Source organism: Pinus tabuliformis, chromosome 3_1, assembly GCF_031772625.1.
Source record: "Pinus tabuliformis cultivar Carrire ecotype Pingquan chromosome 3_1, CPIR1, whole genome shotgun sequence".
NCBI lineage: Eukaryota > Viridiplantae > Streptophyta > Pinopsida > Pinales > Pinaceae > Pinus > Pinus tabuliformis.
The window spans coordinates 640,192,852-640,337,030 of record NC_142301.1 but is presented as its reverse complement, the minus strand read 5'-3'; the positions used below and the strand labels follow the sequence as shown (position 1 = coordinate 640,337,030).

Sequence of the window (144,179 nt, the reverse complement as noted above, 5' to 3'; positions counted from 1 at the left end):
TTCCATGGTGGCATCAAGAGATAGATGACATTGTTTGAATGTTTGAGAAGGAACTACCGACGAGTTTCATGGACTTGCATGTTCATATTCTAATTCACCTAGTAAATGAGTTTGAATTAGTTGGGATGGTTTCTTGTCATTGGATGTTCTTCTTAGAGAGATACATGAAGAAATTGAAATGTTTTGTTTGGCAAAGGGTAAGTATCGTATGATTCTTAATATTATGTAAGTGAGTTCATCAAGTAGATCGACAACACCCCAGGTGTGGTGATTTGGGGCGAAGAAAGGGATGAAGACAAAAGAGAAGGGGAGCTTCTCCAAAACAATGGAAAAAGGTGCATGATAAAGAGTAAGTGACTTATCATTTATCAAATATCTACATAGTAACTATTCACACTAAACTTCATAATGCATATTTTGATATCATATGTACTATATGTGTTGGTTTGAATTCATCAGTGAATTTAGATATTGAAGTTATCAAAAAATTCATTCTTTACAATTTAGAAGCGACATCACAACTGTGGATCGTATTGTATGAACAAAAGAGAAGGAAATGGGACAATGAAAGGAAATAATTTAAATAGTTGAATGGTAGAAGTGTGCCCTATCATGATCATTTAAAATAAAATATGCCAATGATATGCCCCAACAGTTGGATTGTTGATCAAGTCAAAGAGAAATATGGTGCGTTTGGTCATTACTTGAGTGTTGAAGTGGATGTGCTAAACATAGGGATTAGGTGCGAAAACTCAGTAATAATCTCTTTCTATACATTTTTTAACTCACAATGCACCTTTTAATTTTAACATCTATATTTTATATTTTAATTATTATTATACACATGACACTGTGATTTTTTCACTTCTTTATAGGTGCATTTGTTCCCATCTATGTGGGTGTATGGACATCATTTTGACACGAAGGATGTCGATGATGGGCATGACAGAAGAATGTGTAATGGAAGTTGATTTTGACCAACCTAGTCGTGTTAATCATCATGACCAAAACCTAATACAAGGGATGTTAGGTTACATTGGAAAGATACAAGTGATCATTGAAGTGTACTTCTCTTCATTCCAATGTGTTATTTTTTAGGCACAAGTAGTGGGACATCTCTAATTGGAATAATGTAAAGGAATATCACGATAGTGGGTTGATATCTATTAACTCTAGAAAGATGTTGCATGAAGCTAAGGATCCTTATGTTTTCCCCAAACACTACAACTAGGTGTCTTTTAACCCAAATGTGTTGGATAGGTATTGGTGGTTCATATTAATACATGACCCTAGATCAAAACATATTTTTGAGAAAAACAATGTTATCATGCCAAGCGAGGAAGATAATTAGGGTGATGAAAACGAAGAGTGATATGTACTTGTGTTATTTCATCATTTATAATACTATTGTTGTACTTTTTTTCTTTATTTTGCTAGTTATATTATTTTTTATTTGTCTTGTTGGCATTTAATATAATTGGTAAGATTCGTACACATTCTTACACATTTTTTTTCTAGTGGAAACGTTTTTACACTTAAAACTAAGTATTTCCAATTGTGTAATTTATAATTTAAAAAATAAAATTTTAACATATTTTTTTAATTCTAATTTACAGTAGCCTTCTTCTATAGGCTTTGTAAATACATTAGGATGGATCAAAAAATTGTATTTCTAAGCATGAGTTATCAAATTTGTATTGTTTTGTTATATTTTGTGACCTTAACATTTATTTCTAATATATCATTCTTCCCTTGCTAAATGGTGGGTAGGTGTTCAAATAGGTTCTTCCCAAGCTTGGTCATACCAGTTGCTAGGATAGGAATAAACGAGACCCATCCATCAACCAAAACAACCAGGACTAGAAATATATCAACTAGGACTAGGAATAAATAGATAGACTAGATATAGAGAATAGAATAAAAGTATATAGTAGAAATGGAATAGATAAATAGAATACGACCTTGGTTAATCTGGTATCTAGGATAGTAGGTATCTGTGATAGTAATAGATCGCTTCCTAGGAATACATTCTTGGGGTATAAATTGATATCTTAGTCCTGGGCTTCATCATTCAGACTATCCCCTGGCCTAAAATACTTATTGGGATCCTTGGCTCGATAATATTGGTTGTTGTGATAGGTCATAGATAGATTCTTGGAATAGAAATAGATATAAGATAGTAATAGATATGATATTCCCATGCGATAGACTATATATCCCCATCCCAAGTTTGGGAATATTAGTTCCTGGGCTTGATATCATAATAGTTCCTATGATAGGTCATATCGTGTGGGCTAATAGATAGCATAATTTTGGTAATAATGGTTGGGTCTTTCCCCCCATTCTATTTCATTCTCCACTAATCTCTAATAATGGTGGGGTCTTCCCTTCATTCTTTATAAATATAAAAATTTCCAACTCTAGATAATATAAAATTCCATTTTGAATCCTAAAAGTGAGCACGCCATTATGAATGATTACTTATAATTATATTTTTTTAATATATCAATCTAAATATATTCATTATCTCCTTTCTTAAATGACATTGTGAGTATCAATCTAAAATAACCCACAATGTGATAGAAAATGGAGAAGGGAAATCATGTATGTGTTATATATGTGTACTAATAGGCCTACTAGAACCATCGTCAAAGTTTTTCAATATAGTAAAATAACCTCCCTTATTTTCACTATGCAACATATCTTCATAAATATCAATGTTTAAAACATGGTGTACAATATCTATGATAATAATTAGGATTCAAGGTTACAATCCTTCTCAAATAGGAGAATGAGAAGAATATCCTAAAAATGAGAAAAGTAAGAAATTCGGAAACAACATTGAAGATTTATTTTAGAAAGGTTCACAAGAGCACTCCATGATTTTGATAAAATAAGTTGATTATTCCCTACTTGACATAAAATGGTTGAGATGAAGGAATTAGAAAGAAGGAATGTATAATTAGATGTTAGATACTTAATTCTTTAGTAATCATTTCACATGTTTTTTCTTCAAGTTTATATCAAAATCAATGTAAATCATGTAGTGATAAATCTATGAGGGCTTTAACAATGAAAAATTTGTGTATTAATATGTAAGATTAAGTTCTTGACATGAGAGGTAAACTCATGTTTGCTATATTTAAATTTCAGTTCTCGCAACATTATGTAAACTAAAAGGAGGCCTTAGGTGCATGTGTACAATGTTGATTATATATTTTTATGGACCATAAGAGAAACAAATGGGCTTACATGGATGCATGAGAGGTTTTGTTTTTTTCCTCATGGATAATGGAAGAGTTTTGACTTTTCTTTTCAACAATAATTCTAACTAAAATTTGACTTAATAAATATTTTATGGCTAAGAATTAAATGATAAATAGTGTGATGGTGATTAAGAAGTATTTGTTTGACTTTCTAATAGACTTGGTGGTGCATTTTTCTTTCCTATTTAGATTATGTAAAATAAATATTTATTTTTATGTATTTATAAATAAATTATTTAAAGTAGACATGTCTTTATCATTGTAAATATGATGTATTAGCTAGGAGAAATGTGAAAGCATGAATTTTAGTGACTATCTTTGTGATAAGTATGTGGACAAAATATTATTGCTTGAGTTCTTCATTAGGAAATAACCAAATATGTTATTTGTCAAAAAGTTAAATCTAATATAGTATGATTTTTGTATTGTTTAACTCATATTTATTATTAAAAAAAGATAAATTTAAACCACAATAGAAAATAAAGAACCAAAATATTATATCTTTATTATTAGAAAAAAGTTCGCTTGCCTCATTAAGGGAGAACTTCCATTAGAGCAAATCCCCAACTACAAGTAACTTCACAAGCCTTATTTTACATTTCTTCCTCATCTTTAGAGAGGGAAAATTCTAATTTAAATTGATAAGAGTTGCTATATATTGAATTTAAATTGCTTGAAACTCTCATAACTTTAGTGATAAATTAAATTTTATTAAAATAGATTTTTTAAGTTATATTAAATCTAAATTACTTTAAAAAAAAATTGACTTAAGTTTTTTAAATTTAATAATAGATTGAATTTTATAAACTGGTGTAGATCCATCTTAACAACAGATCTACTAAGAGTCAAGAGGGATCAAATCTCATTATATGAAAATCTATTTTTAGAATAAAAAGCTTGAAAAAATGTACATGTCAAAAGATTTAATCTCTTTTAGTGCTTCATAAATCTGTGATTAAGGTGGATCTATAGAGGTTTTCTATTTCTATATATAGACCATGTGTAGTTTTTCATTGTTTGAATTGTATTTTTGAATAATTTATTATTATTAATATTTTATATCAAAAATTGAATGATTTACACATTTTCATCTTATTAAGAACTAACTAAATTATTTTAACTTTAATTATTTTTCTCTTGTGAGTATTAAACTATTTTACTAATTAGGTTAGAATGAATATGTATGAACTATCTAAGCAATAGAAAAATATTTATGGTAATTTTACAATTATAGTTTCAACCATATTAAACTTTGTAATTTATAAAAATACCTTTGCATTTTTTTTCAAAGTCATTTTCCATGTAATTTCATATATAAAATTTTGATATAAGTTCAACAATATATAATATATAATAAATATCATTTCGTAAAAATAAACATCATGGTGATAACAATCTAACAAACATAAACATCATCTAAAATACACATTCGAATTCGCTAACATCATCTAATTATATACACCTCTAACACATATAAATGTCATTAGCTAGCACACAAATATAATAATATAACTAGGAATCATCATTGTGGTGACATCTTACCAAACATAAGCATTGTAATCTAACATCATCACCACACACATCCTTAAATATACATCTCATGTCAAATAACTACTATCACATACACTTCTATCTACAATCACATTAAATGAACATATCTAACATGACCTAACAATATATGCATCAACACCAACATATAAATTAAGTAAATCAACCTGAACAAAAAAAAATGCACCATATATATATATATATATATATATATATATATATATCTACAACAATATAAGTGGCAGCCGCATCTATAGTAGAAGACGATGCAAGATGGTCAAATGAATTAATAGTCAAACTATGAGGTGGAGGAGAAGGTGGCTAGTCTTTTATCTGAGGAGAAACAGGAAGTACTCGCTAGTCATGACATGAAGGACGATGAGGTGGAGTACTACCAGAAGGATCACCAATACTCTGATTGCGATGGGGTAGTATTGGGTGAAAACTCATGTGTATCTGTTTCATGCCCATCCCTCCTTGCTGCCAGTAGCCTGGTAGCTCTAACGATATGATGCATAAGACTCATCATATCATGCAAACAATCCCACAAGAACTCCAGGATCCTAGGATCTTCCCTAATGTCTCGACTCATTATAGGTCAAAGTACCTCCTCAACAAAAACTCTAGAGAGTCGGTTGCAGTACACCATCTTGAATCTGACAGCAACCCTACACAGCCACATGCCTGTGTCCATCTACATCTGAGTATGTGCCTCACCCACCGCAGCCTTGGCCATCTCCGCATCTACATCCGGTGGGGGAGGAGGAATATGCCCAACAAATGTGTCAATATCTAAAAAATATATAGTACAAAATAATAATTAGAAAATTTCATTAAAGAATTTAATAAAACAAGTTAAATAACGTGCTATAATAAATTTTATTCTAATTAATTAAGAGAATAAAATGAAACTAGATTAGTTTATAGAAAACACTAATATTACCTCTATCATCTGCAGGATCATCTTGTGTGAAGAGGATGTTGGAACACTGTTGCTAATCCATTCTTGCATAAGGACACGACACCAAGACAAACATGTGGTCAACCTCGCTTTCCAGTAGCCCAATGCCTTGGCGGAAATCCTAGCTAGATACTCTAGTTGGCCCCTCTTGGGCATCATCTCATCCCACATGTGCATCTGCACCTCAGTGATCAGCTTAGGAGGGAGACGGTCAAAAGTAGGCCTCGTCTCTAAAAATCTCTCAAAAACTAAACAAAAAGTTTTGAAGCAAAAGAGAATTTCATCCTCCCATGTATCACAACATGAAATATATCTAAAGCCATACAAAACTAGTGCAAAAAAATGGTAGACCATCTGATACATCGTTGCCCTTGCACCAAATAATTGAAATAAAAAAAAAGATGGGAAATAATATGTTTTCCATCACTAGTATAGTGTGCAATGGTAATCACTAATAGCAAAAGGCACTTAACCTCCTCTGCACCAAAAGAAGTGATCCTTTAAATTCCACCAAACACCTAAAAATCTACTAGATGCACTACATGATCCCCAACATATCTATGAGAGTATACAAGCTGACTCTCTGCTACAACGCTGTGCGAGACATCATGGAACTATGGGAAATCCTCCCCTCTCCTGGATAGGTCAGTGATAAAATAAATGTCCTCCTCAATGAGCAGATACCACTAATCAAGATCAACACAGAAACGTGTTGGTGGAAATCCCACCAACAAATTAGTTGTGCCAATAACTCAGAGTGACCCTTCAGGGATGTAGCCTCCTCATAGTACTTAAGGAGACCTACATTCCTCAATAGGCCTTGGTTCGTTGTGGTAACAGGGTGAGGGTATAAATATATCTCCCTCTCTCATGCCTCCCACGGTCGGACCATATTGTATTGGTCCACCCTTTACTCTTGTTGTTGTTGCTCCTCCCTTTGTTGACGTCTCTGCATGATTGACATATAAAATACATCGGCCTGATACATAAAACATACTTTGTTTTATTAAATGAAAAATATTTTTATAAATATGGATATATAACTTTTAATCTAAAAAAAAAAATCATCCTCGGTGTGCCAAAAAGACAGGAATGCACTGGACATGGCGCACCACAATAACATTAAAGCACTTAGAATGGTGCATACATTGACTTGACGCACCGTTTTCAGTTCGCATACATACAAACATATTGGTTATTTTTATTTTTCAATGCAGTGTGTCGACATAACATTTCATGTTGGTGTGTATCCATAATCTTTATGCAACGAAATAAAATGTTGAGGTTAAGGAACACACTGAGCTATAATTTTTTAATATCATATATGTAATGCATTTGGTAAAAATAAATGCACTTGGTAGTAACTTTTACTACATGCACCACCATAAAAATTATAACTTTTCTCGGTGCATTTCAATTTACCAAACACACTAACAAAATTGTGGTGTGTTAACGAAACACACCGACTTGTGGTACACCCTGTAAATTTACAGGGTGCACCATAATCGGTGTAAGTTGAACCCGTCGAACATACCATGCATGAAAAAAATTAAAAAATAATGGATTGTTTAACTTAATTTTCAATTCTACTTTGCTAAAAAAATAAATTAGAGAGAAACATAGGCTTACTTGAACATTTGCTTGTCGAGGAGGCATGGTTGCTACATAAATGGCAAAAAAAAAAATTGACCACCATTTGAGAAAATTTGAAAGCCATGCAATGAGAAATGGATGGAAGTATGCCAAGAAAGGGAAGCACAGACAACGTGGTGCTTCATAGAGGAAAGAGTAGCATCAGTGCTTGAGAGATCTAGAACACTACAAATTATAAAAATGAATTTTATGGCCATTAGTTTTTTTTATTATTTAACCTTGTTCTGGTGTGCTCGACTAACAACACCAGTGGGTACTATTTCCTAAGTGCATCACTACTTTTTTAAATCAAAAACCCTATCACAATGCACCTTGTTATTGTTGAAAATAGTAACAAGAAATTTTAAAAATAACATCAAGAAAAATCCTAATTTAATTTTGTCCTTGAAATAAATTGGGAATAAAATTGTAATTTTGTAACACCCTCCTCCCGCATCTACCCAAGAAACCAGCCAACTGGGGTAAAAATGTGATCATAGGCCACTATGATATCATTTGACCTCCTAATTCATGTTAAGGAAATGGAACTAACGAAAACACACCATACGGACATTAATTATCAACTACAGGACCCTCAAGAACTGATATAATACTTTAGACCTAGCTTGCCTTGGGGTCCCACTGAGCTTTTGGACAATTTAAGTCTCAATCACTGCCATGCTATAGGCATGAGTGTGACCAGCAACCCAAATTCACTCTCACAGGCTTTCCTACCAATGACCAGAGACCAAAAATGTCAATGTTATGCCAGCGACTCCGGGATTTGAGCCACTTTTTTAGACCCAGAGCCCAGGTAAATGCCCAAATTGAACCGTCTCTTCAGATCAGTAAAATAACATGGAAATGACAGTACTAAAGAAAATACTTGTTCAATACCTTGACTGGATCCCTACTAGCCATAAAAGGCATTTCGTCAAACATATTGTAAATGTGTAATCTACAAGTGTAATTAACAGTTTTGAGCATGGGGGTCTCATACTTAGTTAAGAATTGCTAAGAACCATTGATGCCTCAAGACATCATCTACCATTCCATCCATTAGTTCATAGAGACATTGACCATTTAATTACAAGTAAAAACATGAGGAAATCCATACATGGTTGATGTCATAAAACACATACATAACTAGCATAATAGGGACAGAAATACTCATGAAAGTACAACCATATAGACCACATACAATCCATCAAAATTCTCATAGAAATATAAGGAGAAATAACCTTTCATTAATCATGAAATATCCAAACCCGGCATGGGACTTCCACATTCCACCCAACTGTAGAATGGTTTAGCCAAATCTCTCTTCAACCATTCACCCCCATGCCATATTCCAAGCATGAAAGTGGGATCTCATAGAACACAGAAATCAAAACTCATCCAGGGCTTCTAGAGACCATCCACCTCAACCCATCAAACATTGATTCCACCTCATGGTCAGAAATCACAAAACCATCATCTAATCGGTCTCTATCCCAGCCATCCAGGGATCTAGAGTATTTGTTCCAACCAAAGCTCCAAGACTAATAACTCAACCCACAGTTGTCACCTAGCTCCAGAGAGTTTTTCTAACTAAAGCTCCAGGACTAGTAACTCAACCCACCAAGGGCTCCAGAGCGTTTGTCCAATCGAGACAACAGGACTCGTAACTCAACCCTCCAAGAGTGCTCCAAGAAAACACTAAGTCTCCAAGAGTATGAGAGAGAGAGGGAATAAAAGAGAGCTCCAACACTGAACTAACAAAAGGCTACCAACTGATCCTCTGAAGCCTTTTTATGAATGAGGCCTTTATTTTCTTCATTTTCCATAATTTTCCTTCATTTTCCCCCTCACATGCAACCTGTGACCTTTCACCTTCCTTTTCTCCTAATTTCCATTATTTTCATAAATAATTGTGCCAAAATGCCATTTTACCTTTCTAAAGCCTTAGCCATTTCCTTTTCCAATTTCCTTAGCCATAAAAAATCACAAGTGATCCCCATCACTAGGATTATACCCAACATTCAAGTTGGAATAAGTGTCCCATCATTTGTGGTTATTATTTTTCCTTTATTTACTTTTATTACATATAATTTTCACTAGGGTCGTTACAGAACCCTCCCCCTTGGGGGAACACTTTCCTCGGTATTAGAAAACACCTATAACCACAAAATTGATGTAAGAAAAATATATTACCAAAGGATCTTTATAACTTAGCTCGATGCAGTATTTACAATGATCAACCTGTTGAGAAGCAACCAACATAACAACATAATAACATGACATCATAAAAACATACCACATAGTGGAGCTTTATAATACAGCTCGTGGCGGTATTTACATCCATATACATATGTACATAAACCAACATCATCAAAACATATACCAAAACATATACCAAAGCATATACCAAAATCACACGAAAATAGCAAGCCAAAGTTGTTTTGCATCAACTGACAAACAAGGAAGGATACATAGCCTGCATCTGATCTACCATCTCCCATGTAGCTTCATCAGGCACAAAGTGCTTCCATTTCACCTTAACTTGCTCAATTGCTCAGTTCTGGAGCATGAGCACCTTTCTCTGCAATATACATTGAGGCTCCAGTTGGAATTCTCCATCTGGTTCAACCTGCAATACAAACTAGTCAATCACATTATCAACATCCTTAACATACTTCTTAAGCAAAGATACATGGAATACATCATTGAATTTCACTGTCAGAGGCAGTGTAATTTGATAGGCTACTGTCCAAATCCTCTCAATAATACTGAAGGGTCCACAAAACTGTAGTGCCAGCTTGGCACGTGATCCAATCCGCAAGGAGCTCTTCTTTGGTTTGATGTGAAAGTACAACTACTCCCCAACCTGGAACTCCTTGAACAACTTGTTCCTATCTACATAACTCTTATGCCTATCTTGTGCTTCCTTTAGATTCCTTTTGATCACCTACATTTCATGTTCCATGTCTGCCCACATATCTGGTCCAATCAACACCCTGCTAACCGAATCACTCCAACTGATGGGAGTGCTACAAATTCGCCCATACAATGGCTCAAAAGGACTCATCCTCAATGATTCTTGATAATCGTTGTTGTATGCGAACTCTACCAAAGGGAGATTCTCTTCCCACTTCCTCTGCTGATGCATCTCATACATCCTCAACATGTCCTATAATATCCTATTGACCCTCTTTGTCTGTCCATCTATCTGTGGATGATAAGTTGTGATGAAGGTCAGCTTTGTGCCCAAACCTACAAATAACTCCTTCCAAAACTTGGAAGTGAACTTCGCATCCCTGTCTGACACAATCTTCTTTGGAACACCTTGCAGTCTAACCACATCTTGGACGAATACCTATGCTACATCACTAGCTGAGAATTAGACTTCACCGGAATGAAATGTGTAGCCTTCGTCAACCTGTCCATAATAACCATAATGGAATCATGTTGTCTCACCGTCTTCAACAACCCTGTGATGAATTCCCATTTCCACTCTCAAATCGCAATCTATTGTAGCAGTCCACCTTGATGTTTACATTATTCTTTCACTCACTGAAAATCAAAACATCTAGCCACAAACTATACAACATCCCTCTTCAAATTCAGCCAATAGTAAAATATCTTCACTACAATTAATGTCTTCTGAAAACATGGGTGACCTGAATAAGGTTTTGCATGAAACTCCCTCAAGCTCACCTTCTTGATCTCACAGGTACATATATCATGTCTCGAAACCTGATCAACCCATCTATTGTAAGACAATAATCCATACCCTGTGCACCTGCACCTGTACCTGTACTTGTACTTCCACCTGTACCTGTACTTGCACCTTCACATGTACTTGTACCAGCAAGTAGCTACAACCTATGCATAATCTCCATATACCTGACATCCTACTGACCTACCTACAAGATCCTATCCTGTAAGTTCGTCCCATAGGAGCTCATAGCTACCAAGTGATTTACCTGTACACATCTGCTGAGAGCATCTGCCACCCTGTTCTCTTTACCGTTGATGTACCTGATCTCGAAATCAAACTCACTGATTTTGGCTAACCATCTAGCCTACCTGGCATTTAGATTTGGTTGGTCAAACAAATACCTCAACCCAATGTGATCACTCATAAGTACAAATCTCTTGCTAAGAAGATAGTGTCTCCACATCTTCAATGCTTGTATGATCGCTGTTAACTCCAAATCATGTGTTAGGTAGTTCTTCTCATCCTCGTTTAGTTTCCAGGACTCATAGCATACCACCTATCCATCCTGCATAAGGACTCCACCAAGAACTCTCTTACAAGCATCTGTGCATACTACAAGTTCTTTGTTCAGATCTACAATCTGTAGTATTGGTGCATCTATCAACAACTACTTGAGTTGCTCAAAGCTAGTCTCACACTCCTCAACCCATTCGAACTTCTTACCTTTCCTTTGCAATGATGTGATAGGATAAACAATATATAAGAAGTTCCTGATGAACCTCCTATAATAGCCTACCAAACCCATGAAATCTCTCACCTCATCCACACCCTTAGGAGCTACCCACTCCATGATGGTCCTTATCTTCTTTGGATCTATTGCAATTCCCTCCTTGGAGACAACATGCCCCAAGTAGTGTACCTCAGTCTATAAGAGACTACATTTGTTGAGCTTAGCATACAACTAATTCTCTCTTAACAACCTCAACATTGTTGCTAAATGCTCAGCATGCTCTTCCTCATTTTTAGAATATACCATTATATCATTATGTACACAATCAAACTTATCCAAATATGGATGCAACACACTATTAATCAAACACACAAATGTAGCTGGAGCATTAGTTAAGCCAAATGGAACAACAACAAACTCATCATGCCCATACCTGATCCAAAATGCAATCTTGTAAATGTCCTCCTCTTTGATGCGTACCTCATGATATCTTGATCTCAAGTTGATCTTGGAGAACATTGATTCTCCCTTCAGCTAATCAAAAAAGTCATCAATCCTTGATAATGGTCACCTACTCTTGATGGTCACTTTGTTCAACTGCATGTAGTCAATGCATAATCTAAGTGTTCCATCTTTCTTCTTTACAAACAATACCGGAGCACCCCATGGTGACACACTTGGCCTAGTGTATCCCTTGTCCAACATTTCCTTCAACTATAACTTTAACTCAACCAACTCAGGTGTGCTCATCCTGTAAGGTGCTTTTGATGTTGGAGCTTCCCCTAGCACTAACTAAATAGAAAATTATACCTCCCTGTGAGGTGGAAACTCTGTGATTTCCTTAGGAAATATATCCTTGAACTAATGCATCTTTCTTCTTAACCTGTATGACTCTTGGTTCCCAATTGTCATCTACACACTCAATGAATTTATCATAACAATCCACCTTGGTTCTATGAAGGTACAACTAGTCCATGCCCAACAACATATTGTATGAACCCAATGGTAATACATTCAAATGTGTTGCGGTAGGCATACCATTAAAGTCAAATGCACAAGCTCTTACCCAATGATGAACTCATTTCTTTGTACATGTAGCCAACTGCACCAACCAAGACTCTGCATGTAATTCCTTACTCAAACCACACTTATCCACCAAATCAGGACTAACATAGCTATAATTAGATCCAGGGTCAATCAAAATAGAAATAACTTGATCACAAATCTTACTGTCCATTTCAATGATAGATGCCTAATGCTCTGCCTGTTTGTTATCCAATGTTGCATAGATACGTGGAATACTCTGACCAACATCTCCAACAGTTTGTGCCTCCTGCGCACTATATATCTTAGGCCTACCACTCTGGTACTATGGATATGCTCTCTTGCAATGATCTCCCCCACATGTCCAACACCGCACGGGCTCCTTATTTTTTTCCTCAGATCAGTGTCCCTGACCTCTATCTGATGCATTGAACCTCTTAGGTGATGCAACATTCTCCTTGTTACCTGTATCTTTCTGACTTGCTATCTTTCTGCCTTGCTCTCTTTCTATCCCATTTGATTTTGTTCTTTGCATTACCTCTCTAGTCTCTCTAAGTGTCAATTCTACACTTCGATTTGTCATAATAATGCCTTAGCTTCTGAATAGCCTCCTCCAATGATCTAGGCTCATCAAACTCAATTATATCTTTAAATGAAACCGGTAACCCACTAATGAACGTCTGAATCTTGGCCTTTTCCTCTATGAGATAAGGAACATACCTCAGTAACTCCAAGAACCTGTTAGTGTACTCATCATTTGTCATAGATCCCATCTTTAGCTCATAAAATTCCTTCCTCCTTTCATCAAAGTATCTCTTTGACAAATACTTCTTCTTGAATAATCACTCAAACTCACTCCAAGTCAAATATTCCTCATGAATACATCTAAAATTCTTCACATATTCCCACCAAATGGCTACTTTACCTTTCAGACTGAATGTAGTCACTCTAGCTTTCATGTTCTCTAAATAGTCATACAACCTGAAGAATTTCCTCACGCCAAGTAACCATGCCTCTGCATCTTGTGGATTCTTCATCTCTCCATCAAAAGTTGGTGGATTTTCTTTCTTAAATTCATTCAGAAAATATCCATATCACTCCTCCTATAAGGATGATATCAATGATTATCTTAGTGATTATCTGAATCATAACTAGAATCATACCTATATCTATGCCCTCTCCTATCCAGAGTATCCAACAATCTGTGATATCAAATTGTGTCATCTCTATGTGATATGTGACCACCATGCAACCAATGAACATATGCCCCATTAGTTCTATCCTCCTTCTCATAGTTTATCCGACATGGTCCCTATCGCTACAAATCTAACTAAATCTGAAGTATTACTGCATTTACCCCTGCTTGTTTCTTCTATACCTTTATGATTATGTCATTATCTGCCTTACAACTCCTTATTTCTTCCTTTAAGCTTCTCAATGTGAATGCCAAATCAGAAGGATTCCCAACATCATACTTCTCTTCAGATTCATAGGGAGATTCTTCATAGTCAACCATCTGGCTAACCATTTGATATTTCTTCCTGCAAGGTATATCATGTCAGGTAAACCAAATCACAATAAACCAACGTACCTTAGCATAGCTCAGGGAGGATGCCTTGTCTGCAAGATCAACAAATCAACACAATACATGTATAACATAATCATGACAACATATAGAAACATAAAACATAAGCATACGACCATGAAATTGTCATTCTAGCAAGGATCTAGTCATCAATGCATGACCTCAACAACAAAACACACTACGACCTCATGCATGACAACCACCACCATTACATCACTATAAAGTTGACCACATGCAAACATGAACATGCATAAGCAATGCATAACCATCCACACATATGCATAAACACATTTGACCAAGAATAAATGAATAATACTTGAAATCAAACCTACAAGGATGATACATGCAACCAAGCATACAACAATGTAACCAAACATGCAAGAATGTAACCATGCATACCACAATGATACATGTAAGTGACATAAATCGACATGTAACCAGTCATACTCACAGCGATGCATTCCACAATATCACCTCAAATTTCAGATGACAACATCACTACAACCATGAACAACACCATGCAAATGCAACAAGCACATGGAATGCAAGGGTGACAGACACACATGCAACTGACATGCATGCATGACCAACACATAGCCCATCTAGTATGAAGGGTGAACCATGCTACGATACCACTCTTTAACACCCTCCTCCCACATCTACGCAAGCAATCGGCCGGTCATGATGAACATGTGACGAGACGCCATTATGATATGATTCAACCTCCTAAGTCACGTTAAGGAAGTGGAACCAACAGAAACATGCCATACATACATTAATTATTAGCTACAAGACCCTTAGGAACTAATCCAATACTTTAGACAACTTTCGTTGGGTTCCCACTAAGCTTTTGCACAATTTAAGGCTTAGTCACTCCCATGATATCGACATGAGTGCGACCAGCAGCCCAAAGTTGCCCTCACAGGCTTGCCTACCAAGGACCAAAGACCAAAATTGTCAGTGTTATGCCAACAACTCCGGTATTTGAGCTACTTTTTTAGGCCCAGAGCCCAGGTCACTGCCCAGAATTGAACCATCTCTTCAGATTCTTAAAATAACATGGAAATGATAGTACTAAAGAAAATACTTGTTCAAGACCTTAAATAGACCCCTACTAGCCATGACAGGAATTTCGTCAAACATATTGCAAATGTGTAATCTACAGGTGTAATTAACAATTCTGAGCATAGGGGTCTCTTACTTAATTGAGAATCGCTAAGAAACATTAATGCCTCAACACATAAACTACCATTCCATCCATTAGGTCATAGATACATTGATCATTCAATTACAAGTAAAAACATGAGGAAAGCCATACATGGCAGATGTCATAAAACACATACATAACCAACATAATAGGGACAAAAATAATCATGAAAGTACAACCATATAGACCGCATATAATCCATCAAAATGCTCATAGAAATACAAGGAGAAATAACCTTTCAGTAGTGATGCAAAATCCAAAATTGGGATGGGACTTCCATGTTCCACCTGACCGTAGAATGGCTGAGAAAAATATCTCTTCAACCATTCACCCCCATGACATATCCCAAGCATGAATGTGGGATCTCATAGAACACATCAATCAAAACTCATTCAGGGCTTCCAGAGGCCATCCACCTCAACCCATCAAATAGTGATTCCACCATGCACTCAGACATCACAAAACCATCATCTCATCGGTCTCTATCCCATCCATCTAGGGCTACAAAGCGTTTGTTCCAACCAAGGCTTCAGGACTAATAACCCAACCCACAGCTGCATTTGGGCTCCAGATCATTTGTCCAACCAAGGCTCCAGGACTAGTAACTCAACCCACCAAGGGCTTTATAGCGTTTGTCCAACCAAGGCTATGAGACTAGTAGCTCAACCCAAGATGTCACAGGGCTCTAGAGCATTTTTCCAACCAAGGCTCCAGGAACTAGTAACTCAACCCAAGCTAAGGAAACATGAGAATCCACCAAAAACAAATAATGAAAGTAAACCCACAATCACCATGGCTATCCAAGAAATGGAAAGGCTAGGAAATTCACTGTCAATCCATGCAATCCTCTATGTCAATGACATATCACAACCAAGAAACCACATTCATGTTCCATGCATGCTAAAATTAGCAAAGGAAACATACATGCAACTCAGTACCTGCAACCAAATATGATGTAGTTACTAATCCCGATGCCTTATTGTGCTTTCCTGCTCTTCCTTTGCCTTCTTTCTCCAAGAATCCAAGTATGCCACACCCTCCAAGAGTGCTCCAATAAAACTATAAGTATCCAAGAGTATGAGAGAGAGAGAGAGACAATAGAAGAGAGCTCCAACACTAAACTGGCAAAAGGTTACCAATTGATCCTTTGAAGCCATTTTATGAATGAGGCCTCTATTTTCTTTATTTTCTATCATTTCCTTCATTTACCTCCTCACATGCAACCTGTTACCTCTCACCTCCCTTTTCTCCTAACTTCCATTATTTTCATAAATAATTGTGCCAAAATGCCATTTTGCCTTTCCAAAGACTTAGTGATTGCCTTTGCGAATTTCCTTATCCATAAACAATCACAAGTGATCCCCATCACTAGGATTTTCCCCAACATTCAAATTTGAACAACTATCCAATAATTCATGGTTATTATTTTGCCTTTATTTACTCTTACTACATGGAATTTTCACGAGGGTTGTTACAAATTCCACATTTCATGACAACTTGTAATAGTTAACTAAACTAGTTTGACCTAGTTGGCTCAATTAATTCGAGTTGAGGGTCTAACTAGAGTCATGTAGAATGTCTCCTACAATTAGGAGCAATAGTTGAGTTTATTTTGATTTGTAATTGTTTAATTCAGTCTAATTGAGTTAAATTTAGTTAAACTAGTTCCAACTGATGGAGGAATTAGTGGGAGGTCTAGTAGTGGGATGTTTCCTACGGTAGTGGTGTGTTTCCTGTTATAGTGGGGTGTTGCCTGCAATAGTGTGGTGTTGCTTGAAGTTTAGTGGGGTGTTGCCTGAAGTTCATTGGGGTGTTGCCTGAAGTACATTGGGGTGCTTCTTGAAGTGCAATGTGGTGCTACCTGTAGTGATCAACCAGTAAACTGAAGATTCACTCATAATTAACTTATGCATGTAGTCATATGAGATAAATACCTAGTTGAGATTGGAGTTTAGGGACAGTGTAATATCAATTGTAAAATCATCTAAATTAAAGAGATGGTGCATGCAATCAGAGGAAGGCCTATGAGGATTGTGCAATTCATAATTGAGTCATTTCCCCATTAAATAGGGGTTAATTCCTTGAGGAACAACACAAAGAAGTAGGAGCTTGGAAGGCTAGGAATTTGGCTAAGTATTGGCCAAAGGTAGTCACTCAGGTAAATGATAGAAAATACTTGTGCAGGTTGAGCTCAAGGTTGAGTAGAGCATATTGTATTCATCCAGATTCTTTGACTAATGAAATATATAGATAACAAGAGTTTTTAGTTTTGGCTTTCCCCGGAAAATCATTGTGTTATGTGTGATTGAATTCTTTCTCTTATATGCTTCGTGATTTCATCAATCGTTTATTTTTATTTTTTTACGAGTAGATTAGATTCAAGTCAATTGTTTTAGCATATTACAATATGTAGTTTGAATCTACAAGGAATTTCTACATGGTATCAGAGTTGGATTTGTAGAAATTTCTACATGGTATCAAATCTAGATTTGTAGAAATCTCTACATGCTACCATAGCTAGATTTGTAGAAATTTCTACATGGTATCGGAGCTGAAATCACAATAGAAGAGAAGAATTTGAAGTTCTCCTTGCAGATTGACGGAGCTCTAATTCAGGTAAAATCGAGAAGACCCTATGTGCGGACTTCTTGATGGAGCAAGAAAATTACTAGTGGAAAGATCAATGAGGCAATGCTTAGTGACACAAAAAGAGTTTTGATCATTGATATTGGTAGATTGAGGAGTAGAGAGATTTCCCATAGGGAGATCGAGACTCGGAGGGAGTCTAGTTTTAGAGGGAGCATCCCTATGGAAGCTAATACTTCAGGATCTCGAGAGATTAGACTTATAATTGCAATAGTTGCAGAAGAAATGCGGAAGAAACAGTAGAAAAATAGCAACAACAATATGAGTAGATCATATTTATCTTATGCATGTGAAGCCTTGAGGAGCAAGGAAGAGAATAGAGATATGGTGGTTGAGATGGAGCATGTTATACCTGTCAAGATGTAGCCTCAAAAGCAGCCTCAACAAGTTATGGAGCAGCCACAATTGGAGAAGCATAGAGGAGGCCGAGTGGAGACACCCACTCAAGCACACACCTCTAGTAGGGGGAAATTTCGATCCAAGTGGGCATAAGGAGCACATGCATCCATACATCCATGAGTGAGGTGGGGCGATATGAAACCTTAGTCCAAGAGTTTCAAAAATTGGGCAGAATCCATTGAGTTGTTTTTTTTTCTCATGGATCATTACATTGTTATGGGGGCCCACAGTATTTAGTAGCTCACAATATTCAGTAGCAGGAAGATCAATGTCAGTCAGATACTGAGGAGTTCATAATAGTGTTGACAACAGAACAAGAAGCTCAATAGCAAAGTCAACAACATCACAATTTTCCTAGTAGATAGTTGCAGACACAGTTGATTCATTTTAATTTTTGTTTTATGCTTTTTTTGTTGCATATGTTGCAGTAGCAACAACAACAATGACAATAGTTGCATGCAAAACATTCCAAAGGTACCAGATCAGGATATGATTTAATTCCTTTCTTATTGAGAGGGAGTGTTGAAAATAGCAACAAGAAATGTTAAAAATAGCATCAAGAAAAATCCTAATTTAATTTTATCGTTTAATTAAATTGGGAATAAAATTGTAATTCCACATCTCATAACAACTTGTAATAGTTAACTAATTTATTTTGACTTAGTTGGCTTAGTTAATTCGAGTTGGGGGTCTAACTAGAGTCATGCAGAGTGTATCCTACAATTAGGAGCACTAGTTGAGTTTATTTTGAGTTGTAATGATTTTGAGTTTATTTTGAGTTGTAGTTTAGTGGGGTGTTATCTGTGGTAGTGGGGTGTTGCCTGTAGTAGTGGGGTGCTGCCTATAGTAGTGTGGTGTTGCTTGAAGTTCAGTGGGGTGTTGCTTGAAGTTCAATGGGGTGTTGCCTGAAGTTCAGTAGGGTGTTTCCTGAAGTGCATTGTGGTGTTGCCTGCAGTGATCAACCAGTAAACTGAAGATTCACTCATAATTAACTCATACATGCCAGATTATAGAAAGACCCAGTTGGGATTGGAGTTGAGGGACAATGTACTATCAGTTGTAAAATCATCTAAATTAAACAGATGGTGCATGCAGTCAAAGGAAGGCCTATGAGGATTGCACAATTCATAATTGAGGAATTTCCCCATTAAATAGGGGCTAATTCCTTGAGGAACAATGCAAGGAAGTAGGAGCTTGGAAGGTTAGGAATTTGGCTGAGTATTGGCTAAAGGCAGTGAGTCAGGCAGAGGATAGAAAATACTTGTGGAAGTTGAGCTCAAGGTTGAGCAAAGCATATTGTATTCATCCAGATTATTTGATCAATGCAATATAGAGATTGTAGGGGGTTTTAGTTGTGGATTTCCCTAGAAAATCATTGTGTTATGTGTGATTGAATTCTTTTTCTTATATGCTTCTTGATTTCATCGATCATTTATTGTTTCCGCTAATGAGTAGAGTAGATTCAAGTCAATTGTTTTAGCATATTACAATTTGTAGTTTGAATCTACAAGGAATTTCTATAATTATTTATGCATCGAGGCATTTCAATACAAGAATAACATCAGTGCTTCTTGGGAGTATAGCATCGAAATGGTGAAAATGAATTTTACGATTGAATTTTTTTAAATTTAACCTTTGTCTAGTGTTATCATGTAGTATACGCATTGGTGTGCCTTATATAGGTAGCACACCATTGTTTTTATTTGTATTAAAAATAACCCTACAATAGTGCACCACTTTCTATTAAGCATGGGGGCCTTTAGTTCAATTAATGACACCGGTGTGTATAATATAATAAGTGCACCACTATTCTTAAGTTTAAAAACCCACAATAGTGTGCCATATTGTTTATGCACCAGGGCATTTGTATACGGGTTTAGCACCGAGGTATCGTGAGAGTATATCATCGGGACTGGGAAAATGAATTTTATGACCCACATTTTTTAAATTTAACCCTTTTCCAATGTTATGGAGTAGTATACACACCGTTGTGTATTATTTACTTGGTGCATCATTATGTTTTTATTTTTATAAAAGATTAACTCTGCCACGATGCACCATATGCTATTAAGCACCAGTGTGTATAATTGTATAACGCATCAGTGTGTTAGTGTATTATAGACGGATCGTTAAAAAACCACCTGCCTGCCCAACTTTGTTAGTGACCTCCACTACAAAGCTATTTTTATAGGGGCTTCCACAAAAACCTCCGTTGTGGGGTCTTTTCCTTGTAGTGGCTATACATGTGAGATGATATGTAACAATTTTGACAATGCTCCCAAAGAATTGTCTCAACGCAAGATAGCTTAAACTAAATATACAATTTTGAGTATTTTGATTAACAAAAAACCAGTAAATCGTCTCCAGTATCATTGATCTAGTTTCCCTTATAGTAAACCATGATAGTGAGTACGCAAAATATTGAACTTTATATGCCATTATTTACGATATAATAGAAAAACTTAATTAACCAAAAACAAATGCAGATTCAATATTGAACTTTATATGCCATTATTTACGATATAATAGAAAAACTTAATTAACCAAAAACAAATGCAGATTCAAGGTTTCCCTTATAGTAAACCATGATAGTGAGTACGCAAAATATTGAACTTTATATGCCATTATTTACGATATAATAGAAAAACTTAATTAACCAAAAGCAAATGCAGATTCAAGTATAATATTCGAATAAATGGAAAAATATATTTACATCAATTATATATTTGTATCCATAAAAGAACATTATGGTTTAAAAAAATTACCATCCACTATACTAAGAAAAACAATTATTTCACTAATTCAACAACACAACACATTTATAGTCACAGTTATGTTAATTATTGATTGTGTGTTATAGTACCAGACATTTTAAAAGGAATGATGTTAAAAGTGTTCAATAAATTTTTATCATTTTTTTGTAAACAATAAAATATCGCTTTTTACAATATAAATATTAAATATTTTATAATTAAATGTTATAAACTGTATATGAACAAAATTTCAATTTTAATAATAAATTTACACATCTCAATCCTATTATCATACTACAAGCCCTTTCATTCGAATTCGTATATGATCCAAATTACTGTTGTTTTTTCAGCACGATCCAAATTACTGTTGTTACCATGGTTTGTTTGCATTCATGTACGTTTATAGCATTTAGATTTATTTGCAGTTACGCAATTTTTCCTTATAATATAGAAATTATATCGTTCCCTAACTGTTTCAAATGACTTGTAATCATTTTTATTATAATTTCAATTTTATCTTTTTGCATATGTTTTATAAAATTTAAAACAGATGTTAAATAACATTGTATTGAGTACGGTTCCGTGGTGAAAAAGATGTTTAGTAACGTGGTAGTTTTTGCGGGAAGCGAAAAAGAATCACACACGCAAAAAAAATTGAAAATTTCGTCGTTAAAAAAATAAATTAAATAAGCCATCTGTAGTCATCTCAATTTTTTGGGATTAATATTTATTAATATTGTTTATTTTAATGAAAAAGTTTATAATATTAAGTATTATTAATTTAATTGGGGTTCATATAATTTTAAGATTGGTTGACTTTTATTTATGTTAAATATTTTCTTGTATTACATCATAAATTTAATTTTTATGATTAAGAAAGAAAATCACTTCATCATGTAACTTTAAATTAATATAATATTAAAAATTTAAACTAATATAATTTTAAAAATTGAAAATAAATTTAATTTAAATAGTATTCATAATGATATTAATATTTATTGTTCTCATCATTAATGTTTTAAATTTCAAACTTATTATCACCATTATTTCTTGTTTTTACAATTTTACTTTAAACTTTGAGAAAGGACAATAATATTTTGAAAGCCCTTTGAAATATGAGAACAAGTACACCAAATAATATTTATTAATATTGTTTACTTTAATGGAAAAGTTTATAATATTAAGTATTATAAAATTAAACTGGGGTTCATATAATTTTAAGACTAGGTGACTTTTATTTATGTTAAATATTTCTACTTATGTTAAATGTTTTTCCATGTTAAATCATAAACTTATAATTTTATGATTAAGAAAGAGAAATTCTTAATCATGTAAATTTAAATTAATATAATATTAAAAATTTAAACCAATATAATCTTAAAAATTAAAGACAATTTTACTTTGAATAATATTCATAGTAATATTAATATTTCTTATTCTTACCATTAATACTTATTATATAATTGTATTGTTATAACATTAATAATAAAAAACAGAAATATTATTATTATTATTATTATTATAAATACTAATTGATTTAAATTTTTAATATTATATTAATTTAAATAACTTTTAATAATATTTTATTTTAATTTTTTATTCAAAGTCAAACCTTATTCTTAATTAAAATATATTTAATAATTAATAAAATAACCAAAAATTAAAACTAAAATTTATCATATCCAATACTTTTAAATTAACTTCAATATGTAAACTATAATTCAACGTTTAATATTAAGTGTAAAACCAATTTATGTTAATAAATAAATTTAGATGTATAATTTTCAAAGCTTTTGTGACAAGGAACTTGCAACTTTTTTACGTATAGGCAATAATTGACAAGCAACATATATCATAAATTTAATATATATGGACTTCGTGACATTACTCCAAAGAGATATCAATCTTTCAGTCTTGCTATGATGGGTTAGGTCTCAGGGGACTTGAACTTAGATGGACAGGATAGAAAACCACCATCCTTACTATTAGAGCTAAGTACCAGTTGATAAAAAATTTGGATGTATATATTTTGGTCTAAACTTTTTATAGTTTGACCGTTTGCTTTATTTACTAGCTTTCTTTTTATTATTTTATCTAAAATTTGATAATAATTTGTTGCAATGAAAGATTTGAGTTATATAATTTAACTCTTCAAAAATCATAAATAATAATTTGTTGCAATGAAAGATTTGAGTTATATAATTTAACTCTTCAAAAATCATAAATTTATTTATGGACTCAAAAATGCTTTTTAATTAGTTTTTTTTAATAATTTTATTCAAAATTTGATAATAATTTGTTGCAATGAAAGATTTGAGTTATACAATTTAACTGTTCTAAAGATTTGAATTTTTTTGGGTAATGAATTTATTTATAGATTCAAAAATGAGTTTCAAATAATAAAATATTATTATTTTGACAAAAAGATTATATTTGTTATTTCCAAAAATAACAAAACATAAAATCATTATATTGCATCCAAATCTATTTTATTTGTAATAAATTAAATACCCCATATTTATTTTTAATTTTAGTTGTGCTACTTTAAATTTATGTCAAATATATAATATTTAAAACAATCCAATAATGTTTTAAAAAATCTAATTTATAAAGGGAGAATAAGGAAATGCATTGGTTAAAATACCTTAATGAAGATTTAAAATTTAAAATAAAAATAAAAATGGCAAACTAATGAGTCAATGCAAAACAAAATTAAAAGAAAGTTGAAAAAATCAAAAGTCTCCTAAGTAAAATTAAGTAAAATTAAGACCTTCTTATGATGTTTAGAACATGAAAAACATCTTAAGAAAAAAGTGCAAATCAAAGAATGAAGAAACTACCCTTAACTTCCAAGCTAATTAAAGAGGAAATTTCCAAGAAGGATAAAGAAAGCAACAGATATGGAAGACATCAAATAAAAAATCTAATTTCAAATTTAAAGATAAAGAAGTTAATGGACATCAAAAACTTTAAAATTCAAAGATAAAGAAGTTGATGGATATCAAAAATTTTAAAAATCAAAGATAAAGAAGTTGATAGACATCAAAAACTTTAAGTAATATGAGGAGAATGAAGAAAATATACAAAAAGAAAGTTCCCATATGTGTCATGTGATTTACAAGTTGTTATTGTGAGTCTTGAGGTGTCAATATAGAAATTGTTGTCTCTTATGTGTATGAATTGTAGTTGTGTCATGTCCGAGTCATAGATTCACTTTCTTAGGATCTAGATTCGTCGAAGTCAGTGATTTATATTCATATATATATAAACTTTGTGACATGAATAAAAATGGTGTGGTTTTTTGTTGTGTGTGCAATCTCTCTCAACTCTATCTATTTTTCTAATATGGTATGAGAGATTGTTCTGGCTTCGCTCCCTTAAGGGAAGGCCTGGAAGATGTCAGAGAGTCTTGATTTTTATTCCTATATAATTAAATTAGTCATAGCTTAGATGTGTGCGTGAAGATTTCGTATGGTTGTTATTGTGTGTAGATATATAGATCTGTTTGTTGTTTGCAACTGTTCTGCAATTGTGGGAGAGTAGATTTGTACGAGCCTTTGGAAAAGGTATCATTCTTCTTGTGGAGTGGAGGACCAATTGTTCTAAATTATTGGTAGACAATAATGGACCTGCTTTTCTAGACAAATCTGTGGAGGATATGATTGTGGTGTTTAGATGTTGATTTGCTTCGATTTTTATATTTTATTTAGTTTTAATATATTTTTGTGGGTTGCAAAATTATTTGGTATGTAAAAAAATAAAATGATGTAGAACCACAAAGAACAAACCAACTATTGAATAGACTAATGTGACCTGTCCTGCTCCATGAGCATTAGTTATAGGTAGTTCTTAATAAGGTCAAACTTTTGTGACCTATCATGCTCCAGGAGCATCATTACAATTTATTTTATATGAGGTCAAGTTGTAGAATTGTCTGCTAAAGACATTTTGTACCCCAAAATGTTATCCTAGATAATTGATGAAGACTACGTAGAGTCGTGGATTGAACAGATGGTGGCAGTTCCATAGGATGGTTCAGTATCGAGATAGACCCGTTGTGTTTCAGGAAGTCGAGAAGCGTCATTTCTACAAAGTATGTCAACGATGGTTGTAAACAGTTATGTCTTACATGAATCAAGTGGGAAGCTCGAAAATGTGGTGAAGAAAAGAGCAAAAATCATGAGATTTCAGAGTGGATATGAGTGTTATTGATGACCATATCACACAAATATGACAAAAGTAGTGTTGCTATAACATGTGTTTTTCAATATTTGTTACATGTAAGCATTAAAGGAGGGTATTGGAAGTAATTCTTCCTGGTGTGTCATTATTAAAAAATAAATTAAAATAAGTCATCTTGTAGTAATATCAATTTTTTGGGATTGGATTTGCTCTTTTAATAATGGTTGTCAATTTAAACTTTGAGAAAAATGGAATCATGATTAGGATACTGATATTTAAAAGCCCTTTGAAATTTTGGGATTGAATTTGCTCTTTTAATTATGGTTGTCAATTTAAACTTTGAGAAAAGTGGAATCATGATTAGGATACTGATATTTAAAAGCCCTTTGAAATATGAGAACGAATACACCAAATAGTATTGATTAATATTGTTTATTTTAATGAAAAAGTTTATAAAATTAAATATTATTAATCGGTTCATATAATTTTAAGACCGGTTAACTTCTACTTGTGTTAAATAATTTTCCATATTAGATCATAATTGTGCACCCAGCGTGCATGATAAGACGGCTGGGGCGGATGGCTTTCGCTCCCCCCAGCCGAGTTCGAACCCTGCGGAGGTCCCCCCTTCGGCAATTTGTGACGGCTCTGCCGTATCTGCCGGCTTCGGCCGTATTGTATTCTGGCTTCGGCCGTATTCTGACTAGCTTCGGCCATATTGTAATCATGAGGGCTGCGGCCATATATGGATTTTCTCTCTGAAAAAAAAAAAAAAAAAAAAAAAAACTTATATTTTTTTAATTAAGAAAGAGAAACCTTTAATCATGTAAATTTAAATTAATATAATATTTAAAAATTAAATGAATATAATCTTAAAAATTAAAGACATTTTTACTTTAAATAGTATTCATAATAATATTAATATTCATGATTCTCACCATTAATACTTCAAGCTTTAAACTTTAAATTTAAACTTGTTCTCACCATTATTTCTTGTTCTCACTTTAAAATTTGAGAAAAGTGGCACCCCGATTAGGATATTGATATCTGAAAGCCCTTTGAAATATGAAAACAGAATACACCAAATAGTATTTATTAATATTGTTTATTTTAATGGAAAAGTTTATAATATTAAGTATTATTGATTTAATTAGGGTTCATATAATTTTAAAACGGGTTGATTTCTATTTATGTTAAATATTTTTACTTATGTTAAATATTTCTTGGTGTTAAATCATAAATTTCTATGTTGCCAGGAAATGTAGGTTCGGGGACGGGGATGGGGACGGGGACGACATTTTTGGAAACAGGGTGCGTGGGTTCGTCGGGTAATATAATAATATTAAATTTTAATAATTAAATTTTATAAATTATAAATTTATAAATTATAATTAATAATATATATGAAATTTGAATTTGTATATTTTTTCAATTTTAAACAAGAAAACTTTAATCATTTAAACATGCACATCATTGAACATTCAACATTGACATTGAAATTTCAAAATTTATCACCAAAAAATTGTTCATTGTTTACATATTAATAAGAATCATGAATCATGATATATGTCCATTGTCATACTACATTCAAAATTTGCCTTAAGGCATCTTCAAACATGAACTAGGAAATTTTAAAATACTAAATAGCGAAAGCCTAAGGAACAATGGCTTCCTCAAAGACCAAAAAACTGGAAAATACAAGTTATTTGACCTCCAATATTATTGCATCCCTTTTTATTAAAAAAGAACTAATAGGTATAAGAACCAAGGCTGCTTGGAAGTGGCAGCCAGAGTGGGGGACACAATTTTTAGAAGCTTCCAGATCGAGAGCGTTTTTTATACTATATATATTTTGAATCATTATATATAAATTCTGTGGTTTTTTTTAGGCTTGTGGCTACATTAAAGTATAAATGATGGCTGCTGGCAGCATATATTTCACTGCTGTCCCGCCAAACACACAAGGCAGCCCAATAAAATAAAGTTTAAAATGTTGAGTCTTTGAGAACTCAGAATACTTTAGGATTTTTGAACGTACTCCTGAGTTTGTAGGAAACTTGGCTAGTGTATCCCAGTCAGCTATGTGTGACAAAATCTGTCCCAAGTTTCACCAAAATCGCTGAGTCTAGCATTTACTTAAGTTAAGTAAATGTTGGACTCGCTGCTTTGGCATTAGACATCTTAGTATCTTACAATGTTACTTGTAAATTTTTATTTTATGTTTGAATTTTTGAAATAACTTATAAAGTTATAAGTAGCATAAACATGTCATTCATGCATGTTGTATCCTAGTATGTATTTTCAAAATATAGTTTTTTGTATGAAGAACCCAAAGAACCTAACCCGAAGAACCCGAAGAACCGAAAGAACCCAAGAACCCAAGAGCCCATTAAAGGAAAAGAACCAAATTTTTTTTTGAAGAACCCGTACCTGAATCCGGTACTTAGGTGCGGAAACACAGTGCAATTTAATCAATGTAATCCATTAATTCAACGTGTAATATTAAAGTGAGGAAACAAAAATGTTGACACTTGCGTGGAAAGATGGTTAATCAAAACACCTTTCCCAAAATCGTAAAATCATAATGGAGGAATCAAAGGGATTTCATTTTGTTAGTACCATGTCAACGTTGAAGTAAGAAAGATTCCAAAGCTTTATTAGCAAACCTTAATAGGTTGGTCTTAACTATTTCTAAGCAAGTTGTACCCTCGAAAAACTTTTTTATATTAAAGTGTAGAACCAATTAAATTTAGATGTATATTTTTCAAAGTTTTTCTATAAGGAACTCGCAACCTCTTTATATATATAGATATGTAATAATTGATAAACAATATATATCAAAAATTCAATGGATATGGACGTTTTGGAGTTGAAATTTTAGATTCCAAAGAGACACTAATCTTTCCATCTTTACTATGACGGGCTATGTCTCCGGGAACTTGAACCTAGGTGGATAGGATAGCAAACCACCATCTCTACTACTAGAGATAAGCACCCGTTAACAAATAAATTTGGATGTATATATTTTGGTCTAAATTTTTTATAGTTTGACCGTTTGGCTTTTTTATTGATTTTTTTTAATAATTTTATCTAAATTTGATAATAATTTGTCACAATGAAAGATTTGAATTATATAATTTAATTTTTCTAAAGATTTTTGATAGTAGTGAATTTATTTATGGATTCAAAAATACATTTTAAACAATAAAATATTATTATTTTAACAAAAAAAAATTATATTTCTATTTTCCTTAAAAAAAAACAAAACATAAAATCATTATATTGGAGTGGAAGTATATTTCATTTGTAATAACTTAAATAACTCAGATTTATTTTTAATTTTACTTGTGTTACTTTACATTTATGTTAAATAGATAATATTTGAAACAATCGAATAAAGTTATAAAAAAATATAATTTATAAAGAGATGATAAGGAAAGGCATTTGTTAAAATACCTTAATGAAGATTTAAAATTAAAAAATAAAAATAAAAATGGCAAACAAATGAGTCAATGGAAAAATTTAAAAGAAAGATGCAAAAATCAAAACTTACATAAGTATAACATGAAAATCATCTTTAAAAAAAGTGCAAATCAAAGAAGAACGAAGAAACTATCATAGAATTAGGATAATACTTTTAAGATAATTAAAGAGAAAATTTCTAAGAAGGATAAAGAAAGCAACAAGTATGGAAGACATTAAAGAAACAATCTAATTTCAAATTCAAAGATAAAGAAGTTGATGGACATTAAAAATTTAAAATTCAAAGATAAAGAAGTTGATGGATATCATAGAATTAGGATAATACCTCCAAGATAATTAAAGAGGAAATTTCTAAGAAGGATAAAGAAAGCAACAAGTATGGAAGACACTAAAGAAAAAATCTAATTTCAAATTCAACGATAAAGAAGTTGATGGACATCAAAAATTTATAATTCAAAGATAAAGAAGTTGATGGACATCAAAAAATTTAAAATTCAAAAATAAAGAAGTTGATGGACATCAAAAACTTTAAGTAACATGAGAATAGAGTTAGGATAATACTTCCAAGATAATTAAATAGGAAATTTTCAAGAAGGATAAAGAAAGCAACAAGTATGGAAGACATCAAAGAAAAAATCCAATTTCAAATTCAAAGATAAAGAAGGATGGACATCAAAAATTTTAAAATTCAAAGATAAAGAAGTTGATAGACATCAAAAAAATAAAATTCAAAGATAAAGAAGTTGATGGACATCAAAAATTTTAAAATTCAAACATAAAGAAGTTGATGGACATCAAAAAATTTAAAATTTAAAGATAAAGAAGTTGATGGACATCAAAAACTTTAAGTAACGTGAGAATAGAGTTAGGATAATACTTCCAAGATAATTAAAGAGGAAATTTTCAAGAAGGATAAAGAAAGAAACAAGTATGGAAGACATCAAAGAAAAAATCTAATTTCAAATTCAAAGATAAAGAAGTTGATGGACATCAAAAACTTTAAGTAACATGAGAAGAATGAAGAAAATATACAAAAAAAAGTTCCTACTGGATATATATATATATATATATATATAGAAGTTGAATATAAATTTATATTGGAAGTAATGCTTTTATGTGTGTTATGTGATTTACAAGTTGTCATTGTGAGTCTTAAGGTGTCAATCTAGAAGTTGTTTTTTCCTATGTGTATGAGTTGTAGTTGTGTCATGTCCGAGTCATAGATCCACTTTCTTAGGATCTAGATTCATCGAAGTTAGTGATTTATATTCTTATATATATAAACTTTGTGAGATGAATAAAAATATTTTGGTTTTGGGTTATGTGTGCAATATCTCTCAACTCCCTCTATTTTTTTAATATGGTCTCAAAGTTTGTTCTGGCTTCACTCCCATAAGGGAGGGCCTGGAAGATGTGAGAGAGTCTTGAGTTTTATTGCTATATAATTATATTAGTGGTAGCTTAGATGTGGACGTGAAGATTTCGAGTGGTTGTTCATGTGTGTAGATATATAGATCTGTTTTTTGTTTGCAGTTGTTCTACAATTGTGGGAGAGTAGATTTGTATGAGCCATTGTAAAAAGTATTGTTCTTCTTGTGGAGTCGAGGAAGAATTTTGCTGAGGTATTGGTAGACAACAATGGGCCTTCTTTTCTATACAGATATGTGGAGGAGATGATTGTGGTGCTTAGATGTTGATTTACTTTGATTTTTATATATTATCCAGCTTTAGATATTTGTGTGTGTTGTAAAATTATTTGGTATGTAAAAAAATCTAATGGTCCAGTACCACAAAGAACATACCAACTATTGAAAAGACTAATGTGACTCGTCATGCTCCGGGAGCATTAGTTAAAGGTGATTCTTAATAAGGTCAAGTTGGTGTGCCCTATCATTCTCTGGGAGCATCAGTACAATTTATTTTATATGAGGTCAAGTTGTAAAATTGTTTATTAAAGATATTTTGTACCATAGAATGTTATCCTAGATAATTGATGAAGACTACATAGGGTCATGGATTCAACAGATGGTGGCAGTTCCATAGGATGGTTTAGTATTGAGACTGACCCATTGTGCTTCGGGAAGTCAAGAAGTGACATTTCTACAAAGTACGTCAACGATGGTTGGAAATGGTTATGTCTTAAACTAATCAAGTGGGAAGCTCGAAAATTTGGTGAAGAAAAGAGAAGAAATGGTGAGATTTCAGAGTGGATATAAGTGCTAGTGATGACCATATCAGACAAATATGACAAAAGATCAGTATTGTTGTTGTAATGTGTGTTTTTCAATATTTGTTACATGTAAGAATTAAGGGGGGACATTGGAATTAATGCTTGCATGTGTGTCATTTGATTTACAAGTTGTCATTGTGAGTCCCAAGGTGTCAATCTAGAAGTTGATGTTTCCTATGTGTATGAGTTGTAGTTGTTTCATGTCCGAGGCATAGATCCACTTTCTTAGTATCTAAGATTTGTTGAAGTCAGTGATTTATATTCCTATATATGTAAAATTTGTGAGATGAATTAAAATAGTGTGATTTGGTGTTGTGTGTGCAATTTATCTCATGATCAAATAGCGTGCAATACTTGCACGATGGACGTGTTGGGTTAGTGCAATCGCAGGCAAAGTGTCCTGGTCCTCCGCGATTGTAGTAGATCAACTATTCTTAACCTTGGCCAGGTCCTCCTCTGCCTCGGCCTCATCCGCGCACCTAAAATCATGTTCACGCCATCCCTGTGCTCTATTCAGGGGGCCGCGTTTCTATCTGAACCCTATAGGTAGGAGTTCTATCCATCATTAATTCATAACTCCTGCAATTACGCTCATCATGTCCTACCGACCTACAAAATTTGTAGAACAGTTGTTGCAGCATCTGTACAAACTTCTGTAGCAAATGTTAGTTATTCATGGCATGTTTTCCTGCTACCTGACATATAGCACACCACAATGCAGGCCCCATGCTAGGTCCTGCTTGAGCTTCTGTCCTCAAAAGCATCAGACCTCCTCCTAAAATATAGTTCACAAAGATCGGGCAATGGTCTTTGTCATGACCCTGACTCTTACATTTTAGGCACCATACCTCTTCGCACACCTCTGGTCGAACCACCCTGTCATGCTTCAGACTTTGCATATCAAGGCACAAATTTTTCAACTGTGCATGGATCCATTGAACCCCCAGATTTGGATCTTGCATCAGAGTTTCATGTAGTCTCACGACAATCTCCAAGGCCTCTGCCTGAGTCGTTATCTTCTGTTGTGATAGCGCAACCCTTAAGTGTGGTAGTAGTGAAGCCACAAACCACTCATGATGTTGTCCGTCTATCAAATTCATGTCGGCTTCATGGATTGTACACTTCAACCTCTGATCTAGTTCCCAAGGCATCTCGCTTGGTTGCATCGCGATCTCCTTGAATCCCATAATCGACTGCAGCTCATATTTAGGCCTATTGAACTCTCTATTCAGTGTTGTATGGATGTCTGCCACTCTAGCATTCGGGTTATCATTAGAGTAATTGATATACCAGGTTATGCGCGACCTTGCAGAGCACTAACCAATGTTGCCTTCTTTATATGATCATTTGTAACACCCTGAGCTTCCCATACAACTTTCAAAATGAACCAAAATTGGTCCGAGTCCTCATTTCCCAAGCCTTTGAACAAAGGCAGCTTCACTAAGTTTTCCATACTGAACTACCATGGAGGTGGAGGTGGTACGGGTGAAGTCACAGGTGATGTTGGTGAAGTTGGAGGTGGTGTGGGCGGAGGTGTTATTCACAGGAATTCTTGTCTTATTAACTAAATATCACTTCACAGAGAAACCTTCGCTATCTCGTCCTTGTCACCTCACGGAGCTGAAATCAATGAAATATACTCCGAACCCTTTTTTCCTTCATTCCTATAAGTTTTTCCACTTTGCGTAGTTCCAAACATCAAGGTAGCTACATAACCCGTTTTTCGCACAATAGAATTTTAATCCAGGTATTCAAATATTTCACATACTTACCTCGCGGTCCTTTGAAAAAGCACTGCTCCGCCTCGCTATAGCTGATTGATGTGTCGATCACGAATTCAGTCATGAAGCCCCCTATGACGCAATCGAGCCAATGATCAGTAGTGCGGGCTATCTTATCCTTAGATGCTTCCAATTTTTTTACTAGGTCCGAGGAACAAATAATAGGACCGTCAAGTTTCCACTTTCTTGGTTGTCTGCTAGCTTCCCAATCCACTCATATAGCTCAACGGAAAGGAGAAAAAAATATTTCGTGGATCTCTATGTATAGGTATCTATCCAACCATTGTTCCTTTGTCAGTCGTAGGATTTTGTTCTCCTGTGCCACGAATTCGTGGACCTTTCTATCCAACTAATCTTCGATCTCCTTCTTAGTTGGATTCCAGTGATACGACATCACACATCTCTTATGCAGATTCTAGTCCCGGCAACAGAACCATTTGTTGGCTTGCCTGACCCAGGTTCAACATTAATTAGCCAAACAAATCCCTACACCACTGGCACTTCAGTCATCAGCCCGTGGAGCGTGGACCGAAGACTCACTCAAAGTAGTATGGGGGGGTGCTGGAACCAAGTTTCCACACCTTGAGCTAGTTGTGATGTCACTTGATTCCATCTATCCATGCCTTCATGCAGGTCGCTTCGCTCTAGGGCTTACAAGAAGAGCTCTCTATTCCGTCCTTCAATACCTTCGTGAAAGGGTACGATCGACCTTCACTCAGGGCGAGCCTACTGCTTAGGTAATTTTGCGTTGCTATGGTAGCGTGCCATGCAGATTCCCCAATTTATCTAAGTGACTTGCTTATCTTATCAAACAATTATTGTTAATCCCATGTAAACAGATAACCGTAATTGTGTTCAGTTATCTAATGTAATGGCATTCATTCGCACATCATATAAGCATAATAAAGGACATTCATACATAACATATCAAGATGAATCAACAGAAAAAGGACACCGAAATTGCAGAATATTTCTCTTTATTGATATCTTCCAAGTGTTTACAAACTTTATCCACCCTGCGCACACAGTTATAGGGGTCCGCGCACTCAGTTGTGGACTTCTACCCCAGGCCTTTGCGCACTTAGTTGCAGAGCATCTACCTATGCTACGACCCAAGACTTAGACTTCTTACTTCAGAGCTATGACTCTCTTACATGATTCATAATTGTGTCTCCCCAAAACTACTTAGAGCTTAGCTCTTTTTATACAATCCCATGGTCCGTGGACCATGGATAAATCTCTTTACAGCCAACTTTACATTACAAAACTAAGGGAGAAAAACCCTTTATGACACATGACACCTTCGCGCTCCGCAACCACAAAATGCGGAGTCTTTACAATTTTATTACAAAAGTTGGCTCAAACATGGGATTTTAGCCCCAAAACTACCCTTGGGGGATGTCGCTCCCAACAACCTTGGAGAAATTATAACAATATCTCCATGGGTCCTCCTTCGCCCAATGAAATGCCTCGTGGATCCACTAAAACTATACTCTCGTGCAGTGATATTTTATAAGACAATGTAGGTCATACAAATTGTAGCTTCGGGTGTCGAATGAATATTTCTTGATCTCCTCTGGTTCGATATCCGCGTGCTTGAAATTTTGTATCTCGTATAACCCGATCTACAATAGAAGAGCAGGCCAAGGAGCGTTCTTCTTCCGGTGTAGCCTAGATGACAGCCCTATCAAGATGTGGTATGATACTTCATGTATGACAAGCTTGTCCAAGGCAAACTTTGGTAGAACATGTGGAGGCTTCTCCGCGTTGTACATCTATATGAAGGTGCCTAACGATGAGGCATACCAATTTGCTATATCGATCAGTGCCTCCATTGTTGCCTTCAAGATGCAAGGTGTGTCCTGTTCAAATATCATCTTGTACACCGGGGTGAAAAAATGATCGAACAGTTATGTGATAACTCCTCTGAAGCTGCATTCGGGCAACATTTTACAACAAGTGTTCACAGAGGTATCCAATAATGTCCATGCCCACTTGAAGCCCGAAACTCCTGACAAGCAAAGATTGCATCCAAGATGTAGGCGGACATGTAGATTTCTACTTGTTGACCATTGGGCGGTTGTTGAGCTCTTGTTACCTGTTCCTTCAACCTGTGAGCCAATATGTCAGACCAGTTCCATGCTTTGCCTTCATTGGCCAGTTGGTACAATGCATTCACCCAACTCTGCGGGAATGTCTCTATTCTCTCTTGGCCATACAAGTGACATGAAAATATTACCAAGTATCGATACACCTTTCAAAGTATCTTCGTCTTGTAGATCTGGTTGGCTTTCATCCTGAATTTGGTCAGCTCCTTCACCTAGTTCTTCAAGATATACCTAGAGTTGGCATTGGTGTTGGGTATGTTGAAATGTGTCTCCATGGTGATCATTGGCTTCGACATATGGTACATCTGTTCATAATCCTGTTCCCTGAAGGTTGCAATCTGCATCCCGCTGAAACTGCTCAATGTCATCGTCTCAGGGTGCGGGATTATCCAATGTATCATGTTTGCACATGGGAACATGGGGTACCTGCATGCAATCCGGTATAAGTCGGACTTGTGGATGTTCACATAGACTTAGTGTCCTCGAGGTCTTCCCCAAATGTGCCTACAAATTCATCATTGACCTTTTGCAATTTCAGCTTGATGTCCTTGTCTACAATCAGCCTAGTGTCTTCATATATCGATAAACTTGTACACACTCGCTCAACTGCTGCTCCAGTTGCACTTCCGCCAGTGTCCTTTGATCCTGCCCCCTTGGAGACCATTGATCCTGAACTGTTGAGAGATGTAAAAACACCTGCTAGATTTGGAGACATAGAGACATGCATGGAAATAAATCTGTCAGCTAAAACCAAGGCAAACTTGAGGAACGCCATGCAACATACCTGGGGATTGACTGGCAAGGATTGCACAAATTTTTTCCGGGAGGCTGGGAGACTGGCTGCCAAAACTGTGCAAAAGGAAAACTGAGCTAGTTGGAGGCTGGCTGGCTGCTGGAATTGTGCAATGCGCAAAACAGACTAGCCTTCTAGCTGCTATGATTATGCAATTCCAACTAGAAAGGGTTGCAAGCCCAGTGACTGCATTGTGCGATTTTCTAAGCCAGAAGTCACTGCCTCTTAGAATTGTGCAATGCAAGATTGGAAGACAATCACTAGGTAGAAATTCCATTTTCTGGGAGGAAGGTAGAGCCTTCCCTCTTAGGATTACGCAATGTTGTCTTGGTTAGGTAGAGTCTAGGCAAACTTTGCCTAGACCCATCAATGGGAAATTGAAAGCAGATGTGAATGTAAATGCATGGCAATACTAAGTGTTTGATCCAGGTGGCTCCAGAGACACACACAGGACAGAGGGCTTATGAAAGCTCAAAAATAAAAATTTTGGATTATGCTTGAACTAGGTTCATGTTAAAGATCTTGTCGTCGTGATCGTGGTGGTGTGAACAGTTCATCAATCTGAGTTCGGAGAGGAAGATAGAGTCAGTCAAAGTTTTGGTTGACTTTTGCTGACTAGGCAAGTTAATGGAGACACAATTTGGACTTTTTACGGCAGATGGAATCCAACAGAACAATTGAAACCAATAGAGCAGAGTTTTTGGGTGGGTCGGCCCTTGGGGCACAAACCCAACCCACCTAAACAAAAAGAACATAAATTAAGGTGGTCTGGCCCTTGGGGCACAGAACTAGCCTCGACCACCATCATTCATTACAACAACCAGACCCATTTTTTTAAAATTAACAAATTTTGTTATGTAAAAAGGAGGAGGCGGGGTTTGACCGCCCAACCTCCTCTGTAATAAACCAATCCTAAACCAACTCAGCACAACTGATTTATTAAAAAATCCACCTAGGATTTAATATAAACACTCATTTGCATAGTGCACCCAGGTAGACAAAGGAACCAGGAGCAGACACAGAAAACGAGGCAGAATGTTTTTTAATTAATTTTTTAATGCAGGCGGAACCATGACTGAGCGAAATTTCCAGGAGGGTGAAATTTTTTGCAGTGTCCAAATTGGAAAACTTCATGTCAATCTTACAACTCTCGACAACACGAACCTAATGGCACAATCAGTTTCCTGATTTGAGTAGCCGATTTGTAGAGGACCCTTAGGAGGGAATCTTTGAGGAATCTAGGGAGAATCTTAAAGATTCCTTAAGCCCCATATTTTCATTTTCTCAGAATTCAGAAATTTGACAGTCAATTTTGCACTATTCGACGCCACAAATCTGATGGTGTGTTCAGATTTGTCATTTTATCATTTCATTTTCCGGCCACATTTCTAAGTGGAGTGCAGGTGTGAGCATTCATGAGCGAGCAGTCATTTCCATGTGATTCGACGCCATGAGATTGATGGCATGAACAACTTCAGCAGTTTGACATCCACTTCTTCAGATGGCCCTAGATATGAGGTATATGCAGTATGTTCATGTACTTCTTTTTGCTATGCATTGTGCTGCATAGATCCCTATTTGATGTTTGATGAGGGATCTTGTTTATTACTTGTTTTCATGATTCCTGCTTGATGTGACGTGGAATCATTTGTGTGATGTACTTGTTGTCATGATTCGTCATGTTGTGTTCTGAGATCCCTTTGTTGGTTGATGGGATACTCATGTTGTCGTCATGTATTTTTTGCATTGAGATCCCGCTTATGCGATGTTGGCAAGGTGCTCATCATGCATGAATATGTGTCATATTGATAGGAGTCCTTTTGACATAGAGTTCCTGTAGCGGAACATCTCTTGGAGCCACTCTTGCATGAGGACATTTTTCCTTGTATGATAACAACATCACCTCTATGTACATCATCACTATTGACAACACTTAATGTAGCGGCCTACACCATCTTAACACCAGGGCCCGGAGACGTAGTCCCTCCTAGACGAACTCTGTTATCAACGGCTTATGTTTTCATGTGCTGATGACTGTCGTGTTCCTCTTCTTTACAGCATGCATATGTATTCACTTATGTTCTTCTAAAAATGCAATTTAACACATCACGAAAGTAAAAGGCCTTAGAAGGGTCCTTCGTCACACCTGGACTTGGATCAAGTGGTATCAGAGCGGTCTTCGTGTGGATGTGAATTACGGCACGAACAATGGAACGTGCAGTGACAGAGGGTGAAAAAATGCAGTACGAGACCATGCTCAAATTTTCCAAAAGGGTGGAAATAATGTATGAAACTCTACAGAAAGAGACAAAGGAAAAGGAGTGATTGCAGCTTCAATTGCAAGCCATGGAAGAGACCCTGGAAGAACTGAAGCATAACAACCAAAGTCTTCAAATAGAGAACATTGAATTGAAGATGTGTTTACATGATGAGAAAGAGGAGAAACATAGTTTGCTACAACAGCTGCAAGAATAGGACAAGGCCTTGGAAAAGCTGCAGCGTGACCCATCTGAGGTAAAAAATAATTCTCTGAATTCATGTATGTGTCCAAATGATGATTTCGCTATTTTTGAAAATCATACCACAGGAATTGGCTCCAAAATATTGAAGAAAATGGGGTATGAAGGAAAAATCTTGGGCATTAATGGCTAAGGCATTGTTAAACCCATCAAAGTAGAAGAATTACCCTGTCGAATAGGACTTAGGTATGTCAGAAAGGAAGTTGGGGAATGCATCGAGATAGCTAGCGAACCACCAACAATAGATGATGAGAAGCCCTCATCAGTTCTTTCCAAATCGACAGAGGAGGTAAAAGATGTTGATTTCCTTTCAGTTTCGTTGTCACATAGTATGATTTCTGTTGGAGATGTGGAGATCCCAATTACATGGACAAACATGAGGCTCCTTACTAGGACGAGGCACGAGGAGGAAAACGAACTTAGTGTCAATAACCAAGGCATAACTCAACCATTGGAGGTTATGCAAAGACCTCAATTTGTAGGCTCGAGATACACCAAAGGAGAATGCTCGAAGGTGTCAAATTATTCCGAGACATCATCGAAATTGTTGAGGAAATAGAATGATGGGAACACATCCCCATCATCCCATGGCAGCACCCATTGCAGGGAAAGAGCTGAGGCAAGCTTGCATCGCCATACTTACACCAGAAACAGCAAGGAAAGGTATAGCCACTCTCGACATTCGAATCTTCATTTCAATTGTAATCATGTTGTTAATGATGAACATAAAACATGGCATCGAAAAACATGTACCTTTTGTGGATTACATAACCATACATTTTTTAAGTGTTGGAAAAGAATGGCAGCACACAAAAGGATGAGGCGTGAAAGACCCTCTCAACAATAGGGAATGAAACATGGTAAGTAGATCTGAAGGAAGAAGATGTATTGCAGTCATTGCGACAAAGGTGGCCATCAAAAAGCCACTTGTTGGAGGCTCCATCCATAGCAGCACCTTAAAGACAAAGTGTCGGTGCATGAACCAGGTGAAACAATTGTTCGACAAGCAAAATCGCCACAAGGAGGCTACCCATTCACCTTGATAAGTGAAAAATGGTTTCTAAATATGTTAGCATTTCATGGTCATGCTTTTGTAAATCATTTTTTGCATTTTAAAATGTAAAAGTGATGATCTGTTTCCATCACTTGTTCAGCAACAATGATGTTTGATATTATTTTCAGTTGCATGATAAACTGTGAAAGTGGTGTCGTGTTTCCATCACTTGTCAAAGCAAATAGTGTTGGCCTTACTTTGTAAATCATGTGTTGCAGTGATGATGAGTTTTCCATCACTTGTTGAAGAAACATTGATATGTTGGCCTTGTTTTCGTAGCTGGGGTATTGCGTCCATCTTGATGTAAACTTGACCACTGAGTATGTGTTATGAACTCATGGAAAGTATGGGATGCTTAGGTCATTAGTTGGTCATGAAAGTCAAGCATGTAATTTGGAAAACAATGTACTATAGGTTGTAGAGGCTGCAGATGTCGGCTCATTGCTTAAGGCTCCAAAGAACAAAGGTGAAGGAGATGGAAGCGAGGCATTTCAGGATGCTTGTGATGCAGACAAGGTACAAAAAAGTCATATTGTTTTTCATGTTTTTGGAGGACCAAAAGCTCCTCAGTGGGGAGGATTGATCTAGGTGGCTCCAGAGACTCACGCAGGACAAAGAGGGCTTATGAAAGCTCAAAAATCAAAGTGTTTGGATTATGCTCAAACTAGGTTCATGTTAAAGATCTCGTCGTCGTGATTGTGGTGGTGCAAATGGTTCATTAATCCGAGTCCGGATGAAGAAGATACATGCAGTCAAATTTTTGGTTGGCTTTTGCTGACTAGGCAAGTTAATGGAGACACAATTTGGACTTTTTCTGGTGGATGGAATCCAACCAACTCCAGCCAGATTCCGGGCAAAATTTTCACCTCGTTAAAATGACTCCTTTCACCAAATTTCGAAATTTTCAAAATTACCTTATTATATGAAAAAATAAAAAATATATATAAAAAGGGGGTAGGTGGTGGGCCACCACCCTCACCACCCACACCTCTCCAACTCTATCCATATAACCATAATGTTGGTGGATGGGTGGGCCATGGGCCCCGGCCCCTCCCATGAAACAGTTGAAACCAACGGAGCGGAGTTTTTGGGTGGACTGGCCCTTGGGGCACGAACCCACCCGACTTAAATAAAAGAAACATATATTAAGGTGGGTTGGCCCTTAGGGCACGGACCCAACCTCAACCACCATCATTCATTACAACAACCCAACCCATTTTTAAAAATTAACAAATTTTGTTATGTAAAAAGGAGGAGGCGGAGTTTGACCATCCGACCTCCTCCGTAATAAACGAATCCTAAACCAACTCAGCACAACTAATTTATTGAGAAATATGCCCAAGATTTAATATAAACACTCATTTGCATAGTGTGCCTAGGCAGATGGAGGAACCAGGAGCGGGCACGAAAAATGAGGTAGAATATTTATTAATTAATTTTTTAATGTAGGCCGAACCATGATTAAGCGAAATTTCCAGGAGGGTGAAATTTTTGCAGTGTCCAAATTGGACAAACTTTATGTCAATCTTACACTTCTCAGCGACATGAACCCGATGGCACAGTCAATTTCCTGATCTGAGCAGCTGATTTGTAGAGGACTCGGAGGAGGGAATCTTTTAGGAATCTAGGGGGAATCTAAAAGATTCCTTAAGCCCCAAATTTTCATTTTCTCAGAATTCATAAATTTGACAGTTGATTTTGAACTATTTGATGCCACAAATATGATGGTGTGTTTAAATTTTCCATTTGCTCATTTCATTTTCCAGTCACTTTTCTAAGTGGAGTGCCGATGTCAGCATTCATGAGCGAGCAGTCATTTCCATGCGATTCGACGCCATGAGATTGATGGCACAAACAACTTTAGCAGTTTGACATCCACTTCTTTAGATGGCCCTAGATGTGAGGTATATGTAGTATGTTCATGTACTTCTTTTTGCTATGCATTGTGTTGCACAGATCCCTGTTTGATGTTTGATGAGGGATCTTGTTTATTACTTGTTTTCATGATTCCTGCTTGATGTGACTCGGAATCATTTGTTTGATGTAATTGTTGTCATGATTCGTCATGTTGTGTTCTGGGATCCCTTTGTTGGTTGATGGGATACTCATGCTGTCATCATGTATGTTTTGCATTGAGATCTGTGTTATGCCATGTTGGTGGGATGCTCATCATGCATGAGTATGTGTCATACTGATAGGAGTCCTTTTGACTGAGAGTTCCTATAGTGGAACATCTCTTGGAGCCATTCCTGCGTGAGGGCATTTTTCCTTGTATGATAATGACATCACCTCTATGTACATCATCACTATTGACAGCAACTAATGCAGCAGCCTACACCATCTTGACACTAGGGCCCGAATATGTAGTCCCTCCTATATGAACTCTGTTATCAACGGCTTATGTTTTCATGTGTTGATTATTGTCTTGTTCCTCTTCTTCACAACATGCAGATGTATTCACTTATGTTCTTTTAAAAATGCAATTTAACACATCACGAAAGTAAAAGTTCTTGGAAGGGTCCTTTATCACACCCAAACCTAGATTAGTGTAGGCAAGATTGAATGATTGTGCATGCAAACATTGAATGCAAGATTTAGAAAATGGAACAACATGCATGTGTGTGAAGTGAGTCACTGAATCGGTGACAATTCATGCAAAACAATGTCATGCATGCGACAATAGTGAGACACTAACGAAAATTGAAACGGTGCTAGTACAAGTTAATATGCATGTAAACGACAGCAAGCGTTCATATAAATCAAGCAGACAACACTCACACAATCCAAAACACAAAAATCAACAGAAATGTTGCAAAAGACAAGTTAAGAGGACTTACCAAGAAATAGTTGAGTTGGATGTGTCGAAGACTCCTGGATGTGATGTGGGATGTTAGGGCTCCAAGAACGATGTGAGGAAGTGAGCTCTGAAGCATCGAATAAATAAGTTCGAGGCTTATGACGTGCATGCCACAAATCTAGGAAAAAACAACACTTGGAGGAAAGATTCTAAAACGATCTTTGAATGTAACCTCCAACTGCTAAAAATAGTTCCCTAAAATCTACGGATGCTTTTTTCATGTTGTCTTTTGCTATTTCGGGAAAACGCAACCCATGCATGCAAGTCAAGTTTTCTCGATCCCAGGTGGAACTGGTCAACCCGATGTCACATGAAACAGCTTACTTGACTAAGGGTAACTTTTGCGCAGTTTCTGGGAGGAAGCTAGGCTGGCTACCCAGAGGGATTGCTCAATTTTTGGGTTGAGCAGCTACACGCTGCCTAGGATTGCGCAATTTATGGGCTGAGCAGTCCTACTGGGTCATATTGTGTAGTTTGTCCAAGGAAGGTTGAGAAGAAAAATTACGCAATTCCTGAGGCCACCGGGCTGCCAGTTAGGATTGCCCAACTTATGGAGGGAAGGTTGGTCCCCTCTAGAATTGCATAATTTCTAGAGGGAAGGTGGGTTCCCCTCCAGAATTGCACAATTTCTTAAGGGAGTTGTTCAGCTTACAGTTGGACCAAGTCCGGGGAGGCAACTTGTGAGGGGAATGCAACAAGCTATCATAGACAAGTTTTCATGCTGCTAGAAAACCACTAAAGTTTGTATACTTGAGAGTGTAAGACATGATGCTGAGGATGGTTTTTATGGAGGCTCCAGAACGAAGCTAAGGAAAAATTTTGGAGGGTGGTTGTAGCCGCTACAACATGTTGTTACTACTAGTCCTTTGAAAAGGGAAGGACTTAGGAGGCTTGTTGTACTTGGAAGTATAACTTGACTTTTTATTTAGTTTTAAAATTTCATTGGTGAGTGTCTTTACAATCTTGGTCAAGCTTTCGATGTCTGATTATTCCTTCTCTTTAGCCTTACTAGAATAGGTTTGTGACTTCCTACTAATCTATTTGGAGTCTTTTGATTCATCATCACTTGTAATGACCCCAATCATGCACAAGTCCTTCTCAATGGTGATTGCTCCTGCTAAGTTTTGTGTTGATATTGCCTTTGAAACTCTCTTTATGAACTGGGAAATATTGTTGGGCAAGTAAGTTTGTGTAGTAATCAATGGCAATCGAATCAAGTGGTTGCATATCTAGGGTGGATTTATTGAATATACAATTGAATTTTTTATTAAAATATTTCACTTGCTCCTTTTCCCCCATTTTCATGCTTCTGAGCTCTTTGAGTAGCATGGCGATAGTTTTTTCGTGAGCAAACTTCTTAAGATATAGCTTTTCAAACCCCCTCTAGGTGTGTATTTAATTTACAAGCAAACTAAGGTACCATGATGCCACTCTGCCTTCTAATTTATAAGGGAAAATCCATCTGGAAACATCATTATACCTCACCTCCATCATTTGTAATACCTTGCCACCAACACACAAGGGATCTCCCCGATATAAGGTCCTAACTGGACCACACATTGTTAGGTGAAGGACCCCCATCTAGAATATGGACTGGCTCTCATTTACTTAAATACATGCCTTGGCTTTAGCTATTAGCACGAGAGAGAAGCACAATTGTCCTTTCAAATGAGCAAGCTAGTATGCCTTGTGAATGTTCAATTACTGATGTATCAAGGTTCTTCTACTATGGGGGGCAATTAAGTGAGCCTCTAAGATAGAAGTAATAGTACTACCCTAATGGAGACACACATGAAATATTTCACAAGGGAAATAGTTCACAAGGATATGATGATCATTATAAACATAACAACACATTTCCAATAAGTAGCACCAAAGTAACTGAAATAGTACAATTAATCCAGTACTAACGAAAGCAAACATGAACCATAAACATTCAAAGAATAGTATTATAAATATTCATAATCCATGTGTGGAAACATGCTGACCTAGAAGGGTTCAATATTAAGAAAATGTCCCAAGATCCATGAATTCAATGAACACCACTAGCTCCAATAGTGGAGAGTTAGAGCCACTACTTTCTCTCCAAAATTACTAACTATGTCTCTCTAATGCCTTGTGGGAAAATCCAAGGTTAAAATACCTTTACATGAGAAATGAGGATCTATTTATAACTTGAGGAATGACCTTTCACATCCTCATGACTCTTGACTTTCTAACTTCTAGTGGATTTTCAACTTCTACAACCTTTGGAATTCCAAATGACTTTTGGAATTAGATATGACTTTTGGTATTACATGTCTTTTGGAGTTCCTTGTCTCTTTGGTTCATACATGATTCTTGGTCTTCCACTTATTTGTACTTTTCAATCATTATAATAATACATCATGACTTCCACATCATCACATGATGATACTTTAAATGTCACTATCTTGGATGACTAGGACTGGTAGTGACTCATGACATGGACTTTCTCTAGTGGTGACATGGATGCCAACTGTATTTTCATTCTTCATGCAAATTCAATTGTTGATTTCTTCTACCCTCCAAAGGGCCTTTGATCAAATGGAGTCTTTGGGGTTTCCTTGATCATCAATATTAAGGTGTCTTCTTTGTTCTTTTCGAGCTTCCTTTATTTGTTCTCCTCACCCAATCTTCCTTGCATGTGCTTTCCAAGCTAATTTTGGAATACCTGTATTTGCAAATCACTCATGGAAAGCAACCATCAGCTTGAAAATCTCCTATTATACCATGTTTCATGGATATTTTATGTCCATACATTTTCAGTGTGCTTAAGAGGAATAAGAGGGGCTTTAGGGTGCATGGGTACACTTTGAAAGTCTAAAGGGATGAAGAGGAGAGACTTCAAGGCTTCAGCATGCACTCATGCGCTTAGAGGAAGAATAAAATCAAGGCAGGGTACATGGCACAAGTCCTAAGGATAGAGGGGAAATATTTGGGCTTCCCAAGTGATTTGTGAAAGTAAGAGAAAGATGGAGGGTATAGGGTGCACTCTTGAAGGTTGAAATATGAAGGCTTCATACTTTCGGGGAGCGTTCATGCACTCAAGAGGCCAAGCAGTGCACAGGTTGCATTCCTGAAGGTTCACAGCTGACGCTTTGTGACTTCAGAGTGCACTCATGTACTCAAAGAGTCCAAGAGGGCGCATGGTGTATCAAGGAAGGGTGAATGGTGGAGCTTAAGGCCCCCAGGGTGTGCCTATGCACTCAAGGATGGCACACTTCTTTGAGTTGAAGGAGTGTGCTCAAGGAATATTTGGTCTTTGGAAGGGTGCGATTCAAAGTAAGGAAGGGGAAAAAGGGTTGAGGAATGCACGTAGTTCTCTTGTAGGGTGCATGGTGCACTTTTCAACAACGAAGAATTCTTCATCAAGTCTTCAGAGTACGTGTATGTGCTCTTAGCCTTAATGAACTCATTTTGACACAAAAATTTGTCTAAGTCTGAGATATGGGTCGAGGGGTAAAAAAGATGAGTCTAGACATAGAACCACTTGTGACACAAACCAACTCATCAAGAGAACTTAGAAAAACATGAACACAAGTAAATATTCATTGGAATGTCACTTTATACCCATTCCCCAAGTGCAACGAGTGTAGTGTGTGCGTTTGTGACCCAAAAGTGTCGTTTTGCAACAACAAAGATGTTATGACCATGAAATGAACTAAAAGATGCTATGATCAATGTGACGACACTTGAGACCATTCAAAGACACTTGAAACACATAGAACAACATGACATGACACTTGAATAGCAAAGCAACTCTAGATTTGATAATGATAGTAGGCTCCAAAATTTGAATGTAGTGACATTTTGGAGGGTGTTGTAGTAGCAACAACAAAACTACATTGAAATTCAAATTTTGGTTATATGGTTCTCGAAATTAATTTATGTATGTACACAAAAATTTATTGTTGATTTTGCTCAAATACCAATAGAAAATCTCATAATATCACATTACCAATTCTTCAAATTCCATCTCGTTCCATATTGTCCAAAGTCCTTCATAGAGTTCTCCCATTCTAGATTCTCCAATAAGTTTGAATTTTATTTATATTTCAACTATCTAATTGATTTTTTTTATTCATGTCAATTTGAATAAAAATGTATCCAAATTTGTAGGATTAGGATTCATAATCGAGTTCAAATGCAGAAAATATTCCACCATTTCAAAAACATTGGAAGCCCTTATTAGGAGTAACATACAAGCAGTTGGTAGATGAAAATGGATAACCACCTCCTTGCCAATTGGAACATGGCATCTTCCAGCTGCAATCATGGGTCAACGGTGGTAATAATTATTTGGTATAATGCTATTTCAACAAACCAATTTCTTGTTCTTACTAATATCACCAATGTACTAATGTTTAATATTTTTTGAAATTAGGATTATAGTGATGATGAGCAACCCACCAACCATCTTCTGGAGCACCCCACTACAATGTCAAATTGAGAGAAGGTTACATTAAGAGCAAAAAATGGTGAGGCAGCATACAAAGAACTGTTGAATCAACCACCTATTCAATTCCGACTACGTCCAGATTGACCAATTAGGAATGACTACATCAATAGTAGTTATTCATCACAAGTTATCAATGGAGGAAATCAAATAAAGATTGGTATGGATGATTACTTATGGGATACAACTACCATGGAGGCAATGTTGTTAGGTTCATTATAGAACGATGAGCTAGGGGAAGGTGCTCATATCACTGATAGCTTATTCAAAACCCTAAAATTTGCTTCCACCACCCCTTTGTTTGGACTTCGCGACCAGTCAAAGTATACCCAGCTAGGGACAATGATGTTATGATACAACTTAAAAGAAAATTTTGGCATTTCAAATGCATGTTTCTTGGAAATATTGAGGTAATTGATAATGATCAATTCCCTTATATTTTGAGAAATATTATCACATAATCAACATTAAAAATGGTCGATTTTATGAACGTTAAATATTGAAATTGTAAATTTATATTGCCCACCAACTATAGGTTATTCAAAGATAAGGTTCTTCCAAGTGATAATGTCTTGTCTGGTACCTGCGAAGAAGCAAAATAGTTGTTGAAAATGTTGGGTGTTGAGTACATATCATATCATGCATGTCCAAATGATTGTATTCTATATAGAGGACAATATGTATACAAAGAGATATTTCTGAAATGTGGGCATGATAGGTTCCATAAATAAAAAAGGGGTAAATCACATGGTCCTCCTCATAAGATATTTAGGCACATACATATAATCCCAAGGATTTAGAGGCTCTTTGGTTGTAAATAATTAGTTATGTTGTAAGGATGGAATGCTTGACACAGAAATGAGTCGGGAGTTATGTGAATCTCGATAGATTCAATAGCCATGAAGTATATAGAAGATACATGGCTCGAAAAATTTATGGTTGAAGTACAAAGTCTATGACTTAACATAGCCATGGATGGAGTTTTTATACTTGTTTCTCATAGGTAGTTCTTGGTTGCAAATGTATGTCGAGAAACCAACTCAACCAGTCTTTAGGTTCAAACTGGCCTTTGAACCAAAGAGAGCTCCCTCAAATATCACGAGGCCTTTTTTAACGTTGTTCACTGTCACTCGACAACAAGGTATGGAGCACAATGGCCAGATCTATAATTTATTGTTGGTGGTTGATGATGATTACACAATCTCTATCCATGAATAAATCCCTCTCTTGTAGAGTCCTTGGTCAAAGTGCCAACATCAAATTTGACAGAATAACATGACTTTTAATGAATTTGATAGAAGAATATAAGATAATTCATAATAATTAAGCAATCATATTGAATACTTAATCAACTAGACATAGTGGATGCGTATAAATATTTCTATAGCCAAAAAGAACACATTCAAGAGATGACATAAGACAATAATTAAAAGATGTAGAGAAACTAACCAAGATAGACAGTTCAATTAATTAATCTCTTTAAACGATTATAACTTTGCAGGGGATTTTAGGGAGATTTACACTCAATCTATTATTACCCATAACTCCGATGGTAATTTGAACACATGCATAAATAAGATATGAAAGTATTGGAAAAACAACAACAAAAACAATTTCTGTCAAGAACTAGAGCTAGAATACTTCAATTAGGAATTTTGTAATAAAAGTTATAGAAAGTGACAGGGTTTTGGCATCAAAATCCAACCCTTTTTAATTACAAATGAAATAATATATAGAATCAATCTCCCCTAAACTGTTACAATATTTTGGAATAAAATTCTAAATAATAACAAAAAATAAAATAACATCTCTAATTTATCTGCTGGAAACTTTAAATTGTTTACAAGTGTTGTGCCTTGAAATCAGGCATTGGTTCACTAGTGCTAATATTTTGCCTTTGTTTTTTGAAATGCTTGATTCAAATTCTTTGGAATTGAATATGGAATGCTCTGTCACTTGTCTCCTTTCTCAAAAGATAAATTCACCCCTTTTCTTAGTAACAACTAAACATTCATAACAGGTTCATATTTCAGTTCAAAACATTGAATAAATATATCGGAGTATGGCCATTGATGATTAGAATTAAGGGATTGATATTTCAACCTGTAGAAAAGGATATTTTCTTCCCTATACCAAAATGAAGTTAGCCTAGTAGTGATAATAGATCTTAGTCTCTAATTTGTAGCACTAACTTCAGCAAATGAGGAAAGAACTCGAATTATTGAACCCAATAATTTTTTATTCAAAAGTCTACAAGGTTACAGCTCTTTTTGCCATTAATCTCTTTCCCAACTTTGACTTTAATCCACATGCCAAGTTTATTATGTTGTTTTCTCTTATAACATTTGCATCCAAGCCAAGAATTGAGGCAATATCCTCAATAACAATTTCTGCAGTGAAAGATCCATGTATGTCTGCAAGCCCTCAGAAACTATCAATGGATCATCCCATGATCCAACCTAGAACCTTGACATGTATCGTTGGACTCCATTTTCATTTCTTAAATTACCATCATCTGAACTAATCCTGCCCAAGCTATCAGTGGAAGAGCCCGCGAGCATATTAAGCTTGTCCACAACTTGTGGCAAACCCATGTCACTCAGATGAAAGGAAAACCCTGAAGTAGAATTACCCTGCCTCATAAAATTTATTTGACTTGCCAGTCTATTTGGTGCAACACTTTATCGATTCACAGAGGAAAGGTTTTCCATATTCCTCACAGATCTTATTGAGTAACCTTTAACTGCTTGAAATTTGTTGAGTTATTTCCTTCAATTCCTTAAAAGCATGGTTTCGAGATACATACATTCCATTAATCTCCCCAATTCTTCTAGATTTTTTAATTAGTTTCTAATGCATTCATTTTACAATAACAATTTCATTTGTGATTATTTTCAAAAATTTTCTGAACTTGTTTTTGAAGGAACTCAATATAATCAACTGTTGCATCTAATATGTTTGCAATGTTGGTTTTCTTGTCTATGTTTTGCACAAGTTGTTGCAAATTTCTTGTCTTTTCACTGATGTGTGTTCTTTAGACCCTTTCTACAATATTTCATTGATGTGTTGTACAACCTCTCTTTTCTCAAATCTTGTAAGGAACCGAGTCCTGGAGTAGCTTTTCCATTGCAATTTCGGAAGGTGATTAGGTTAGGCTGAACTGATGATTTAATCCCATGGAAACATGACTACTTGGCTGTCCCTTTTGTGGCTCTATTGATAAGGCACTATGATATTCCAGTCAAAGGAGGTAGCGTACCATATAAGGATATTAATTTTTCCCTGAGTTGTCAGCTTCAACATAATCGAATTCCTAGCAATAAGGGTAGGACTAGTCTTAGACACAGCATGATTTACAAAATAGTTGAATAGGAAATAGCTATAATGACACCCAAAGGAAAATTTGAAGATATGTTTCAATTATTGCTAGGAAAACTCTTTGATCCTTCATTTTCTTAGAAAAAAATTTCGTAATCCCTTTGTATGATTCAACAAGGCATCCAAACTTTAATATTTCATCCTGGTTTTGTATCAATAGCTTGACACGCTTAATAGGGGCAACTATAGTTTTGGATATTATAGCAGAAACCCCTCCCATGAGAAAGCCAATCATGTAACAAGTAAAACATTTCTATGCAAGTGCTGAAATAAAGACAAATGAATGGTTGGGTGCCAAAGCTACATTGTTTGCACGCGAAGCATGTAGAAATGCACTCTGCAAGCCACCATAACTCTAGACAGGGGCCAACAATGCTCTAACCAAGAAGAAAACTTGCAAGGAAGTTATTCTGAAGATCACCAATCAAAACAACAGACTTCAGAGAATAATACATTCTAAAATATAAACCATGATAGACTATAATCCCCACACAAGAAATGTTGAACCCACAATAGAGGGCCATAATTCCATCAAATTTCAATGTCTTCTTGTAGGCATCAACAAACCCATTAAATTGCCTCTCCCTACTTTCTTTTCATCCTTGTTATCATTAGTCAGCCGAATTCGAGCATAGTCAAAAGAATAAACAAAAAGTTGAGAAGATGCATCAGTTGCACCACCAAAGTCTAGGTTTCCAGTAAACTATTTCTAGTTTCCATCCTTGTTTTTCTTGAAATTAAAGAGTCTCATAGTGGGAAAATAACAGATATCATTTGCAGTGTTTCCTCTCCCTAATGCAATGATACCTTCATAGAAGAAGTTTTCCTTCATTGAGAATCCTCATTTTCTCCTCAACACAATAAGAAATGAAATATTTGAACCCTACACTTTGTAATAATGAAATTTGGTAAATTCACTATTATTAAAACCAAAATTGGATGTCGAGGGGGGGGCAGGTGCCGCTGGTAAGCAGTTTCTCACCTGGGGGTACCAAATTTCACCACAAATTGCCACGTAATCAAAGGTAGTTTTGTCAAAAAAAGACTTCAAACGCCCCCAGTAGTGAAATATCGGATGACCTTGGGGGTACCGAAATGGCATATGAACCATTGATTCACAAGAGCCAACATCTGCCATTGAAAACTACGAGAAATTTAATGGTTGAATTAAAACAAAAAATTTAATTTTAAACTTAAAATTTTATAAAAATATAGTCAATAGTATATTTCATAAAATTAAAATTATTATTATTATAACAAAATAAAATGGCATCACGTATTAAACCATTTTATCCATGACAATTCGCCTATGCATTATAATGTGCCCATGAATGAGTAGTAAATTTAAAAAAAAAATGTAACCTTTAATGGTGTCAAAATAAGTTACAATATGGGCTCCATTTGGGTACTACTTCCCCTTGTGGCAAACAGAGAACTTGGTAGACCAACTGCCTTGAGTCTTGGGCATGGAGTCGACAACCTAGAGTTACCTATAATTCTAATATAAAATATGAAAGCCTTGACCTATGTTTGAACTGTCTCTCAAAAAAAATTGAAATATAATTTATTAAACTAATAACAACTCGCGATCTCTATAGAACAAGTAGACATGTTCTAATTAACATTACTTATGCAACCATGCTACTCCCATTAATATTGTATATTGTGATCAGTGCTCTGTTAAAAGTAAAATTTGATACATTTCAAACTACCATTGAAGAGTAACAACTCCATATCAAATGAAATGAGTAGAAATGTATAATTATTTGGGTTCTGGGGTCATTGAAACCAAATTCAAACGAAAAAAAATTGTTATGCAAACTATGCAAATCTGAAACCACATTTCTTGCACTATTTAAGAGATTGACTGATACTGGAATCAAACTAAAAATTGTTGAAGAAGATTTAAAGTAAACTAGTCTATTGTATATTAAGACTGTTGAAATCACCTCATTCATAAACTACAAACTCAGTGGTCTATTGCACACACTCCTACTTTACTGAACTGAAACTTTACATTGTTACACTCTTAGGTGTAATCTGATTTCCAATGTAACCAAGTGAGAAGTGGATTTACTAATAGACCACATTTCCAACAGCTAAAAACTTGAAACATATTTACAATATAAAACTCAAACTCCATAGGCAACATATACTTACATGTGAACTTGGAAAGTTGCGTCTTATGTAAGCTTATGAATTTTGTGATCATAGTAGAGAGGAAGAGAAATACGCTACTAAATGCTACCATTACTATGAAGAAGAAAAGCATGCAGTTTCATGCTATTAGCATAGCCATAGATGCACTTATCATTTTGAACCAGTTGAATCTAGCAACCAGTGGAATCGCCATACGGAAAAGTGGAGTCGCTTGATGAAAGAAATGCAACCAATATCAATTGTTTGGTCTTTGTTCACCAGCAAAGAGTAGATCTAATTGTGATCGTGATCCAAAAAAAATTCTTTGTCAATTTGTTCCCTGGCAACGAAGCCAAATGTTGTACTTGTTTCTCGTAGGTATTTCTTAGCTGCAAAACTACACTGAGAAACCAACTTGACCAGTCTTTAAGTTCAAGTTGGCCCTTGAACCAAAGGGAGCTCCCTCAAATATCACAAGGCCTTTTTAAACATTGATTGATGTCACTGGACAACCTATGGAGCACAATGGCCAGATATACAATTTACTGTTGGTGGTTGCTGATGATTACACAATCTCTATCCATGAATAAATCCCTCTCTTGTAGAGTCCTTGGTCAAAGTGTCAACATCCAATTTGACAGAATAACATGAATTTTAAAGAATTTGACAGAAGAATATAAGAGAATTCATGATAATTAAGAAGTCGTATTGAATGCCTAATCAGCCAGACATAGTGGATGCATTTAGATTATTTCTACAGCAAAACAGAACACATTCAGAGATGATAGAAGGAAATATTTAAAAGATGTAGAGGAATTAACGAAGACAGAAAATTCAGTTAATTAATATCTTTAAATGATTATAACTTTGCAGGGGATTTTAGAGAGATTGACCCTCAATCTATTCTTACCTAGATCTCTTATGGTACTTTGAACATGTGCATAAATAAGATATAAAAGTACTGGAAAAACAACAAGAAAAACAATTTATGTCAAGAACTGGAGCTAGAATATTTCAATTAGGAATTCTGTAATAAATGTTTTACAAAGTGACAGGGTTTTGGCATCAAAAGGCAACCATTTTACTTTACAAATGAAACAATATATAGAATAAATCTATCCTAAACTATTACAATATTTAGAGGAATAAAATCATGAACATTAACTAAAAATGAATTAATATCTCTAATTTATCTCCTACAAACTTTGAACTGTTTGCAAGTGTTATGCCTTGAAATCTGGAATTGGTTCGCTAGTGCTAATATTCTACCTTTGTTTGTTGAACTTCTTGATTTCAGTTAAGTAATCTCTTTAAACGATTATAACTTTGCAGTGTATTTTAGCGAGATCGATACTCAATCTATTCTTACCCATATCTCCTATGGTACTTTGAACATGTGCAGAAATAAGATATGAAAGCACTAGAAAAATAACAAGAAAAACAATTTCTATCGAGAACTGGAGCTAGAATACTTCAATTAGGAATTCTGTAATAAAATTTTTACAAAGTAACAGGGTATTGGCATCAAATTCCAACCCTTTTACATTACAAATGAAACAATATATAGAATATATCTCTCCTAAATTGTTACAATATTTATGGAAAAAAATCCTAGACAAATACAAAAGTTAAAATAATATCTCTAATTTATCTGTTGGAAACTTTGAACCGTTTGCAAGTGTTGTGCCTTGAAATCTTGAATTGGTTCAATAGTGTTAATATTCTACCTTTTTTTGTTGAAATGCTTGAGTCAACTTTCTTGGAATTGAATTTGGAATGCTTTGTCACTTGTCTCCTTTCTCAAAAGATAAATTCTCCCCTTTTCTTAGTAACAACCAAACATTCATAATAGTTTCATATTTCACTTGAAAACATTGAATATAAATGTCAGAGTATGGCCATTGATGATCAGAATTAAGGGACTGATATTTCAACCTGTATAAAAGGATATTTACTTCCCTATAACAGAATTAACTCAAACCAGTAGTGATAATAGAGCTTAGTCTCTAATTTGTAGCACTAACTTCAGCAAATGAGGAAAGAACTCGATCTACTGAACCCAATAAATTTTTCTTCTAAACTCTAAAAGGTTACAACTCTTTTTTCCATTAATATCTTTCCCATATTTGACTTTAATCTAATATGCCAAGTTTATTATGTTTTTTTCTCTTATATCATTTGTATCCAAGCCAATAATTGAGGCAATATTCTCAATAACAATTTCTGCATTGAAAGATCCTTATATGTCTGTAGACCCCATAAACTATTGTTGCGTCATCCCATGATCCAACCTGGAAGCTTGACATGTAATGTTGGACTCCATTTCCATTGCTTAAACTACCATCATCTGAACTGCTCCTACCCATGCTATCAATGGAAGAACCCACGGGCATATTAAGCTTGTCCACAACTTGTGGAAAACCCATGTCACTCAGTTGAGAGGAAAACCCTAAAGTAGAATCACCATGCCTCATAAAATTTATTTGACTTGAGAGTCTGTTTGGTGCAACACTTGATCAATTCTCAGAGGAAAGGTCTTCCATAATCCTCACGAATCTTATTGAGTAACCTTTAACTGCTTGAAATTTGTTGAGTTGTTTCCTTTAATTCCTTGAAAGCATGGCTTCAGGATACATATATTCCATTAATCTCCCTAATTCTGCTAGATTTTTTTAAGTAGTTTCTAATGCATTCATTTTACAAGAGAAATCACATTTGGGTTGATTTCCATAAAGTTCTTGAACTTGTTTTTGAAGGAACTTGATATAATCAACTTCTTCATCTAACATGTTTGCAGTGTTAGTTTTCTTGTCTATGTTTTGCACAAGTTGCTGCAAATTTCTCGTCTTTTCACTAATGCTTGTTCTCTGGACCCTTTCTGCAATACTTCATGGATGTGTTGCACAACCTTTCTTTTCTCCAATAATGCAAGGAACTGAGTCGTGGAGTAGCTTCTCCATTGCAATTTTGGAAGGTGATTAGGTTAGGCTGAACTGATGATTTAATCCCATGGAAACATGCCTACTTGGCTCTCCCTTCTGTTACTCTATTGATAAGGCGCTCTGATATTCCAGTCAAAGGAGGTAGCATACCATATAAGGCTATTATTGCTCCCTAAGTTGTTGGCTTCAACATAATCGAATTCCCAGCAATAAGGGCAGGACTAGTCTTAGACACGCAACGATTTACAAAATAGTTGAATAGGAAATAGCTATAACGACACCCGAAGGAAAATTTGAAGATATGTTTCTATTATTTCCAAGGAAACTCTCTGGTGCTTCATTTTCTTAGCAAAACAATCCCTAATCCCTTTCTGTGATTTAGCAAGACGTCCAGTCTCTGATATTTCATCCTAGTTTTGTATCAATAGTTTGACACACTTAATAGGGACAACTGTAGTTTTGGATATTGCAGCAAAACCACCTCCCATGAGAAAGTCAATCATGAAACCAATAAAACCTTTCTCTGCAAGCACTGAAATAATGACAAATGAATGGTTAGGAGCCAAAGCTACATTGCTTGCATGAGAAGCATGTGAAAGTGCACTCTTCCAGCCACCATAACTCTGGATAGGGGCTGACAATGCTCCAACGAAGAAGAAAACTTGCAAGGAAGTTTTTCTGAAGATCACTAATAGAAACAACACGCTTCAGAGAATCATACATTCTAAAGTATACACAACGATAAACTATACTTCGCACATAGGAAATGTTGAACACATGATAGAGGGTTGCAATTGCATCAGATTTCAATGTCTTCCTGTAGAGCTCAATAAGGCCATTAAATTGCCTCTCCCCTCCTTTCTTTGTAGCCTTGTTATCATTAGCCAGTCGAGTTCGAGAATTGTCCAAGAATAAACAAAAAGGAGAGAAGATGCATCAGATGCACCACCAGAGTCTAGGTTTCTAGCAAACCATTTCCACTTTCCATCCCTATTTTTCTTGAAATTAAAGAGTCTCTTAGTGGGAAAATAACAAATAACATGTGTAGTGTTTCCCCTCCATAATGCAATGATACCTTCATACAAGAAGTGTGAATTCATTGAGAATCCTCATTTTCTCTTCAACACATTAAGAAATGAAATCTTCGAACCATACACTTTGTAATAATGAAATTTGGCAAATGCATTGTTATTAAAACCAGAATTGGATTTCGAGGGGGGGTGGGTGTTACTGGTAAGTCGTTTCTTACTTGGGGGTACAAAATTTCACCACAGATTGCCACGTAATCAAAGGTATTTTTTTCAAAACAAGTCTTCAGACCCCCCGAGCTGTTAAATCTCGGATGATCTTGGGGGTGCCGAAATGGAATAGGAACCATTGATTCACAAGATCCAACATCTACAATTGAAAACTACAAGAAATTTAAGGGTTGAATTAAAACAAAAATTTTAATTTTAAACTTAAAATTCTATAAAAATATATTTGATTATGTATTTTAATAAAACTAAAATCATTTAAAATTAAAATTATTATTATTATAACAAAATAATGCAACATTGTGTATTAACCCATTTTATCCATGACAATTCGCATATGTATGATAATGTGGCCATGAATAACTGGTAAATTTCAAAATTTTCTTGTAACTTTTAATGGTGTCAAAATAAGTTATAACATCGTCAACCCATATTCCCTCCAAAACACCAACTATTCTATTTCGCCTATAGTAGTGATCAATAACAATAACCCCCCATGGTTTTCTGTGAAGAATGAACATCTTGTGTTGGCGCTCATAATCCCTGGTAGAAGAAAAGTGAAGAATATGGATGTCTACTTAAAACCATTGGTAGATGAATCGAAGGAATAATGGGAAGGGATAGATGTATACGATGTGTCAGAACCCATCACAATAGAGAGGATTTTTACATTGTATGGCTTATGTGCTTACACCATACATGATTATCCAGGATTAGGAGTTTTATCTGGTAAACTACATGTTTATTGATTTGTTTATATATATTGTTTCACATACTAATTTAATTCGCTCCAATTGTTCTGATATTCATGATGCCTAATGTGCCCTGTACTATATAATAATTTCACAGGTCTTGTAACAAAAGGGTATCATGGATGTAAATGTTGTGGAACTTATCTAAAGGGTAGGTGGTCCAACCACCTACAAAACCCATTGTATGGCTACTCCAAGGTATTCCTCCCAAAAGAACACCCTTATAGAAGAGCAACATCCGCTTTCAATCGTAAACTAGAGAGAACCCAAAGGCATGCAATAATGACACCAACTAAATGGCATAGAGAATATGAGAGAGAGAAGGAGAAGGACATTACAAAAATGTTCGATTAAATTGGGGAGCCTATGTTCGATGATCCAAAATTCTTCAACACTTATGTTAGGAAATTTCCCATTGTGATGAAAAGGAAATTTGTCTTTTATGAGATCCCATATTAGGAGCATCTTAAAATTTCCCACTTGCTAAATCCCATGCATATATTTAAAAATGTTTCATCTTCCTTATGGAGGCACATATGATTGAAATAAAATGACACATTGGTTTTTGGGAGAGATCTTATTTCTTTAAAAACTAAAAAGAAATATCGGCCAATACAAGAAAGTAGAGGAGAGGCTCGTCCCTCTTAGTCTTTCAAAGAAGGTGATGTCCCATGATTTTAAATAAATATGATCTTTCTTTGGAAAAATAAGTTATAATGGGTGTGAGGGTGCATTCTTTATATGGGTCTTCACTGTGACATTGCTTCATAGTGGAAGACCATTTGTTAGGGTTGAAATCGCATGACCATTTGAACCATGACTTTCCCCAACACCTATGACGTGCCATATCTAAATTATCTACATTTGTACATTGGATCACATCAATGGAGATTTATATGGCTAGCATTCCATGGTGGCATCAAGAGATAGATGATATTGTTTGAATGTTTGAGAAGGAAGTACTGACGAGTTTCATGGACTTGCATGTTCATATTCTAATTCACCTAGCAAATGATTTTCAATTAGTTGGGATGGTTTCTTGCCATTGGATGTTCTTCTTAGAGAGATACATGAAGAAATTGAAATGTTTTGCTCGAAAGGGTAAATATCGTATCATTCTTTATATTATGTAAGTGAGTTCATCAAGTAGATCGGAAACACACCAGGTGTGGTGATTTGGGGCAACGAAAGGGATGAAGACAAAAGAGAAGGGGAGCTTCTCCAAAAGAATGGAAAAGGGTGCATGATAAAGAGTAAGTGACTTATCATTTATCAAATTTCTACATAGTAACTATTCACACTAAACTTCATAATGCATATTTTTATATCATATGTACTATATATGTTGGTTTGAATTCATCAGTGAATTTAGAAATTGAAGTTATCAAAAAATTCATTCTTTATAATTCAGAAGCGATGTCACAACCGTGGATCGTATTGTACGAACAAAAGAGGAGGAAATGGGACAATGACAGGAAATAGTTCAAATAGTTGAATGGTAGAAGTGTGCCCTATCGTGATCATTTAAAATAAAATATGCCAATGATATGCCCCAATAGTTGGATTGTTGATGAAGTCAGAGAGAAATATGGTGCATTTGGCCGTTACTTGAGTGTTGAAGAGGATGCGCTAAACATAGGGATTGGGTGCAACAACTCAGTAATAATCTCTTTCTATACATTTTTTAACTCCACAATGCACCTTTTAATTTTAACATCTATATTTTATATTTTAATTATTATTAGACACATGACACTATGATTTTTTCACTTCTTTATAGGTGCATTTGTTCCCATCTTTGTGGGTTTATGGACATCATTTTGACACGAAGGATGTTGATGATGGATGCATGATAGAAGAATGTGTAATGGAAGTTAATTTTGACCAACCTAGTCGTGTTAGTCATCGCATTCAAAACCTAATACAAGGGATGTTAGGTTACATTGGAAAGATACAAGAGATCATTGAAGTGTACTTTTCTTCATTCCAATGTGTTATTTTTAGGCACAAGTGGTGGGACATCTCTAATTGGAATAATGTAAAGGAATATCATGATAGTGGGTTGATATCTATTAACTCTAGAAATATGTTGCATGAAGCTAAGGATCCTTATGTTTTCCCCAAACACTACAAGTAGGTGTTTTTTTACCCAAATGTGTTGGATAGGTATTGGTGGTTCGTATTAATACATGACACTAGATCAAAACATATTTTTGAGAAAAACAATGTTATCATGCCAAGCAAGGAACATAATTAGGGTGATGACAACGAAGAGTGATATGTACTGGTGTTATTTCATCATTTATAATACTATTGTTGTATTTTTTTTTCCTTTATTTTGCTAATTATATTATTTTTTATTCGTCTTGTTGGCATTTAATATAATTGGTAAGATTCGTAAACATTCTTACACTTTTTTTTTCTAGTGGAAACGTTTTTACACTTAAAACTAAGTATTTCCAATTGTGTAATTTACAATTTAAAAATTAAAATTTTAACGTATTTGTTTAATTTTTTAAATTCTAATTTACAGTAGCCTTCTTCTGTAGGCTTTGTAAAGACATCAAGATCGATCAAAAAATTGTATTTCTAACCATGAGTTATCAAATTTGTATTGTTTTGTTATATTTTTGTGACCCTAAACATATATTTCTAATATATCATTCTTCCCTTACTAAATGGTGGGCATGTGTTCAAATAGGTTCTTCCCAGGCTTGGTCATACCAGTTGCTAGGATAGGAATAAACAAGACCCATCCATCAACCGAAACAACTAGGACTAGGAATAAATAGATAGAATAGATATAGAGAATAGAATAAAAGTATATAGTAGAAATGGAATAGATAAATAGAATATGGCCTTGCTTGATCCGGTATCTGGGATAGTAAGTATATTTGATAGTAATAGATCTCTTCCTAGGAATATATTCTTGGGGTATAAATTGATATCTTAGTCCTGGGCTTCATCATTCAGACTATCCCCTGGCCTACAATACTTATTGGGATCCTTGGCTTGATTATACCAATTTTTGTGATAGGTCATAGATAGATTCCTGGGATAGAAATAGATAGAAGATAGTAATAGATATGATATTCCCATGCGATAGACTATATATCCCCATATTTAGAGAGGGAAAATTCTAATTTAAATTGATAAGAATTGCTATATATTGAATTTAAATTTCTTGAAACTCTCATAACTTTAGAGAAATTAAATTTTATTAAAATAGATTTTTTAAGTTATATTAAATCTAAATTAATTATAAAAAAAATTGACTTAAGTTTTTTAAATTTAACAATAGATTGAATTTTATAAACTGGTGTAGATCCATCTTAATGACACATCTACTAAGAGTTGAGAGGGGTCAAATCTCATTATATGAAAATCTATTTTTAGAATTAAAAACTTGAAAAAATGAAGCCCACGGGGCTTTGGATTGACGGTGAATGGGTGCACTGTTAGGGCACTCCTTGCGATAGGTCACTGGTTCAAGTCCCCCATGGGTGCTTACCTACCAAAAAAAAAAAAACTTGAAAAAATATACATGTCAAAAGATTTAATCTCTTTTAGTGCTTCAGAAATTTGTGATTAAGATGGATCTATAGAGGTTTTCTATCTCTATATATAGACTATGTGTTATTTTTCATTGTTTAAATTGCATTTTTGAATAATTTATTATTATTAATATTTTATATCAAAAATTGAATGATTTAGACATTTCCGTCTTATTAAGAACTAACTAAATTATTTTATCTTTAATTATTTTTCCCTTGTGAGTATTAAAATATTTGACTAATTAAGTTAGAATGAATATGTATGAACTATCTAAGAAACAAAAAAATATTTATGGTAATTTTACAATTATAGTTTCAACCATATTAAACTTCATAATTTATAAAAATATCTTTGCATTTTTTTTCAAAGTCATTTTCCATGTAATTTCATATATAAAATTTTGATATAAGTTCAACAATATATAATCTATAATAAATATCATTTCGTAAAAATAAACATCGTGATGATAACAATCTAACAAACATAAACATCATCTAAAATACACATTTGAATTCGCTAACATCATCTAATTATATACACCTCTAGCACATATAAATGTCATTAGCTAGCACGCAAATATAATAATATAACTAGGAATCGTCATCGTGGTCACATCTTACCAAACATAAGCATTGTAATCTAACATCATCACCACACACATCCTTAAATATACATCTCATGTCAAATAACTGCTATCACATACACTTCTATCTACAATCACATTAAATGAACATATCTAACATGACCTAACAATATACGCATCAACACCAACATATAAATTAAGTACATCAACATGAACAGAAAAAATGCACCATATATATATATATATATATATATACAAGTCAAATAACTGCTATAAAATATATGATACAACAATAGAATTGGCAGCCACATCTATAATAAAGGACAATGCAAGATGGTCAAATGCATCAATAGTCGAACTATGAGGTGGAGGAGAAGGTAGCTAATCTTTTATCTGAGGAGAAACAGGAAGTACTGACTAGTCATGACATGAAGGACGAGGAGGTAGAGTACTACCAGAAGGATCATCAATACTTTGATCATCATCCGATGGGGTAGTGTTGGGTGAAAACTCATGTGTATCTGTTGCATGCCCATCCCTCCTTGCTGCTAGTAGCCTGGTAGCTCTAATGATGTGATGCATAAGACTCACCATATCATGCAAACAATCCCAAAAGAACTCCAGGACCCTAGGATCTTCCCTAATGTCTCAACTCATTGTAGGTCGAAGTACCTCCTCAATGAAAATTCTAGAGAGTCGGTCGTAGCACACCATCTTGAATCTGACAGCAACCCTACACGGCCACATGCATGTGTCCATCTGTATCTGAGTATGTGCCTCACCCACCGCAACCTTGGCCATCTCCGCATCTGCATCCGGTGGGGGAGGAGGAATATGCCCAACAAATCTGTCAATATCTAAAAAATATATAGTACAAAATAATAATTAGAAAATTTCATTAAACAATTTAATAAAACAAGTTAAATAACGTGCTAGAATAAATTCATTCTAATTAATTAAGACAATAAAATGAAACTAGATTAGTTTAAAGAAAACACTAATATTACCTCTATCATCTGCAGGCTCATCTTGTGTGAAGAGGATGTTGGAACACTGTCGCTAATCCATTCTCACATAAGGACACGACACCAAGACAAACATGTGTTCAGCCTCACTTTCCAATAGCCCCAGTGCCTTGGCAGAAATCCTAGCTAGATACTCTAGTTGGCCCCTCTTGGGCATCATCTCATCCCACATGTGCATCTTCACCTCAATGATCAGCTTAGGAGGGAGACGATCAAAAGTAGGCCTTGTCTCTGAAAATCTCTCAAAAAATAAACAAAAAAGTTTTGAAGAAAAAGGGAATTTCATCCTCCCATGTATCACAACATGAAATATATCTAAAGCCATACAAAACTAGTGCAAAAAAATGGCATACCATTTAATACATCATTTTCTTTGCACCAAATAATTGAAATAAAACAAAAGAGGGAAAATAATATGTTTTCCATCACTATTATAGTGTGCAATGGTAATCACTAATAGCGAGAGGCACTTAACCTCCTCTGCACCAAAAGAAGTGATCTATAGCTATCCACCAGACACCCAAAAATCTGTTGGATGCACTACATGATCCCCAACATATCTTTGAGAGTAGTAAAGCTGAATCTTTACTACAACACTATGCGAGACATCATAGAACTAGGGGAAATCCTCCCCTCTCCTGGATTGGTCAGTGATAAAATAAATGTCCTCCTCAGTGGGCAGATACCACTAATCAAGATCAACACAGAAATCGTGTTGGTGGAAATCCTACCAACGAATTAGTTGTGTGAATAACTCAGAGTGATCCTTCAGGGATGTAGCCTCCTCATAGTACTTAAGGAGATCTACATTCCTCAATAGGCATTGGGTCATTTTGGTAATAGTGTGAGGGTATAAATATATCTCCCTCTCTCATGCCTCCCACAGTCGAACCATATTGTATTGGTCCACTCTTTACTCTTGTTGTTGTTGCTCCTCCCTTTGTTGACATCTATGCATGATTGACATATAAAATACATTGGCCTCATACATAAAACATACTTTTTTCTATTAAATGAAAAATATTTTTATAAATATGGATATATAACTTTCAATCTAAAAAAAAAATCATCCTCGGTGCGCAAAAAAAATAGGAATGCACTGGATGCGGCGCACCACAATAACATTAAAGCACTTAGAATGGTGCGTACAATGACTTGACGCACCATTTTCAGTTCGCATACATACAAACACATTGGTTATTTTTATTTTCCAATGTGATGTGTCGACATAACATTTCACATTGGTGTGTATCCATAACCTTTCTACACTGAAATAAAATGTTGAGGTTAAGGAACACACTGAGCTATAGTTTTTTAATATTATGCATGTAGTGCGTTTGGTAAAAATAAATGCACTTGGTAGTAACTTTTACTAGATGCACCACCATAAAAATTATAACTTTTCCCGGTGTATTTCAATTTACCAAACACAACAACAAAATTGTGGTGTGTTAACGGAACACACCGACTTGTGGTACACCCTGTAAATTTACAGGGTGCACCGTAATCAGAGTAAGTTGAACATGTCAAACATACCATGCACAAAAAAAATTCAAAAACAATGAATTTTTTCACTTAATTTTCAATTCTACTTTGCTAAAAAAAAAAATTAGAGAGAAACATAGGCATTACCTGAACATTTGCTTGTCGGGGAGGCATGGTTGCTACATAAATGGAAAAAACAAATTTGACCACTGTTTGAGAAAATTCGAAAGCCATGCAGTTAGAAATGGATGGAAGTATGGCAAGCAAGGGAAGCACAGACGGTGCGGTGCTTCACAGAGGAAAGAGTAGCATCGGTGCTTGAGAGATCTAGAACACTACAAATGATAAAAATGAATTTTATGGCCAGTAGTTTTTATTATTATTTAACCTTCATCCAATGTGCTCAACTAACAACACCATTGTGTACTATTTCCTAAGTGCATCACTATTTTTTTAAATAAAAAATCTATCACCTTGTTATTGTTGAAAATATCAACAAAAAATTTTAAAAATAACATCAAGAAAAATCCTAATTTAATTTTGTCCTTGAATTAAATTGGGAATAAAATTGTAATTTTGTAACACCCTCCTCTCACATCTACCCAAGAAACCAGCCAACCGGGGTAAAAATGTGATCATATGCCACTATGATATCATTCAACCTCCTAATTCATGTTAAGGAAATGGAACTAACAAAAACACACCATACAGACATTAATTATCAGCTAAAGGACCCTCAGGAACCAATATAATACTTTAGGTAGCTTGCCTTGGGGTTCCACTGAGCTTTTGGACAATTTAAGTCTCAATCACTCCCATGCTAGGCATGAGTGTGACCAACAACCCAAAGTCACTCTCAAGCTTTCCTACCAACGACCAGAGACCAAAAATGTCAATGCTATGCGAAAACTCTAGGATTTGAGCCACTTTTTAAGGCCGAGAACCTAGATCACTGCCCAGAATTGAACCGTCTCTTCAGATCAGTAAAATAACATGCAAATGATAGTACTAAAGCAAATACTTCTTCAAGACCTTGACTGGATCCCTACTAGCCATGAGAGTTATTTCGTCAAAGATATTGCAAATGTGTAATCTACAGGTGTAATTAATAGTTTTGAGCATAGGGGTCTCAGACTTAACTAAGAATTACTAAAAACCGTTGAGGCCTCAAGACATCATCTGCCATTCCATCCATTAGTTCATAGATACATTGATCATTCAATTACAAGTAAAAACATGAGGAAATCCATACATGGTTGATGTCATAAAACACATACATAACCATCATAATAGGGACAGAAATACTCATGAAAGTACAACCATATAGACCACATTCAATCCATCAAAATTATCAAAGACATACAAGGAGAAATAACCTTTCAGTAGTGATGAAATATCCAAACCCGGGATGGGACTTCCACGTTCCACCCAACCGTAGAATGGTTGAGCCAAATCTCTCTTCAGCCATTCACCCTCGTGCCATATTCCAAGCATGAATGTGGGATCTCATAGAACACATCAATCAAAACTCATCCAGGGCTTCTAGAAGCCAGCCACCTCAACCCATCAAACATTGATTCCACCTCATGGTCGGAAATCACAAAACCATCATCTGATCGGTCTCTATCCCAGCCATCCAAGGTTCTAGAGTATTTGTTCCAACCAAAGCTCCAATACTAATAACTCAACCTACAGTTGTCACCTAGCTCCAGAGAGTTTTTCCAACCAAAGCTCTAGAACTAGTAACTCAACCCACCAAGGGCTCTAGAGCATTTGTCCAATTGAGGCTACGGGACTCGTAACTCAACCCAAGTTGTTACAGGGCTCCAGAGTGTTTGTCCAACCAAGGCTCCAGGAACTAATAACTCAACCCAAGCTAAGGAGACATAAGAACAAACCAAAAACAAATATTGAAAGTAAACCCACAATCACCATGGTTATCCAGGAATGGCAAGGATAGGCAATCCACTGTCAATCTAGGCAATCCTCCATGCAAATGACAGATCACAACCAAGAAACCACGTGCATGTGTCATGCATGCCAAAAATTGTGAAGGAAACATACATGCAACTCGATACTTGCAAGCAAATCTGATGTATTTGTTGATCTTGATGCCTTCTTGTGCTTTCCTTCTCTTCCTTTTCCTTCTTGCTCCAAGACTCCAAATATGCCACACCCTCCAAGAGTGCTCCAAGAAAACTCTAAGTTTCCAAGGGTATGAGAGAGAGAAGGAATAGAAGAGAGCTCCAACACTGAACTAACAAAAGGTTACCAACTCATCCTCTGAAGCCTTTTTATGAATGAGGCCTTTATTTTCTTCATTTTCCATTATTTTCCTTCATTTTCCTCCTCACATGCAACCTGTGACCTTTCACCTTCCTTTTCTCCTAATTTCCAATATTTTCGTAAATAATTGTGCCAAAATACTATTTTTCCTTTTCAAAGCCTTAGCAATTTCCTTTTCCAATTTCCTTAGCCATAAACAATCACAAGTGATCCCCATCACTAGGATTATGCCCAACATTCAACTTGGAATAAGTGTCCCATCATTTGTGGTTATTATTTTTCCTTTATTTACTTTTATTACATGGAATTTTCACCAGGGTTGTTACAGAACCCTCCCCCTTGGGGGAACACTTTCCTTGGTATTAAACAACACCTATAACCCCAAAAATGATGTAAGAAAAATATACTACCGATGGATCTTTATAACTTAGCTTGATGCAATATTTACAATGATCAACCTATTGAGAAGCAACCAACATAACAACATAATAACATGACATCATAAAAACATACCGCATAGTGGAGATTTATAACATAGTTCATGGCGATATTTACATCCATATACATATGTACATAAACCAACATCATCAAAACATATACCAAAACATATACCAAAGCATATACCAAAATCACACAAAAAAAACAAGCTAAAGTTGCTTTGCATTAACCGACAAACATGGAAGGATACATAGCCCGCATCTGATCTGCCATCTCCCATGTAGCTTCATCAGGCACAAAGTGCTTCCATTTCACCTTAACTTGCTCAATTGCTCAGTTCTGGAGCATAAGCACCTTTTTCTGCAATATGCACTGAGGCTCCGGTTGGAATTCTCCATCAGGTTCAACCTGCAATACAAACCAATCAATCACATTATCAACATCCTTAACATACTTCTTAAGCAAAGATACGTGGAATACATCGTTGAATTTCATTGTTAGAGGCAGTGTAAGTTGATAGGCTACTGGCCCAATCCTCTCAATAATACTGAAGGGTCCACAAAACTGTAGTACCAGCTTGGCACGTGATCCAATCCACAAGGAGCTCTTCTTTGGTTTGATGTGAAAGTACAACTATTCCCCAACCTGGAACTCCTTGAACAACTTGTTCCTATCTGCATAACTCATATGCCTGTCTTGAGCTTCCTTTAGATTCCTTTTGATCACCTGCATTTCATGTTCCATGTTTGCCCACATATCTGGTCCAATCAACACCCCGCTAAACGAATCACTCCAACTGATGGGAGTGTTGCAAATTTGCCCATATAATGCCTCAAAAGAACTCATCCTTAATGATTCTTGATAATCGTTGTTGTATGTGAACTCTACCAAAGGGAGATTCTCTTCCCACTTCCTCTATTGATGCATCTCATACATCTTCAACATGTACTATAATATCTTGTTGACCCTCTCTATATGTCCATTTGTCTGCGGATGATAAATTGTGATGAAGGTCAGCTCTGTGCCCAAACCTGCAAATAACTCCTTCCAAAACTTGGAAGTGAACTTCGCATCCCTGTTTGACAAAACCTTCTTTGGAACACCGTGCAGTATAACCACATCTTGGATCAATACCTGTGCTACATCACTAGCTGAGAATGTAGATTTCGTCGGAATGAAATGTGAAACCTTTGTCAACTTGTCCATAATAACCATAATGGAATCATGTTGTCTCACCGTCTTCAACAACCCTGTGACGAATTCCATGGAAATGACTTCCCATTTCTACTCTTGAATCGCAATCAGCTGTAGTAGTCCACCTGGATGTTTACATTCTTCTTTCACTCACTGAAAATCAAAACATCTAGCCACAAACTCTACAACATCCCTATTCAAATTCGGCCAATAGTAAAATATCTTCACTACAGTCAATGTCTTTTGATAACATGGGTGACCTGAATAAGGTTTTGTATGAAACTCCCTCAAGGTCACCTTCTTGATCTCACAGGTACATATATCATGTCTCGGAGCCTGACCAACCCATCTGTTGTAAGACAATAATCCATACCCTGTGCACCTGCATCTGTACCTATACTTGTACTTCCACCTATACCTGTAGCTTCACCTTTACATGTACTTGTACCAGCAAGCAGCTGCAACCTATCCACAATTTCCATATACCTGACATCCTACTGGCTTGCCTACAAGATCCTGTCCTGTAAGTTCATCCCATGGGAGCTCATAGTTGCCAAGTGATTTACCTGTACCCGTCTGCTGAGAGCATCTGCCACCTTGTTCTCTTTACCTTTGATGTACCTGATCTCGAAATCAAACTCACTAATTGTGTCCAACCATCTAGCCTACCTGGCATTTAGATTCGGTTGGTCAAACAAATACCTCAACCCAATGTGATCACTCATAAGTACAAATCTCTTGCCAAGAAGATAGTGTCTCCACATCTTCAATGCATGTATGATCACTGCTAACTCCAAATCATGTGTTAGGTAGTTCTGCTCAAGCTCATTTAGTTTCTCTGGGACTCATAACATACCACCTGTCCATCCTGCATAAGGACTCCACCAAGACCTCTCTTACAAGCATCTGTACATACTGCAAGTTCTTTGTCTGGATCTGCAATCTGTAGTACTGGTGCATGTGTCAACAAATACTTGAGTTTCTCAAAGCTAGTCTCACACTCCTCAACCCATTCGAACTTCTTACCTTTCCTTTGCATTGATGTGATAAGATAAGAAATATGCAAGAAGTTCTTGATGAACCTCCTATAATAGCCTACCAAACCCATGAAAGATCTCACCTCATCCACACTCTTAGGAGCTACCCACTCCATGATGGTCCTTATCTTCTCTGGATCTATTACAATTCCCTCCTTGGAGACAACATGCCCCAAGTAGTGTACCTCAATCTAAAAGAAACTACATTTGTTGAGCTTAGCATACAACTAATTCTCTCTTAACAACCTCAACACTATTGCTAAATTCTTAGCATGCTCTTCCTCATTTTTAGAATATACCATTATATCATTATGAACACAATAATAAACTTATCCAAATATGGATGCAACACACTATTAATCAAACACATAAATGTAGCTGGAGCATTAGTTAAGCCAAATGGAACAACAACAAACTCATCTGCCCATACCTGGTCAAGAACACAATCTTGTAAATGTCCCCCTCTTTGATGCATACCTCATGATATTTGGATCTCAAATCGATCTTGGAGAACACTATTTCTCCCTTTAGCTGATAAAAAAAGTCATCAATCCTTGGCAACATCACCTGCTCTTGATGGTCACTTTGTTCAACTGCCTATAGTCAATGCATAATCTAAGTGTTCCATCTTTCTTCTTTACAAACAATACTGGAGCGCCCCATGGTGACACACTTGGCCTAATGTATCCCTTGTCCAACATTTCCTTCAACTACAACTTAACTCAACCAGCTCAGATGTGCTCAACCTATAAGGTGCTTTTGATGTTGGAGCTTCCCCTGGCACTAACTGAATAGAAAATTCTACCTTCCTGTGAGGTGGAAACTCTGTAATTTCCTTAGGAAATATATCCTTGAACTACTATAAAACTGGGTACCTTCTCAACACATCCATATCATGAACTTCCTTACCCTTATCACTAGAAATGTGCACTACAAATAACATACACCCTTTCCTGCATCTACACTTTTCTTGCATAGTTGTCACCATCCTAACTAATGCATCTTTCTTCTTAACCAGTAAGATTCTTGGTTCCCCATTGTCATCTACACACTCAATGAGTTTATCATAACAATCCACCTTGGTTCTATGAAGCTACAACCAGTCCATGCCCAACAACATATTATATGAACCCAACGGTAATACATTTAAATGTATTGCAGTTGGCATACCATTCAAGTCAAATGCACAAGCTCTTACCCAATGATGAACTCATTTCTTCGTACATGTAACCAACTACACCAACCAAGACTCTGCATGTAATTCCTTACTCAAACCACACTTATCCACCAAGTCAGGACTAACATAGCTATAATTAGATCCAGGGTCAATCAAAATAGAAATAACTTGATCACAAATCTTACCATCCATTTCAATGATAGATGCCTTATTCTCTTCTTGTTTGTTATCCAATGTTGCATAGATACGTGTAATACTCTGACCAACATCTCCAACAGTCTGTGCCTCCTACGTACTATATATCTTAGGCCTACCACTCTAGTACTGTGGATATTCTCTCCTGCAATGATCTCCTCCACATGTCCAACACCGCACAGGCTCCTTATTTTTTCCTCAAATCAGTGTCCCTAACCTCTGTCTAACACATTGAACCTCTTAGGTGGTGCAACATTCTCCTTTTTACCTATATATTGAGGCCTTGCTCTCTTTCTGTCCCATTTTCTTTTTTTCTTTGCATTACCTCTCCAATCTCTCTAGGTGTCAATTCTACACTTCAATTTCTCATAATAATGCCTTAGCTTTCAAATAGCCTCCTCCAATGATCTACGCTCATTGAGCTCAATACTATCTTTAAATGCAATCATTAACCCACTAATGAACCTCTAAATCTTGGCCTTTTCCTCTATAAGATAAGGAACATACCTCAGTAACTCCAAGAACCTGCTAGTGTTCTCATCATATGTCATAGATCCCATCTTTAGCTCATAAAATTCCTTCGCCCTTTCATCAAAGTATCTCTCTAACAAATACTTCTTCTTGAATAATCACTCAAACTCACTCCAAGTCAAATCTTCCTGATGAATACATCTAACATTCTTCACATATTCCCACCAAATGGCTGCTTTACCTTTCAAACTGAATGTAGTCACTCTAGCTTTCATGTTATCTGAATAGTCATGCAACCTAAAGAATTTCCTCACGCCAAGTAACCATGCCTCTGCATCATGTGGTTTCTTCATCTCTCCATCAAATTTTGGTGGCTTTTCTTTCTTAAATTCATCCGGAAAATATCCTCTGTCACTCCTCCTATAAGGATGATATCGATGATGATATTAGTGATTATCTTAATCATAACTAGAATCATACATGTATCTATGCCCTCTCCTATCCAGAGTATCCAACAATCTGCCATATATAATTGTGTCATCTCTATGTGATATGTGACCACCATGCGACCGATGAACATATGCCCCATTAATTCTATCCTCCTTCTTATAGTTTATCCGATGTGATCCCTATCACTACAAATCTAGCTAACTCTGAGGTATTACTGCATTTACTCCTGCTTGTTTCTTCTATGCCTTTATGATTATGTCATTATCTGCCTTACAACTCCTTATTTCTTCCTTTAAGCTTCTCAATGTAAATGCCAAATTAGAAGGATTCCCAACATCATACTTCTCTTCAGATTCATAGGGAGATTCTTTGTAGTCAACCATCTAGCTAGCCATTTGATATTTCTTCCTACAAGGTATATCATGTTAGGTAAACCAAATCACAATAAACCAATGTACCTTAGCATAGCTCGGGGAGGATGCCTTGTCTACAATATCAACAAATCATATAACATAATCATGACAGCGTACAGAAACATAAAACATAAGCATATGACCATGCAACTGTCATTCTAGCTAGGGTTTAGTCATCAATGCATGACCTCAACAACAAAACACACCACAACCTCATGCATGAAAACCACCATCATTACGTCACTATACACTTGACCAAATGCAAACATCAACATGCATAAGCAATGCATAACCATCCACGCATATGCATAAACACATTTGACCAAGAATGAATGAATAATACTTGAAATCAAACCTGCAAGGATTATACATGCAACCAAGCATACAAGAATGTAACCAAACATGCAAGAATGTAACCAAGCATACCACAAAAATACATGTAAGCAACATAAATTGACATGTAACCAGTCATACACTCACAACGATGCATTCCACAATATCACCTCAAATTTCACACGATGACATCACTACAACCATGAACAACGTCATGCAAATGCAACAAGCACATGGAATTTAAGGGTGAGAGACACACATGTAACTGACATGCATGCATGACCAACACATAGCCCATCTAGTATGAATGGTGAACCATGCTACGATAACACTCTGTAACACCCTCCTCCCACATCTACCCAAGAAATCTTCCTGTCAGGGTGAACATGTGACGAGAGGCCATTATGATATGATTCGACCTCCTAAGTCACGTTAAGGAAGTGGAACCAACGGAAACACACCATACATACATTAATTACCAACTACAAGACCCTTAGGAACTAATCCAATACTCTAGACAACTTTCCTTGGGTTCCCACTAAGCTTTTAGACAATTTAAGGCTTAGTCACTCCCATGATATTGGCATGAGTGCGACCAACAACCCAAAGTCACTCTCACAGGCTTGCCTACCAAGGACCAGAAACCAAAATTGTCAGTGTTATGCCAACGACTCTGGTATTTGAGCCACTTTTTCAGGCCCAGAGCCCAGGTCACTGCCCAAAATTGAACCATCTCTTCAGATTAGTAAAATAACATGGAAATGATAGTACTAAAGAAAATACTTGTTCAAGACCTTGACTAGACCCCTACTAGCCATGACAGGAATTTTGTCAAACATATTGTAAATGTGTTATCTAGAGGTGTAATTAACAGTTCTGAGCATAGGGGTCTCTTACTTAATTGAGAATCGCTAAGAACCATTAATGTCTCAACACATCAACTACCATTCCATCCATTAGGTCATAGATACATTGATCATTCAAGTACAAGTAAAAACATGAGGAAAGCCATACATGGCAGATGTCATAAAACACATACATAACCAACATAATAGGGACATAAATACTCATGAAAGTACAACCATATAGACCGCATACAATCCATCAAAATGCTCATAGAAACACAGGGAGAAATAACATTTCCGTAATGATGAAAAATCCAAAATCAGGATGGGACTTCCACATTCCACCTAACCATAGATGGCTAAGAAAATATCTCTTCAGCCATTCACCCTCATGCCATATTCCAAGCATGAATGTGGGATCTCATAGAACACATCAATCAAAACTCATTCAGGACATCCAGAGGCCATCCACCTCAACCCATCAAACAGTGATTCCACCATGCGCTCGAACATCACAAAACCATCATCTGATCAGTCTCTATCCCATCCATCTAGGGCTACAGTGCGTTTGTTCCAACCAAGGCTCTAGGACTAATAACCCAACCCACAGTTGCATTCGGGCTCCAGAGCGTTTGTCCAACCAATGCTCCAGGACTAGTAACTCAACCCACCAAGGGCTTTAGAGCATTTGTCTAGCCAAGGCTACGAGACTAGTAGCTCAACCCAAGATGTTACAGGGCTCTAGAGTGTTTTTCCAACCAAGGCTCCAGGAACTAGTAACTCAACCCAAGCTAAGGAAACATGAGAACCCACCAAAAACAAACAATGAAAGTAAACCCACAATCACCATGGTTATCTAGGAAATGGAAAGGCTAGGAAATTCACTGTCAATCCACGCAATTCTTTATGTCAATGACATATCACAACCAAGAAACCACATTCATGTTCCATGCATGCCAAAATAAGCAAAGGAAACATACATGCAACTCAGTGCCTGCAACCAAATATGATGTACTTACTAATCCGAATGCCTTCTTGCACTTTCCTGCTCTTCCTTTGCCTTCTTGCTCCAAGATTCCAAGTATGCCACACCCTCCATGAGTGCTCCAATAAAACTATAAGTATCCAAGAGTATGAGAGAGAGAGAGACAATAGAAGAGAGCTCCAACACTGAACTGACAAAAGGTTACCCACTGATCCTTTGAAGCCATTTTATGAATGAGGCCTCTATTTTCTTCATTTTCCATGATTTCCTTCATTTTCATCCTCACATGCAACCTGTGACCTCTCACCTCCCTTTTCTCCCAATTTCCATTATTTTCATAAATAATTGTGCCAAAATGCCATTTTGCCTCTCCAAAGACTTAGTGATTGCCTTTGCGAATTTCCTTATCCATAAACAATCACAAGTGATCCCCATCACTAGGATTTTTCCCAACATTCAACTTTGAATAAGTATTCCATAATTCGTGGTTATTATTTTGCCTTTATTTACTTTTATTACATGGAATTTTCACGAGGGTTGTTACAAATTCCACATTTCATGACAACTTGTAATAGTTAACTAAGCTAGTTTGACCTAGTTGGCTCAGTTAATTTGAGTTGAGGATCTAACTAGAGTCATGTAGAATGTCTCCTACAATTAGGAGCAATAGTTGAGTTTATTTTGAGTTGTAATTGTTTAATTCAGTCTAATTGAGTTAAATTTAGTTAAACTAGTTCCGACTGGTGGAGGAATTAATGGGAGGTCTAGTAGTGGGGTGTTTCCTGCGGTAGTGGTGTGTTTCTTGTTATAGTGGGGTGTTGCCTGTAGTACTATGTTGTTGCTTGAAGTTTAGTGGGGTGTTGCCTGAAGTTCATTGGGGTGTTTCTTGAAGTACATTGGGGTGCTTCTTGAAGTGCAGAGTGGTGCTACGTACAGTGATCAACCAGTAAACTGAAGATTCACTCATAATTAACTCATGCATGTAGTCATATGAGAGAAAGACCTAGTTGAGATTGGAGTTCAAGGAAAGTGTACTATCAATTGTTAAATCATCTAAATTAAAGAGATGGTGCATGTAATCAGAGGAAGGCCTATGAGGATTGCGTAATTCATAATTGAGTCATTTCCCCATTAAATAGGGGTTAATTCCTTGAGGAACAATGCAAGGAAATAGGAGTTTGGAAGGCTAGGAGTTTGGCTAAGTATTGGCCAAAGGAAGTCATTCAAGCAAAGGATAGAAAATACTTGTGCAGGTTGAGCTCAAGGTTGAGTAAAGCATATTGTATTCATGTAGATTCTTTGACTAATGAAATATACAGATAGTAGGAGTTTTTAGTTTTGGCTTTTCTCGAAAAATCATTGTGTTATGTGTGATTGAATTGTTTCTCTTATATGCTTCATGATTTCATCGATTGTTTATTGTTTTTGTTGACGAGTAGAGTAGATTCAAGTAAATTGTTTTAGCATATTACAATATGTAGTTTGAATCTACAAGGAATTTCTACATGGTATCAGAGCTAGATTTGTAGAAATTTCTACATGGTATGAGATCTAGATTTGTAGAAATATCTACATGCTATTAGAGCTAGATTTGTAGAAATTTCTACATGGTATTGGAGCTAAAATCACAATAGAAGAGAAGAATTCGGAGTTGCCCTTGCAGATTGATGGAGCTCTAGTTCAGGGAAAATCGAGAGAAGTGGAAGACTATACAATTTTGAGTATTTTGATGAACAAAAAAACCAGTAAATCGTCTCCAGTATAATTGATCTAGTTTCCCTTATAGTGAACCATGACAGTGGGTACGCAAAATATTGAACTTTATATGCCATTATTTACGATATAATAGAAAAACCTAGTTAACCAAAAACAAATGTAGATTCAAGTATAATATTCGAATAAATGGAAAAATATATTTATATCAATTAAATATTTGTATCCATAAAAGAACATTATGGTTTTAAAAAATTACCATCCACTATACTAAGAAAAACAATTATTTCACTAATTCAACAACACAACACATTTATAGTCACAGTTATGTTCATTATTGATTGTGTGTTATAGTACCCAACAGTTTAGAAGGAATGATGTAAAAGTGTTTAGTAAATTTTTATCTTTTTTTTTGTAAACAATAAAATATCGCTTTTTACAATATAAATATTAAATATTTTATAATTAAATGTTATAAACTATATATGAGCAAAATTTCAACTTTAATAACAAATTTACACATCTCAATTATATTATGATACTACAACCCCTTTCATTCAAATTTGTACATTATCCAAATTACTGTTGTTACCATGGTTTGTTTGCATTCATGTACGTTTATAGCATTTAGGTTTATTTGCAGTTACGCAATTTTTCCTTATAATATAGAAATTATATCGTTCCCCAACTGTTTCAAATGACTTGTAATCATTTTTATTATAATTTCAATTTTATCTTTTTGCATATGTTTTATAAAATTTAAAACAGATGTTAAATAACATTGTATTGAGTACGGTTCCGTGGTGGAAAAGATGTTTGGTAACGTGGTAGTTTTTGCGGGAAGCGAAAAAGAATCACAAACGCAAAAAAATTGAAAATTTCGTCGTTAAAAAAATAAATTAAGTAAGCCATCCTGTAGTCATCTCAATTTTTTGGGATTAATATTTATTAATATTGTTTATTTTAATGAAAAAGTTTATAATATTAAGTATTATTAATTCAATTGGGGTTCATATAATTTTAAGATTGGTGGATTTTTATTTATGTTAAATATTTTCTTGTATTACATCATAAATTTAATTTTTATGATTAAGAAAGAAAAACATTTCATCATGTAACTTTAAATTAATATAATATTAAAAATTTAAAATAATATAATTTTAAAAATTGAAAATAAATTTAATTTAAATAATATTCATAATAATATTAATATTTATTGTTCTCATTATTAATGTTTTAAATTTCAAACTTATTATCACCATTATTTCTTGTTTTTACAATTTTACTTTAAACTTTGAGAAAGGACAATGATCTCTTGAAAGCCCTTTGAAATATGAGAAGGAGTACACCAAATAATATTTATTAATATTGTTTATTTTAATGGAAAAGTTTACAATATTAAGTATTATAAATTTAATTGGGGTTCATATAATTTTAAGACTAGTTGACTTTTATTTATGTTAAATATTTTTACTTCTTTTTTTTTCAGCAAGAAAAAAAACTATATGGTTGTGTTGTATACATCTAAAACATATATATACAGCTATGTTGATATGGAGCTAGAAATATCTGAAATGGAAAAAAGAAGGTGGTATATCCGCATATAGAGATATGGAGATAGAGCCGAGACAGATCAGAAAAACAAAATGGGAACTGTGCCGAGAAATATGCGTGGAGAAATAAGACAAGAAATGTTTTAGTTATGTTAAATGTTTTTCCATGTTAAATCATAAATTTATAATTTTATGATTAAGAAAGAGAAATTCTTAATCATCTAAATTTAAATTAATATAATATTAAAAATTTAAACCAATATAATCTTAAAAATTAAAGACAATTTTACTTTGAATAATATTCATAGTAATATTAATATTTCTTATTCTTACCATTAATACTTGTTATATAATTATATGTTCTCATCATTAATACTTGTTATATAATTGTTTTGTTATAGCATTAATAATAAAAACTAGAAATATTATTATTATTATTATTATTAATATTATTTAAAATAAAATTTAATTTAATTTTTAAAATTATATTGATTTAAATTATTAATATTATATTAATTTAAATAACTTTTAATAGTATTTTATTTTAATTTTCTATTCAAAATCAAACCCTATTCTTAATTAAAATATATATTTAAAAAATATTTAATAAAAAAATAATTAATAATTAATAAAATAACCAAAAATTAAAACTAAAATTTATCATATCCAATACTTTTAAATTAACTTCAATATGTAAACTATAATTCAACGTTTAACATTAAAGTGAGAAAACAAAATGCTAACCCTTGCGTGCAAGGAAGGTCGGATTGAAGACCTTTCCAAAGATGGTTAGTCAAAACACGAGGAAACCAAGGGATTGCATTTTCTTAGCCGTGGGTCAACGTTGAAGTAAGAAAGATTCCAAAGCTTTATTAGCAACCTTAATAGGTTGGTCTTAACTATTTATAAGCAAGTTGTACCCCCGAAAAACACCTTTTTTATATTAAGTGTGAAACCAATTTATATTAATAAATAAATTTAGATGTATAATTTTGAAAGCTTTTGTGACAAGGAACTAGCAACTTTTTTATATATAGGTAATAATTGACAAGCAACATATATCATAAATTTAATTTATATGGACTTCGTGACATTACTCCAAAGAGATATCAATCTTTCAGTCTTACTATGATGGGTTAGGTCTTAGGGGACTTGAACTTAGATGGACAGGGTAGAAAACCAAACAGGGTAGAAAACCACCATTCTTACTATTAGAGCTAAGCACTAGTTGGTAAATAAATTTGGATGTATATATTTTGGTCTAAACTTTTTATAGTTTGACCATTTGCTTTTTTTACTAGCTTTTTTTAAAAAATTTATCTAAAACTTGATAATAATTTGTTGCAATGAAAGATTTGAGTTATATAATTTAACTCTTCAAAAATCATAAATTTATTTATGGACTCAAAAATGCCTTTTAGCTAGTTTTTTTAATAATTTTATTTAAAATTTGATAATAATTTGTTGCAATGAAAGATTTGAGTTATATAATTTAACTGTTCTAAAGATTTTTTTTATGGTAATGAATTTATTTATGGATTCAAAAATGAGTTTCAAATAATAAAATATTATTATTTTGACAAAAAAATTATATTTGTGATTTCCAAAAATAACAAAACATAAAATCATTATATTGCATCCAAATCTATTTTATTTGTAATAACTTAAATAACCCATATTTATTTTTAATTTTACTTGTGTTACTTTAAATTTATGTTAAATATATAATATTTAAAACAATCCAATAAAATTTTAAAAAATCTAATTTATAAAGGGAGAATAAGGAAATGCATTGGTTAAAATACCTTAATGAAGATTTAAAATTTAAAATAAAAATAAAAATTAAGAAATAAAAATGGCAAACGAATGAGCCAATGCAAAAAAAATTGAAAGAAAGTTGAAAAAATCAAAAGTCTCCTAAGTAAAATTAAGACCTTCTTATGATGTTTAGAACATGAAAAACATCTTAAGAAAAAGTGCAAATCAAAGAACTAAAAAACTACCCTTAACTTCCAAGATAATTAAAGAGGAAATTTCCAAGAAGGATAAAGAAAGCAACGAATATGGAAGACATCACATAAAAAATCTAATTTCAAATTTAAAGAAAAAGAAGTTAATGGACATCAAAAACTTTAAAATTCAAAGATAAAGAAGTTGATGGATATCAAAAATTTTAAAATTCAAAGATAAAGAAGTTGATAGACATCAAAAACTATAAGTAATATGAGGAGAATGAAGAAAATATACAAAAAGAAAAGTTCCCATATTTGTCATGTGATTTACAAGTTGTTATTATGAGTCTCGAGGTGTCAATATAGAAATTGTTGTCTCCTATGTGTATGAATTGTAGTTGTGTCATGTCCGAGTCATATATTCACTTTCTTAGGATCTAGATTCGTCGAAGTCAGTAATTTATATTCATATATATATAAACTTTGTGACATGAATAAAAATAGTGTGGATTTTTGTTGTGTGTGCAATCTCTCTCAACTCTATCTATTTTTCAAACATGGTATCAAAGATTGTTCTGGCTTCGCTCCCGTAAGGGAGGGCCTAGAAGATGTCAGAGAGTCTTGATTTTTATTGCTATATAATTAAATTAGTCGTAGCTTAGATGTGTGCGTGAAGATTTCGTGTGGTTGTTATTGTGTGTAGATATATAGATCTATTTGTTGTTTGCAACTGTTCTGCAATTGTGGGAGAGTAGATTTGTATGAGCCTTTGGAAAAAGTATCATTCTTCTTGTGGAGTGGAGGACGAATTGCTCTAAATTATTGGTAGACAATAATGGACCTACTTTTCTAGACAAATCTGTGGAGGATATGATTGTGGTGTTTAGATGTTGATTTGCTTCGATTTTTATATTTTATTTAGCTTTAATATATTTTTGTGGGTTGTAAAATTATTTGGTATGTAAAAAAATAAAATGATGTAGAACCACAAAGAACAAACCAACTATTGAATAGACTGATGTGACCTGTCCTCCTCCATGAGCATTAGTTATAGGTAGTTCTTAATAAGATCAAACTGTTGTGACCTATCATGCTCCAGGAGCATCATTACAATTTATTTTATATGAGGTCAAGTTGTAGAATTGTCTGCTAAAGACATTTTGTACCCCAGAATGTTATCCTAGATAATTGGTGAAGACTACGTAGAGTCATGGATTGAACAGATGGTGGCAGTTCCATAAGATGGTTCAGTATCGAGATAGATCCATTGTGTTTCAGGAAGTTGAGAAGGGTCATTTCTACAAAGTATGTCAACCATGGTTGTAAACGGTTATGTCTTACATGAATCAAATGGGAAGCTCGAAAATGTGGTGAAGAAAAGAGCAGAAATCGTGAGATTTCAGAGTGGATATGAGTGTTATTGATGACCATATCACACAAATATGACAAAAGATCAGTAGTGTTGCTATAACATGTGTTTTTTAATATTTGTTACATGTAAGCATTAAAGGAGGGTATTGGAAGTAATTCTTCCTTGTATGTCATTATTAAAAAATAAATTAAAATAAGTCATCTTGTAGTAATATCAATTTTTTGGGATTGGATTTGCTCTTTTAATAATGGTTGTTAATTTAAACTTTGAGAAAAGTGGAATCATGATTAGGATACTGATATTTAAAAGCCCTTTGAAATATGAGAACGAATACACCAAATAGTATTGATTAATATTGTTTATTTTAATGAAAAAGTTTATAATATTAAATATTATTAATTTCAGTTCATATAATTTTAAGACTGGTTAACTTCTACTTATGTTAAATAATTTTCCATATTAGATCATAAACTTATATTTTTATAATTAAGAAAGAGAAACCTTTAATCGTGTAAATTTAAAATAATATAATTAAATTTTAAATTTAAACTTGTTCTCACCATTATTTCTTGTTCTCACTTTAAAATTTGAGAAAAGTGGCACCCCGATATGAAAACCGAATACACCAAATAGTATTTATTAATATTGTTTATTTTAATGGAAAAGTTTATAATATTAAGTATTATTGATTTAATTAGGGTTCATATAATTTTAAGACTGGTTGTTTTCTATTTATGTTAAATATTTTTACTTCATAAATTTATATTTTTATGATTAAGGAAGAGAAATTTTTAATCATATAAATTTAAATTAATATAATATTAAAAATCTAAACCAATATAATCTTAAAAATTAAAGATACTTTTACTTTAAATAGTATTCATAATAATATTAATATTTCTTGTTCTAACCATTAATATTATAACAATCAATTATATAATAAGCATTAATGGTTAGAACAAGAAATATTAATATTATAACAATCTTTATTAAGAAAGATTCCAAAGCTTTATTAGCAAACCTTAATAGGTTGGTCTTAACTATTTCTAAGCAAGTTGTACCCTCGAAATACTTTTTTATATTAAAGTGCAGAACCAATTAAATTTAGATGTATATTTTTCAAAGCTTTTCTATAAGGAGCTCGCAACCTATATATATATATATGCAATAATTGATAAACAATATATATCAAAAACTCAATGGATATGGATGTTTTGGAGTTGAAATTTTAGACTCCAAAGAGACCAATTTTTCCATCTTTATTATGATCGGCTATGTCTGGGAACTTGAACTTAGGTGGATAGGATAGCAAACCACCATCTCTACTACTAGAGACAACCACCCGTTAACAAATAAATTTGGATGTATATATTTTGGTCTAAATTTTTTATAGTTTGACGGTTTGTTTTTTTACTGTTTTTTTTTTATAATTTTATCTAAAATTTGATAATAATTTGTTGCAATGAAAGATTTGAATTATATAATTTAAATTTTCTAAAGATTTTTTATAGTAGTGAATTTATTTATGAATTCAAAAATGCATTTTAAACAATAAAATATTATTATTTTAACAAAAAAAATTATATTTCTATTTTCCTTAAAAAAAACAAAACATAAAATCATTATATTGAGGTGGAAGTCTATTTTATTTGTAATAACTTAAATAACTGAGGTTTATTTTTAATTTTACTTGTGTTACTTTACATTTATGTTAAATATATAATATTTGAAACAATCTAATAAAGTTATAAAAAAATATAATTTATAAAGAGATGATAAGGAAATGCATTTGTTAAAATACCTTAATGAAGATTTAAAATTAAAATTAAGAAATAAAAATGGCAAACAAATGAGTCAATGGAAAAATTTAAAAGAAAGATGAAAAAATCAAAACTTACATAAGTATAACATGAAAAACATCTTTAAAAAAAGTGTAAATCAAAGAAGAATGAAGAAACTATCATAGAATTAGGATAATACTTCCAAGATAATTAAAGAGGAAATTTCTAAGAAGGATAAAGAAAGCAACAAGTATGGAAGACATTAAATAAAAAATCTAATTTCAAATTCAAAGATAAAGAAGTTGATGGACATCAAAAATTTAAAATTCAAAGATAAAGAAGTTGATGGACATCAAAAAATTTAAAATTCAAAGATAAAGAAGTTGATGGACATCAAAAACTTTAAGTAGCATGAGAATAGAGTTAGGATAATACTTCCAAGATAATTAAAGAGGAAATTTTCAAGAAGGATAAAGAAAGCAACAAGTATGGAAGACATCAAAGAAAAAATCTAATTTCAAATTCAAAGATAAAGAAGGATGGACATCAAAAATTTTAAAATTCAAAGATAAAGAAGTTGATAGACATCAAAAAAATAAAATTCAAAGATAAAGAAGTTGATGGACATCAAAAATTTTAAAATTCAAACATAAAGAAGTTGATAGAAATCAAAAAATTTAAAATTTAAAGATAAAGAAGTTGATGGACATCAAAAACTTTAAGTAACATGAGAATATAGTTAGGATAATACTTCCAAGATAATTAAAGAGGAAATTTCCAAGAAGGATAAAGAAAGAAACAAGTATGGAAGACATCAAAGAAAAAATCTAATTTCAAATTCAAAGATAAAGAAGTTGATGGACATCAAAAACTTTAAGTAACATGAGAAGAATGAAGAAAATATACAAAAAAAAGTTCCTACTATATATATATATATATATATATATCAAGAAGTTGAATATAAATTTAAATTGGAAGTAATGCTTTTATGTGTGTTATGTGATTTACAAGTTGTCATTGTGAATCTCGAGGTGTCAATCTAGAAGTTGTTTTTTCCTATGTGTATGAGTTGTAGTTGTGTCATGTCCGAGTCATAGATCCACTTTCTTAGGATCTAGATTCGTCAAAGTTAGTGATTTATATTCTTATATATATAAACTTTGTGAGATGAATAAAAATAGTGTGGTTTTGTGTTGCGTGTGCAATATCTCTCAACTCCCTCTGTTTTTCTAATATGGTCTCAAAGTTTGTTCTGGCTTCACTCCCATAAGGGAGGGCCTGGAAGATGTGAGAGAGTCTTGAGTTTTATTGCTATATAATTATATTAGTGGTAACTTAGATGTGGACGTGAAGATTTCGAGTGGTTGTTCATGTGTGTAGATATATAGATGTGTTTTTTGTTTGCAGTTGTTCTGCAATTGTGGGAGAGTAGATTTGTACGAGCCATTGTAAAAAGTATTGTTCTTCTTGTGGAGTCGAGGAAGAATTTTGCTGAAGTATTGGTAGACAACAATGGGCTTGCTTTTCTATACAAATATGTGGAGGAGATTATTATGGTGCTTAGATGTTGATTTACTTCGATTTTTATATTTTATCTAGCTTTAAATATTTGTGTGTGTTGTAAAATTATTTGGTATGTAAAAAAATCAAATGGTGCAAAACCACAAAGAACATACCAACTATTGAACAGACTAATGTGACTCGTCGTGCTCCGGGAGCATTAGTTACAGGTGATTCTTAATAAGGTCAAGTTGGTGTGCCCTATCATTCTCTGGGAGCATTAGTATAGGTTATTTTATATGAGGTCAAGTTGTAAAATTGTTTGTTAAAGATATTTGGTACCCTAGAATGTTATCCTAGATAATTGATGAAGACTATGTAGGGTCATGGATTCAAGAGATGGTGGCAGTTCCATAGGATGGTTCAGTGTCGAGACTGACCCGTTGTGCTTTAGGAGGTCAAGAAGTGACATTTCTACAAAGTAAGTCAACGATGGTTGGAAATGGTTATGTCTTAAACTAATCAAGTGGGAAGCTCGAAAATTTGGTGAAGAAAAGAGCAGAAACGGTGAGATTTCATAGTGGATATAAGTGCTAGTGATGACCATATCAGACAAATATGACAAAAGATCAGTATTGTTGTTGTAATGTGTGTTTTTCAATATTTGTTACATGTTAGCATTAAGGGAGGGCATTGGAATTAATGCTTCCATGTGTGTCATGTGATTTACAAGCTATCATTGTGAGTCCCAAGGTGTCAATCTAGAAGTTGTTGTTTCCTATGTGTATGAGTTGTAGTTGTTTCGTGTCCGAGGCATAAATCCACTTTCTTAGTATCTAAGATTTGTTGAAGTCAGTGATTTATATTCCTATATATGTAAAATTTGTGAGATGAATTAAAATAGTGTGATTTGGTGTTGAGTGTGAAATTTATCTCAACTCTCTTTGTTTTTTTAATAACTTCAAAATGTATGAAAGAATTATCCCAAAAACAAGAAGCATAGAATATTAAATACAAAAAATAAAGAAATTCATTGTAACAAAAAAAAAAGGAAATTGAAGACAAAACGGTGGAAGATGAAGTTCAACCTGACCAATATATTAGACAAGAAACACAAAGTGTATATGTACATACTCTCTCACAAGGAAGAATATGACATAATCATCATTATTCATGGAACATAACATTAAATATCTATAATTTATGTAACAACCCTGGTCAAAATTCCATGTAATAAATGTTAAAAACAATAACCACGGATGACTCGGACACTTATTCCAAGATGAATGTTGGTCAAGACATCCTAGGGGGTGTTCATTTGGTTGTTTATGACTAAGGAAATTGGCAACATAAAAGGCTAAGGGATTCACTTCATGTAACTGATTCTACCAGCGTTCTAACTCTTCATTGGAGTCCGAAGTGCAGGAACTCTCACGATCCCATGTAATTCATCCATTCGCGATGGGATTCACCCAATCTTGGTCTCGCACCGTTATCTTATATATACAGTCCAAATCATCATCACTCTCATAATCGTGGACTAGTTTTGTATAGCGCGATCCTTCAGCAGGGTCTAGGGGTATTATTATGCGTAGTGATTTCTACTCAAATATCATATTTTGCTTCTTTAGGTTGATTACCCCATTCATATCAGTAGCCCAGTCAATTCCCAGGAGTGCAAGATAGGGTTTGATGTCATCCACTATCTCTATTACTTCAAAATCCGTCAGCGCGCTTGCACCTTCAATATCCACAGTCACCCCCTACATCTGCCCCATGTGGATGATCTTCTACTAATTCACCATCCTTAACTGAATCGGATACCACTATAGCACGGGTCTCGTCATCCATTCCCAAGTCTGCTTTGGTAGGACGTTCACGTCTGACCCCAGGTCCAAAATAACCTGATCCATTTCATACTCTCCTATCTGCGGGGTCAGTCTCATCTCCCGTCCCATTCTTAACTTATGCTTGCCAATCTTTCGTACTACATGTGACTCACCCAGCGCGGTTCCAGTGCATCTATTGATGAGCTCTTGTAACCCTTTTACAGCCTTACTATCACGCAATAACTTCATACAAGTCTCCAAGAAGGTTGTGAGCATAGAAGGGTCCATCTCCTGATCAGGCTTATCCTTACTTCTTGAGGTGGAGGCCTCAGCAAAGCTCTTCTTAGCTTCCATGAAGGTTTCATGTGTGTGCTCCAAATCGAACTCAGCCTCCTTCGCCGAAGCTTTGCAAACCCACGTACTGTCTTCTGGTTGTTTCCCCTTGTCATCTCATGTCACGATTCCACTTCTGAGCACTATATTTACATTTGGATCCTCTTCGCATGGCTCAGACCTCATCATTTGCAGGTTCTGAGTCGGCGGAGGTGGTAGCGCCCCTTTGTCTTCATGATCAAACAGCGTGCAATACTTGCACGATGGACGTGTTGGGTTAGTGCAATCGCGGGCATAGTGTCCTGGTCCTCCACAATTGTAGTAGATCAACTATCCTCGACCTCGGTCAGGTCCTCCTCTGCCTCGGCCTCATCCGTGCCATCCCTATAGGGGGTCGTGTTTCTGCCTGAACCCTATAGGCAGGAGTTCTATCCATCATTAATTCATAAATCCTACAATTACACTCATCATGTCCTACCAACCTACAAAAGTTGCAGAACAGTTGTTGCAGCATCTGTACAAACTTCTGTAGTAAATGATAGTTATTCATGGCATGTTTTCCTGCTACCTGACATATAGTGCACCACAATGCAGGCCCCACGCTAGGTCCTACTTGAGCTTCTGGCCTCAAAGGCATCGGACCTCCTCCTAAAATATAGTTCACAAAGACCGAGCAATGGTCTTTGTCATGACCTTGACTCTTGCATTTTAGGCACCATACCTCTTCGCACACCTTTGGCCGAACCACAATGTGCTGCTTCAGACTTTCCATATCAAGGCACAAATTTTTCAACTGCGCATGGATCCATCGAACCCCCATATTTGGATCTTGCATCGGAGTTTCATGTAGTCTCATGGCAATCTCCAAGGCCTCTGCCTGAGTCGTTATCTTCTGTTGTGATAGTGAAACCCTTAAGTGTGGTAGTAGCGAAGCCACAAACCACTCACGATGTTGTCCGTATATCAAATTCATGTTGGCTTCACAGATTGTACACTCCAACCTCTGATCTAGTTCCCAAGGCATCTTGCTTGGTTGCATCGCGATCTCCTTGAATCCCACAATCAATTGCACCTCAGATTGAGGCATATTGAACTCTCTATTCAGTGTTGTGTAGATGTCTGCCACTCTAGCATTCAGGTTATCATTAGAGTAATTGATATACCAGGTTAGTGCGCGACCTTGCAGAGCACTAACCAATGTTGCCTTCTTTATATGATCATCTGTAACACCTTGAGCTTCCCATACAGCTTTTAAAATGAACCAAAATTCGTTCGAGTCCTCATTTCCCAAGCCTTTGAACAAAGGCAGCTTCACTAAGTTTTCCATACTGAACTGCCATGGAGGTGGAGGTGATACAAGTGAAGTCACAGGTGATGGTGGTGAAGTTGGAGCTGGTGTGGGCAGAGGTGTTATTCACAGGAATCCTTGTCTTATTAACTAAATATCACTTCACGGAGAAACCTTCGCTATCCCTTCCTCGTCACCTCACAAAAGTGAAATCAATGAAATATACTCCGGACCCTTTTTTCCTTCATTCCTGTAAGTTTTTCCACTTTGTTCAGTTCCGAACATCAAGGTAGGTGCATAACCCGTTTTTCGCACAATAGAATTTTAATCCAGGTATTCAAATATTTCACATACTTACCTCTTGGTCCTTTGAAAAAGCACCGCTCCGCCTCGCTATAGCTAATTGAGGTGTCGACCACGAATTCAATCACGAACCCCCCTATGACGCGATCGAGCCAATGATCAGCAGCGCTGGTGATCTTGTCCTCAGATGCTTCCAATTTTTGTACTAGCTCCAGGGTCCAAACAATAGGACTATCAAGTTTCCACCTTCCTTGGTTGTCTGCTAACTTCACAATCCACTTGTATAGCTCAATTGAAAAGGAGAAAAAAAATATTTTGTGGATCTCTGTGTATAGGTATCTGTCCAACCACTATTCCTTTGTCAGTCGCAGTTTTTTGTTCTCTTGTGCCACGAATTTCTGGATCTTTCTATCCAACTAGTCTCCGATCTCCTTCTTAGTTGGATTCCAGTGATACAACATCACACATCTCTTATGCAGATTCTGGTCCCAGCAACAAAACCATTTGTTGGCTTGCTTGACCCAGGTTCAGCGTTAATTAGCCAAACAAATCCCTACACTACTGGCCCTTTCAGCATCAACCCGTGGAGCGCGGATCGAAGACTCACCCGAAGTAGTATGGGGGGATGCTGGAACCAAGTTTCCCCACCTTGAGATGGTTGTGATGTCACTTGATTCCATCTATCCATGCCTTCGCACAGGTTGCTTCGCTCTAGGGCTTAGAAGAAGAGCTCTCTATTCTGTCCTTCAATACCTCTATGAAAGGGTACGATCTACCTCCACTCAGGGCGAGCCTACTGCTTAGGTACTTTTGCATTGCTATGGCAGCGTGCCATGCAAATTCCCCAATTAATCTAAGTGAATTGCTTATCTTATCAAACAATTATAGTTAACCCCATGTAAACAGATAACCGTAATTGCGTTCAGGTATCTAATGTAATGGCATTCATTCACGCATCATATAAGAATAATAAAGGACATTCATACATAACATATCAAGATGCATCAACAAAACAAAGACACTGAAATTGCATAGTATTTCTCTTTATTGATATCTTCCAAGTGTTTACAAACTTTATCCACCCTGCGCACACAGCTGCAGGGGTCCGCACACTTAGTTGTGGACTTCTATCCTAGGCCTTTGTGCACTCAGCTGCAAAGCCTCTACCTACGCTACAGCCCAAGACTTAGACTTCTTACTTCAGAGCTATGACTCTCTTGATTCATCATTGTGTATCCCCAAAACTACTTAGAGCTTAGCTCTTTTTATACAATCACATGGTCCGCGGACCATGGATAAATCTCTTTACAGCCAACTTTCCTTTACAAAACTAAGGGAAAAAAACCCTTTATGACACATGACACCTTCGCACTCCGCAACCACAAAATGCGGAGTCTTTACAATTTTATTACAAAATTTGACTCAAACATGGGCTTTTAGCCCCAAAACTGCCCTTGGGGGATGTCGCTCCCAATAGCCTTATAGAAATTATAACAATATCTCCATGGGTCCTCCTTCGCCTAATGACATGCCCCGTGGGTCCACTGAAACTATACTCTCGTGTAGTGATATTTTACAAGACAATGCAGGTCATATAGATTGTAGCTTCGGGTGTCGAATGGATATTTCTTGATCTCCTCTGGTTCGATATCCGCGTGCTTGAGATTTTGTATCTCATATAACCCAATCTACAATAGAAGAGCAGGCCAAGGAGCGTTCTTCTTCCGGTGCAGCCTAGATGATAGCCCTGCCGAGATGTGGTATGACACTTCCTGTATGATGAGCTTGTCTAAGGAAAACTTCGGTAGAACATGTGGAGGCTTCTCCGTGTTGTACATCTGTATGAAGGTGCCTGATGGTGAGGCATACCAATTTGCTATGTCGATCAGTGCCTCCATTACTGCCTTCAACATGCAAGGTGTGTCCTGTTCAAATATCATCTTGTACACCGGGGTGACAAAATGATCGAACAGTTGTGTGATAACTCCTCTGAAGCTGCATTCAGGAATCAATCCAACTCTGCAGGATTGTCTCTATTCTCTCTTGGCCATACAAGTGACATGCAAATATTACCAGGTATTGATACATCTTTCAACGTATCTTCGTCTTGTAGATCTGGTTGGCTGTCATCCTGAATTTGGTCGGCTCCTTCACCTAGTTCTTCAAGATCTCCTTGCAGTTGGCATTGGTGTTGGGTATGTTGAAATGTGTCTCCATGGTGATCATTGGCTTTGAAATATGGTACATTTGTTCATAATCCTATGCCCTAAAGGTAGCAATCTCCATCTCACTGACACTGCTCAATGTCATCGTCTTAGGATCAGTGTGCGAGACGATCCAATGTATCATGTTTGTGCATGGGAACATGGGGTACCGACATGAAATCTAGTACAAGTCGGACTTATGGATGTTCACATAGACTTAGCGTCTTCGAGGTCTTCCCCAAATGTGCCTGCAAATTCATCATTGACCTTTTGCCATTTCAGCTTGATGTCCTTGTCTACAATCAGCCTGGTGTCTTCATAGATCAGTAAACTTGTACACACTCACTCAACTTCTGCTCCAGTTGCACTTCCGTCAGTGTCCTTTGATCCTGCCCCCTTGGAGACCATTGATCCTGAACTGCTGAGAGGTGGACAAACACCTGCTAGATCTGGAGACATAGCGACATGCATGGAAAGAAATATGTCAGCTAAAACCAAAGCAAACTTGCGGAACGCCATGCAACATACCTGGGATTGACTGGCAAGGATTGCACAATTTTTCCCGGGAGGCTGGGAGACTGACTGCCAAAACTGTGCAAAAGGAAAACTGAGCTGGTGGGAGGCTGGCTGGCTACTGGACTTGTGCAATGCCCAATCCAAACTAGCCTTCTGGCTACTGTGATTATGCAATTCCAACTAGAAAGGGTTGCAGGCCCAGTGACTGCATTGTGCAATTCTCTAAGCCAGAAGTCACTACCTCTTAGAATTGCGCAATGCAAGATTGGAAGACAATCACTAGGTAGAAATTCCATTTTCTTGGAGGAAGGTAGAGCCTTCCCTCTTAGGATTACACAATGCTGTCTTGGTTAGGTAGAGTCTAGGTGAAGTTTTCCTAGACCCGTCGATGGGCAACTGAAAGCATATGTGAATGTGAATGCATGGCAATACTAAGTGTTTGATCCATGTGGCTCCAAAGACACACACAGGACAAAGAGGGCTTATGAAAGCTCAAAAATCAAAGTGTTTGGATTATGCTCGAACCAAGTTCATGTTAAATATCTCTTCATCGTGATCATGGTGGTGTGAATGGTTCATCAATCCGAGTTCGGATGAGGAAGATAGAGTCAATCAAAGTTTTGGTTGACTTTTGCTAACTAAGAAAGTTAATGGAGACACAATTTGGACTTTTTATGATGGATGGAATCCAGCCAACTCCGGCCAAATTCTGGGCAAAATTTTTTTCTCGTTAAAATGATTCCTTTGGCCAAATTTCGAAATTTTCAAAATTACCTTATTATATGAAAAAATTAAGAAAAATGTAAAAAAGGGGAGGTGGTGGGCCACCACCCCCACCACCCCACGCCTCTCCAACTCTATCCACATAACCATAATGTTGGTGGAGGGGAGAGTCACAACCCCCAACCCCTCCCACGGAATAGTTGAAACCAACAGAGCGGAGTTTTTGGGTGGGTCGGCCCTTGGGGCACGGACCCAACCCACCTAAACAAAAAAAACATATATTAAGGTGGTCCGGCCCTTGGGGCGTGGACCTACCCTCAACCACCATCATTCATTACAACAACCAGACCCATTTTTTTAAAATTAACAAATTTTGTTATGTAAAAAGGAGGAGGCAGGGTTTGACTGCCCGACCTCCTCCGTAATAAACAAATCCTAAACCAACTCAGCACAACTGATTTATTAAAAAATTTGCCCAAGATTTAATATAAACACTCATTTTCACAATGCGCCCAGGTAGATGGAGGAACCAGGAGAGGACATGGAAAACGAGGCAGAATATTTTTTAATTAATTTTTTAATGCAGGTGGAACCATGACTAAGCGAAATTTCCAAGAGGGTGAAATTTTTTGCAGTGTCCAAATTGGACAAACTTCATGTCGATCTTACACCTCTTGACAACACGAACCTGATGGCACAGTCAATTTCTTGATCTGAGCAGCTGATTCGCAGAGGACCCGGAGGAGGGAATCTTCAAGGAATCTAAGGGGAATCTAAAAGATTCCTTAAGCCCCAGAGTTTCATTTTCTCATAATTCAGAAATTTGACAGTCGATTTTGCACTATTCAACGCCACAAATCTGATGGTGCGTTCAGATTTGTCATTTTCTCATTTCATTTTCCAGCCACATTTCTAAGTGGAGTGCAGGTGTGAGGATGCATGAGCGAGCAGTCATTTCCATGTGATTCGACGCCATGAGATTGATGGCATGAACAACTTCACCAATTTGACATCCGCTTCTTCAGATGGCCCTAGATGTGAGGTATATGCAGTATGTTCATGTACTTCTTTTTGCTATGCATTGTGCTGCACAGATCCCTATTTGATGTTTGATGATGGATCTTGTTTATTACTTGTTTTCATGATTCCTGCTTGATGTGACGCGGAATCATTTGTGTGATGTACTTGTTGTCATGATTCGTCATGTTGTGTTCTGAGATCCCTTTGTTGGTTGATGGGATACTCATGTTGTCGTCATGTATGTTTTGCATTGAGATCCCTGTTATGCCATGTTGGTGGGATGCTCATCATGCATGAATAGGTGTCATACTGATAGGAGTCCTTTTGATAGAGAGTTCCTGTAGCGAAACATCTCTTGGAGCCACTCTTGCATGAGGGCATTTTTCCTTGTATGATAACGACATCACCTCTATGTACATCATCACTATTGACAACACTTAATGTAGCGGCCTACACCATCTTAACACCAGGGCCCGGAGACGTAGTCCCTTCTAGACGAACTCCGTTATCAATGGCTTATGTTTTCATGTGTTGATGACTGTCTTGTTCCTCTTCTTTACAGCATGCATATGTATTCATTTATGTTCTTCTAAAAATGCAATTTAACACATCACGAAAGTAAAAGGCCTTAGAAGGGTCCTTCGTCACACTCGGACTTGGATCAAGTGGTATCAGAGCGGTCTTTGTGTGGACGTGAATTGCAGTGTGAACAATGGAACGTGCAGTGACAGAGGGTGAAAAAACAATGTATGAGACCATGCTCAAAATTTCCAGAAGGGTGGAAATAATGTATGAAACTCTATAGAAAGAGATAGAGGAAAAGGAGCGATTGCAGCTTCAGTTGCAAGCCACGGAAGAGACCCTGGAAGAACTGAAGCACAACAACCAAAGTCTTCAAATAGAGAACATTGAATTGAAGATGTGTCTACATGACGAGAAAGAGGAGAAACATAGTTTGCTACAACAGCTGCGAGGAAAGGACAAGGCCTTGGAAAAGCTGTAGCATGACCCATGTGAGGTAAAAAATAATTCTCTGAATTCATGTATGTGTCATGATGATGATTTTGCTGTTTTTGAAAATCATATCACAGGAATTGGCTCCAAACTATTGAAGAAAATGGGGTATTAAGGAAAAGGCTTGGGCGTTAATGGCCAAGGCATTGTCAACCCCATCAAAGTAGAAGAATTACCCTGTCGAACAGGACTTAGGTATGTCAGAAAGGAAGTTGAGGAATGCACCGAGACAGCTAGCAAACCACCAACAACAGATGATGAGAAGCCCTCATCAGTTCTTTCCAAATCGACAAAGGAGGTAAAAGATGTTGATTTCCTTTCAGTTTCGTTGTCTCATAGTATGATTTCTGTTGGAGATGTGGAGATCCCAATCACACGGAAAAACATGAGGCTCCTTACCAGGACGAGGCACGAGGAGGAAAAAGAACTTGGTGTCAATAACCAAGGCATAACTCAACCATTGTAGGTTATGTAGAGACCTCAATTTGAAGGCTCGAGATACACCAAGGGAGAATGCTCGAAGGTGTCAAATTCTTTCGAGACAACGTCGAAATCATCGAGGAAATAGAATGATGGGAACACATCCCCATCATCCCATGGAAACACCCATTGTAGGGAAAGAGCTGAGGCAAGCTCTCATCGCCATACTTACACCAGAAACAACAAGGAAAGGTATAGCCACTCTCGACATTCGAATGTTCATTTCAATTGTAATCATGTTGTTAATGATGAACATAAAACATGGCATTGAAAAACATGTACCTTTTGTGGATTACATAACCATACATTTTCTAGGTGTTGGAAAAGAATGGCAGCACACAAAAGGATGAGGCGTGAAAGACCCTCTCAACAATAGGGAATGAAACATGGTAAGCAGATCTGGAGGAAGAAGATGTATTGCAGTCATTGCGACAAAGGTGGCCATCAAAAAGCCACTTGTTGGAGGCTCCATCCATAGCAGCACCTTAAAGACAAAGTGTCGGTGCATGAACCAGGTGAAACATTTGTTCGACAAGCAAAATTGCCACAAGGAGGTGACCCATTCACCTTGATAAGTGAAAAATGGTTTCTAAATATGTTAGCATTTCATGGTCATGCTTTTGTAAATCATTTGTTGCATTTTAAAATGTAAAAGTGATGATCTATTTCCATCACTTGTTCAGCAACAATGATGTTTGATATTATTTTGGGTTGCATGATAAACTGTGAAAGTGGTGTCATGTTTCCATCACTTGTCAAAGAAAATAGTGTTGGCCTTACTTTGTAAATCATGTGTTGCAGTGATGATGAGTTTTCCATCACTTGTTGAAGCAACAATGATATGTTGGCCTTGTTTTCGTAGCTGGGGTATTGCGTCCATCTTGATGTAAACTTGACCACTGGGTATGTGTTATGAACTCATGGCAAGTATGGGATGCTTAGGTCATTAGTTGGTCATGAATGTCAAGCATGTAATTTGGAAAACAATGTACTATACGTTGCAGATGCTGCAGGTGTCAGCTCATCACTTAAGGTTCTGAAGAACAAAGGTGAAGGAGATGGAAGCGAGGCCTTTCAGGACGCTTGTGATGTAGACAAGGTACAGAAAAGTCATATTGTTTTTCATGTTTTTGGAGGACCAAAAGCTCCTCAGTGGGGAGGATTGATCCAGGTGGCTCCAGAGACTCACACAGGACAAAGATGGCTTATGAAAGCTCAAAAATCAAAGTGTTTGGATTATGCTCGAACCAAGTTCATGTTAAAGATCTCGTCGTCGTGATTGTGGTGGTGCAAACTTTTCATTAATCCGAGTCTGGATGAAGAAGATACATGTAGTCAAAGTTTTGGTTGACTTTTGCTGACTGGGCAAGTTAATGGAGACACAATTTGGACTTTTTTTGGTGGACAGAATCCGGCCAACTTCCGCCAGATTCCGAGCAAAATTTTTGCCTCGTTAAAATGACTCCTTCCGCCAAATTTCAAAATCTTCAAAATTACCTTATTATATGAAAAATTAAAAAAATATATAAAAAAAGGGGCAGGTGGTGGGCCACCACCCCACCACCCCACACCTCTCCAACTCTATCCACATAAGCATAATGTTGGTGGAGGGGTGGGCCACAAGCCCCGACCCCTCCCACGGAACAGTTGAAACCAACGGAGCAGAGTTTTTGGGTGGGCCAATCCTTGGGGCACGAACCCAACCCACTTAAATAAAAGAAACATATATTAAGGTGGGCTGGACCTTGGGGCGTGGACCCAACCTCAACCACCATCATTCATTACAACAACCCAACCCATTTTTTAAAAATTAACAAATTTTGTTATGTAAAAGGGAGGAGGCAGGGTTTGACTGCCCGACCTCCTCCGTAATAAACAAATCTTAAACCAACTCAGCACAACTAATTTATTGAGAAATATGCCCGAGATTTAATATAAACACTCATTTGCATAGTGCACCTAGGCAGATGGAGGAACCAGGAGCGGTCATGAAAAATGAGGCAGAATATTTTTTAATTAATTTTTTAATGTAGGTAGAACCATGATTGAGCGAAATTTCCAGGAGGGTGAAATTTTTGCAGTGTCCAAATTGGACAAACTTTATGTCAACCTTACACCTCTCGACAACACGAACCCGATGGCGCAGTCAGTTTCCTAATCTAAGTAGCCGATTTGTAGAGGACCTAGAGGAGGGAATCTTTGAGGACTCTAGGGGGAATCTAAAAGATTCCTTAAGCCCCAGATTTTCATTTTCTCAGAATTCAGAAATTTGATAGTCGATTTTGCACTATTCGATGCCACAAATCTGATGGTTTGTTCAAATTTTTAATTTGCTCATTTCATTTTCCAGCCACTTTTCTAAGTGGAGTGCCGGTGTCAGCATTCATGAGTGAGCAGTCATTTCCATGTGATTCGACGCCATGAGATTGATGGCACAAACAACTTCAACAATTTGAAATCTGCTTCTTCAAATGGACCTAGATGTGAGGTATATGCAGTATGTTCATTTACTTCTTTTTTCTATGCATTGTGCTACCCAGATCCCTGTTTGATGTTTGATGAGGGATTTTGTTTATTACTTGTTTTCATGATTCCTGCGTGATGTGACTCGGAATCATTTGTGTGATGTACTTGTTGTCATGATTCTTCATGTTGTGTTCTGAGATCCCTTTGTTGGTTGATGGGATACTCATGTTGTCGTCATGTATGTTTTGCATTGAGATCCCTGTTATGCCATGTTGGTGGGATGCTCATCATGCATGAGTATGTGTCATACTGATAGGAGTCCTTTTGACTGAGAGTTCCTATAGAGGAACATCTCTTGGAGCCACTCCTGTGTGAGGGCATTTTTCCTTGTATGATAATGACGTCACCTTTATGTACATCATCACTATTGACAGCACTTAATGCAGCGGCCTACACCATCTTGACACTAGGGCCCAGAGACGTAGTCCCTCCTATATGAACTCCATTATCAACAACTTATGTTTTCATGTGTTGATTATTGTCTTGTTCCTCTTCTTTACAACATGCAGATGTATTCACTTATGTTCTTTTAAAAATACAATTTAACACATCACGAAAGTAAAAGTTCTTGGAAGGGTCCTTCGTCACACCTGGACCTAGATCAGTATAGGCAAGAATGAATGTTTGTGCATGCAAACATTGAATGCAAGATTTAGAAAACGGAACAACATGCATGTGTGTGAAATGAGTCACTGAATCGGTGACCATTCGTGCAAAACAATGTCATGCATGCGACAATAGTGAGACACTAACGAAAATTGAAACAGTGCTAGTACAAGTTAATATGCATGCAAACGACAACAAGCATTCATAGAAATCAAGCAAACAACACTCACACAATCCAAAACACAAAAATCAACGGAAATGTTGCAAAGGACAAGTTAAGAGGACTTACCCAGAAATAGTTGAGTTGGATGTGTCGAAGACTCCTGGATATGATGTGGGATGTCAGGGCTCCAAGAACGATGTGAAGAAGTGAGCTTTGAAGCATCGAATAAATAAGTTCGAGGCTCATGATGCGCATGCCACAAATCTAGGAAAAAGCAACACTTGGAGGAAAGATTCTAAAATTATCTTTGAATGTAACCTCCAACTACTAAAAATAGCTCCGTAAAATCTACAGATGCTTTTTTCATGTTGCCTTTTGCTATTTCAGGAAAACGCAACCCATGCCTGCAAGTCAAGTTTTCTCGGTCCCGGGTGGAACTGGTCAACCCGATGGCACATGCAACAGCTCGCCTGACTAAGGGTAACTTTTTCACAGTTTTTGGGAGGAAGCTGGGCTGGCTACCCAGAGGGATTGCTCCATTTCTAGGTTGAGCAGCTACATGCTGCCCAGGATTACGCAATTTCTCCGCTGAGCAATCCTACTGGATCATATTGTACATTTTTTCCAAGGAAGGTTGGTCCCCTCTAGAATTGCACAATTTCTAGATGGAAGGTTGGTTCCCCTCCAGAATTGCACAATTTCCTAAGGGAGTTGTTCAGCCTACAGTTGGACCAAGTTCGGGGAAGCAACCTGTGAGGGGAATGCAACAAGCTATCATACACACATTGTCATGCTGTTAGAAAACCACTGAAGTTTGTGTACTTGAGAGTGCAAGACGTGATGCTGAGGATGGTTTTTATGGAGGCTCCAAAACGAAGGTAAGGAAAAATTTTGGAGGGTGGTTGTATCAGCCACAACATGTTGTTACTACTAGTCCTTTGAAAAGGGAAGGACTTAGGAGGCTTCTTGTACTTGGAAGTATAACTTGACTTTTTCTTTAGTTTTAAAATTTCATTGGTGAGTGTCTTCACAATCCTGGTCAAGCTTTCGATTTCTTATGATTCCTTCTCTTTAGCCTTACTAGAATAGGTTTGTGACTTCCTACTAATCTATTTCGAGTCTTTTGATTCTTCATCACTTGTAATGACCCCAATCATGCACAAGTCCTTCTCAATGGTGATCGCTCCTGCTAAGTTTTGATTTGATGTTGCCTTTGCAACTCTTTTTATGAACTGGGAAATATTGTTGGGCAAGTAAGTTTGTGTAGTAATCAATGGCAATCGAATCAAGTGGTTGCATGTCTAGGGCAGATTTGTTGAATATACAATTGAATTTTTTATTAAAATATTTCACTTGCTCCTTTTCCCCCATTTTTATGCTTCTGAGCTCTTTGAGTAGCATGGCAATGGTTTTTTCATGAGCAAACTTCTTAAGAAATAGCTTTTTAAACCCCCTCTAGGTGTGTATTTAATTTACAAGCAAACTAGGGTACCACAATGCCACTTTGCCTTCTAATTTATAAGGGAAAATCCTTCTGGAAACATCATTATACCTCACCTCCATCATTTGTAATACCTCGCGACCAACACACAAGGGATCTCCCTGATATAAGGTCCTGACTAGACCACACATTGTTTGGTGAAGGACCCCCATCCAGAATATGGCCCAGCTCTTGTTTACTTAAAGACATGCCTTGGCTTTAGCTATCAGCATGAGAGAGAAGCACAATTGTCCTTTCAAATGAGCAAGCTAGTATGCCTTGTGAATGTTCAATTATTGAGGTATCAAGGTTCTTCTACTATGGGGGGCAATTAAGTGAGCCTCTAGGTTAGAAGTAATAGTACTACCCTAATGGAGACACACGTGAAATAGTTCACAAGGGAAATAGTTCACAAGGATATGATGATCATTATAAACATAACAACACATTTCCAATAAGTAGCACCAAAGTAACTGAAATAGTACAATTAATCCAGTACTAACGAAAGCAAACATGAACCATAAACATTCAAAGAATAGTATTAGAAATATTCATAATCCATGCGCGAAAACATGCTGACCTAGAAGGCTTCAATATTAAGAAAATGTCCCAAGATACATGAATTCAATGAACACCACTAGCTCCAATAGTGGAGAGTTAGAGCCACTGCTTTCTCTCCAAAAGTACTAACTATGTCTCTCTAATGCCTTGTGGGAGAATCCAAGGTTAAAATACCTTTACATGAGAAATGAGGATCTATTTATAACTTGAGGAATGACCTTTCACATCCTCATGACTCTTGACTTTCTAACTTCTAGTGGATTTTCGACTTCTACAACCTTTGGAATTCCAAATGACTTTTGGAATTACATATGACTTTTGGTATTACATGTCTTTTGGAGTTCCTTGTCTCTTTGGTTCATACATGACTCTTGGTCTTCCACTTATTTGTACTTTGCAATCATTATAATAATACATCATGACTTCCACATCATCACATGATGATACTTTAAATGTCACTATCTTGGATTACTAGGACTGGTAGTGACTCATGACATGGACTTTCTCTTGTGGTGAGATTGTTGCCAACTTTATTTTCATTCTTCATGCAAATTCAATTGTTGATTTCTTCTACCCTTCAAAGGGTCTTTGATCAAATGGAGTCTTTGGGGTTTCCTTGATCATAAATATTAGGGTGTCTTCTTTGTTCTTTTCGAGCTTCCTTTATTTGTTCTCCTCACCCAATCTTCCTTGCGCGTGCTTTCCGTGCTAGTTTTGGAATACCTGTATTTGCAAATCACTCATGGAAAGCAACCATCAGCTTGAAAATCTCCTATTATACCATGTTTCATGCATATTTTATGTCCATACATTTTCAGTGTGCTTAAGGGGAATAAAAGGGGCTTCAGGGTGCATCGATACACTTTGAAAGTCTAAAGAGATGAAGAGGAGAGACTTCAACGCTTCAGCATGCACTCATGCGCTTAAAGGAAGAATAAAATCAAGGCAAGGTGCATGGCACAAGTCCTAAGGACAAAGGGGAAATATTTGGGCTTCCCAAGTGATTTGTGAAACTAAGAGAATGATGGAGGGTGTAGGGTGAACTCTTGAAGGTTGAAATATGAAGGTTTCATATTTTCAGGGTGTGTTCATGCACTCAAGAGGCCAAAGAGGGCACAGGTCGCATTCTTGAAGGTTCACAGCTGACGCTTTGTGACTTCAGAGTGTGCTCATGCACTCAAAGAATCCAAGAGGGTGCATGGTGTATCAAGGAAGGGTGAATGGTGGAGCTTAAGGCCTCCAGGGTGTGCCTATGCACTCAAGGATGGCACACTTCTTCGAGTTGAAGGAGTGTGCTCAAGGAATACTTGGTCTTTGGAAGGGTGCGGTTCTGAGTAAGGAAGGGGAAAAAGGGTTGAGGAATGCACATAGTTCTCTTGTAGGGTGCATGGTGCACTTTTCAACAACGAAGAATTCTTCATCAAGTCTTCAAAGTGCGTGTATGTGCTCTAAGCCTTAATGAACTCACTTTGACACAAAAATTTGTCTAAGTCTAAGATATGGGTCGAGGGGGGAGAAAGATGAGTCTAGACATAGAACCACTTGTGACACAAACCAACTCATCAAGAGTGTTGGAAATAATACTGAGAGGGGGGGTGAATCAGTATTATCAGATCAATAAAACTTTTCCAATACTCTGAAACATATACGCTACTTCAGTTAAGTGAACCAGCGTGTACACGCTACTGTGTCTAAAGAAACCAGCGTATAACCAGAAATCTTATGATTCAGTTAGTTTATCTTCAGTAAATGCATCAGGACATTATTAACCATATTAAAAGTAAACAGATGCAGTATAACAGATCATCACACAAAAGCCACACACATGAACACCATGATATAAGGTGGAAACCCAATGTGGGTGAAAACCACCTGCTGCAAGTCGTCTCTATCTTTCTTTAATAAGAACTTCAGTTTACAATCTTTTGTACTGGTGCAGCCTTATACCAGTACGCAGGCTAAAACCTGCAGAGGGCTACAACCTTTTCTCGTTCTCCAAACTTCCTTGGAAGGGAGCTCCAACCCCCTTTGCTCTTGTACTAGCTAAGATACTAGTACGTAGGTGCAGGCCTACAATCTTCTTTCCTTCAGGTACCACTTTTCATACATTTTCAGACTGGATATTCCTGAAGCACAACATTACAATCTGAAGACCACAATTCATTCAACTTTCATAGCAGATTACAAAACAACCAATACTTGCATCAACAATCTCTGAATCACTGAACCACTGAAACCCTGTCAAACCAGAACACAGAGCAGACTACAGAACTCTGCAATAACAGTCAGACCCAACTGCAAACCCAAAAATCAAGCTTCAAAAGATATACGCTACTTCAATGAGAGAAACCCGCGTAGACACGCTCTTTTACCAAAGACAACCTGCGTACAGATCTAAAAATAAATTCTCTCAACTTGCAGCTGTACCAGACATCAGTTAGATCTAGAACATAACATTGCGTCAGTATGCAGATCTAGAAATACGCATAATCAACCATATCATAATAGAGCATTTCAAACCATTAGATCCCGATCTGTCCTTAGATCTAGTCTTCCATCAACCGATGTGATCTCTCCTTAGCTTAGATCAAGCAACCCAGAACCTGCATACGAGATCTCTTTCTTTATCAGATATTCAAGACTTTTTCAGTGTCTATGCCTAATGATCTTCTTCTCCTTATATAGCCTTAGGCCTTGCTCAATACCAAGGGCCAAAACCATAGAAATCCAATACCATCAACTTCAAAACTAGGGATCAACACATCTGTCGAGATACTTTGGTCCAAAGACATAGGCTCAAGTACCGAGGACTAACTACCACGGACCAAAGGGAAGCTTCTCGACATGCATGCCCTTTTCTGTTCATGAATCTGCGTGTATACGCGACTTTATATTACCGAACCTGCGTATCCGCGACTTAGTCTATAGAATTCCTGCGTGTATACGCAACTTTGGCTTAATGAACATGCGTATATGAAATTTCTCTTCATACTTGTAGTCTGGACTGAGATCTGTCATCAAAGAGAGTTGCCATCAAGGACAACACCTGTATCGTAGTGCCACACCTGTGCCAAAATGCCAACAATCTCCCCCTTTGGACTTGATGGCAACCCCAAGATCCTTAGAATCATTCTCCCCCTTTGTCATCAAGGGCAAAGGGCTGTGCTCCCCCTGAGTACATGCTAATATCTCTGCTTGATTGTGCTGAAACATGCTCCCCCTGACTGTAGGCAATATCTGCAAAAGATGTTCTTCAAAAGAACCAAGACTTATACACCATAAAGGACCTTCCTATCACAAAAAGACTCAATACATACATCCATACTCCCAACCAAGAGGGGATACATCAGAACCAACCAATTATATTACATCATTCATCCCAGACATAGTGGGGAAACCAACAAAGGCCGTTACATGACCTTGACACCATAAAAGAGATATCACAGAAGAGATACATGACATAGAGACAACAAATCTAGACCAAAACTTATGAAAGTCACAAGCAGCATTTGATATACATCTTTTAGATCAGCAACCAAGATTTCCTTCTGAGCTCCTTCTCCTGAAACCAACAACAGTTGTGTACTAGAACCAAAAGCATCTAAATGCCAACAATGCTTTATGAGACTTTAAGCTGCTCCCCCTGAACCTGTGCCTGCTGCACCCCCTGAAACTGTGCCTGAAGAATTCTGGTATACCCATCTCAGACCTTCTTCAACCGGAGTCTGCCCTTGCTGTTCAGAACTCCATATACGCGACTTCTCCTGCATAAAACAGCGTATGCACGCGTATATGTTTTCGGCAGCACGCGTACACCATACACGCGACTTTCCCAGCATAAATCGGCGTATATACGCGGATATCCTTTACGTAACTTGCGTATACCAACTTTTCTGTAGAACAGACAAGCTTCAACAGCAGGATGAAGCATCAACTACTCCCAGCTTTTGTCTGAGATATTCAAAAGTTTCCCTGGGCAGTGGTTTTGTGAGAATATCAGCGACTTGTTCCTTAGAAGGAACATACTCCAGCTTGACCTTCTGCTCAAGCACTTGTTCCCGAAGAAAATGGTACTTGATTGGTATGTGCTTGGTCTTTGAGTGCATGACTGGATTCTTTGAAATGCTGATTGCACTTGTATTATCACATAAGATAGAGACTGGTGGAGTGCAAGTGATTTGAAAATCCTGCAAGGTCTGCATCATCCAAAGAAGTTGTGTGCAACAAGATGCCGCAGCCACATATTCTGCTTCAGCTGTAGATAAGGCAATCGAACTCTGTTTCTTGCTGAACCAAGATACTAATCTGGAACCCATGAAGAAAGCACCACCACTTGTGCTTTTCCTATCATCCACACTTCCGGCCCAATCTGCATCTGTGTAAGCATGAAGAGTGAGATCTGTATCTCTAGGATACCATAAGCCATAGTTTTGGGTCCCTTGAAGATACTTGAAGATTCTTTTGACTGCCTGAAGATGAGTTTCCTTTGGGTTGGCTTGAAATCTTCCAACAATTCCTACTGCATGCATAATATCTGGTCGGGAACCTGTCAAATAAAGCAAACTCCCAATCATGGATCTATAAGTGGGTTGGTGAACTGCTGTTGATTCGTCATTTGCACTGAGGCTGCATCCTGTAACCATGGGGGTACAAACTGGCTTTGAATCTTCCATGCCATACTTCTTCAAGATCTGCTTGAGGTACTTGGTTTGAGACAAGAAAATACCTCCTTCATTTTGTTGGATTTGCAATCCAAGAAAGTATGTCAATTCTCCAAGTAATGACATTTCAAATTCTTTCTGCATAACCGAGGCAAAGTTCTGACTCATAGCCTCTTCATTGCTACCAAAGATAATATCATCTACATACACAACAAGTATTAGCAATTTGTTATTTTCAACTTTCATATAGAGATTGCTATCTGCTGATCCTTTTGAAAAACCTTGTTTATGAAGATATTTGTCCAAACGATAGTACCAAGCCCTTGGAGCTTGTTTGAGACCATAGAGAGCCTTTTTCAATCTGCATACAAGGTTTGGATCATTCCCAAGAATGAAACCATCTGGCTGCTCAATATATACTTCTTCTTCTAAGTCTCCATTCAGAAAGGCTGATTTCACGTCCATTTGGAATACCTTGAAGTTTTGAAAGCTTGAGAGAGCAAGGAACATTCGGATGGCCTCAAGTCTTGCAACAGGAGCAAAGGTCTCTTCAAAATCTATTCCTTCTTGCTGCGCATACCCTTTACAAAGAAGTCTGGCCTTGTTTCTAATTACTTCTCCATTTTCATTCAATTTATTTTTGAAGACCCATTTAGTCCCTATGACATTTTTATCTTTTGGTCTAGGAACCAATTCCCAAGTATTGTTCTTTTCGATCTGCTCAAGTTCTTCATCCATTTCTTTGACCCAACATTCATCCTTGCATGCCTCTTTCACATTTTGTGGTTCAGTGGAAGAGAGTAATGCCAAATAGCTTGAAGCTTCTGCAATTCGTCTTCTTGTTTGTATTCCTGCTTCTGTCTGCCCCACAATCTGAGATTCTGGATGATTCTTTTGAACATATCTGGATGGAGTCTTCTCTTCTATTCTTGTCTGCTCCTCTGGTTCTTCTTGAGGTTTCTTCTTCTTGAGGTTCTTCTTCTTCATCATTCTGCCTTTGAGGGTAGCCTTCATCTTCTTCAATGTCTTCATGATGAACTTGCCTAGGAATATATCCCTTCTCATCGACCACTACATCAATGCTGTCAACAATTCTGCCAAGTCTTTTGTTGTAGCACTTGTATGCTTTGCTATGTGGAGAATAACCAAGAAGAATGCCTTCATCTGCTCTTGGTTCAAGTTTTCCAAGTTGCTCATCAGTATTCTTAATATAACATTTGCTCCCAAAGATTTTGAAATGCTTCACCGAAGGAGTCTCACCACTCCAGAGCTCATGAGGTGTTTGAGTGCTGTTTACTCGGACATTTGTTTTGTTAAGAATAATAACCGTAGCATGTGCAGCCTCACCCCAGAAGGTTGCGGGAGTACCTGATTCATCAAGCATAGCACGAGCCATTTGTTGGATTGTTCTGTTCATTCTTTCCACAACCCCATTTTGCTGAGGAGTTCTAGCTGTAGAGAATTCTCTTCTTATCCCATGTTCTTCACAGAAATCGAAGAATTCATTTGAGGTAAACTCCCCACCTCTGTCAGATCTGAGGCACTTAATTTTGTGTCCTGATTCATTTTCAACCAAAGCTTTGAAGGATTTGAATTTTTCGAATGCTTCATCTTTGTGCTTCATAAGCCCTAACCAGACAAACCTGGAGAAATCGTCAATGAATAATATCAAATATTCTTCTCCTCGAGGTGTCCTTTTCCTAAATGGACCACATACATCTGTATGGACTAGCTCAAGAGGTATGCTGGCTGATCCTTCCTTCTCTGGAAAGTTAGTTCTGGTTTGCTTTCCAAACTGACAAGATTTGCATATAGTGTTGTCTGGAATTTTGATATCTGGAAGACCACGAACTGCCTGATATTTGCATGCTTTCCTTATTTGTGAAAAGCTTAGATGCCCCAACCTCCGATGCCATAGCCAGTGTTCATCATCCTTGCTCAAATAACATTGTTGTGGTCCTTCTTCAAATATGTATAGATTATTTGGAGTCCTTCTTCCTTTGATCACTGTTTTACCTGTATCAAGGTCACGAACACAACATCCATTTGATCTAAATATTACCTCTGTTCCTTGATCGCACATCTGACTGACACTCAGAAGATTATGCTTCAATCCATCAACATACAAAACATTTCCAGCTTTGACCTTCTCTTTCAATGGAGCAACACCTTTTCCTTTTATGGCTGCAGAGATATCGTTTCCAAAAGAAACTTTCTTCCCCTTTTCTAATGCGGTATATGACTCAAGTTTTTCTTTGTCCCCTGTCATATGCTTTGAACATCCGCTGTCAATGTACCATAGACTTTCTTGACCTTCTGCATAAAAGGCTATCCCACATCTTTCTGGTTGTGGTTCCTTTATTCTCCATGTTCTGACATTTGAGGTTTGTTCCTTCTGAGTTGTCTTCCGGAACCTGCTCCTGCATTCAGAGTCTTCATGACCAAAGTTATTACAAATAGAGCATTCAACTTCATTTTCAAGAACTGAAAAGTTGTTGTAAGTCCTTTTCATGGTTCCAGTCATTCTCCCTTGCTTTTGAGCTTCTCTAGTCATGATTGTCTTGTAGGCAACACATTGAGCTGCTTTGTGACCGAAGTTATGGCAAGAAAAGCATTGGCCATTAAAGAAACTTCTGCGATAATCAGATCTATCATCCAACCGATTGTAGCTTCTATTCACATTCATTCTTGGAGCAAATTGGGAAGATTTTACCTGAGGCTGATTGTAGCTTTTGTTTGTCCGAATTTCTTGATGGTCTTTATTTGTTCTTGAGGTAAACTGTCCCTGATTCACCTGATGACTTTTATTTGGCCTTTGCTCGCTTCTCCTTGCTGCATCAAGATAGCTTTTAGAGGTAGATGCTTGAGATGTTTCTCTATTATATCCAAGACCTGTCTTGATCAGAGGAGATCGCTGCACATTGATAATCTCATCCAAGGTTTCAGATCCTTTAACAAATTTAAGATTAATCGCTTTTGTTTTCTCAATCTCCTTTCTAAGACAAACAATCTCACATTCCAATTTTTCAAGATGTTTTTCCTTTTCAGCTAGTTGACATTGTAGAGAATCAATAATAGCACTCTTCTCTTCTAAGCAAACTTTGAGATCTTTCATTTCTTCACAAAAACCTTCTACATCTATAGCATCCATATAGTCATCATCTTCAAAAGCCATTAAAAGTTTATATCTATTACCTTGTTCATCTTCATCACTATTTGAAAGACCATCACTATCTTCATGAGTGTAATAGCTTTTCTTCTTTTCATTTTGTTTCTTGTACCATTTAACAGGTTCCTTTCCCTTGTCATTCTTATCTTTTTTAGGACATCTGGCAGCATAATGACCTACTCTTCCACAAGCAAAGCATTTAAAAGGTAACTTACCTCTGAACCTTCCAGAACCCCTTTGAAGATTTCTGACAAAATTTGATTCCTCTTCTTCATTTTCTGGCACGTGACTTGCTTCATAATAATCTTCTTTGCCTGAAGCCTTGAAGGCAGCTTCTCTTCTGTCTGATGGACCTCCCTTTTTCATTTCATAAGCGGTTAGAATTCCGTGAAGCTGAGACATAGTGAGAATTTGCAGATTTTCCTTTTCTTCTATGGCAGACACTTTAGATTCAAACTTGGGGGACAAAGATCTTAGAACCTTTTCAACCACAATAGCCTCTTTTATTTCTTCACCCAAGTTTTTCATGCAATTAACAATCTCATCTACCCTAAGGAAATAGTTAGCCACACTTTCATCATTATACATTCTGAGAGTCTCATACTTAATCCTGAGAGTTTGAAGTTTAGCACGCTTTACCTGTTCGTCTCCTTCATAGCTCGTGACAATTTTGTCCCATATTTCTTTTGCAGATTTATAGTGCATTACCTTCATGAATTCTGATTGAGATATACATCCCAATAGAGTATTTACTGCTTTCGCATTTGTTTCATATTTCTTTTTCTCGGCTGCATCTGTAGGAGTAGCTGAAGGAAAAGTGTCGCCTGTCTCTACGATGTCCCAAACTTCTGTACCAAGAGATTGAAGATAGGCAGTAACTTCCAATAATTGAAGTTTGTCCCATCAAAAACCGGTGGCCTGATTGATGCTTCTCTCTCGTAGTTGCTCATGATGAACGATCTACCTTCAAGCGATCAAGCTTCTCTGAAGGACCTGCTCTGACACCAATTGTTGGAAATAATACTAAGAGGGGGGGTGAATCAGTATTATCAGATCAATAAAACTTTTCCAATACTCTGAAACATATACGCTACTTCAGTTAAGTGAACCAGCGTATAACCAGAAATCTTATGATTCAGTTAGTTTATATTCAGTAAATGCATCAGGACATTATTAACCATATTAAAAGTAAACAGATGCAGTATAACAGATCATCACATAAAAGCCACACACATGAACACCATGATATAAGGTGGAAACCCAATGTGGGAGAAAACCACCTGCTGCAAGTCGTCTCTATCTTTCTTTAATAAGAACTTCAGTTTACAATCTTTTGTACTGGTGCAGCCTTATACCAGTACGCAGGCTACAACCTGCAAAGGGCTACAACCCTTTCTCGTTCTCCAAACTTCCTTGGAAGGGAGCTCCAACCCCCTTTGCTCTTGTACTAGCTAAGATACTAGTACGTAGGTGTAGGCCTACAATCTTCTTTCCTTCAGGTACCACTTTTCATACATTTTCAGACTGGATATTCCTGAAGCACAACATTACAATCTGAAGACCACAATTCATTCAACTTTCATAGCAGATTACAAAACAACCAATACTTGCATCAACAATCTCTGAATCACTGAACCACTGAAACCCTGTCAAACCAGAACACAGAGCAGACTACAGAACTCTGCAATAACAGTCAGACCCAACTGCAAACCCAAAAATCAAGCTTCAAAAGATATACGCTACTTCAATGAGAGAAACCCGCGTATACACGCTCTTTTACCAAAGACAACCTGCGTACAGATCTAAAAATAAATTCTCTCAACTTGCAGCTGTACCAGACATCAGTTAGATCCAGAACATAACATTGCGTCAGTATGCAGATCTAGAAATACGCATAATCAACCATATCATAATAGAGCATTTCAAACCATTAGATCCCGATCTGTCCTTAGATCTAGTCTTCCATCAACCGATGTGATCTCTCCTTAGCTTAGATCAAGCAACCCAGAACCTGCATACGAGATCTCTTTCTTTATCAGATATTCAAGACTTTTTCAGTGTCTATGCCTAATGATCTTCTTCTCCTTATATAGCCTTAGGCCTTGCTCAATACCAAGGGCCAAAACCATAGAAATCCAATACCATCAACTTCAAAACCAGGGATCAACACGTCTGTCGAGATACTTTGGTCCAAAGACATAGGCTCAAGTACCGAGGACTAACTACCATGGACCAAAGGGAAGCTTCTCGACATGCACGCCCTTTTCTGTTCATGAATCTGCGTGTATACGCGACTTTATATTACCGAACCTGCATATCCGCGACTTAGTCTATAGAATTCCTGCGTGTATACGCAACTTTGGCTTAATGAACATGCGTATATGAAATTTCTCTTCATACTTGTAGTCTGGACTGAGATCTGTCATCAAAGAGAGTTGCCATCAAGGACAACACCTGTATCTTAGTGCCACACCTGTGCCAAAATGCCAACAAAGATAACTTAGAAAAACATGAACACAAGTAAATATTCATTGAAATGTCACTTTATACCCATTCCCCAAGTGCAATGGGTGTAGTGTGTGCGTCTGTGACCCAAAAGTGTCGTTTTGCAACAACAAAGATGTTAGGATCATGAAATGAACTAAAAGATGCTATGATCAATGTGACGACACTTGAGACCATTCAAAGACACTTGAAACACATAGAACAACATGACATGACACTTGAATATCAAAGCAACTCTAGATTTGATAAAGATAGTAGGCTCCAAAATTTGAATGTAGTGACATTTTGGAGGGTGTTGTAGTAGCGATAACAAAACTACATTGAAATTCAAATTGTGGTTATATGGTTCTCGAAATTAATTTTATGTATGTACACAAAAATTTATTGTTGATTTTACTCAAATACTGGTAGAAAATCTCATAATATCAAATTACCAGTTCTTCAAATTCCATCTCATTCCATATTGCCAAAAGTCCTTCATAAAGTTCTCCCTTTCGAGATTCTCCAATAAGTTCAAATTTTATTTATATTTCAATTATCTAATTGAACTTTTTTTATTCATGTCAATTTGAATAAAAATGTATCCAAATTTGTAGGATCAGGATTCATAATCGAGTTCAAATGCGGAAAATATTCCACCATTTCAAAAACATAGGAAGCCCTTATTAGGAGTAACATACAAGCAGTTGGTAGATGAAAATGGATAACCACTTCACCTTGCCAATTGGAACATGGCATCTTCCAGCTGCAATCATGGGTCAACGGTGGTAAAAATTATTTGGTATAATGTGATTTCAACAAACCAATTTCTTGTTCTTACTAATATCACTGATGTACTAATGTTTAATATTTTTTGAAATTAGGATTATAGTGATGATGAGCAACCCACCGACCATCTTCTGGAGCACCCCACTACAATGTAAAATTGAGAGAAGGTTACATTAAGAGCAAAAAATGGTGAGGCAGCATACAAAGAATTGTTGAATCAACCACCTATTCAATTCCCACTACGTCCCGATTGACCAATTAGGAATGACTACATCAAGAGTAGTTATTCATCACAAGTTAGCAATGGAGGAAATCAAATAAAGATTGGTATGGATGATTACTTATGGGATACAAATACCATGGAGGCAATGTTGTTAGGGTCATTATAGAATGATGAGCTAGGGGAAGGTACTCATATCACTGATACCTTATTCAAAACCCTAAAATTTGCTTCCACCACCCCTCTCTTTGGACTTGGTGACCAATCAAAGTATACCCAGCTAGGGACAATGATGTTATGATACAAATTAAAAGCAAATTTTGGCATTTCAAATGCATGTTTCTTGGAAATATTGAGGTAATTGACAATTATCAATTCCCTTATATTTTGAGAAATATTATCACATAATCAACATTAAAAATGGTCGATTTTATGAACGTTAAATATTGAAATTGTAAATTTATATTGCCCACCAACTATAGGTTATTCAAAGATAAGGTTCTTCCAAGTGATAATGTCTTGTCTAGTACCTGCAAAGAAGCAAAATAGTTGTTGAAAATGTTGGGTGTTGAGTACATATCATATCATGCATGTCCAAATGATTGTATTCTATATAGAGGACAATATGTATACAAAGAGATATTTATGAAATGTGGGCATGATAGGTTCCATAAATACAAAAAGGAGTAAATCACATGGTCCTCCTCATATGATATTGAGGCACATACTTATAATCCTAAGGATTTAGAGGCTCTTTGGTTGTAAATAATTAGCTATGTTGTAAGGATGGAATGCTTCACACAGAAATGAGTCGGGAGTTATGTGAATCTCAATAGATTCAATAGCCATGAAGTATATAGAAGATACATGGCTTGAAAAATTTACAGTTGAAGTACGAAGTCTATGACTTAGCATAGCCATGGATGGAGTTTTTTGTACTTGTTTCTTGTAGGTAGTTCTTGGTTGCAAATGTACGTCAAGAAACCAACTCAACTAGTCTTTAGGTTCAAACTGGCCCTTGAACCAAAGAGAGCTCCCTCAAATATCACGAGGCTTTTTTTAACGTTGTTCACTGTCACTCGACAACAACGTATCGAGCACAATGGCCAGATCTATAATTTATTGTTGGTGGTTGATGATGATTACACAATCTCTATCCATGAATAAATTCCTCTCTTGCAGAGTCCTTGGTCAAAGTGCCAACATCCAATTTGACATAATAACATGACTTTTTAATGAATTTGACAGAAGAATATAAGATAATTCATAATAATTAAGCAGTCATACTGAATACTTAATCAACTAGACATAGTGGATGGGTATAAAATATTTCTATAACCAAAAAGAACACATTCAAGAGATGATAGAAGACAATAATTAAAAGATGTAGAGGAACTAACCAAGATAGACAGTTCAATTAATTAATCTCTTTAAATGATTATAATTTTGCAGGGGATTTTAGAGAGATTTACACTCAATCTATTAGTACCCATAACTCCTATGGTAATTTGAACATATGCATAAATAAGATATGAAAGTATTGGGAAAACAACAGCAAAAACAATTTATGTCAAGAACTAGAGCTAGAATACTTCAATTAGGAATTTTGTAATAAAAGTTCTAGAAAGTGACAGGGTTTTGGCATCAAAATCCAGCCCTTTTTAATTACAAATGAAACAATATATAGAATCAATCTCCCCTAAACTGTTACAATATTTTGGAATAAAATTCTAAATAATAACAAAAAATAAAAATAACATCTCTAATTTATCTGCTGGAAACTTTAATTTGTTTACAATTGTTGTGCCTTGAAATCAGGCATTGGTTCACTAGTGCTAATATTTTGCCTTTGTTTTTTGAAATGCTTGATTCAAATTCTTTGGAATTGAATTTGGAATGCTCTGTCACTTGTCTCCTTTCTCAAAAGATAAATTCACCTCTTTTCTTACTGACAACTAAACATTCATAACAGGTTCATATTTCACTTCAAAGCATTGAATAAATATATCGAAGTATGGCCATTGATGATTAGAACTAAGGGACTGATATTTCAACCTATAGAAAAGGATATTTGCTTCCCTATTCCAGAATGAACTCAGCCTAGTAGTGATAATAAATCTTAGTCTCTAATTTGTAGCACTAACTTCAACAAATGAGGAAAGAACTCGATCTACTGAACCCAATAATTTTTTCTTCAAAAGTCTACAAGGTTACAGCTCATTTTTCCATTAATCTCTTCCCCAACTTTGACTTTAATCCAAATGCCAAGTTTATTATGTTGTTTTCTCTTATAACATTTGCATCCAAGCCAAGAATTGAGGCAATATCTTCAATAACAATTTCTGCAGTGAAAGATCCATGTATGTTTGCAAGCCCTCAAAAACTATCACTGGATCATCCCATGATCCAACCTAGAACCTTGACATGTATCGTTGGACTCCATTTTCATTTCTTAAATTACCATCATTTGAACTAATCCCGCCCAAGCTATCAGTGGAAGAGCCCGCGAGCATATTAAGCTTGTCCACAACTTGTGGCAAACCCATGTCACTCAGATGAGAGGAAAACCCTGAAGTAGAATTACCCTCCCTCATTAAATTTATTTGACTTGCGAGTCTATTTGGTGCAACACTTGATCGACTCTTAGAGGGAAGGTTTTCCATATTCCTCACGGATCTTATTGAGTAACCTTTAACTGCTTGAAATTTGTTGAGTTATTTCCTTCAATTCCTTGAAAGCATGGTTTCAAGATACATACATTCCATTAATCTCCCCAGTTCTTCTAGATTTTTTAATTAGTTTCTAATGCATTCATTTTACAATAGCAATTTCATTTGTGATGATTTTCAAAAGTTTCCCAAACTTGTTTTTGAAGGAACTCGATATAATCAATTGCTGCATCTAACATGTTTGCAATATTGGTTTGCTTGTCTATGTTTTGCACAAGTTGTTGCAAATTTCTTGTCTTTTCACTGATGCGTGTTCTTCAGACCCTTTCTACAATACTTCATGCATGTGTTGCACAACCTCTCTTTTCTCAAATCTTGCAAGGAACCGAGTCCTCGAGTAGCTTTTCCATTGCAATTTCGGAAGGTGATTAGGTTAGGCTGAACTGATGATTTAATCCCATGGAAACATGACTACTTGGCTCTCCCTTTTGTGACTCTATTGATAAGGCGCTATGATATTCCAGTCAAAGGAGGTAGTGTACCATATAAGGATATTATTTTTCCCTGAGTTTTTAGCTTCAACATAATCGAATTCCTAGCAATAATGGTAGGACTAGTCTTAGACACAGCATGATTTACAAAATAGTTGAATAGGAAATAGCTATAATGACACCCAGAGGAAAATATGAAGATGTGTTTCAATTATTGCTAGGAAAATTGTCTGATCCTTCATTTTCTTAGTAAAAAATTCCCTGATCCCTTTGTATGATTCAGCAAGGCATCCAGACTTTAATATTTCATTCTGGTTTTGTATCAATAGCTTGGCACGCTTAATAGGGGCAACTATAGTTTTGGATATTGCAGCAGAAACCCCTCCCATGAGAAAGTCAATCATGAAACAAGTAAAACATTTCTATGCAAGTGCTGAAATAAAGACAAATGAATGGTTGGGTGCCAAAGCTACATTGTTTGCACGCGAAGCATGTAGAAATGCACTCTGAAAGCCACCATAACTCTAGACAAGGGCAAACAATGCTCCAAACAAGAAGAAAACTTGCAAGGAAGTTATTCTGAAGATCACCAATCAAAACAACAAGCTTCAGAGAATAATACATTCTAAAATATAAACCACGATAGACTATAATCCCCACAAAAGAAATGTTGAACCCACAATAGAGGGCCATAATTCCATCAGATTTCAATGTCTTCTTGTAGGCATCAACAAACCCATTAAATTGCCTCTCCCCTACTTTCTTTTCATCCTTGTTATCATTAGTCAGCCGAGTTCGAGCATAGTCAAAAGAATAAACAAAAAGTTGAGAAGATGCATCAGTTGCACCACCAAAGTCCAGGTTTTGAGCAAACCATTTCCAGTTTCCATCCTTGTTTTTCTTGAAATTAAAGAGTCTCATAGTGGGAAAATAACAGATAGCATTTGCAGTGTTTCCTCTCCCTAATGCAATGATACCTTCATAGAAGAAGTTTTCCTTCATTAAGAATCCTCATTTTCTCCTCAACACAATAAGAAATGAAATCTTTGAACCCTGCACTTTGTAATAATGAAATTTGGAAAATTCACTGTTATTAAAACCAAAATTGGATTTCGGGGGGAGGTACTGCTGGTAAGCAGTTTCTCGCCTGGGGGTACCGAATTTCACCATAGATTGCCACGTAATCAAATGTAGTTTTGTCAAAAAAAGACTTGAAACGCCCCCCAGCAATGAAATCTCGGATGACCTTGCGGGTACCGAAATGGCATATGAACCATTGACTCACAAGAGCCAACATCTGCCATTGAAAACTGCGAGAAATTTAATGGTTGAATTAAAACAAAAAATTTAATTTTAAACTTAAAATTTTATAAAAATATTCGATAGTATATTTTCATAAAATTAAAATTATTATTATTATAACAAAATAAAATGGCATCACGTATTAAACCATTTTAACCATGACAATTCGCCTATGCATGATAATGTGCCCATGAATAAATAGTAAATTTAAAAAAGAATGTAACCTTTAATGGTGTCAAAATAAGTTACAATATAGGCTCCATTTAGGTAATGCTTCCCCTTGTGGCAGATAGAGAACTTGGTAGACCAACTGTCTTGAGTGTTGGGCATGGAGTCAACAACCTAGTGTTACCTGTAATTCTAATATAAAATATGAAAGCCTCGACCTATGTTTGAACTGTCTCTCAAAAAAAACTGCAATATAATTTATTAAACTAATAACAACTCGCAATGTCTATAGAAAAAGTAGACATGTTATAATTAACATACTTATGTAGCCATGCTACTCCCATTAATATTGTAAATTGTGATCAGTGCTCTGTTAAAAGTAAAATTTGATACATTTAAAACTACCATTGAAGAGTAACAACTCCATATGAAATGAAATGAGTAGAAATGTATAATTATTTGGGTTGTGGGGTCATTGAAACCAAATTCAAATGAAAAAAATTTGTTATGCAAACTATGCAAATCTGAAACCACATTTCTTGCACTATTTCAGAGATTGACTGATACTGAAATCAAACTAAAAATTGTTGAAGAAGATTTAAAGTAAACTGGTCTATTGTATATTAAGACTGTTGAAATCACCTCATTCATAAACTACGAACTGAGTGGTCTATTGCACACACTCCTACTTTACTGAACTGAAACTTTACATTGTTACACTCTCAGGTGTAATCTGATTTCCAATGTAACCAAGTGAGGAGTGGATTTACTGATAGACCACGTTTCCAACAGCTGAAAACTTGAAACATATTTACAATATAAAACTCAAACTCCATAGGCAACATATACTTACATGTGAACTTGGAAAGTTGCATCTTATGTAAGCTTATGAATTTTATGATCATAGTAGAGAGGAACAGAAATACGCTACTAAATGCTACCATTACTATGTAGAAGAAAAGCATGTAGTTTCATGCTATTATCATAGCCATAGATGCACTTATCATTTTGAACCAGTTGAATCTAGAAATTAGTGGAATCGCCATACGAAAAAGTGGAGTCGCTAGGTGAAGTAAATGCAACCAATATCAACTGTTTTGTCTTTGTTCACCAGCAAAGAGTAGATCTAATCGTGACCTTGATCCAAAAAAAATTATTTGTCAATTCATTCCCTGGCAACGAAGCTAAATGTTGTACTTGTTTCTCATAGCTATTTCTTAGTTGCAAAACTACACTGACAAACCAAACCAGTCTTTAAGTTCAGGTTAGCCCTTGAACCAAAGGGAGCTCCCTCAAATATCACGAGGCCCTTTTAAACATTGTTTGATGTCACTGGACAACAGCCTATGGAGCACAATGGCCAGATATACAATTTATTGTTGGTGGTTGCTGATGATTACACAATCTCCATCCATGAATAAATCCCTCTCTTGCAGAGTCCTTGGTCAAAGTGTCAACATCCAATTTGACAGAATAACATGATTTTTAAAGAATTTGACAGAAGAATATAAGAGAATTCATGATAATTAAGAAGTCGTATTGAATGCCTAATCAACCAGACATAGTGGAGGCACATAGATTAATTCTACAGCCAAACAGAACACATTCAAGAGATGACAGAAGGAAATATTTAACAGATGTAGAGGAATTAACGAGGACAGAAAATTCAGTTAATTAATATCTTTAAATGATTATAACTTTGTAGGGGATTTTAGAGAGATTAACACTCAATCTATTCTTACCCAGATCTCTTATGGTACTTTGAACATGTGCAGAAATAAGATATGAAAGTACCGGAAAAACAACAAGAAAAGCAATTTATGTCAAGAACTGGAGCTAGAATATTTCAATTAGGAATTCTATAATAAATGTTTTACAAAGTGACAGGGTTTTGGCATCAAAAGGCAACCATTTTACATTACAAATGAAACAATATATAGAATAAATATATCCTAAACTGTTACAATATTTAGAGGAATAAAATCATGAACAATAACTAAAAATGAAATAATATCTCTAATTTATCTCCTGCAAACTTTGAACTGTTTGCAAGTGTTATGCCTTGAAATCTGGAGTTGTTTCGCTAGTGCTAATATTCTGCCTTTGTTTGTTGAAATTCTTGAGTCAAATTCCTTGGAATTGAATTTGGAATGCTTTGTTACTTGTCTCCTTTCTCAAAAGATATATTCGCCCCTTTTATTAGTAACAAGTAAACATTCATATCGGGTTCATATTTCACTTCAAAACATTGAATAAATATGTCAGAGTATGGCCATTGATGATTAGAATTAAGGGAATGATATTTCAACCTGTGGAAAAGGATATTTGTTTCCCTATACCAGAATGAACTCAACCCATTAGTGATAATAGAGCTTAGTCTCTAATTTGTAGCACTAACTTCAGCAAATGAGGAAAGAACTTGATCTATTGAACCCAATAAATTTTGCTTCTAAAGTCTGAAAGGTTACAACTCTTTTTTCCATTAATCTCTTTCCCATATTTGACTTTGATCCATATGCCAAGTTTATTATGTTTTTTTCTCTTATAACATTGGCATCCAAGCCAAGAAGTATGGCAATATCCTCAATAACAATTTCTGTAGTGAAAGATCCCTATGTGTCTTCTGGCCCTCAGAAACTATCACTGGATCATCCAATGATCCAACCGGAAGCTTGACATGTAACATTGGACTCCATTTCCATTTCTTAAACTACCATCATTTAAACTTCTCATGCCCAAGCTATCAGTGGAAGAGCCCACATGCATATTGATCTTGTCCACAACTTGTGGCAAACCCATGTCACTCAGCTTAGAGGAAAACCCTGAAGTAGAATTACCCTGCCTCATAAAATTTATTTGACTTGCGATTCTGTTTGGTGCAACACTTGATCAATTCTCAAAGGAAATTTTTTCCAATTCCTCACTGATCTTATTGAGTAACCTTTAACTACTTGAAATTTGTTGAATTGTTTCCTTCAATTCCATGAAAGTGTGTTTTAAAGATACATACATTCCTTTATTCTCCCCAATTATGCTAGATTTTTTTAAGTAGTTTCTAATGCATTCATTTTACAAGACAAATTTCATTTGGGTTGATTTTCAAAAAGTTCCTGAAATTGTTTTTTAAGTAACTTGATACAATAGCCTGCTTCATCTAGCATGTTTGCATTGTTGGTTTGCTTGTCTATGTTTTACACAAGTTGCGGAAAATTTCTCGTCTTTTCAATGATGTGTGTTCTTCAAACCCTTTATGTAATACTTCATCGATGTGTTGCATAGCCTTGCTTTGCTTGAATCTTGCAAGGAACCGAGTCCTGGAGTAGCTTCTCCATTACAATTTCGAAAGGTGATTAGGTTAGGTTGAACTGATCATTTAATCCCATGGAAACATGACTACTTGGATCTCCCTTCTATGACTCTATTGATAAGGTCCTCTTATATTCCATTCAAAGGAGGTAGCATACCATATAAGGCTATAATTGTTCCCTCAGTTATTGGCTTCAACATAATCGAATTCCCAGCAATAAGGGTAGGACTAATCTTAGACACGGAACGATTTACAAAATAGTTGAAAAGGAAATAGCTATAACGACACCCAGAGGAAATTTTGAAGATTTGTTTCGATTATTTCCAGGGAAACTCTTTAATCCTCCATTGTCTTCGCAAAACAATCCCCGATCCCCTTGTTGATTCAGCAAGCCATACATACTTTAATATTTCATCCTGGTTTTGTATCAATAGTTTGACATGCTTAATAGGGGCAGTTGTAGTTTTGGATACTGCAGTAGAAACCCCTCCTATGAGAAAGGAAATCATGAAACAAGTAAAATCTTTCTCTGCAAGCACTGAAATAAAGACAAATGAATGGTCAGGAGCCAAAGCTACATTTCTTGCACGACAAGCATGTAAAAATGCACTTTGTAAGCCACCATAACTCTGGACAGGGGTCGGAAATGTTCAAACCAAGAAGAAAACTTGCAAAGAAGTTATTATGAAGATCACCAATCAAAAAAATGGACTTCAAAGAATCATACATTTTAAAGTACTTGTTTCTCGTAGGCAGTTCTTGGCTGCAAACCTACACCGAGAAACCAACTCAACTAGTCTTTAGGTTCAACCTAGCCCTTGAACCAGAGGGGGCTCTATCAAATATCACGAGGCCTTTTTTAATGTTGATCATTGTCACTGGACAGCAGCCTATGGAGCACAATGGTCATATATATAATTTATTGTTGGTGGTTGTTGATGATTACACAATCTCTATCCATGAATAAATCCATCTCTTACAGAGTCCTTGGTCAAAGTGTCAGCATCTAATCTGACAAAATAACATGACTTTTAAAGAATTTGGTAGAAGAGTATAAGAGAAATAATGGAAATTAAGAAGTCATATTGAATAGTTAATCAACCAGACATAGTGGATGTGTATAGAATATTTCTACAGCCAAATAGAACACATTCAAGAGATCATAGAAGGCAATAATTAAATATGTAGAGGAATTAACCAAGACAGATAGTTCAGTTAAGTAATCTCTTTAAACGATTATAACTTTGCAGGGTATTTTAGCTAGATCGATACTCAATCTATTCTTACCCATATCTCCTATGGTACTTTGAACATGTGCAGAAATAAGATATGAAAATACTCGAAAAACAACAAGAAAAACAATTTCTATCAAGAACTGGAGCTAGAATACTTAATTAGGAATTCTGTAATAAAAGTCTTACAAAGTGACAGGGTTTTGGCATCAAAATCCAACCCTTTTACATTACAAATGAAACAATATATAGAATATATCTCTCCTAAATTGTTACAATATTTATGGAAAAAAATCCTAAACAAATACAAAAAATAAAATAATTTCTCTAATTTATCTGTTGGAAACTTTGAACCATTTGCAAGTGTTGTGCCTTGAAATCTCGAATTGGTTCAGTAGTGCTAATATTCTACCTTTGTTTGTTGAAATGATTGAGTCAACTTCCTTGGAATTGAATTTGGAATGCTTTGTCACTTCTCTCCTTTCTCAAAAGATAAATTCACCCCTTTTCTTAGTAACAACCAAACATTCATAACAGGTTCATATTTCACTTGAAAACATTGAATATAAATGTCAGAGTATGGCCATTGATGATTAGAATTAAGGGACTGATATTTCAACCTGTAGTAAAGGATATTTGATTCCCTGTAACAGAATTAACTCAAACCAGTAGTGATAATAGAGCTTAGTCTCTAATTTGTAGCACTAACTTCAGCAAATGAGGAAAGAACTCAATCTATTGAACCCAATAAATTTTGCTTCTAAACTCTAAAAGGTTAAAACTCTTTTTTCCATTAATCTCTTTCCCATATTTGACTTTAATCCAATATGCCAAGTTTATTATGTTTTTTTCTCTTATAACATTTGTATCCAAGCCAATAATTGAGGCAATATTCTCAATAACAGTTTCTGCATTGAAATATCCTTGTATGTCTGCAGACCCCATAAACTATTGTTGCATCATCCCATGATCCAACCTGGAAGCTTGACATGTAACATTGGACTTTATTACCATTGCTTAAACTACCATCATCTGAGCTGCTCCTGCCCAAGCTATCAATGGAAGAACCCATGAGCATATTAAGCTTGTCCACAGCTTGTGGCAAACCCATGTCACTCAGTTGAGAGGAAAACCCTAAAGTAGAATTACCATGCCTCATAAAATTTATTTGACTTGAGAGTCTGTTTGGTGCAACACTTGATCAATTCTCAGAGGAAAGGTCTTCCATAATCCTCACGGATCTTATTGAGTAACCTTTAACTGCTTGAAATTTGTTGAGTTGTTTCCTTTAATTCCTTGAAAGCATGGTTTCAAGATACATACATTCCATTAATATCCCTAATTCTGCTAGATTTTTTTAGGTAGTTTCTAATGCATTCATTTTACAAGAGAAATTGCATTTGGGCTGATTTCCATAAAGTTCTTGAACTTGTTTTTGAAGGAACTTGATATAATCAACTGCTTCATCTAACATGTTTGCAGTGTTGGTTTTCTTGTCTAGGTTTTGCACAAGTTGCTGCAAATTTCTCGTCTTTTCACTGATGCTTGTTCTTCAGACCCTTTCTGCAATACTTCATGGATGTGTTGCACAACCTTGCTTTTCTCCAATAATGCAAGGAACTGAGTCCTGGAGTAGCTTCTCCATTGCAATTTTGGAAGGTGATTAGGTTAGGTTGAACTGATGATTTAAACCCATGGAAACATGCCTACTTGGCTCTCCCTTCTGTTACTCTATTGATAAGGCGCTCCGATATTCCAGTCAAAGGAGGTAGCATACCATATAAGGCTATTATTGTTCCCTAAGTTGTTGGCTTCAACATAATCGAATCCCCAGCAATAAGGGTAGGACTAGTCTTAAACATGGAACGATTTACAAAATAGTTGAATAGGAAATAACTATAACGACACCTGAAGGAAAATTTGAAGATATGTTTCTATTATTGCCAAGGAAACTCTTCGATGCTTCATTTTCTTAGAAAAACAATCCCTAATCCCTTTGTATGATTTAGCAAGGCGTCCAGTCTTTTATATTTCATCCTAGTTTTGTATCAATAGTTTGACACACTTAATAGGGACAACTGTAGTTTTGGATATTGCAGCAAAACCCCCTCCCATGAGAAATTCAATCATGAAACCAATAAAACCTTTCTCTATAAGCACTGAAATAAAGACAAATGAATGGTCAGGAGCCAAAGCTACATTGCTTGCATGAGAAGCATGTAAAAATGCACTCTTCAAGCCACCATAACTTTGGATAGGGGCTGACAATGCTCCAACCAAGAAGAAAACTTGCAAGGAAATTTTTTTGAAGATCACTAATCAAAACAACATGCTTCAGAGAATCATACATTCTAAAGTATAAACAACGATAGACTATACTTCCCACATAGGAAATGTTGAACACATGATAGAGGGTTGCAATTTCATCAAATTTCAATGTCTTCTTGTAGAGCTCAATAAGGCGATTAAATTGCCTCTCCCCTCCTTTCTTTGTAGCCTTATTATCATTAGCCAGTCGAGTTTGAGAATTGTCCAAGAATAAACAAAAAGGAGAGAAGATGCATCAGATGCACCACCACAGTCTAGGTTTCTAGCAAACCATTTCCAGTTTCCATCCCTATTTTTCTTGAAATTAAAGAGTCTCTTAGTGGGAAAATAACGAATAACATTTGTAGTGTTTCCTCTCCATAATGCAATGATACCTTCATACAAGAAGTGTGAATTCATTCAGAATCCTCATTTTCTCTTCAACACAATAAGAAATGAAATCTTCAAACCATACACTTTGTAATAATGAAATTTGGAAAATGCATTGTTATTAAAACCAGAATTGGATTTTGAGGGGAGGTGGGTGTTATTGGTAAGTCGTTTCTCACCTGGGGGTAAAAAATTTCACCACAGGTTTCCACATAATCAAAGGTTTTTTTTTTTCAAAACAAGACTTCAGACCCCCCGAGCTATTAAATCTCAAATGACCTTGGGGGTGCCAAAATGGAATATGAACCATTGATTCACAAGATCCAACATCTACAATTGAAAACTATGAGAAATTTAAGGGTTGAATTAAAACAACAATTTTAATTTTAAACTTAAAATTCTATAAAAATATATTTGATAATGTATTTTAATAAAATTAAAATTATTATTATTATAACAAAATAATGCAACATTGTGTATTAACCCATTTTATCCATGACAATTTGCATATGGATGATAATGTGGCCATGAATAACTGGTAAATTTCAAAATTTTCTTGTAACTTTTAATGGTGTCAAAATAAGTTACAACATCGTCAACCCATATTCCCTCCAAAACACCAACTATTCTATTTCACATGTCGTAGTGATCAATAACAATACCCCCCCATGGTTGTCCGTGAAGAATGAACATTTTGTGTTGGCGCTCATAATCCCTGGTAGAAGAAAAGTGAAGAATATGGATGTCTACTTACAACCATTGCTAGATGAATTGAAGGAATAATGGGAAGGGATAGATGTATACGATGTGTCAAGACCCATCACAATAGAGAGGATTTTTACATTGTATGGCATATGTGCATACACCATACATGATTATCCAGGATTAGGAGTTTTATCTGGTAAACTACATGTTTATTGATTTGTTTATATATATTGTTTCACATACTAATTTAATTTTCTCCAATTGTTTTGATATTCATGATGCCTAACGTACCCTATACTATATAATAATTTCGCAGGTCTTGTAACAAAAGGGTATCATGGATGTAAATGTTGTGGAACTTATCTGAAGGTTAGGTGGTCCAACCACCTACGAAACCCAGTGTATGACTACTCCAAAGTATTCCTCCCAAAAGAACACCCTTATAGAAGAGCAACATCTGCTTTCAATCGTAAACTAGAGAGAACCCAAAGGCATGCAATAATGACACCAACTGAATGGCGTAGAGAATATGAGAGAGAGAAGGAGAAGGACATTACAAAAATGTTCGATTAAATTGGGGAGCTTATGTTCGATGATCCAAAATTCTTCGACACTTATGTTAGGAAATTTCCCATTGTGATGAAAAGGAAATTTGTCTTTTATGAGATCCCATATTAGGAGCATCTTAAAATTTCCCACTTGCTATATCCCATGCATATATTTAAAAATGTTTCATCTTCTTTATGGAGGCACATATGATTGAAATAAAATGACACATTGGTTGTTAGGAGAGATCTTATTTCTTCAAAAACTAAAAAGAAATATCGGCCAATACAAGAAAGTAGAGGAGAGGCTCCTCCCTCTTAGTATTTCAAAGAAGGTGATGTCCCATGATTTTAAAGAAATATGATCTTTCTTTGGAAAAATAAGTTATAATGGGTGTGAGGGTGCCTTCTTTATATGGGTCTTCACTGTGACATTGCTTCATAGTGGAAGACCATTTGTTAGGGTTGAAATCGGATGACCATTTGAACCATGACTTTCCCCAACACCTATGACATGCCATATCTAAATTATCTACATTTGTACATTGGATGACATCAATGAAGATTTATATGGCTAGCATTCCATGGTGGCATCAAGAGATAGATGATATTGTTTGAATGTTTGAGAAGGAAATACCGATGAGTTTCATGGACTTGCATGTTCATATTCTAATTCACCTAGTAAATGAGTTTGAATTAGTTGGGATGGTTTCTTGTCATTGGATGTTCTTCTTAGAGAGATACATGAAGAAATTGAAATGTTTTGTTCGAAAGGGTAAATATCGTATGATTCTTTATATTATGTAAGTGAGTTCATCAAGTAGATCGACAACACACCAGGTGTGGTGATTTGGGGCGACGAAAGGGATGAAGACAAAAGAGAAGGGGAGCTTCTCCAAAAGAATGGAAAAGGGTGCATGATAAAGAGTAAGTGACTTATCATTTATCAAATTTCTACATAGTAACTATTCACACTAAACTTCATAATGCATATTGTGATATCATATGTACTATATATGTTGGTTTGAATTCATTAGTGAATTTAGAAATTGAAGTTATCAAAAAATTCATTCTTTACAATTCAGAAGCGACGTCACAACCGTGGATCGTATTGTACAAACAAAAGAGGACGAAATGGGACAACGACAGGAAATAGTTCAAATAGTTGAATCGTAGAAGTGTGCCCTATCATGATCATTTAAAATAAAATATGCCAATGATATGCCCCAATAGTTGGATTGTTGATGAAGTCAGAGAGAAATATGGTGCATTTGGTTGTTACTTGAGTGTTGAAGAGGATGCGCTAAACATAGGGATTGGGTTCAACAACTCAGTAATAATCTCTTTCTATACATTTTTTAACTCCATAATGCACCTTTTAATTTTAACATCTATATTTTATGTTTTAATTATTATTAGACACATGACACTATGATCTTTTCACTTCTTTATAGGTGCATTTGTTCCCATCTGTGTGGGTTTATGGACATCATTTTGACATGAAGGATGTCGATGATGGATGCATGATAGAAGAATGTGTAATGGAAGCTAATTTTGACCAACCTAGTCGTGTTAGTCATCGCGATCAAAACCTAATACAAGGGATGTTAGGTTACATTGGAAAGATACAAGAGATCATTGAAGTGTACTTCTCTTCATTCCAATGTGTTATTTTTAGGCACAAGTGGTGGGACATCTCTAATTACAATAATGTAAAGGAATATCACGATAGTGGGTTGACATCTATTAACTCTAGAAAGATGTTGCATGAAGCTAAGGATCCTTATGTTTTCCCCAAACACTACAAGTAGGTGTTTTTTTACCCAAATGTGTTGGATAGGTATTGGTGGTTCGTATTAATACATGACACTAGATCAAAACATATTTTTGAGAAAAACAATGTTATCATGCCAAGCGAGGAACATAATTAGGGTGATGACAACGAAGAATGATATGTACTTGTGTTATTTCATCATTTACAATACTATTGTTGTATTTTTTTCTTTATTTTGCTAATTATATTATTTTTTATTCGTCTTGTTGGCATTTAATATAATTGGTAAGATTTGTAAACATTCTTACACTTTTTTTTTTTCTAGTGGAAACGTTTTTACACTTAAATCTAAGTATTTCCAATTGTGTAATTTATAATTTAAAAATTAAAATTGTAACGTATTTGTTTAATTTTTTTAATTCTAATTTACAGTAGCCTTCTTCTATAGGCTTTGTAAAGACATCGGGATAGATCAAAAAATTGTATTTCTAACCATGAGTTATCAAATTTGTATTGCTTTGTTATATTTTTGTGACCCTAAACATATATTTCTAATATATCCTTCTTCCCTTGCTAAATGGTGGGCAGGTGTTCAAATAGGTTCTTCCCAGGCTTGGTCATGCCAGTTGCTAGGATAGGAATAAACAAGACCCATCCATCAACCAAAACAGCTAGGACTAGGAATAAATAGATAGAATAGATATAGAGAATAGAATAAAAGTATATAGTAGAAATGGAATAGATAAATGGAATATGGCCTTGCTTGATCTGGTATTTGGGATAGTAGGTATATTTGATAGTAATAGATCGCTTCCTAGGAATATATTCTTGGGGTATCAATTGATATCTTAGTCATGGGCTTCATCATTCAGACTATCCCCTGGCCTACAATACTTATTGGGATCCTTGGCTTGATAATACCAGTTGTTGTGATAGGTCATAGATAGATTCCTAGGATAGAAATAGATAGAAGATAGTAAGAGATATGATATTCCCATGCGATAGACAATATATCCCCATCCCAAGTTTGGGAATATTAGTTCCTAGGCTTGATATCATAACAGTTCCTGTGTTAGGTCATACCATGCGGGCTAATAGATAGCATAATCTTGGTAATAATGGTTGGGTCTTCCCCCCATTCTATTTCATTCTCCACTAATCTCTAATAACGGTGGGGTCTTCCCTTCATTCTTTATAAATATAAAAATTTCCAACTCTAGATAATATAAAAATCCATTTTGAATCCTAAAAGTGAGCATGCCATTATGAATGCTTACTTATAACTATATTTTTTTAAGATATCAATCTAAATATATTCATTATCTCCTTTCTTAAATGACATTGTGAGTATCAATCTAAAATAACCCACAATGTGATAGAAAATGGAGAAGGGAAATCATATATGTGTTATATATGTGTACTAATAGGCTTACTAGAACCATCGTCAAAGTTTTTCAATATAGTAAAATAACCTCCCTTATTTTCACTATGCAACATATCTTCATAAATATCAATGTTTAAAACATGGTGTACAATATCTATGATAATAATTAGGATTCAAGGTTACAATCCTTCTCAAATAGGAGAATGAGAAGAATATCCTAAAAATGAGAAAAATAAGAAATTTGGAAACAACATTGAAGATTTATTTTAGAAAGGTTCACAAGAGCACTCCATGATTTCGATAAAATAAGTTGATTGTTCCCTACTTCACATAAAATGGTTGAGATGAAGGAATTAAAAAGAAGGAATGTATAATTAGATGTTAGATACTTAATGCTTTATTAATCATTTCACATGTTTTTTCTTCAATTTTATATCAAAATCAATATAAATCATGTAGTGATAAATCTATGAGGACTTTAACAATGAAAAAATTGTGTATTAATATGTAAGATTAAATTCTTGATATGAGAGGTAAACTCATGTTTACTATATTTAAATTTCAGTTCTCACAACATTATGTAAACTAAAAGGAGGTCTTAGGTGCATGTGTACAATGTTGATTATATCTTTTTATGGACCATAAGAGAAACAAATGGGCTTACATGGATGCATGCGAGGTTTTATTTTTTTCTTCATGGATAATGGAAGAGTTTTAACTTTTCTTTTCAATGGTAATTTTAAATAAAATTTGAATTAATAAATATTTTATGGCTAAGAATTAAATGATAAATAGTGTGATGGTGATTAAGAAGTATTTGTTTGACTTTCTAATTGACTTGGTGGTGCATTTTTCTTTCCTATTTAGATTATGTAAAATAAATATTTATTTTTATGTATTTATAAGTAAATTATTTAAAGTAGACATGTCTTTATCATTGCAAATATGATGTATTAGTTAGGAGAAATGTGAAAGCATGAATTTTAGTGACTATCTTTGTGATAAGTATGTGGAAAAAATAATATTGCTTGAGTTCTTCATTAAGAAATAATCAAATATATTATTTGTCAAAAAGTTAAATCTAATATAGTATTATTTTTGTATTGTTTAACTCATATTTATTATTAAAAAAAGATAAATTTAAACCACAATAGAAAATAAAGAACCAAAATAGCACCAAAATATTATATCTTTATTATTAGAAAAAAGTTTGCTTGCCTCTTTAAGGGGGAACTTCCATTAGAGCAAATCCCCAACTACAAGTAACTTCACAAGCCTTATTTTACGTTTCTTCCTCATCTTTAGAGAGAGAAAATTCTAATTTAAATTGATAAGAATTTCCATATATTGAATTTAAATTGCTTGAAACTCTCATAACTTTAGTGAAATTAAATTTTATTAAAATAGATTTTTTAAGTTATATTAAATCTAAATTAATTATTAAAAAAATTGACTTAAGTTTTTTAAATTTAACAATAGATTGAATTTTATAAATTGGTGTAGATCCATCTTAACGACACATCTACTAAGAGTCGAGAGGGGTCAAATCTCATTATATGAAAATCTATTTTTACAATAAAAAAACTTGAAAAAATGAAGCCCACGGGGCTTTGGATTGACGGTGAATGGGTGCACTGTTAGGGCACTCCTTGAGATAGGTCACTGGTTCAAGTCCCCTGTGGGTGCTTACCTACTAAAAAAAAAAAAAAAAAACTTGAAAAAATATACATGTCAAAAAATTTAATCTCTTTTAGTGCTTCAGAAATCTGTGATTAAGATGGATCTATAGAGGTTTTCTATCTCTATATATAGACCATGTGTAATTTTTCATTGTTTAAATTTTATTTTTGAATAATTTATTATTATTAATATTTTATATCAAAAATTGAATGATTTACACATTTTCGTCTTATTAAGAACTAACTAAATTATTTTATCTTTAATTATTTTTCCCTTGTGAGTATTAAAATATTTTACTAATTAGGTTAGAATGAATATGTATGAACTATCTAAGAAACAGAAAAAATATTTATGGTAATTTACAATTATAGTTTCAACCATATTAAACTTTGTAATTTATAAAAATATCTTTGCATTTTTTTTCAAAGTCATTTTCCATGTAATTTCATATATATAATTTTGATATAAGTTCAACAATATATAATCTATAATAAATATCATTTCGTAAAAATAAACATCGTGATGATAACAATCTAACAAACATAAACATCATCTAAAATACACATTCAAATTCGCAAACATCATCTAATTATATACACCTCTAGCACATATAAATGTCATTAGCTAGCACACAAATATAATAATATAACTAGGAATCATCATCGTGGTCACATCTTATTGTAATCTAACATCATCACCACATACATTCTTAAATATACATATCATGTCAAATAACTGCTATCACATACACTTCTATCTACAATCACATTAAATGAACATATCTAACATGACCTAACAATATACGCATCAACACCAACATATAAATTAAGTACATCAACATGAACAGAAAAAATGCACCATATATATATATATATATATATATATATATATATATATATATATATATATATATATATATATATATATATATACAAACAAGTCAAATAACTGCTATAAAATATATGATACAAGAATAGAATTGGCAGCCGCATCTATAACAGAAGACGATGCAAGATGGTCAAATGCATCAATAGTCGAACTATGAGGTGGAGGAGAAGGTGGCTAGTCTTTTATCTGAGGAGAAACAGGAAGTACTGGCTAGTCATGACATGAAGGACGAGGAGGTGGAGTACTACCAAAAGGATCACCAATACTCTTATCATCATCTGATGGGGTAGTATTAGGTAAAAACTCATGTGTATCTGTTGCATGCCTATCCCTCCTTGTTGCCAGTAGCCTGGTAGCTCTGACGATATGATGCATAAGACTCACCATATCATGCAAACAATCCCACAAGAACTCCAGGATCCTAGGATATTCCCTAATGTCTCGACTCATTGTAGGTCGAAGTACCTCCTCAAAGAAAATTCTAGAGAGTCGGTCGCAGCACACCATCTTGAATCTGACAGCAACCCTACACGGCCACATGCATGTTTCCATCTATATCTGAGTATGTGCCTCACCCGCCGCAACCTTGGCCATCTCCACATCTGCATCCGGTGGGGGAGGAGGAATATGCCCAACAAATCTATCAATATCTAAAAAATATATAGTACAAAATAATAATTAGAAAATTTCATTAAACAATTTAATAAAACAAGTTAAATAACGTGCTAGAATAAATTTTATTCTAATTAATTAAGACAATAAAATGAAACTAGATTAATTTAAAGAAAACACTAATATTACCTCTATCATCTGCAGGCTCATCTTGTGTGAAGAGGATGTTGGAACACTGTCACTAATCCATTCTTTCATAAGGACACAACACCAAGACAAACATGTGTTCAACCTCGTTTTCCAGTAGCCCCAGTGCCTTGGCAAAAATCCTAGCTAGATACTCTAGTTGGCCCCTCTTGGGCATCATCTCGTCCCACATGTGCATCTGCACCTCAGTGATCAGCTTAGGAGGGAGACGATCAAAAGTAGGCCTCGTCTCTTAAAATATCTCAAAAAATAAACAAAAAAGTTTTGAAGAAAAAGGGAATTTCGTCCTCCCATGTATCACAACATGAAATATATCTAAATCCATACAAAACTAGTGTAAAAAAATGGCAGACCATTTGATACATCGTTTCCTTTGCACCAAATAATTGAAATAAAAAAAAAAGAGGGAAAATAATATGTGTTCCATCACTAGTATAGTGTGCAATGGTAATCACTAATAGCGAGAGGCACTTAACCTCCTCTACACCAAAAGAAGTGATCTATAGCTATCCACTAGACACCTAAAAATCTGCTAGATGCACTACATGATCCCCAACATATCTATGAGAGCAGAAAAGCTGACTCTCTACTACAGCATTGTGCGAGACATCACGGAACTAGGGGAAATCCTCCCCTCTCCTGGATAGGTAAGTGATAAAATAAATGTCCTCCTCCGTGGGCAGATACCACTAATCAGGATCAACATAGAAATCGTGTTGGTGGAAATCCCACCAATGAATTAGTTGTGTGAATAACTCAGAGTGCCTAGAGTGCCCCTTCAGGGATGTAGCCTCCTCATAGTACTTAAGGAGACCTACATTCCTCAATATGCCTTGGGTCGTTGTGGTAATAGGGTGAGGGTATAAATATATCACCCTCTCTCATGCATCCCACGGTCGGACCATATTGTATTGGTCCACCCTTTACTCTTGTTGTTTTTGCTCCTCCCTTTGTTGACATCTATGCATGATTGACATATAAAATACATTGGCCTCATACGTAAAACATACTTTTTTCTATTAAATGAAAAATATTTTTATAAATATGGATATATAACTTTCAATCTAAAAAAAAATCATCCTCGGCACATAAAAAAAAACAAGAATGCACTGGACGCGATGCACCACAATAACATTAAAGCACTTAGAATGGTGCGTACATTGACTTGACGCACCATTTTCAGTTTGCATACATACAAACACATTGGTTATTTTTATTTTTCAATGCAATGTGTCGACATAACATTTCACGTTGGTGTGTATCCATAACCTTTCTGTACCGAAATAAAATGTTGAGCTTAAGGAACACACTGAGCTATAGTTTTTTAATATTATGCATGTTGTGTGTTTGGTAAAAATAAATGCACTTGGTAGTAACTTTTACTAGATGCACCACCATAAAAATTATAACTTTTCCCAGTGCATTTCAATTTACCAAACACAATAACAAAATTGTGGTATGTTAATGGAACAAACCGACTTGTGGTACACCCTGTAAATTTACAGGGTGCGCCGTAATCGGAGTAAGTTGAACCTATTGAACATACCATGCACAAAAAAAATTCAAAAACAATAATTTTTTTTACTTAATTTTCAATTCTACTTTGCTAAAAAAAAATTAGAGAGAAACATAGGCATTAACTGAACATTTGCTTGTCGGGGAGGCATGGTTGCTACATAAATGGAAAAAACAAATTTGACCACTGTTTGAGAAAATTCGAAAGCCATGCAGTTAGAAATGGATGGAAGTATGGCAAGCAAGGGAAGCATAGACGGCGTGGTGCTTCATAGAGGAAAGAGTAGCATTGGTGCTTGAGAGATCTAGAAAACTACAATTGATAATAATGAATTTTATGGCCAGCAGTTTTTTTTATTATTTAACCTTGATTCGATGTGCTCAACTAACAACACCAGTGTGTACTATTTTCTAAGTGCATCATTATTTTTTTAAATCAAAAACCATATCACAATGCACCTTGTTATTGTTGAAAATAGCAACAAAAATTTTTAAAAATAACATCAAGAAAAATCCTAATTTAATTTTGTCCTTGAATTAAATTGGGAATCAAATTGTAATTTTGTAACACCCTCCTCCCGCATCTACCCAAGAAACCAGCCAGTCGGGGTAAAAATGTGATCATATGCCACTATGATATCATTTGACCTCCTAATTCATGTTAAGAAAATGGAACTAACGAAAACACACCATACGGACATTAATTATCAGCTACAAGACCCTCAGGAACCAATATAATACTTTAGGTAGCTTGCCTTGGGGTTCCACTGAGATTTTGGACAATTTAAGTCTCAATCACTCCCATGCTATAGGCATGAGTGCGACCAGCAACCCAAAGTCACTCTCACAGGCTTTCCTACCAACGACCAGAGACCAAAAATGTCAGTGCTATGCCAGCAACTCTGGGATTTGAGCCAATTTTTCAGGCCTAGAGGCGAGGTCACTGCCCAGAATTGAACCGTCTCTTCAAATCAGTAAAATGACATGGAAATGACAGTACTAAAGCAAATACTTCTTCAAGACCTTGACTAGATCCCTATTAGCCATGATAGGCATTTCGTCAAACATATTGCAAATGTGTAATCTACAGGTGTAATTAACAGTTTTGAGCATAGGGGTTTCATACTTAACTAAGAATTGCTAAGAACCATTGATGCCTCAAGACATCATTTGCCATTCCATCCATTAGTTCATAGATACATTGATCATTCAATTACAAGTAAAAGCATGAGGAAATCCATACATGGTTGATGTCATAAAACACATACATAACCATCATAATAGGGACAAAAATACTCATGAAAGTACAACCATATAGACCACACTCAATCCATCAAAATTATCAAAGAAATACAAGGAGAAATAACCTTTCAATAGTGATGAAATATCCAAACCTGGGATGGGACTTCCATGTTCCACCCAATCGTAGAATGGTTGAGCCAAATCTCTCTTCAACCATTCACCCTCGTGCCATATTCCAAGCATGAATGTGGGATCTCATAGAACACATCAATCAAAACTCATCCAGGGCTTCTAGAGGCCATCCACCTCAACCCATAAAACATTGATTCCACCTCATGGTCAGAAATCACAAAACCATCATCTGATCGGTCTCTATCCCAACAATCCAGGGCTCTAGAGTATTTGTTCCAACCAAAGCTCCAAGACTAATAACTCAACCTACAGTTGTCACCTAGCTCCAGAGAGTTTTTCCAACCAAGGCTCCAGGACTAGTAACCCAACCCACCAAGGGCTCCAAAGCGTTTGTCCAATCGAGGCTACGAGACTCGTAACTCAACCCAAGTTGTTACAAGGCTCCAGAGTGTTTGTCCAACCAAGGCTCCAGGAACTAATAACTCAACCCAAGCTAAGGAGACATGAGAACAAACCAAAAACAAACATTGAAAGTAAACCCACAATCACCATGGTTATCCAGGAATGGCAAGGATAGGAAATCCACTGTCAATCCAGGCAATCCTCCATGCCAATGATAGATCACAACCAAGAAACCACGTGCATGTGTCATGCATGCCAAAAATTGTGAAGGAAACATACATGCAACTCGATACTTGCAAGCAAATCTGATGTAGTTGTTGATCTTGATGCCTTCTTGTGCTTTCCTTCTCTTCCTTTTCCTTCTTGGTCCAAGACTCCAAGTATGCCACACCCTCCAAGAGTGCTCCAAGAAAACTCTAAGTCTCCAAGGGTATGAGAGAGAGAGGGAATAGAAGAGAGCTCCAACATTGAACTAACAAAAGGTTACCAACTGATCCTCTGAAGCCTTTTTATGAATGAGGGCTTTATTTTCTTCATTTTCCATTATTTTCCTTCATTTTCCTCCTCACATGCAACTTGTGACCTTTCACCTTCCTTTTCTTTTAATTTCCAATATTTTCATAAATAATTGTGCCAAAATCTTATTTTGCCTTTCCAAAGCCTTAGCCATTTCCTTTTCCAATTTCCTTAGCCATAAACAAACACAGGTGATCCCCATCACTAGGATTATGCCCAACATTCAACTTGGAATAAGTGTCCCATCATTTGTGGTTATTATTTTTCCTTTATTTACTTTTATTACATGGAATTTTCACCAGGGTCGTTACAGAACCCTCCGCCTTGGGGGAACACTTTCCTCAGTATTAAAAAACACCTATAACCACAAAACTAATGTAAGAAAAATATACTACCAATGGATCTTTATAACTTAGCTTGATGCAATATTTACAATGATCAACCTATTGAGAAGAAACCAACATAATAACATGACATCACAAAAACATACCGCATAGTGGAGCTTTATAACACAGCTCGTGGCGATATTTACATCCATATACATATGTACATAAACCAACATCATCAAAACATATACCAAAACATATACCAAAGAATATACCAAAATCACACGAAAACAGTAAGCTAAAGTTGCTTTGCATCAACCAACAAACAAGGAAGGATAGATAGCCCGCATCTGATCTGCCATCTCCCATGTAGCTTCATCAGGCACAAAGTGCTTCCATTTCACCTTAACTTGCTCAATTGCTCAGTTCTGGAGCATGAGCACCTTTTTCTGCAATATACACTGAGGCTCCAGTTGGAATTCTCCATCAGGTTCAACCTACAATACAAACCAATCAATCACATTATCAACATCCTTAACATACTTCTTAAGCAAATACACATGGAATACATCATTGAATTTCATTGTCAGAGGCAGTGTAAGTCGATAGGCTACTGGCCCAATCCTCTCAATAATACTAAAGGGTCCACAAAACCGTACTGCCAGCTTGGCACGTGATCCAATCCACAAGGAGCTCTTCTTTGGTTTGATGTGAAAGTACAACTATTCCCCAACCTGGAACTCCTTGAATAACTTGTTCCTATCTGAATAAATTCTATGCCTATCTTGTGCTTCCTTTAGATTCCTTTTGATCACCTGCATTTCATGTTCCATGTCTACCCACATATCTAGTCCAATCAACACCCTACTAAACGAATCACTCCAACTAATGGGAGTGTTGCAAATTTTCCCATACAATGCCTCAAAAGAACTCATCCTCAATGACTCCTCATAATCGTTGTTGTATGCGAACTCTACCAAAGGGAGATTCTCCTCCCACTTCCTCTGTTGATGCATCTCATACATCCTCAACATGTCCTATAATATCCTGTTGACCCTCTCTATATGTCCATCTATTTGCAGATGATAAGTTGTGATGAAGGTCAGCTCTGTGCCCAAACCTGCAAATAAATCCTTCCAAAACTTGGAAGTGAACTTCGCATCCCTGTCTGACACAATCCTCTTTGGAACACCATGTAGTCTAACCACATCTTGGATGAATACCTATGCTACATCACTAACTGAGAATGTATACTTCACCGGAATGAAATGTGCAACCTTCGTCAACCTATCCACAATAACCATAATGGAATCATGTTGTCTCACCATCTTCAACAACCCTGTGATGAATTCCATGGAAATGACTTCCCATTCTACTCTTGAATCGCAATCAGCTGTAGTATTCCACCTGGATGTTTACATTCTTCTTTCACTTGCTGAAAATCAAAACATCTAGCCACAAACTCTACAACATCCCTATTCAAATTCGGCCAATAGTAAAATATCTTCACTACAGTTAATGTCTTTTGATAACATGGGTGACCTGAATAAGGTTTCGCATGAAACTCCCTCATGGTCACCTTCTTGATCTCACAGGTACATATATCATGTCTCAGAACCTGACCAACCCATCTGTTGTAAGACAATAATCCATACCCTGTGCACCTGCATCTATACCTGTACTTGTACTTCCACCTATACCTGTACCTGTACCTTCACCTTCACATGTACTTGTACCAGCAAGCAGCTGCAACCTATCCATAATTTCCATATACCTGACAACCTACTGGCCTGCCTATAAGATCCTATCCTGTAAGTTCGTCCCATAGGAGCTCATAGTTGCCAAGTGATTTACCTGTACCTGTCTGCTGAGAGCATCTGCCACCCTGTTCTCTTTACCTCTGATGTACCTGATCTCGAAATCAAACTCACTGATTGTGTCCAACCATCTAGCCTGCCTAGCGTTTAGATTTGGTTGGTCAAACAAATACCTCAACCCAATGTGATCACTCATAAGTAAAAATCTCTTGCCAAGAAGATAGTGTCTCCACATCTTCAATGCGTGTATGATCGCTGCTAACTCCAAATCATGTGTTAGGTAGTTTGGTCAAGCTCGTTTAGTTTCTCTGGGACTCATAGCATACCACCTGTCCATTCTACATAAGGACTCCACCAAGACCTCTCTTACAAACATCTGTGCATACTGCAAGTTCTTTGTCTAGATCTGCAATATATAGTATTGGTGCATGTGTCAACAACTACTTAAGTTTCTCAAAGCTAGTCTCACACTTCTCAACCCATTCGAACTTCTTACCTTTCCTTTGCAATGATGTGATAAGATAAGCAATATGCAAGAAGTTCCTGATGAACCTCCTATAATAGCCTACCAAACCCATGAAAGATCTCACCTCATCCACTCTCTTAGGAGCTACCCACTCCATGATGGTCCTTATCTTCTCTGGCTCTATTACAATTCCCTCCTTGGAGACCACATGCCCCAAGTAGTGTACCTTAGTCTAAAGGAAACTACATTTGTTGATCTTAGCATACAACTAATTCTCTCTTAACAACCTCAACACTATTGCTAAATGCTCAGTATGCTAGTCCTCAATTTTAGAATATACCATTATATCATTATGAACACAATAACAAACTTATCCAAATATGGATGCAACACACTATTAATCAAACACATAAATGTAGCTGGAGCATTAGTTAAGCCAAATGGAACAACAACAAACTCATCATGCCCATACCTGGTCAAGAATGCAATCTTGTAAATGTTCTCCTCTTTGATGTGTACCTCATGATATCTAGATCTCAAGTCGATCTTGGAGGACACTGTTTCTCCCTTCAGCTGATCAAAAAAGTCATCAATCCCCAGCAATGGTCACCTACTCTTGATGGTCACTTTGTTCAACTACTTGTAGTCAATGCATAATCTAAGTGTTCCATATTTCTTCTTTACAAACAATACCGGAGCGCCCCATGGTGACACACTTGGCTTAACGTATCCCTTGTCCAACATTTCCTTCAACTACAACTTTAACTCAACCAGCTCAGGTGTGCTCATCCTGTAAGGTGCTTTTGATGTTGGAGCTTCGCCTAGTACTAACTGAATAGAAAATTCACCTCCCTGTGATGTGGAAACTCTGTAATTTCCTTAGGAAATATATCCTTGAATTGCTATAAAACAGGGTACCTTCTCAACACATCCATATCATGAACTTCCTTACCCTTATCACTAGAAATGTGCACTACAAATAACATACACCCTTTCCTGCATCTACACTTTTCTTTCATAGTTGTCACCATCCTAACTAATGCATCTTTCTTCTTAACCTGTAAGATTCTTGGTTCCCCATTGTCATCTACACACTCAATGAATTTATCATAACAATCCACCTTGGTTCTATGAAGGTACAACCAGTCCATGCCCAACAACATATTGTATGAACCCAATGGTAATACATTTAAATGTATTGCGGTTGGCATACCATTCAAGTCAAATGCACAAGCTCTTACCCAATGATGAACTCATTTCTTCATACATGTAGCCAATTGCACCAACCAAGACTCTGCATGTAATTCCTTACTCAAACCACACTTATCCACCAAGTCAAGACTAACATAGCTATAATTAGATCCAGGTCAATCAAAATAGAAATAACTTGATCACAATCTTACCATCCATTTCAATGATAGATGTCTAATGCTCTTCTTGTTTGTTATCCAATGTTGCATAGATATGTGTAATACTCTGACCAACATCTCCAACAGTCTGTGCCTCCTACACACTGTATATCTTAGGCCTACCACTCTGGAACTGTGGATAGTCTCTCTTGCAATGATCTCCTCCACATGTCCAACACCGCACGAGCTCCTTATTTTTTTCCTCAGACCAGTGTCCCTAACCTCTGTCTGATGCATTGAACCTCTTAGGTGGTGCAACATTCTCCTTGTTACCTGTATATTAAGGCCTTGCTCTCTTTCTGTCCCATTTTCTTTTGTTCTTTGCATTACCTCTCCAGTCTCTCTAAGTGTCAATTCTACACTTCGATTTCTCATAATAATGCCTTAGCTTTCGAATAGCCTCCTCCAATGATCTAGGTTCATCGAACTCAATTCTATCTTTAAATGCAACCAGTAACCCACTAATGAACCTCTAAATCTTGGCCTTTTCCTCTATAAGATAAGGAACATACCTAAGTAATTCCAAGAACCTACTAGTGTTCTCATCATCTATCATAGATCCCATCTTTAGCTCATAAAATTCCTTCGCCCTTTCATCAAAGTATCTCTCTGACAAATACTTCTTCTTGAATAATCACTCAAACTCACTCCAAGTCAAATCTTCCTGATGAATACATCTAACATTCTTCACATATTCCCACCAAATGTTTGTTTTACCTTTTAGACTGAATGTAGTCACTCTAGCTTTCATGTTCTCTAAATAGTCATGCAACCTGAAGAATTTCCTCACGCCAAGTAATCATGCCTCTACATCATGTGGTTTCTTCATCTCTCCATCAAATGTTGGTGGCTTTTCTTTCTTAAATTCATCCAGAAAATATCCCCTGTCACTCCTCCTATAAGGATGATATAGATGAAGATCTTAGTGATTATCTTAATCATAACTAGAATCATACATGTATCTATGCCCTCTCCTATCCAGAGTATCCAACAATCTGCCATATCTAATTGTGTCATCTCTATGTGATATGTGACCACCATGTGACCGATGAACATATGCCCCATTAGTTCTATCCTCCTTCTCATAGTTTATCTGACGTGGTCCCTATCACTACAAATCTAGCTAACTCTAAGGTATTACTGCATTTACCCCTGCTTGTTTCTCCTATGCTTTTATGATTATGTCATTATCTACCTTACAACTCCTTATTTCTTCCTTTAAGCTTCTCAATGTAAATGCCAAATTAGAAGGATTCCCAACATCATACTTCTCTTCGGATTCATAGGGAGATTCTTTGTAGTCAACCATCTGGCTAGCCATTTGATATTTCTTCCTACAAGGTATATCATGTTAGGTAAACCAAATCACAATAAACCAACATACCTTAGCATAGCTCAGGGAGGATGCCTTGTCTACAATATCAACAAATCATATAACAAAATCATGACAGCATATAGAAACATAAAACATAAGCATACGACCATGCAATTGTCATTCTAGCTAGGGTCTAGTCATCAATGCATGACCTCAACAACAAAACACACTACGACCTCATGCATGACAACCACCATCATTACGTCACTATACACTTGACCAAATGCAAACATGAACATGCATAAGAAATGCATAACCATCCACACATATGCATAAACACATTTGACCAAGAATGAATGAATAATACTTGAAATCAAACCTGCAAGGATTATACATGCAACCAAGCATACAAGAATGTAACCAAACATGCAAGAATGTAACCAAGCATACCACAGCGATACATGTAAGCTACATAAATCGACATGTAACCAGTCATACACTCACAACAATGCATTCCACAATATCACCTCAAATTTCACACGATGACATCACTACAACCATGAACAACATCATGCAAATGCAACAAGCACATGGAATGCAAGGGTGAGAGACACACATGCAGCTAACATGCATGCATGACCAACACATAGCCCATCTAGTATGAAGGGTTAACCATGCTACGATACCACTTTGTAACACCCTCCTCCCACATCTACCCAAGAAATCTGCCGGTCAGGGTGAACATGTGACAAGAGGCCATTATGATACGATTCGACCTCCTAAGTCACATTAAGGAAGTGGAACCAATGGAAACACACCATACATAAATTAATTATCAGCTACAAAACCCTTAGGAACTAATCCAATACTCTAGACAACTTTCCTTGGGTTCCCACTAAGCTTTTAGACAATTTAAGGCTTAGTCACTCCCATGATATCAGCATGAGTGTGACCAACAACCCAAAGTCACTCTCACAGGCTTGCCTACCAAGGACCAAAAACCAAAATTGTCAGTGTTATGCCAACAACTCCAGTATTTGAGCCACTTTTTTAGGCCCAGAGCCCAGGTCACTACCCAAATTGAACCATCTCTTGAGATTAGTAAAATAACATGGAAATGATAGTATTAAAGAAAATACTTGTTCAAGACCTTGACTAGACCCCTACTAGCCATGACAGGAATTTCGTCAAACATATTGCAAATGTGTAATCTACAGGTGTAATTAACAGTGCTAAGCATAGGGGTCTCTTACTTAATTGAGAATCGCTAAGAACCATTAATGTCTCAACACATCAACTACCATTCCATCCATTAGGTCATAGATACATTGATCATTCAATTACAAGTAAAAACATGAGGAAAGCCATACATGGCAGATGTCATAAAACACATACATAACCAACATAATAGGGACATAAATACTCATGAAAGTACAACCACATATACCGCATACAATCCATCAAAATACTCATAGAAATACAAGGAGAAATAACCTTTCAGTAATGATGCAAAATCCAAAATTGGGATGAGACTTCCACGTTCCACCTGACCGTAGAATGGCTGAGAAAAATATCTCTTCAACCATTCACCCTCGTGCCATATTCCAAGCATGAATGTGGGATCTCATAGAACACATCAATCAAAACTCATTCAAGTCTTCCAGAGGCCATCCACCTCAACCCATCAAACAGTGATTCCACCAAGCGCTGGAACATCACAAAACCATCATCTGATCGGTCTCTATCCCATCCATCTAGGGCTACAGTGCGTTTGTTCCAACCAAGGGTCCAGGACTAATAACCCAACCCACAACTACATTCGAGCTCCAGAGCGTTTGTCTAACCAATGTTCCAGGACTAGTAACTCAACCCACCAAGGGCTTTAGAGTGTTTGTCCAACCAAGGCTACGAGACTAGTAGCTCAACCCAAGATGTTACAGGGCTCTAGAGCGTTTTTCCAACCAAGGCTCCAGGAACTAGTAACTCAACTCAAGCTAAGGAAAAATGAGAACCCACCAAAAACAAACAATGAAAGTAAACCCACAATCACCATGGCTATCTAGGAAATGGCAAGACTAAGAAATTCACTGTCAATCCATGCAATCCTCTATGTCAATGACATATCACAACCAACAAACCACATTCATGTTCCATGCATGCCAAAATTAGCGAAGGAAACATACATGCAACTCAGTACCTGCAACCAAATATGATGTAGTTACTAATCCCGATGCCTTATTTCACTTTCCTGCGCTTCCTTTGCCTTCTTGCTCCAAGATTCCAAGTATGCCACACCCTCCATGAGTGCTCCAATAAAACTATAAGTATCCAAGAGTATGAGAGAGAGAGACAATAGAAGAGAGCTCCAACACTGAACTGACAAAAGGTTACCAACTGATCTTTGAAGCCATTTTATGAATGAGGCCCCTATTTTCTTCATTTTCCTCCTCACATGCAACCTGTGACCTCTCACCTCCCTTTTCTCCTAATTTCCATTATTTTCATAAATAATTGTGCCAAAATGCCATTTTGCCTTTCCAAAAACTTAGTGATTGCCTTTGCGAATTTCCTTATCCATAAACAATCACAAGTGATCCCCATCACTAGGATTTTTCCCAACATTCAACTTTGAATAAGTATTCCATAATTCGTGGTTATTATTTTGCCTTTATTTACTTTTATTACATGCAATTTTCATGAGGGTTGTTACAAATTCCACATTTCATGACAACTTGTAATAGTTAACTAAGCTAGTTTGACCTAGTTGGCTCAGTTAATTCGAGTTGAGGGTCTAACTAGAGTCATGTAGAATGTCTCCTACAATTAGGAGCAATAGTTCAGCTTATTTTGAGTTGTAATTGTTTAATTCAGTCTAATTGAGTTAAATTCAGTTAAACTAGTTCCAACTAGTGGAGGAATTAGTGGGAGGTCTAGTAGTGGGGTGTTTCTTGTGGTTGTGGTGTGTTTCTTGTTATAGTGGGGTGTTGCCTGTAGTAGTGTGTTGTTGCTTGAAGTTTAGTGGGGTGTTGCCTGAAGTTCATTGGGGCGTTTCTTGAAGTACATTGGGGTGCTTCTTGAAGTGCAGTGTGGTGCTACCTACAGTGATCAACCAGTAAACTAAAGATTCACTCATAATTAACTCATGCATGTAGTCATATGAGAGAAAGACCTAGTTGAGATTGTAGTTCAAGGACAGTGTACTATCAATTGTTAAATCATCTAAATTAAAGAGATGGTGCATGCAATTAGAGGAAAGCCTATGAGGATTGCACAATTCATAATTGAGTCATTTCCCTGTTAAATAGGGGTTAATTCCTTGAGGAACAACGCAAGGAAGTAGGAGTTTGGAAGGCTAGGAATTTGGCTAACTATTGGCCCAAGGAAGTCACTCAAGCAAAGGATAGAAAATACTTGTGTAGGTTGAGCTCAAGGTTGAGTAGAGCATATTGTATTCATGCAGATTCTTTGACTAATGAAATATACATATAGCAGGAGTTTTTAGTTTTGGCTTTCCCCAAAAAATCATTGTGTTATGTGTGATTGAATTCTTTCTCTTATATGCTTCATGATTTCATCGATTGTTTATTGTTTTTGTTGATGAGTAGAGTAGATTCAAGTAAATTGTTTTAGCATATTACAGTATGTAGTTTGAATCTACAATGAATTTCTACATGGTATCAGAGCTAGATTTGTAGAAATTTCTACATGGTATGAGATCTAGATTTGTAGAAATCTCTACATGTTATCAGAGCTAGATTTGTAGAAATTTCTACATGGTATCGGAGCTGAAATCACAATAGAAGAGAATAATTCGAGGTTGTCCTTGCAGATTGATGGAGCTCTAGTTCAGGGAAAATCGAGAAGAACATATGTGCGGACTTCTTAATGGATCAAGAAAATTGCTAGTGGAATGATCAATGAGCCAATGCTTAGTGACACAAAAAGGAGTTTTGATCATTGATATTGGTAGATTTAGGAGCAGAGAGATTTCCCATAGGGAGATCGAGACTCAGAGGGAAACTAGTTTCAGAGGGAGCATCCCTATGGAAGCTAGTACTTCAGGATCTGGGGAGATTAGACTTATTATTGCAATAATTGCAGCAGCAATGCAAAAGCAACAGTAAAAAAATAGCAACAACAGTATGAGTAGATCATATTTATCTCATGCATGTGAAGCCTTGAGGAGCAAGGAAGAGAATAGTGATTTGGTAATTGAGACGGAGTATGTTATACCTATCAACATGCAGCCTCAAAAGCAACCTCAACAAGTTATGGAGCAACCACAATTGGAGAAGCATAGAGGAGGTCGAGTGGAGACATCCACTCAAGCACACACCTCTAGTAGGGGGGAATTTCGAGCTAAGTGGGCATAAGGAGCACATACATCCATACCTCCAGGTGTGAGGTGGGGCGATATGAAACCTTAGTCCAAGAGTCTCAGAAATTGGGCAAGATCCACTGAGTTGTTTTTTTTTCTCATGGATCATTACATTGTTATGGGGGCCCACAGTATTCAGTAGCAGGAAGATCAATGTCAGTCAGATACTAAGGAGTGCATAATAGTGTTGACAACAGAGCAGGAAGCTCAATAGCAAAGTCAACAACATCATAATTTTCCCAGTAAATAGTTGCAGACACAGTTGATTCATTTTTTTTTTGGATTCTTTTTTAGTTGCATATGTTGCAGTAGCAACAACAACAGTGACAAGAGTTGCATGCAGAACATTCCAAAGGTACCAGATCAGGATATGATTTAATTCCTTTCTTGTTGAGAGGGAGTGTTGAAAATAGCAACAAGAAATGTTAAAAATAGCATCAAGAAAAATCCTAATTTAATTTTGTCCTTGAATAAAATTGGGAATAAAATTGTAATTCCACATCTCATAATAGCTTGTAATAGTTAACTAATATAGTTTGACTTAGTTGGCTCAGTTAACTCGAGTTGGGGGTCTAACTAGAGTCATGCAGAGTGTCTCCTACAATTAGGAGAACTAGTTGAGTTTATTTTGAGTTGTAATGATTTAATTCAGTCTAATTGAGTGAAAGTCAATTAAACTAGTTCCAATTGATGGAGGAATTAGTGGGAGGTCTAGTAGTGGGGTGTATCTGTGGTAGTGGGGTGCTGCTTGTAGTAGTGGGGTGTTGCCTATAGTAGTGTGGTGTTTCTTGAAGTTTAGTGGGGTGCTTCTTGAATTTCATTGGGGTGTTTCTTGAAGTTTAGTGGGGTGTTGCTTGAAGTTCAGT

At 35.9% G+C, this 144,179-nt stretch overlaps 2 pseudogenes; both read right to left on the bottom strand.

Annotated features, from left to right (window-relative positions):
- Nucleotides 1–50,568, bottom strand: part of LOC149188715 (ADP/ATP translocase 3, mitochondrial pseudogene) — a 52,965-nt pseudogene extending 2,397 nt beyond the window's left edge.
- A 5,401-nt stretch (nt 50,569–55,969) lies between these two features.
- On the bottom strand, nt 55,970–120,414 carry LOC149188714 (uncharacterized; annotated as a pseudogene).
- Between the last annotated feature and the right edge of the window lie 23,765 nt (nt 120,415–144,179).